The sequence below is a fragment of the Malus domestica genome, chromosome 16, assembly GCF_042453785.1.
Source record: "Malus domestica chromosome 16, GDT2T_hap1".
Lineage (NCBI taxonomy): Eukaryota > Viridiplantae > Streptophyta > Magnoliopsida > Rosales > Rosaceae > Malus > Malus domestica.
In genome coordinates, this window is record NC_091676.1 from 13,490,316 (window position 1) to 13,632,683 (window position 142,368).

A 142,368-nucleotide genomic window follows, 5' to 3' on the forward strand; every position below is an offset into this window, starting at 1 on the left:
GAGACAACACCAAGCACATTGCGTTGAAGTTCTTCTTCTCACATCAACAGCAAGAACATCAAAAGATTGAAGTCACGCAAATTCGTTCACAAGACAATCTGGTCAACCTCTTCACCAAATCATTACCAAAGGCAACGTTTCAAAAGCTTGTTCAAGGAATTGGTATGCATAAACTTTCTGAGTTATAACATTGTTAGTTCTCTTTGGAATTATGTCAAACTCAGGGGGAGTATCCTGAAGTATACTTGCTTGATCTTAATGTACTCATTTTCCCCTACGATTATAAGCATTTTTCCCACTGGGTTTTTGCTACCTAATGAGGTTTTGACGAGGAACCCACCTTGGGTTGATCATATCCCTGATGACTTCCCGTAGACGTTTCATTTGACTTTGCATTATTCACGCATTTTTCCTTAGACTATGGATTTTGTCCCTACTCGGGTTTTTACCATAGCTATAGGGTTTTTTGTGAGACTTAGTTCCTTATGAAAGTTCCTACCTTATTTGAGAATGGCGTGTTCCCAGAATTAGTGCCGACGAGTCGACTTCCTCAACTCTACATGATGCCAAATCTACTTGAGTATTTGCACACTCAAGGGGGAATGTTATAAACTTCTTATTTAAGTGTGATTGTGTAAATTCTAGATTAGATTTGATTCTAGTTATTCTTTCCTATTAGGACTTGTATTCCTTGGAGGAGAAGGGTTTCTTTTCTCCCTTATTACTATAAATAAAGGCACTGCGTATGAGGAATAACACATCATCTACACAACCCTACAAACACATCTCTCTTTCTATATTTTCTATGTGTCGCCGGTCCCTCTCCCCTGTCAGATAAATATAGGCCACAACACTATATAATTTTTTTTACTAAAGTATCACGAAGAGATCTTGAATCTTAAAGTACCAATACAATTTATGATCCCAACTAAGCACTAGAGCAACATTTTTAGGTGGCAAAATATTCATTTGATCCCAAAAGTTACAAGCTTATGTTAAATCGTTGATTCAATCGATAACTTTTGTCACACCCCGATCCCAACATACGCCTAGGATCGACACGTGACGTTACCAAAATTTGTATCTCAAACTTATTTCGCCTCCGGAATATGGCAAATTACAACTCCATAATCAAATTTCGTAGTGATTTTTCGTATATCTTATGGCTGCATCTAACCTCATCGTTAGACTGCCTACGTACCCTCAATAGGAGTCAAGCCATTCGTAGTTCGTCATACATTACACTCGAACAATTATCACATCATTCACTTTATCTTCAACGTGATACATCCATAGCATGTAACATATCAAATAACCAACGAAGCACAATATTAATCTCAAGCTACCTTGATCAACTAAAATAATCATAATATTAACAATCATATTCAACGTCATTCCACAATCCCATCAATTAAACAATTCATGAATTAAAGATGCATGATCTTAGCATTTAACTACGTTAATCAAACAATGCGATAACATATCATTTTATGAATCTAATTAAAGAACTCTATATAATTCCCTAATTGGATTATAAGTAATAAACATAGTAAATCTAATTTATATTCACAAGGTCTAGTGTGGGTAATTCTCGTTCGCTCGAATCTAGGGTTCTAGACTAACCTTATGGAAATGAGCAAGAGTAAAGATTCCGGACCACTCAACGAAATCCAAAATATCAAGCGGTTTCTCGTAATCTACCCAGATCTGTCACATGTAAAATCAATGCCTACATCATGGAAATGGTACATTGGGCCAATCAGACACTTAGATAAATTGCGAGGCTCGGGTGAGTGACAATAATATAAGTATGTGATATTTAGTAAAAACAAACCATCGATCGCAATCTATAAACATCGAATATAGAATTATGCTTTATGAAATCATAATCAAGTCGTTGCAAACTCCAAAGGAGTCACCCAAACATCTAACGGCTTTTCTAATTCAAATCACAAGATTCTCAAAACCATCATTCATATGTACATAAAAAAACTAGGGCTAGAGGGACGCAGTTCGGCCGAAGCCTACATAAGTAACCAAATAGGAAGTGGCCCCCCAAAACGGATTAACCAAGCAGAGCCACCCCTGAGAAAGTAACCAAGTAGACAGTGACCCCCTAACGCGGATTAACCAAGCAGAGTCACTCTTACAGCTGTTAGGAAGTGATCACCCAACGCGGATTAACCAAGTGCGATCCATATATAGTATGGTTCCCCAATGCAGATTAACCAAGCAAAGTCACTCCTACAGCTGTTAGGAAGTGATCACCCAACGCAAATTAACCAAGCATGATCACTCCTAACTAAGCATACATGGCCATAAGGATCGCCAAACGTGAATTAACCAAGCGAGATCCATATATAGTATGGTCCCCCAACGCAGATTGATCAAGCAGTACCATCCATGTACCACTGCTACATGGTGCAGTTAGATCAACACACAAACCACTTACCCTTATCTCATCCGCTATGATTTACATCGTAATCACTTGCACTATCAACTTTTCATGACCATTAACTATCTTATCATACAAGCATAAAAGTTCTACATGATACTTCTCATAAGATTCTGGGTTCACATCGTCATAAAAACAATCATACACATCATACACATCATATTTCATAAACGTTTCCAAGATATGGTCGAATCACAATTAATAAACATAGATCGATGCTAAAAATAAAAATAACAATTCAATAGAAAGCACATTTAATAAACAAGTATAACTTAATATGGTGCCACTAATACATATATCGAGACACACGTCAACTGGGAACGACAGAGATAAACGACACTCTAGAGTAGAGCACGTTGACTAGGACGTCGACCGTCAATAAGGTAGGTCCATTAAGGTCAACAATCTAAGGTTATTCAATCCGGTAGATCCGCACATCAGATTTCCGATCCGTAAGTTCTCAAAGGTCCAACAACTAATAACTAGGGTGCAAGGAAGAAAATATCGGTAATATCGGAAATATCGGTAGTCCGAAAACACGGAAATATCGATGGAAATATCGGTAAAATATCGATATCGATAAAAATTACATGGAAACCACGGAAATTGTAAGAAAAACTTGGAAATTTTTAATGAAACTTTGTAGGATGTTTATTTAGTCAATTATCTATTAGTTTATCACAAAAAATTGGAAGGAAATGCATTGCATGATGGATTTAACTGATTTAAGTTGATTATATAGCGAGCTGGCAAACATTGTGAGTATAGAAAATATGTAGTAATTAATGAAAGAAGTTTAAACACACCATAATCATTTATATATAATTAATTAGTACAATATTTGGAGGTTTTATTTAGGATATTAAAAAAAAAGGGAAGTGAATAAAATGATGAAGAATAATGTGCCGAATTTGATACTTTAAATTTCTTACACATAAGAATAAGACTAAACTTTAATTTGGATGCCGATTATGTTTTTTCAAGTTTATATAAAGTAAAAGAATTGAATTTTGGAAGCCAGGAGTGTGTCAATTGAATTTTGGCCGGCGTGCAAGGTATCAATCTCTTCGTCTCGTCGAGTAGTACAACTTTCCTTTTTGTTTCACTCAATTTCGTTGAGTATTGAAAAAGTTATACTCATTTGAATCTTACCCAGATTCCGGCGACCTCAGTGGCTTTCGAGGCAATTTCCGGCAAACCACAACGAGTCAGACATCGTGTAAGGTACCATTCTCTTCGTCTCTTCGAGGGCTACAACTTTCCTTTTTGTTTCACTCAATGTCGTTGCGTATTGAAAAAGTTATACTCATTTGAATCTTACCCAATTTCCGGCGACCTCAGTGGCTTTCGAGGCAATTTCCGGCCAAACCACGGCGAGTTGGCCGGCGTGCAAGGTATCAATCTCTTCGTCTCGTCGAGTAGTACAACTTTCCTTTTTGTTTCACTCAATTTCGTTGAGTATTGAAAAAGTTATACTCATTTGAATCTTACCCAGATTCCGGCGACCTCAATGGCTTTCGAGGCAATTTCCGGCCAAACCACAACGAGTCAGACATCGTGTAAGGTACCATTCTCTTCGTCTCTTCGAGGGCTACAACTTTCCTTTTTGTTTCACTCAATGTCGTTGCGTATTGAAAAAGTTATACTCATTTGAATCTTACCCAATTTCCGGCGACCTCAGTGGCTTTCGAGGAAATTTCCGGCCAAACCACGGCGAGTTGGCCGGCGGGCAAGGTATCAATCTCTTCGTCTCGTCGAGTAGTACAACTTTCCTTTTTGTTTCACTCAATTTCGTTGAGTATTAAAAAAGTTATACTCATTTGAATCTTACCCAGTTTCCGCCGATCTCAGTGACTTTCGAGGCATTTTCCGGCCAAACCACGACGATTTAGACGTCGTGTGAGGTACCATTCTCTTCGTCTCTTCGAGGGCTACAACTTTAGTTTTTGTCTTGCTTGATTTCGTTGAGTTTTGAAAAAGTTATGGCCGTTTAAAGTGGGTGTAAAATTTCGGCCAAAATTCTGATTTTCTCTCCCATTGGGGGAGTCCCACATCACCCATGTGAGGGCAGTGAGCAATCAATTTTTCCTATAAAATCCACATTCCCCCAGCTGAGAAAATCCTAGCTTGATTGGCCTTTGGGCTATGATCAAGTGAAGTATATGTTGAGTTTTCTCAACATATTTAAGTATTTTTTTAGTGTTATGTTGCGATATTATCGATATTTATCGAAAATATCGAAAATATCGCGATATTATCGATAATATCGCGATATTTTGACGAAAAGCATTTGGATAGTTAAAAAAATTTCGGATCTTCAAAAAAACGATAATATCGGTGATATTTCGCTGATATTATTGATATTTAAATCCTTGCTAGGGTGATCACAAAATTATACGACGATCCAACGATCGGATTGTCGTCAATCACACAAACAAGTGGTGGTCCAATTTGATCACCGCGCCAAACAATTGAATTTCGGGAAACCGAGCTAGACATAGGTTCATAGGATCACTAGAAGGTATTTGGTACTTAGACAACACTCGTGGACGGTCCCACACACCGCCACACGTGGTGGTAGCCAAAGTGGAGGGTTTAGAAAACCTGAATTTTCAACATTAACTAAATGAGCTCAAATTTACGTGGTAGCTATAGCTCAACAAGGGAAACACTTTTTACAACTAGGTCAACGATAAATTATAACCGGAAACCGTCCAAATTCACCGAAGAAACCCGAATTTCTAGGGTTCTAAACACCCAACTCTAAAAGGAATACGAAAGCACGAACCAAGCATACCAACTAGACGATTATGAAGAATAGATGAAGTTTCATACCTCACTTGAAGGAAATGATTGCCGGAATCACCGAAAAAATGATAAAACCGCTGGAAAAGTCGTGGCTTTGTGGCTGCAAACTGCAAAGATGGAAAAGAAAATGGGAAGTCTAACACTACAGAGATGTAGGGCTCATCAAGAGCTTTCCATGGACACCAAGATCACCCAAAACAGAGCTCGGACGGAGGAGATACAAGCAGGTCAAGTTGGTGGGTTAACGGGTCCAATCTCCCGCCAAAACGGGTTAGAATCAGACCCCTCCCCCTCTTTTTTTTTTTTTTTTTTTTTTTGGAAACCTTCCCCCCTTTAATTTGATTGGTCATTCTCCTTCTAGCTGATTGGTCCCTTTAATTTTGCTTAAATCTTATTAGGCTTCTTCCTTATGGAAGTTTAATTGATTTAAAATCTATAGTTTAGTAAAACAACTTCAAATGTACGTAACTATACCGTTAGAATCCGGACTCGCAAACGGCTTTCGCCTACACATTCGTGGTTTCAAGATCTATTCGAAAAAATAAATTGTGACCTTGAAAGGTCTACAGATTTTAAATAATTAATTTCCAAATTTCAAACTTCGTAACTAGTTTAATTAAAATCTAAATTCAAACAATTTAAAAAAAAATCTAGAGAAATAATATAAAATCTCAATAATACAAATACGTAAATTATAACAGTGAAATCCAAGAACGGGATTTTACAACTTTGGACTCTCCAAGATGACAATTTAGGGTTCATATGATTAATCAGGCTCTTTCTGCCCTCTAATGCTTCAAGGAAGCTTATAACTTTATCAAAGATGAAAGATTTTTTAATGTGCTAAGAAGGAAGAACATGTTTCGGTACACTACATACTAAAATAAAATGATTGGATACTTCAAAAAAATTCAAACAATTATTTTATGACATTTGATATATCTAACAATGTTCCCGCTACTTTGAAAAAATTCTCTAGAAATTGATTCATTCGTCTTGTATTTAAACTTGGGTAGGGGAATATCCGTATATGATTCGATACTAAACAATTATGGTCACTTTTACAGATTCACTCTCGTCACGTCAAATAAAAAATGAAATAAATTATTGATAGATAATTTAGTGTTATATGTAAATTGAAATAAAATACAATATTTCAAAAGAAAACATAATTTAGCATTTAGATGTAACTTGTCGGTGATGAACACCTTTTTCCATTTATGGTAACAAAATGAATCCCACTAATGGAAAGCTAGATATTTGTTGACAGCCCAATATTGCCATAGATCAGTAAATGCCCACCACAAATTCACAACAAAGTCCAAACTCCAAAGCCTTTGGACCAACAAAAACTTACAAAAAAAAATTTGGAAAAATTTTATTTAAACTCATATATCCTCTTTCTACACCCAACTTAAATTTTAAATGTTAATTGTCTATTTTACCGTATTACATAATTACTAAAAATCGGGCCTAGGCGCTGGACGGAGAGGTGCCGCTCCGATTAGGTGCCAATCGGTGGAGAAAAGTGGGGATGTGTTAGGCGCCCGTCTGGGTGTTCCTAGGCGCTCCTAGGCGGCCTAGGCGGTGGTGCTAGGCGGTCTTGTCACTGTGTTGCCTTCTTTCGAGCTCGTAGTCGCCGTTTTCTCATTGCCTTCCACCTTCAGTTGCACCCGGACCTCAGATCTCCAACAAAATTCGACAATGAGGGAGTGAAAGAGAGAGAGGGAGGGAGTGAAAGAGAGAGGGAATGAGAGAAAGAAGATTTGCTGCGAAGAGGGATGGGGGAGAAAAACGATTTGCTACGAAGAAGGATGGGGGGAGAAAGATAGCACTGCAGAGAGAAATCGGCTGTTTGTGCAGATGAGATAGAGAGAAAGGTGGGGGTGGGTATGCCTTTGTTCTCTAGGGTTAGTAGGTTTTTTATTAATTAAAAGTTTATGGACTTTGCTTCAAGATTTGTAGCAGGCCCAATTTTAAACATTTAAACAAAATAAGACCCAATAATAATTATGGTCTTAAAAAAACTCTAAAATTTTATACAATACTTATATTTTATAACAAATATTTATTTTGTATGTTTTGTATTTTATTTTTTTCAACAAGTATGATTTTTGTGTGTATAAAAATGGACTTATTTATATATTATATTATAAATTTATTTAAAAAGTACAAATCCACCTAGGCCGCCTAGACTCCCACCTAGACTCCGCCTAGCCGCCTAGCCGCCTAGACGCTAGGCGCTAGGCGTCAGCCCGCCGCTCGACTAGCGCCTAGCGTTTTTTAGAACCTTCTTATTAAGTACCAAATAAAATTAATAATAAAACTCAAATTTATCAATAAACCTACACACTATAATTAAACACTAGCATCATTCTATGTTATTGATAGATAGTGATTTTGAAGTTTTAAATCCTCCAATTAGGGTATGACTCGATTTATGGATATTTTATTTGTTTGATTTAACTTTTTTTCGGAGTTTACAAGATGATATTTGGGTTTCAATTTTTTTTCCATCAATCCCGCATGGTACCCTTTGTTAAACTTGCTGCAACAATAAATTGTTGCAGACTCTCTCCCGGTGTCTGTCTGCACCCCAAAACGAAAACACCCTCCAATACAATTTCTGATGCTGCTGCTAATACATGTATGGTTGCTGTTGTCCTGTGTCCACATGCCGTCCAATACGATTTACATTCACCCGTGCATGCATATAATGTTGCTGCTGGTACATGTATGGCTGCTGTCCTGTGTCCACATGCCCTCCAATACGATTTACATTCACCCATGCATGCATATAATGCATACAACACGAGCCCAAATGTTGCAACCAAATCTGATGGAAATTACCAACTAGCTATTGTTATTTGAAATACCGTATACATGCAATATTTTACTTAAACATGAACAAACTCACTTTTTATTCTTCCCTCTGGTGTTTCTAGTTAGCCTACATGAAATTTAATTAGCAGGTAGCTCAGATCAATGCTTGAAGACACTGATTTAGGAAATGAGTCGTCCACAATCACTTCGGATAAAGAATTAAATAGCTAACAAATCCACCTACTGAACCTTGCATGATACCCTTTCAAAAGCTAAAATCATTGGATGGCTGCACAATGTCATTAATAGAGTTAAGAGTCAAATGGGTGTAAAGATAAATTTGCATATTGAATTAGGTTTGTAAGGGTATTTTAGATAGTAAATTTGGGTTTAAAGATATTTTGATAGTTTAGTTAAAAATCAAATGAGTGCAAAAAGTAAGTTAGGTGTAGAAAAATGTTACATGGGTTTAAATAAAATTTCTCAAAATTTTGTTTATAAAAAAAAAAAAAGAAAAATCATTGGCACACAAAGCTCGCCCACATTTAAGGTTTTTTTTAAGTAAACGATATTATCTATAGTAAGTGAGACAGAGTAATTTAGTTTCACAATAAACTAGTTATAATGTGGTTCAAATTTACCTTTTGCAAAAATCTGACCTAAAATCTCTCACTTACAAGTGAAGAAAAATATCACTAAGTCGTAGTACTAAGTGGCTCACCGACATTTGAGTTGATAAGATACGATTGCTACAGTCACTGGCGTAGGCACCATGAGACTAGGGATGGCCGAGGCCTATCCTGACTTTTGTGCATTTGGAAATTATGCATCTTTCATTTGCTCGAAGCCCTGCTTTTCAAATTCCAAACATAACCCCATCGGTCCATTTCACAATTGAATTTAATATTTTATCTATCTCCCTAATACAAATTAATAGCATTTAAAATCAAAGCAACAATTCACCTTTCTTTGGAGAGTAATAGTTCAGTTTTAGTCATAAAAATTAAGAAACAGTCCTCTTTTACAATGCAGCCAGACTCCAAAACTATTCCCCTTTCTTTTTGAAATCTCATACATTTTATCATCCAAATCCGAAATGTCGTCAACAAATAAGTCTCAAATTTCTTTAATTCTCTATTGTTTCCTCTCTATTCTACACTTACAAGAGAGTTAAGATCGTTCGTAAAATTTTTGTGAATGAAATATTATCGATGCATATATATTTTGGAATTTTAATTACCTTTGATGCATCGTTTTTTAAGAACCTTTGTAAGAGGCCCATCCTCACAAAAAATCTTGGCTCCGCCATTGGCTACAGTTCAAATCAGAGCCATTGCCACCAAATCTTAAAACGTGCCACTCGTGGCCAAATCTTGTCCAAGTCAAACAAACCCACTTTCCCACCTGGTAACCGCCCCGTCCGGTTCCTTCTCCTCCCAATCGCTCCCTCTGGCAACCGGGTGCACCCGGTCACAGATTTCACCTGCTTGTAGTGAAGAACTTTGCATTTATGGACTTCTGACGTACTTTGCATTTAAGCATCACTCAGTCTTTCTAGTTTTCCACTAAACCAGACTCTGACATGACGACAGATCCCAGCTGTACATTTCACGGCAAGGGAGCTAATCCGTTGATTCTATCTGATTAATCGCCTCTCAGACGACCTAAGGTATCATTTGGTATGCAGACGGGATTGGACAGGACGGAACGGAATGGAACAGGACGGGACAGGATAGGACGGGACGGAACGAAGAAGGAGCAAAGATGCCCTCGGATGGAAACAAAGAGGAAGAAGATGGAGATGGAGAGATTATAATTTTGTGTTCCACGGATGTGGAACGAGTCGTTCCAGGGGAGTGAGGCGGAACGAAAATTCACCCAAAATTCGTTCCTTGGAACAACGCGTTTCACCCGTTTTAGGCGCACCAAACGTGGGACGGAACGCCTCGTCCCACTTCGTTCCATCCCGTCCTACGTACTAAACGGTACCTAAGGGATGGTGGAGTTCAAACTGAATAAAGATCGAGCACCACATGCTGTAACAAAGCGTGAATAGCACGCTGAGCAACTTAGACAAACAAAACTGAAAAGAGAGGCTCGGGTTTCCAGGCAATTCATTATGTGTTCGTACATGGCGTACGGATTCGTTGACGTTTCTGCTGACGCACACTCTGTGTGAGAGCGTGGTTTTCGATGCATTTAAGATCTCAGTAAGGTTTTAATGCATTGGTGTGGTTGGTTCATACATAAATATTTTGGTCAACCGCAATTTATTACTTTGAAATTTTTTGGTTTTCAACATTTGGTGCATCATGTTTTTTTCGTTTTAGAGTCATACCTAAAATCATAATTCTACAATATTTTCATACATCCATTAAATTTTTTGTTAAGACCTCTGTTAACTGATGATGTGGCGCCCACATAGACAATGACTAAATGTCACGTGGATATTAAAAATTTAAAAAGTTAAAAAAAAATTAAAACATTAAAAATAAAAAATAAAAACTAATAAAAATTAAAAAATGAAAAAAAAAATCTGGGCCTATTTACCCACCCCCGCACCCAACCAGCCATCCCTCCCTTCCTGTTCTCTCCTCTGCACCGACCCACCTAACCCTTCCTCCTTTCTCTCTCCATGGTCGCTGCCCACCCCACCCGAGCATCACCCACCAACCGTCTTGATTCACAGCCAAACCCGTATCCGGATTCACCACATCCGCCTCCGCCATCGTCATCACTCCCGGCCTTACTTTCAGCCTCGCCTGCTCCATCACCGGTAGTTTGTTCCATTCTGGCTTCCATGCGCACGACAACACGATTTGTCTTGGTCATCTCGTACCCGTGACCCACCACAAACCCTAGGTTTCATCTCTGCAAAGTATATACCTTGTTCTCTACAAAAAAAAATTGGGGAAGAAGCAAATCTTTGTCCATCTGTGTTAGGAATCGAAATTGAAAAAACAAATTGAATTTGTATAAAATTGAAGAAATCATATTTGGATTTTGGTTTAGTGGGAGTAGAATCGGGCGACTGTGCGGTTGCCTTCGATGAGGGCTGGTGGTTTCAAGAGGGAGTTGCAGATCTGGGAGTTGTGAAGGGAGTGAGAGCCAAGAAGGAAGCTCTTATTCGATATGGCTGAGTTTGTGTTGGGCGCATAGGAAAGAAGAGAGAAGGGAGGGAGGGCTGGGTGGGAGCGGGGTTGGGTAGAATAGGCCCCATATTTAAAAATAATAATAATAATAATAATTTTAAATTCTTAATTTTTAAATTTAATTTTTTTTAATTTTTTAATATCCACGTGGCGCTTAGTCATTGTTCATGTGGGCACCACATCATCAGTTAACGGAGATTTTAACATAAAATTTAACGGATGTATGAAAGTGTCCGACTTTAGGTACCATTTTGGGACGAAAAAAAATAATGTACTAAATGTTGAAAATCAATAAATTTCAAAGTGGTAAACTGAAATTAATCCTAAATATTTACTTGGGTTGCAATTTTTTGTACCAAATTTCATTAGCTTACAAAAAAAGAGCGTAAACGACTGTTTTCTAGTGATAAGCATGTACTTTAGCAATTATTATATTTTAAATATGTCATTTCAACTAATTTGACAAGAATTTTTTTTTTGTTAATGAAGATTTTATTAAAAGTGGATAGCAGCAACAATTTAAGGAAGACACTTATGTTTAATCCTTGCTAAATTGACATAATGTATTATGTGAGCATGACGTCAATATAGTAAAATTAAATTATCATTATCTGTACTCTTATAAATTATATTTTTTACTTCTCTGTACTCTTATAAATTATATTTTTCACTTCTTTCAGCGTATAAGTAAATGCAAGTGGATAGTAAAAAATGCCACCAAATATGTTGGTTTCTAAAATTTTGCAAGACGATTCAATTGGTGTTGCTTTATAACTTAATATTCTCACCTTTCAAACTTGATGCCACTAAAAGACGTACCTAAACCTCATGATGCATGCAAGAGTGCAACATTGTGTCCGTATTAAAGTGTTACACTGTATGCGTGCAAGGTGTGTTGAATCAAGGCATAGCGTTTCACGCCCGCAACTTGCCCAATTACTTTTTTGTTATGTTTGTTTTTGTAAGAGTCTCCACTATAACTACCATGCTTAGTCCCTAATAGGGATGGACAACGGTTATGATGGGTGGATAACCACGGTTATTTACCCATAACCATTCATTTTCATACCCGTATAACCGTTTACACGTTAGGTAATTGTCTAAACAGTTATACCCATACCCATAACCGTTTATAAACGGTTTACCATACCCATAACCGTGTACCCATTTAACCGTAACCGTTTAATACTCGTTTACCCATTTATCATTTTTAAACCCGTTTATCCGTCTACGTGTTTTTTTTAACAACTTGAAAATTAAAAAAGAAAAATTTGTCATAGTTTTCTTTTTCTAACAATTAAACACCAATTCATCATACATTTCCGCATTTTAATTTTTTAAGTCCTTATACCATTCCAATAATTGAAATAATAATTTACAGACGATATTTTTAACTATTAGCAATGAAGGTAATATTAAATTTGCTAAGTATTCTTGGGTTACAAAAACTGTTAAAATACAGTATTCTTGGGTTATTTAACTCGGAATGTAAAATATTAACATAATATATATCATGGACCATGAAATTTAAAGTGGTTAAGGAAAACTATATTAGCTATAGAAATCATGCACTATAGTCAATAGCATTGATCTAAGTTTTGTCCGATAGGGAACATGATTTGTGTTAATTTTACATATATAAAATAAATCGGTAAATGGTTACCCGTTTATAACCGCGGTTAATACCCATAACCATCCATTTAAATTTCACGGGTAAATGGTTATACCCATAACCGTTTATTTATCTAAACGAATACCCATAACCATAACCGTGAAATTTAAATGGGCAGGTAACCGCGGTTATCCATAACCGATAGGTATTTTTGCCCATCCCTAGTCCCTAGTCACATTTTTAATCACTTTTACATTTTGTCATTTAAATAATATTTTACAAAAACAAAATTTGTAGTGATTATCTTTTGTTATCCAACATTCATTGGAGGTGAAGAATGGACTCACGATTCGGCTATCATTTCACGTTTACATGGGCTTCTGTTTGAGCTATTTTCATACTTTCTAGCTTTATTTTATTGTATTTTTGTTAGAAAATTGTTACGGTACTCCAAAAATCTTCTTGTGCACTTCAAATTTTATCTATTTAGAAAAAAAATACTCTTACGAAGAGCGTGCAATTATATTTTTGAGTACCAAAATTAATTCCCTTTTGGTATATCAGTTTTAATGTTATCCATGTTATTTTCTTACTAGGTTTTAATATATAAGCTCCTTAAAACTTACTAATAAAAAAAATACTTACCGTTTGAAGGAAAAGAAGCTCATTGAACCAACTGTTATTGCATTAGATTGTTATTACACATTATTTGAAATTTTTTTCTCTCTAATTTGAATTTTAATTCTTTATATATATTATCAAGAGGTCTAAAACACAACAAGTAGGGGTGGACATTATAGTGGATCAATCCACCAACCTAACCTAAATATGTTGAGTTGCGTTGAGTTCTAAACTTGAAGAAATAATCTTCCAGTAAAAAGCCAACCACTCCATTTAATAGAAGAGTTGCGTTGGATTAGAATGGTATTATCGGATTGAAATCGACCAACTCGGTTAACAGTTCTTAAACATACATGTATATCATATTATCTCATAGACATTAACTTGTATGTTTAGACTTGATTCGAATGATGAAATTATGATGAATTTCAATATTAAGTAACATTTAGTGATTCTACAACACCAAATTTACATAATTTAGGCCTAGAATAACACAACCCTTGAATATTTGTCATGCATACTCACATTAACTTGTAGATCCCTGCACAATCTAACCCACCTAAATATGGTTTGGATGGGTTAGTTTGTTACTTAGGTGACAATGCGTTAACTTGCAACAAATGCAAATCCTAACCTTTGAATATAAGTCACTCATTCTCACATTAGACATGAGAAAAAAAAAAAAAAAGGCCCAATCCATAGAGCTTGCACAAATTAACCTGCCTAAAAAAGGTTTTTTTTTTTTTTTTTTAACAAACAATATTATTTACACTAAGGGGGATGGGGGGAGGGGCGAGCTTAGCCTCACAATAGGCTAGCAATAATGTGGTTCAAATTCGCTTTTGACGGGAATCGAACCTAAGACCTCTCACTTACAAGTGAAGAGGAATACCACTAGACCGTAGTACTAAGTGGCTGCCTAAAAAAAGTTTTGGTAGGTTGGTTTGTTCATTTACTTAGGTGAAAAATGTGTTTCCACAATGTCATCTGAACTTTGAATATCAGTAATTCATACTCATATTAGATATAAGATAAAAAAACAATTAGACCCGATCAATCGAACTTGCCCAACCCAACCCACCTAGAAATGATTCGGGTGTATAAATTTGTCCATTTACTTAAGTTACAATGTGTTTTAACAACACCAACCCGAATCTTTTGGGTTGGCCAACAGGTTGGAGTCCAACCCGAGCCAAATCACCTAACGCCCATTGGTAAAATGAAGACAATTTGCACTCTTATTAAACTAATATGATATTTTACATGGATATAATGTCAACACAAAAATGTTCACGAATTGTTAGCATTGCTTAGGCTCTCTTAAAAACTAGTTGAGAGAGATTGATACATACAATGAATATTTTAGCAGACGACAATAACATCTCTTATCAAACTGTTACGACGTATTTCCTATGCATATATTCAAGTGATAAAACTCAACTTGTAAGTTTATATCATTAAACTATTTTACATATTACAAGAATGTCATGTCATTCTATATAAAGTGAGATTATATAAAAATATGCATTTTATTTGATAATTGATCACAACTTTTTATTTCCCTACTTAAAAATATAGCATGTTTGACAAATTTAAGGTTAGATCCTTGATCCCTCTGTCAATGCCCTTGAAGTTTATGACAGAACCTCAACTTTCTTCATAATATCACGTTGGGCAGACAACAAGATCATGTGTCTCAACATAATATTTTACAAACTTCCATTTTTTACTTTAATTTATATGATGGTATTCACACATTCTTTTTTACTTTATACACACCTATATTAATTTTTTTCAATTTATTCGATCTGTAATAAAAAATTGAAAATGATAAGTGAGAAATAAAAAGAGCCTGTGGAGATGACACCACCCCATGTATAATTTCTATTCCTATTACCTTTTGCATGTACTTTGCAGTTCACCTGCAGAGGATTAGTTTAATCACATCATTACATGTCTGTGGTCATACTTTTTATAAAATCTTGCGGCAAAAGGACAACTCTGTGTCTGTCATCTTCCCACAGTCGCATGGACCTCTTTTAGTCACATGTCAAATTCCAGGGACATTACAGTCATTTGACACTCCATTACCCCTAAAACTGTCATGGGCTACCTGTACCTGCTATGGGCAGTGCTAAAAACTCACACCAGTTCCTTCTTTTTGGCTTGTGGTATATTTTTTATTATTTATTTAATATATACTAGCAATTGTACACACAATATACATGTGTTTATTATTTTTTTTAAAACAAAGTTTACAAAGAGAGAAAATATAAAATGATCGCTAAAACCTCTTTTAACGACTGTTTTTAGATAATTATTTTGTCACTAAAAATTTATTATATTAGAGAAAAACGTGATATGCAAAATAGGGCTATTGATAAGTAAAATTATTTTGTCCCTTCGAGGACATTTGATAAAAAAAGTAGAATTATTTTGTTTTTAATTTATTAATTGCATATAATTTTTATTTTGGTTTTTTTTTTAATTTTGTTGTTAGTTTTGCCGATAGAGTTAATTTTCTCAATTTTTTTATTTGATAAAGAGAGCTTTGTCAATAAAAACTTTTTTTTTCCAATAAATTATTTAGATAAACAAAACTAAATGCAGTATACATACTATGTGTGTGATTTAAATTTTTTAAAAAGAATTAAATTAAATTTATGTCAATTTATGTAAAAAAATTAGTGGATTGGGGAAGTTAAAAAAAGTGAAAGGAAAAGTAGACGCGGTGCAAATGAGAGAGAGAGAGTGAGTTTAGTGTATTGATTAAGCGACATGGTTAAATTTGTTTGTTCGAATTACTTTAATGACCACTTTTTATCTTTTCTAATATTTTCTTTAGTTATGTATAAAAGAGTATAATATTATTTTCATTAGTTTTTTGTTAACAAACTTGGTTATATTAATTTGTAGTTTAGATAATTAATTTAAAGAAAAAAGGAAAAAAAATTAATGGAGGGTAATACTGTAATGTTGTTGTATATTTGGCGCGTATGTAAACCACGAAAGGAATCAGACTCAGAGGAGAGAGAGAGAGAGAGTGATTAAATAAATAAATGAAAAAAAAGAAAATGAAACCTCTCAAAATTAAGGAGAGAAAGTAAGAGATCAAAACCGAAAAACGCTTTGAAAACTTAGAGAGAGTACTCAAAACCATAACCAAAACTTTAAACTGGAGGAGGGGAGAGAGAGAGAGAGAGAGAGAGGAGGGAGAAACACACATACAGTGTTTTTGTGTGTGTGAGGAGAGAGAGAGAGGGGGAGAGAGAGAGAAAGAGAGAGAGAGAGAGAGAGAGAGAGAGGAGCCCTGAAAATCCAAACCCTTTTCAGAATTCCATCTCTCTGATAACCCCATTTGATCATAATCTCTCATTCTCCCTGTACAGAGAGAGATTCAGGAGAGAGAAAGAGAGAGAGAGATTGTGGAAAAAGTAGAGATATTTAAGTGAAGAATCGAAGTGATTTCAGTGTGACCGTACAATGGAGCGGTACGGTCGGACCGCAGAAGGGTCACAGTCCGATCCGTCGCGGGAGTGGAACATTCCGGGACCCGAAACAGGGCTGGAAGGTGTGACTCTTCTCTCCCCAATACACTCTGCATTTCAATTTCGTTCGAATTCGGATTCGATTTCGGGTTTCGGGTAATGCGATTTGGTGGGTTTTGGGGCGAATGCGGCTCCGTTTTTTCCGAATTGGGTATTGATCCTTTCGTTTTGTGTGATAATGCAGAGCCCATGTGGCAGTTGGGGCTCGGACCCGGGGAATCGTACCCGGAGCGACCCGACGAGGCCGATTGCAGTTACTACTTGAGGACTGGGATTTGTGGGTACGGCTCTCGGTGTCGGTACAATCATCCCCGTGATCGCAGTGTGGTAATTTTATAGAATTGCCCTTTTTTACTGCTTTGATTGGTTGATTTGGGGCTTAATTGGATGGTGATTGATTGATTGATTACCGGTGTGGTGCTTTCGTTTTTGGGGTCGAATTTGTTTTGATCTTGTGTGTTAGTAGAGATATTGTGGGTTTCGTCTGTAGGTATTAAGCAATTTGATTAGTGGGATTGTTCTGAATTTGTTGAATTTCAAGTCGTTGTGGAGAAAATTTTAACTTTTTATATTAACGGTTAATGCTGATATGATTACCTGTTTACTAGTTAAGTTTGAGCGGTACATATTTCTCAGGTTATCGGAGCGGCAAGAACTGGACGATTAGAGTACCCTGAGCGAGCGGGCCAGCCGGTGTGCCAGGTACTTAACTTTTTTTCGAGTTTAGGCCAAAATGTTGCCTTGGCATAGTATACATTTACAGGATTCCAGCAGATCACATATTCAGCTTCCGGTCTCATGTGTTCTGCATAGAGTAACATCCTCTATTGACAATTGCATTCTTTGCTGTCCTGAAAATTTGTGAATCCCCTTTGTTTGATTGCTCTGTGATTCTTTGATGGCAGTATTATATGAGGACAGGGACTTGCAAATTCGGCGCTTCGTGTAAGTACCATCATCCTAAGCAGGGAGGAAGCTCTGATAGCCCTGTTTCATTAAACTATTATGGATATCCATTGCGGCCGGTCTGTAATTCTCAAATTTGAACTTTTATTTCTTCAACTCGTTGTCATATTATAGATCCCATTTCATAACTGTGAGGTGAAGTATTGTAATCATGGATATTTTGCAAATAAAACAGGGCGAAAGAGAGTGTTCCTACTATGTGAAAACTGGCCAGTGTAAGTTTGGTGCAACTTGTAAATTCCATCATCCACTGCCAGCTGGCATACAGCTTCCAGTGCCGTCACCAGTACCTCAAGTTTCACCTGTACCTGCTACACACACATTGTATCAAAATGTGCAATCTCCATCTGTTTCATCACAACAGTATGTAGTATTTGCAAGGCCTCCTTTAATACCGGGGTCATATGTTCCAAACCCCTATGGTCAAGTGCTGCTTTCCCAGGGCACAATTCCTTTCTCAGGTTGGAATCCATATCAGGTAAATAACATTTCCTGCTCCATTATCTTTTAAGTTACATGAATTTCCCTTAAGCTGTTAGTCATGTGGTGTAGGCACTTGCAAGCCAATTGCCCTCTCCGAGTACTCAACCTGGTGTTGGTGCTAGGACACTTTATACCCAACTATCTCCTTCAGCGCCTGCATTTACCGGAATGTATCAACCGATGCCTTTAGCTTCCTCTCTTGGTCTTCCAACTACTAGCCAGAAGGAGCAATTATTTCCAGAAAGACCTGGTCAACCAGAATGCCAGTATTATATGAGAACAGGGGATTGTAAATTTGGTTCCTCATGTAGATATCATCATCCACCAGAAGTTGTTCAATCAAAAACAACTGTTCTCCTTAGCTCCAGTGGTCTTCCTTCACGCCCGGTGAGCCGCCCTTACAAATCCTTTTCAGCATGATGCTTTTAATAGGCATGATCCATGAGCTTGTTTACACAGCAACACTCAATCTTTGTGGGAAATATGTGCTGAAATGAGTTGGTGCTGATAGATGGTAATTATTTGGTTTGAAATTATGTAAGTTAGGGCTATCTGGATCATGATGATTTTTGGACCCAGGGTCCATTTTAGGAAGCCTCACTTAATTTTGCATCCCTTTCGGTGGCTTTTTTTTTTTTTTTGTTTGGCCCTTGCATTTATACTTTTTTTGTTGTTACTTCTAGGTGATATTGTCTGTAAAGTCTGGTAGTCTGCATTTTTACTAGTTGAGCGTATTATACTACTTATTATGTTGGTTATCACGATTTTTATTTTTATTAGTTAACATGCTGGCCTTCTTTCTTAGGATGAAGTGCTATGTTAAGTTTGCTTGCTTGTACATTTTTGTACTGTGAATGCCTTCTTGGTAAGTTATACACTTTTCTGCTAATGCATACTTATTTTTGTCCTCTGTGAATTTGAAATTCTATGTGGTAATCAGGGTGCTCCACTTTGCACTCACTATCAACAACGTGGAGCATGCAAGTTTGGATCCGCATGCAAATTCGACCACCCAATTGGAACACTCAGTTACAGCCCATCAGCGTCTTCTCTTGCTGATATGCCAGTTGCACCCTACCCAGTGGGATCATCAATTGGTACACTAGCCCCGTCATCCTCATCCTCGGAGTTGCGAGCTGAGCTTAGTTCAAGCTCTGGAAAGGACTTAGTTTCAGCCAGAATGTCTTCGTCACTGAGCACTTCGAGTTTATCAGTAGGTTCAACTGTTTCTAAGAGTGGTGTTACCCCTGTGGGTGTCCAACAGTCTTCTCAGGGTTCCGGTCCTTCAAGTGGCAGTGGCAACAGTACAGAGTCTCATAGTTCAAGCTAAGAAAATGTCAAGCAATTTTTCCTTCTTCCTTTTTGATCAACTTTCTCCCAAAGCATCATTTTTACCTTTTTCAAGTCCTCCAACAGAGGCTTCATATCTCACTTCCTTAGCATACATCAGTCATGTTCATCTCTGTGTTTATATCATCTTTATACGGCCATCCCTTTTTATCTCGAATAAGCCATGGCCGACCTCCAAAAGTTTAGCAAACCCCATATAGCCTTCCCACCTCTCTCTTCAATAACCTTGAAAGAATTTGCAGTTCCTTGAGGCAAATCCGTGTCCAGATCTTCAATTTTGGAGTGTTATCCTCATTTGTGCTCAATCCTTTTTCAGAATGAAAACAATAGTTCCAGGCGTTCTTGCCTTTCCAATGACCGTGCATTCGTGTCTATCCTTTTCTGAATTTTCCTTTTCTAAACCAGGGAACGAGCTTTCAGTTAAAAACTTGGGAGTTTGAATTCATGTTCCCCCACTTTTTGTCCAAGGTCTATTTTCGAAAACAGAAGCAAATTAAAGACCGAAAGAAGGAAGGCATCACAGTGCTTGCTACTTTATTTGGGATCTTCAGATACATAGTTATATTCTGTTGTGTCAATTGAAATGCTTGACCATGGTTTTTATGTGTTATGAAATACAAAATTTATGAAGAAGCACTCTTTGACTCTGTAATAATCTTTCTCTTCCATTATTTCATTGAGCGAGGAGAAAATCATCTTTGTTACTTTCCTTTACACTGCTTACATACATGCATACATATAGGCATGCATTGATACTGTGAAATGACCTAGATTGCATGTGCGTCAGACCAGTTGGTAAGTGAAGTGTGTTTGTCCCTTTGTGTTTAGGTTCAAATACGTCCTCTCTATGTTAGGGCTGGTTTGGTACTGTTGTGCTTTGAAAAAAAACTATTTATGCTGTCAAAATAAGCAGCTGTGAAATAAAGTAGCAAAGTATTTGGTGAACTTTTTTGTAAAAGTGCTTTTGAAAAAAAAAACAGTATTATAGTGTTTGATAAACTTTTATGTAAAACAGATATGAAAAAAGCTGGTTTTTCAAAGTTGGGTTTTGCAGCTTTGTGTTTTTGGTTTTTTTTTCATCCAAAACTGTGAAAAAAAAACTGAAGTTGAATGATTACCAAAACCAAACATAAAAAAGCTCTCAGTTTTTTTTATAGTCATTTTTTTTCAGAATCACCTCAGTACCAAACTAGGACTTAGAGTAGCTTAATATATGTATTGTCTTGTCACTTCCCTTTTCTTGCGGGTACTTGTTGGCAACTCTTTCTGATTGATTATATGGCAGCATGGCCCTTAGATGAACCTTGTTAGAAAGTTGGAAATCCTTTTTCACCCATTTTATTCTTGAAACTAATATAAACTATGAGAAAAATGATTTGAACTCAAGTCTTCGGTGCATAAGAGGGGATGCATTCGCTTTAGCCAACGTGATTCTGTCCACGTCTGCATATGACAACAAAAATCATTGTATGCAAAACTTGGTCCAATTTGGTTCATCAAAGAGTACAAGTTTTGCCTTTAAATTTCTTCCATTCTAAATATGGATTGAAGTTAAAACTGATGGGATGTGCGGTAGTATAGGGAACTTTATGGCTTTGGTCATGTCTTCACACTCCTCCCAAAGATTTTTCACAAGTACCATATGATTGAGCACAAGATATTCCCAAGGAAAAAAGATATCATTGACATGGGGTTTATTTATAGGATAGTATTATTTGCACACTAATTTTTAATTATCTCCTACACACATTTGTTTATTTTTGTCATTAATCTTTTTTTATTCATGTGATATGACGGTCAAAATTTGAGAAGAGTGTAGGAAAAGTAAAAGCACTGCCTTATTTATATATGCAGGAATTTCCCATAATACCCCAGGCTCCCATCCAAGAAAATGCACAATTACATGGCCAAAAAGCTAAATAATGAGACACATTTTCCAGTCTAATTTATTTGACGGAGTGACCGACAAAGAGACAAGAGGAATCCAGGTTTGAAGGCAATGAACTGTGTTGGGCAAAATTAATGGATCTCCTTACATTACCTTCCAAACCAGTAGTGCTTGATGACCATCCTTGTAAAGAAAAACAAAGGGACAAAAAAGCACTAAAATTAAGTGCTTATGTATCCAACTTTAATCTTGGAGCAGACAAGAACTCTTGGAATATATTTAGGAGCCTTGTATGTTACCTTTACTTTCATAAATTTAGGAGAATATATAGATTTATTCCCTATGGTCACCTTATAAAGTAAGTTGTTGATTGTTGAGCGTTAATTATTGTAACCAGTCACTTTTTAACACGAGTGATAATAAAAGAAATAAGATCGACTAGATAAATCTTTGAGTGAATGATATTAACTATTTAATCTACAAGCTTGTTGAAGAGTACCCATATGAACTACAACTTTGCATAGCATACAAACTAGAAAGCATAACAAAAAGCTAGAACCGTTGTTGTGAAAGCACTAATACTTTGCACTTGTGTGGCTGAGAAGCTTAGTGGTCCATGTCTCTTTTTGCATCCAAATTATGTTGCATGCATCTTTTTGTTAGGCTACGTTGTCAGTTAAAGGTCAGGCAGATAGCCGTAAAGATAGACACATAATGCAGTTATTATATTATGCAATAAAGCCATTAAAGTGCTAGCTAATATCATCAAATATTGGTACAAAAATATATATGTGACGAAAGACGTAGAAATTACAATGAAAGAGAAAGGGTTGCAAGAAAAGCTCAAGACACAAGAAAAATAAGTGCATGCGCATGATTAATTGATAATTTCCATTGGTGCACGTACGCACCAGAAGTTAATCAAACGAGTGAGTGGCCAAACTCAATGACTGCATCACCAATAGCAGGAACTGATGGAGAGCAAGAGAATGAAGAAGAAGATCCATAAGCACTTGACTTTTCGACGATCGGATACAACGCTCCCATGCATCCATCTTCAATCATCATAGGATTGAACTCCCATGGCTGCTGGTTATCCCAGAATCCATGACTGAATCCATCAAAGCAAGGAATCTGATGATCTCCATTGTTGTTGTTATTAGAAGCTGCTTGTACATTCGTAACATCTAGAGGAAATGTAGCACTAGTGGAGTTATTAGGGTTTGCGAAGCTACAATTTTGATCAATTTTCAAAGCTTTTGAGTTTGTGTAATTTGTGGGGTGGTGATTATCCGAAGGAGGCCTCAGGCAACTATCAGGAACAATGCAGGCCAAATAGCCCGAGTTAGAATTACTCGAATCGCCAGAGAAAAAGAAACCCTCATGATCCTCATCATGTGCTGATGATGATGACCTAATATTATTAGGGTTTTGAAATTGGATTTGATCAGACTGAAAAATGTTAGAATGATGAGGTGGACTGTTTTGATTGGTGAGTTGTTGTTTAGCAGTCTGAGTAGTGAAAAACTGTGATTGCTGTGGTAAAAGGGTTTGGACATCAAAGGGTGAGAGGAGAGATTGGAAAGTTGTGTTGTCAGAGTAAATGAAGTTGGTTCTTGCTTGTGAGCCTTTCATGGAGAGGGCAGCTCTGTCATAAGCAAAAGCTGCTTCTTGAGCAGTGTCAAATGTGCCAAGCCAGTGCCTTTCTTTAGTGCTAGGGTCTCTGATTTCAGCTGCATATCTCCCCCAAGGCCTTCTCCTCACACCAAGAAACCTCCCTGGCTCGGCCTGCTTTCGCCTTCCTCTTCTCTCGCCGGATTGAGAGGACGGAGGAGGTGTGCTTCTCTGCAGCACAGCAGCAAAACCCACCTGTGCCTGACCTTGCTCAAAAGCTTTGAAGGGTTTTTCTAGGGTTTTGGAGGTAGACATTGACATGGGACAGAAAATAATAAGAAGTTCTAGAGAAAATGCGAGTGAGTGCAGAAGGATATGAGAAGTGAAGGTTTTGGTTTTGGTTTCTGGATTTTGGATGGTGAAGTATGTGGAAGTTGTGAGAAGGGTTTTAAAGACTATGATTTATAATCAGGAGGAGAGATAATTTAGTGTAAGTAAAGACATACGTGACATATATTTATTGAACAAATGATGCGTTTTTTAAACACTTGACAAGTGTTTATTAGACGAGAAACACCATTAAGACTATGTTTTAGTTATAATAGAGAATCTTATGGAGATAAGGAGAAAAGGGGGAGGGGGGGGGGGCAAGGAAAAGGACATTGCAGATGTCATTCTGTGGAAGACCATCCTTCCCTTTCCACCTACTGTTTTTTAAATCTTTCTTTTTCTGATTTCTATTTAATCCTGCATCTCTTCAACTGCAAATAATAATAAGCTAGCACTTGTAGGTGAAAAATAATGTGTAGATTCCCAGTAGTACTTGTCAAAAACTCGAAATGGAGGTCTGTAACTGCTCTAGGGTTTTTTATTTTCTAGCTACAGTCACTTTCTTCCAAGTTCCAATAAAACCCTAGAATATAAATTCTCTATCTATATGTAACTTGCAATTCCATATGAAAATGGTTTGGAAATATACTAACTCATAACACTCTTTAAGTTTCAAAGATGTTACTGTTGTGGCTTACATAAGTTTCAAAGATGTTATTGTTGTGGCTTATTTTAATTGACAGGGAGAGAGGGGGCCGGTGGCACAGAGAGAAAATAGAGATATATGTGTTTGTAGGGTTGTGTAGATGATGTGTTATTTTCCTATGCAGTATCTTTATTTGTAGTAATAAGGGAGGGAATAATCATTCTCCTCCAAGGAATACAAGTTCTAATAGGGTAGAATAACTAGAATAAAATATAATCTAAGATTTACACAATCACACTTAAATACAAAGTTTATAACAGTTATTATTTTATGAGGTAATTATTACATCATGTCTATGTAACTATTGGGATTTGTTTGTTTTATGAATTTAGGGTTTTGAATCTTAATGTGATCTACACACGTGTGGATCTACCGTCTAATCTAGATGAAAATTGACAAGTAAACTTTACGCTTAATCTTGAAAGCTCCATGAACCATTATAATACTAGAACTTATGTTGTAGAACGTCAATGTTTGAGGACTAAGAAGGGACTTGAATTGACATGCTACGGTCTGGTGATATTCCTCTTCACTTGGAAGTGAGAGGTCTTAGGTTCGAATCTCGTAGATGGCGAATTTGATACCAAATTAGGTTGCCCATTGTGTGGTTTAGCTGAACTCCCCCTCCCCATAGTGTAAAAATATTAATGTACTAAAAAAAAGGACTTGAATCAATGATGCTTTTTATTTTATTTTATTTCAAAAATTTATATTATTATTAAGAGAAATGAGAGAGTTTGAAACTATTACAAGAATTGAGGGTAGGGGGAGTTTTGAACTCGGGATGCAAGGGTGAAAACCCAACACCCTATGCACTAGGATATTGGACCGCATGCAGAATCAATAATGATGATTGATGACTGGTAGATTAGAAAAAAATAATGTTCTTATCTCATATAAATGGAATCATAAAATGAAAATTTTCTAGATACATAACAAAATATGAGTTGTCTGAACGAAAAAATGCTACTTTTTACACGTAAGGAGCTAAGTATTTCTAATAAAAAAAAATCTTCAAAATTTAGATCAATCCTACATATATAAAACCAGCTGAAAAAGGAAAACAACTGCGTGGTTTTTTAGTACCTACTCCAAGAAATGAATTCATAATGTACCAACAAAAATGATCTCCAATATTCACATGTAAATCCGCATTTTGTGCAACCAAATTCTTTGTAACAATTCGCATTTTCAAACGGAGCAGTTAAGATTTTTCTCAACTAAATCGAAATTATCAGAGAACAAAACATATTTTATTGAGTTTTTGTGGTCTGCATCTTGGAAATAACCAACCCCACACCAGGACAGAAACAATAGGCTCCCTCGTAAGGAAGGGCCCATCACTCAAAGTTTTATGCTTGTTTTGTTTTGTTGGTCTATATATGCTTCACCATATAGGATGTTATTTTTTAATTTGTTTTCGTTCGTAGCAGTAGAAAACTAGTAAGCATATGAAATATGCAGAGTGAAATCATGCAGTGTCCACTGACCATATATTTCGTTTGATTTTTTTTTATTATTAATTGGGAGCGGCAATTGGAACTTAAAATTTCTTCTAACATTGGAAGAGAATTACTGCTAGATGACCTAGTTGTTTCGTTAATATTCAAGCTTGTTCAGTCATAGAAGATGTTTAAAGTCCTGAGAATCTCCAAATTAAGTTGTCTAACTCTTTTTTTTTTCACCCTCCGGAGTTCTGCACTTGGTCACGTATTTTCTATAAATCTGGAGTAGCTAGATATGTCCCGTCAAGAATCAAGTACAGTAACATAAGTTAATTTGACTAACAACATAAACATTAATATAGTAACATAAATTTGGCCAGAAAACATTATTTTTATGTTTTGTTAACTTCTTACTTACTAGAAGTTTGATTTTATATCCTGAATTGTACCATTAAATAGTTTCAAATGGTTGATTTTCGCCACTATCCATTATCTAACTTTTAATCTAGTGATACTCTTTTTCCAGTGCTGAAGAGATTTTAAGCCTAAATCACCCCAGCTATCAAGCACATTATTAAATTTAAGTCATAAACAAAACCTTAATGGTAAATTTGGGGACAAATTAAGGACTAATTCATGCAGCAAGCAAACGTTCGACATTCCATATTTACTATAAGTTACTCACAAGGTACCCTTTTAAGTAACATCTTTCAAGTAAAATATATCAAGGTTGGATTTAAACATTGGTCATCGTTTCCAAACTCCGAAAGTAATAAAAAAGGGCTAGGTCAAAAGGCAATCAAGAGCTTAAAAAAAAAAACACTTGCAAAGCAAGGTGGAGTAAACTGCCCAAACAAAAGTTACAAGTGGAGTGGGGCAAGTGTATTAACACATTTGATTATTTAGCAACCCCAGTAGGAAAAGTAATCTTTAAACCCCTTGATTAATTAAACCTCACATTGCCAAAACGGCATGGGGAATGGCATAAACTAATCACAATACCAAATGGGTCAACCTACTTTCAGTTCATTTAGCATTTCCAAATGTTGCAATGCTTTGCCACTGGTCACTGTCATGGTCTATTGTGTTTGTGTAATGAACCTAACAAATATAAATAAAAAAAACTAACTAAAAGTCTAAAAAAACTTCATTTTTAATGAAAAGCTCTTTTTAAAGGTATAGTGAATAGTATCAGAGAAATGTATAAATGTGGTTTTTTGTTAAAAGTGAATAGTACCACGAGTGTTTTGTTAAAACTCCCATATAAATAATGATAAAACATGTAAAATGCTGTTTTTCCTTACATGCAAATCGTAGTCTTATACATTAACTTATTAAAATAATAAATAAGAAATTATGCAATTAGTAATTTATGTGTGATTATGAATAATTCTTCACATATAAGCAACCAAATGTTTTCTTATCGAAAAAGAGAAAAAAGGACAAATTATCAATAGTGTATCAAATATGGAGAGAGGGGGTTACAACTTACAAGGGAAAATACTAAATAGTATGATTAATTACAAAAAATTGGTTCTTTTAAGAATGAGATGGACTCAATTGGAATCTATGACCCTTGACTCCTCCACTAAGAATTTGAAGAAACCCAATAAGATAGGATTGCTTCATGAAACCCCATCTTAATAAATTGTGGAAAATGAAGGATTTTTATGAATTTAACATTTGAAGAGCAGAAAGGTTTGGTCTTTGGTCGTTAGTCAAGCCCCATCTCAAAAAAGTGTTGAGCTAGTTGGAAAGGATGGAGTGTATAAACTAACATGACTAAGTACTTATTAGATTTGCTTAAAACGGATTTACTTATTAGACTTGACCAAAAAAGATTTAAAAAAAATTGCTTAAAATGGATAACAATTTTGTATTTAATATTGACAAAAAAAAAAGAAAGAAAAAAGAGATGTGGTAGGGGCCTCTCTGTGAGACTGTCCATTCCCTTGTTCCAAGTTTTTCTTTGACAAGTGTCTGGTTTTTAGTCAAATGAGAATTTTGCACATTCCCCCAAAACAAGCACATCATACTTTTCATTAGGGTTAAAGGTTCCCCCCGGATTTTGGGAAAATTATAAATGTGTCTTTGTTTTTAGGACTTGGACTTTGACATGAGTGAGAGAGAGAGAGAGAGAGAGAGAGAGAGAGTTTTTTGAGGTTTTGTAGCTTTGATATTGGTGGTGGTCTTTATATTAATTCAAGAAAGTTTTTTTTTTTTTGCACTTTGATTGGAAATGTCCCAATCCCATTGTTAGATTTTAGCCTTTCGTGGTTCAGCTACTTTCTACTTTCCGATAAAATGCAACACGGTCGTGTCTTTCCACTACGATGCAGTCAAATTATGTATATGATAATAATAATATATAATAAGCTATTTATTTTTCATTTATGTTTTCGATAATACTTCAATCTATCTAATCAAAGATAACATAAACTTGTTCACTTACTTAAGATTAATACATTTTTATTGTAGAAAACTTCTTAGTCCAAATGGTTCATTTCTTAATCATCGCTTAAATGAGATTGTTCACTCATTCGTATGTATTTAAAACTTGATAGTTTTGAAAACAATTTTGATTATAATAATCTTTAAACAATGATTAACAAAGTGAACAATTTCAATTATGTAATATGTACGATGAAAATACGTTCATCTTACGCTTGATGAGGAGGGTGTAAGTTTGTCCTTATCTTGTTTGTTTTGGTTTTTTGAAATTATTTTTTGTTGAGAATACTACATACTATATTAGTGGCTTTATAGCTTGTGGGTGAAATGCTATTTGCCTGCCTAAATGATCATTGTGTTAATTTGCCATAGAGTGATTGGGCGACGTGTGATTGGTTCCTATAAAAATAAAACCCTAGTGTTAGTGTGGTAGACCACTCCACGCTTTCATGGCCTTGATGGTATCTGTCTCTTTGGTATTGATAATTTGATATACTAAATTAACGAATGAATACTGAGTGATACCATCAAATAACACAACTCCTATGTAATACCAAGTTAAATTACTTTTTAGTTGATTACTACTTGACACAAACTAACATAAACCATGACTAACCAACCCCATACTAAACATGTCAAGTTAGTATTAATCTTTGTTTAATGATACTAAACAAAGATGCTCTGGTTTTGATTTAGCCCAAGTAACTCCTTTGTCTTGAATACATAAAGAAAATGGAATAATATTCTCCAATTATTGTTACACATGCATTATATGAAGGCTTATTTTTAGAATTCGATTTTAATCTCATTTTACTCTTTGTAACTCAAAAGTCATAATTTTACTCATTGAAACTCGAAATACGCTTCACTTTGCCCTCTGGAACTCGATTTTGATCGCAATTTGCCCCTGAAACTTGAAAATCGTCTCTATAAAACTCAAAATTTGCTCCACATTGCCTTAGATCTGTTAATTTCTTATGTGGGTTTGATTTGGATGAGCCAAGCTAATCAATTTCTTTTTTATTTTTTTAGCTCTTCAATTTCTTTTAAACTTAATAATCTCTTATTTTATAATCAAATTTATTGCACATGTGATATAGTCTTATTAGGTGTTGGGTCTCACATATGTTTTAGGAGGTGACCAATAAGTTTCAGAGAGAAGTAAAGTTGTGATTTTTAAGTTACATATGGCAAAGTGAGATTAAAATAGAATTCTAAGGAGGCGTAGCTGAAAATAAGCCTTATATGAATGCTTGAGAGATTAAAAGATTATTTTAATAGTTTTTCCCATGATAGATTTGAGGAATATTTTATAGTGCTCCGACGTAAGAGATATTCTGAGTTTTATAACCGTTAAATTTGTTCAACTATACAAAACTCCATATCTAATGATTAAAAACCATGGTCCGAACACCGTAGAATTTTTGGAGATTTGGTTTGGAAACAGAAACCTAGTTTGGTTCACAAGATACAACACAGTGTAGAGATCTGCTAGTGTGCTAGGGAGTACGGATTACTGTTTGAAGTAGAGGTCTGCTACTCCTGCCACGTGACACTGTAGTGTAGAGTGCACAAGCTGCAATGCCATAGCCAACGAGAGAGGATCCTCGCCGGATCCTCTTTGTGAGGATCCAGATAATTCTTTTATTTTGTCATTTTATAGTACATTATGTGTTCAGAAATCATTTTAAATTGTATTATTCAAAATTGAACATAAGTAGTACCTGACGAAAACTGACCACACAATGTATAATAAATGAACATAAATAAAGAATCTTCGAAATCCTCAGAAAGAGAAGCGAGGATCGTATCTCATAGACAACAGGGACTACGTGATCAATATATTGATCATCCACTGTATTGATAAAGTTGGAAACTTGGCGACCTCTCAATGCGTTTTCTGGTGTCACGATGACGTTGCAGAGAAGAAGATCTTGGCTGTACAAATGTCAGTGCCGACGTGGTACGTAAATCACGGAACATCCAACAGCGGTAAGATGATGAAGATACGAGGTTGGGGAACGGGAATGAACGAAGCAGGCAGCTCAGTACATCTTCCATTCTTCTTCTTCTTGATGCAGAGGGAGGGAGAGAGAGAGAGAGAGAGAGAGAGAGAGAACAGTAAAAGCGAATCTTTAGAGAGAGAGAGAGAGAGAGGGAGTGGTCAAAGATTGTATAAAAGGACGGTTGGATCGTGAGATTGGACGGCTAGAAAGGTTCTGTTGTTGCCTTGGGGAACAAACCACGATATTTGCTCTCCAAGTCCCAAACCCTCAACCCCTACCCATGCAGAAACTAGAAACTCAAACTAAAACTGAACCGAACCAAAAATATACAGTAAAAAGCTGAAGTAAACAGTATGTTATTAGATTCTAATTTCTTAGAATTATGAGAAATGGTGAAATTTAACAAATGGTGAACTACGAATGACTTGAACTCGTTTTGGATTACGTAAGCAGTCTAATACAAAAGTTTGATACAACCATAAAATAAGAAAAAAAGGATACTATACCGTTGTTGAACCGCTGTTTTGTTTTTGGCCATGTCTCGGAGGCGAGACATGATAGCTGAACAGGTACAAAGGTATGTTTTGGTGTCAAGTGTCGATTTTGAATCTATTTCAGAATCAAGGCATAACTACTGAATAATGATACATTAACTACAAGGGGATTCCTTTTTCCTTGTAAATCTGAATTGGCAATTGGCAATAGTTATATTGTTTTTAGTAGCTAGATTGCTTTCCTGTTTAGTTTAGACATCCTATTTGAGCTTCCTTCTACTCTTCGTACACAGAGAAAGAAGCTTCACATCATTGGAAGATCAATCGGTAGTTATGACACAGTGCAAGCAGTTAAACCGACCTTTTAAGCCCTAAGGACATGGTTAAGAACATTGCACTACATTGCGGTGGGCTCGTACAAAGGTATCCCTCGAATAAGCTTATCTGAGGGATCCCTCAATGAACCTCCCTTTGTGTGCGTTCATCGTGTGGGATGCAAGTTTATGTGTGAATGAGCGGGCCTTTGCACTTGAGTATGCTTATAGGTGTGCGAATGTGTGAATATTACCAGAAATGAAAGGATAACTAAAATTTTCTATAAATACATCAAAGCCTGTTTCATTCTTTCAACAGATGTTACTGAATTTCATGAGTTGTGTCAAGATCGTATATGGAGAAGAGAAACAAATGGCAAGAGCTGATACCTTTCTATTTCTATCGGTTAGCAGTGAAATAGCACACAAGACCACGAGCTCACTTCCATTGAGGCCACTTGGTTGTTTCTGTAGATCCTTTCCTAAAACTTGAAAAACTGGAATTATCTGCAGCATCGTGCCATACCATTTCCATCTGAAGGAAGCAAATGAGAATATGTTGTCATTGGAAATTATATTACAAGAAACAACGCTACAAGTTTTAAGTTGGACACTTCAATAAAGTAACAAAGTAATAACAGAGCAAAGAAACATACATCTCCAACAATCACCGTGTCGCCTTCTTTCACACCAAGTTTTGTAAGAGATTTGTTCACGCCACAAGCATCCAGAACATGCTGGAACCTTCTCCCAGAATCCACATATCTGTTCAAAAACATTCATTACAAATTTTCCGTGAGGATTGGAACAGCAAAAACAAGATGCGAATTACATCAAATAGCAACACTGAGGCATCGTAATCAATTTTGGAGAACATTGAATTGTGAATGATCTGACTACAGATTATAAACGTAAGTTGATGAGCACTATATGTTCCGTGTGACGGTGTGAGACAAAAGAAAACCAATTTATACTAAAACAAGGGTGCTATTTAGAGCCATGTAAAAACATGATTTTATTAAACCCATTGAACAATGGACTAGCTGTCCCTTAGAAACAATACAGCAATAAGAACAAACAGCTAACTATCATACAGAAAACATTGCATGAAATAATTCACACCAGAACTTAAAAGACAGCTCTCCAATATGAAAAAATAGAGGAAAAGGGAGTTTCCTGAAACTCAAAAAGAGACTCGAGGCCCCTCACTTCACCTCCCCAATCCCCTCCCCTCTCCCCTCCCCTCTTTTCCCCTTACCCCCTTCTTTATATCTAAAGACATTTTGTGCACGTGAGCTATTCAAATTCAGGAAATCCTTATCTTTGAGTAGTACATTAGTACTGCATTAGCACAAAGCAATTGAAGAAGAACGAGGTGGCTGTTGATCTGATCTTCATTAATTCATCAATCCATATTCATTATGTATTTCCTAACAAACTACATCATAAAAAGAGGTGCTTGTTGCTTCACTCTTTTTACTTGTGCAATTGTCAGACTTACACCACTGATCACTCCCCCCTTATCATGGTCTATTCTTTTAAGAAGAAAGAGAAAATGAAACGAAAAGACTTCTATTAGTCAAAATTTCATGATATTGAATCCACAATGCAGGTCACCCATTACAATGCAACTTTTGGAGTTTGAACTTTCCACTATAACCAACAGATAACGAAACAAATTTGATATCATAACAGATCAGACTTGTGATATAAAGAAAGCATAATATGAAAAACTATAACAATGACATTATTACAACAGTTTCTAACCTACCTCCAATTCGTCATTTGAACAAAGCGTTGCAACCCAGATCCCACAACATGCCAAGTATTGCTACTGCTGTCATGAGTGATCTCAAACTCATTAATAGATGCAGTTTGCTGCTTACGCACCATCTCGGCTACATGATTCAAATTGACCGGGTCTTCCATATCAAAACAAAAGAGACTTGTCAACACAGTGAATGAGTAACATATGGAGTTAAAGCTTATTTATCCTATAAATACAAGCAGGTATGGATGTTAAACCTTAGTCAGCTGAAAAAATACTTATAAGCTGCACTGCTTTTCTCTTTCTTTCCCCTTTTCGTCTGTTATTACACATACAGAATTTTGTTTCTTAAAATAATGCGAGACCATTTACATTAATCTAGTCATGCCATTTCTCTTCCGTTTTCAATAAATTCCAGTGTCGCTTAAATCTCTATAGTAAAGCTTACTTCCAAATTAAACAGTGACATATCTATTTGATAGCCCGTCATCAAATAATCTTCATAACATGTATAATTTAAACAACCCTATAGTCCATGTGATAATGTGAGAATAAAACAAAATCCACAAGATAATATGAGTATGCATTTAGTTAAGAAACCTTTTTAATATAGAAAAAATTAAAGTAAACTGACCTGGGAACTCCTCCTCGGCCACTTTATTTTCTCGTAGAAGCTCATACGCAGCACAGCTCACTTCATGAGTACCCTCTCTTTTCACTGCACTCATGCAAAAAACACGAATCCCACGAGATTCTAAATTTTCTTTGAATGATGACCAGTTTTCATATGCATCTGGAAGGTCCATTTTGTTAAACGCAACTACATAAGGCTTTTCAGCAATTTCAGGGCTAAACAGTTCCAACTCCAGACGTACTGCATCAAACTCAAATTCTGGCTGTTGTGATGAGCCATCTACGACATGTATCTGACATTTCCAGAATGATGAATATCTTATCAATAACGATGGTTTTGATAAAGAATAAAACAAAACATTTTAAAATTAAATAAGGGAACTATTATTAGCACTCCAAAATTCTCATTGTGCACTCCAAACATTCTATATGTAGAAAGAAAAATACACTTGTGAGGAGAGCGCAATGAGATTTTTGGAGTGCCAATAACAATTCCTTTAGAAAAGGTCGTACCCAGTGCACAAGGCTCCCGCTTTACGCAGGGTCTGGGAAGAAAATTTGAAACAGTGATTACTAAACAGAGAACAAAAGGGAGCTTTCATTTTCCTCAGCCACAGAACGAAGTAGACTTAACATTCATCGGAGATGTAAATTTAGCCTCATAATTTTGCATATATTCTATCATGTAAACGAAGGACACAATGGATGATACCAGAAATTGATTAAAATGACCACCAGAAAAGACCGTATAATTTGGTTGAAAGAGAATTCATGCTGTGTTTCCACAGGGTAATATGCGAAGATGAGCTAATGACAATTAAGATGATAAAAAATATATCAAGCTATTTTAATCTTCGAGCATCCAAAATAATTTGTAACAAAGTTCCAAATAACTTGAGAGATGATGGTCAAAGCCTATACCAGGGCAGAACACCTCTCAGTGTGCCGTAGGAACTCATGGCCCAAACCGAAACCGCGGTGTGCTCCTTCAAGTAAACCTGGCAGATCTGCTACTACCATTGTAGAATCATAGTCAAACGAAACCACACCCAGATTAGGAAGTAAAGTTGTGAAGGGGTAATTTGCTATTGTTGGCTGAGCAGCACTTATCACACTCAAAAGTGTGCTTTTCCCTGCATTTGGGGCGCCCACTATTCCAATATCTGCAACCAGCTTTAGTTCCAGCTCCAACCACCTGATCAATAATACCAGCATTTATTCATACTGTTCAAAAATGGTCACACAAAGACTGCAAGTATCCCTAATTTTGAGATCGCTGGGACCAAGTAAAGGCCTTTGATTGTAAGATATCAGACAACATAGACCAATTTTAAGAATTATTTTAACTAAGCTAATCTCAACTGTTTGATATACTGCCTAGCTTTCAAGATCGAATCTGCAAATCGAGCTAAGAGAAACACTACAAGTCTACAATAGGGTCTCCTTTTACAGTGACATACGATCTCCTGGAAAGCACCTAGCTTCTAATTGCACCAATATTTGGGTCACACTATCAATTTCAAGCTGCTTCGGCGCATATCATCTTCTACTGCCAGAACGAAGTCTCAAATCAATCATTCAAAAGTTTTTACCATTGTTTTAATTTTGAATGACTACAGACTAACAAAACAATTCCATCTACCACAAATCATCCAAACAATAATAAAGAATCAATGATAACAACAACAGCACGCAAGTTAAAGCAATTCAGATTGATTGACAAGAGACTCGAAGAGGGGTAAACTCACATCTCGGGACCCTCTGCACCATTCTCAGCAATCCTGGGGACCTTATTTGTCCCGGATTTAAACGAAGCGTTTCCTCTCCCGCCTCTCCCTCCAGGCAACAACAATGCACGCTGGCCCGGATGCAACAACTCCAGAAGCACCTCATCCTTCCCCGCCTCTCGGACAACAGTCCCGGGCGCCACCTTAATCACTACGTCCTCTCCCTTAGCCCCATTCTGAGACTGCCCTCTTCCATGATCACCTCTCCCTGCCCGAAAATGCACGCTGTTCCGAAACGGCAGAAGTGAATTCATCGACCCATCCACCTCCATATACACATTCCCACCTCGCCCTCCGTCTCCGCCTGAAGGTCCCCCCAAAGGCACGAACTTTTCCCGCCGCATTGCAACCACGCCGTTCCCTCCGTCCCCTGCCTTGGCAAAGATTTTGGCGCGGTCGAAACACCGCATTACCGCTGGCACTCCCTTCTCCTTCACTTCCACTTCCTCCAATTCACTCTCATTACCGGAGAAATTCACAGCTTTGCCCTCCTTAAACCCTGGGAACTCACCGTCGTCGTTTTGATAAACATTTTCCAGTTCGTCGTCAATTTCACCATCACTGTCATCCTCCTCCTCCTCCTCCTCATCCAGTTCAGAATCGTAATTCCCATCAAAGACCTCAAATTTCCCAGAATTCATCCCTAACTTATTATCCGTGCCACTTTCTTCCTCCTCCTCTTCGTCGCTGCTTAAATAATCAATCTCCTTCTCAACCACCAATGCGACATTTGACTCAGAGAGCTTCACCTCAGACGAGAACTCCAACGACGCCGCATCGAGAGACGGGAGAGAGAAATCCTCTCTGGGAGGCAGGCGAGTGTAGGTGGTGGCCTCGACGCCGACTGAGGACAACTGCTTCGCGCCGGTTCGACCCTTCAGCCTAACGTTAGGGTTAGGGTTAGGCCTCGGAGTTACCTGCTTCTTATTCGGAGGCTTGCGAGTCTGTGGGACCCTCGGGCGAGCCATGGCGCTCGGGCAGAAGCTTATGGATATGGTCGCCATTTTCAGGCGCGGCAAACTGAAACGAAACTCTGAGTCCTGATTTTGTTCAGCTCAACTGGAAACAGCCTGGTGTGTTGGCATGCCACGTATCCCGTTCTGGATTACGTCTTCGAAACGCAGCGTTTTGTTCATACGCTTTTATTCTTTTCCCTTTCCTTTGCACCCTTGTGGACCCATGTTCATACGCCATCTCTAGCAGTGCTGCTGTGGACCCATGTTCTTGAATTATTTGGATTATAAGTATGGGACGCTGTAGTAGCAGTATATTTGTGTTATGCAAGTTATTTTTTTAGAAAAAAAGTTATACTCTAGCTAGCAAGGGATTATATACTAGCTAGTTGGCACGGTTGGTTACAAGTAGGTCTCAAGCATAAGACAACGAGCACAAAGGGTGAACACTCCAAAACACTTTAGTTAAAGCATCCCAGTGAGGGGCTCTATATGGGGCTGAAAAAATGGTAGATGTAATCCGTTTTTGAGCTCTGAAAAATGTTTGGGGTTTTATAAAAGAATATCTCCCAATGAGTAAATTGTAGCTATGATCCCTTAACTTTGACTCAATTGGAGCAATGGTCCCTCAACTAAAAATCCATTACCATTGGTCATTCAACTCATCAAAATGTGCAGCTATGGTCTCTCAACTAAAAATTCATTATCATTGGTCCCTCAACTTTAATTTAACTAGAGAAATGGTCCCTTAACTTTAACCCAATTGTAGCAATGTTCCTTCCAACATAACTCATTTTGACAAAAATTTTGATGTAGTTGACGAAAATGACCATAATTACACACTTTGATGAGTTGAGAGACCCTAATAATATAAATGGTTATTCCAACATAACTTATTTTGACAAAATTTTGACGAAATTGATGAAAATGACTATAGCTACACATTTTGATAAGTTGAGGGACCAATAGTAATGAATTTTTAGTTAAGGGACCATTGCTCCAATTTGATTAAAATTGAGGGACCATTGCTACAATTTACTCATTTATTTATGTAGTCATGTGATTATGCAGTGATTTTTTTTTTTTAAACTTTTCTTAAGTTGATTGACACACCCCAACCAGAGTCAAGACATACTGGTCGACACCCGAAGGTGACGTAACCAAAAAGGAAGGTGATGCATAAGAAAAATGTGGATAAATTTAAACCCAAGCAAACATTTATTTAATTTAAGGTAAAGAGTGCGCAGTAGTGGGAAGAACCCATAAAACACAAATGTTCAGAGCATAGATGACAATACGACAAAAGTAGTGCAATCGAAACTAGTTAAGGTACTTAATACACAACCGAGAAAAAGCCCTTACATTTATCTATGGAAATTTCAGAATACACTGGAGATTCCTCGTATGCCACAACGAGTTCAACTATCTAAGTCCTAGTGGGGTGAAAAACAGAAGGGTGAGTGGGCAAAAACAAAGGTTTATAAAACACATTTATTTCTGAACATACTAACCCCTCGCCGTAAAACATGTATAGTTTCCAGAAAATCATACTACATATAAGTATGAAATTAACTATAAACCAACAATAAATCCATAAATACATCAACCATAATATCTCAACAGCAACATAAGTAAAACCAGGTGCTCATCAATCTATGCTAACACACGAGTTCATGTAGAGGGAATCTGACATGAATAGGACTGAGTGTAATCATAATATACGCTCTAGTACTACAATCACGTGAAGACTAGTGCTAGGTGCATCACATACGAGTCGGAGTTGCCTATTGCAACATGTACGACATGATTGCCACCTATGATGGATCCAAGGTGAGCGTGCGGTGTGATGTGAACATACACATGAAGCCTGGCCCTGGCCCGGGCGAGTACAACACCTGTGTAGGCATGCATGATGAGCAAGTATAATATTATGAACATGCCAATGACAATATGTAAATCTCAACAATATAATGACATTTTTAAAATTAAATAAAACATGGCATGATAGGCGTAAAATTAATCAAAACACTTGTGGAAACTATAAAACTTTATATATTATATTTATAAACAAATGCCCACTCACTAATACGTCAATGGATTGTAGCCTCCTAGCCTTGTTTGTCCTCGTACCTCCTCGGAGTAAGTCTCACATATATGTGAAATAACTTTACTAATTAATTAATTAGTACATACACTAAAAGGCTAGAAAAATCCCCCTTAGTTTTGCTCAAACAAAAGGTTTAAATATACGAAAACAGTCTACTCGACGTCACAGACTCGTACACGTCAAGCACGCACCGCTCAGAGGCCGAACACACCCTCACGCGCCGCCACGCACTGCCAGGTTGCGGCCACTCCGCCGCTGTTTAGTTCGCCAGTTTCTGGAAAAATTCGCTAGATTCTGGAAAAAAAAATTTAAAACTTCATATCTTCTTCATTTCTCAACCATTTTTTATGTACTCTATATGGAAATGAAGCTTATGAAGAGTAGAACAAATTTATACCTTTCAAAAGTCCAAAAAGTGGACGGAAATGGACTGAAAAAGCCTCGAAACTCTCAATCCTATTTTCGTCGTCTCAAACCCGTGTGTTCTCACATTGGCTCCACTTCAAACCTAGGCTAGTGGCCACAGGGAGTTGCCTAGATGTCTCCAAACCTTCCAAAACCGTGCAACTCGAATGGAAAGTCGTCGAAAAAATCTACACCCGAGTCGGAGCTTCGAGTTGCTCCGAGTTAGACAGTCAAAACTCAACTACTTTAAGATCGGCTCGTACGGATGGACTTGTGAGGATGAGGGGAGCACGATGATGGTGATTTGAGGGTCGATCTGTGAGGTTTGATGATGAATCTTTGTTGTTGCAGAGACAAGGGAGACTTGGGTAAGGGAGAGAAGAAGAAGAAGAAGAAGAAGAGAGAGAGAGAGAGAGAGAGAGAGAGAGAGAGAGAGAGAGAGAGAGAGAGAGAGAGAGAGAGAGGGGGAAGTGTTTTGATTGGACAGAAATAAGAGATTATCTAATTGGGTGAGGGGAAAAGAGGAGAAAAGTTGATTGGTTGGTGAAGGAGAATAGGGCACGAGACATAATTTAAAAAGAAGAGGTGATAAGATTTGTACAATTTGAAATCACACGAAATCTAACGTGCCTTATAAAAAATAGTATTCTAACACTAAATTATTAGTACACACATGTACAAATCTACCAGTTGTTAACGCACTTTAACTAAACGTAACTTCTTCGTTACAAATCTGATTCGGGTCTAACTCGCCCTCATGCATTCGTAACAACGAGTACTAATTAATTACGATATCGAGAAAAATAATTTAAAAGCCGAATAACTACGTCCAAGTCAATTCCACTTTTGCCAAAAAGGGCATAAACGTCATTTTACATCCTCGGGGAGAAAATTACATGGAAAATTAGGGATGGGTCGTCACATTGATTTTTGGACTTGTTATCTTAATTTTTTTTAATAAATTCTCTTATCTCAATCTCAGGCGTTGAAAGATACAAACTCCCACTTCGCCCTCTGAAATAATTTGATTTTCACGTACAACACAACAATTTACCTGGCATCAATTGGTAAATTAGTATCATACAATTTACAATTTTGATTTTTTTTTTAAATTTCATCCACCAATATGACCATGAACGTTAAATCAATTTGAAATTTCTAATTCTTATGAAATTTAAAACAATCATTAATTAGCCAAATTGCAAGAAAAATATGTAAGAAATAAAGAAATAAAAAAATAAAATAAAAGGAGAGTATAAGTTTATTCGCAAGTCGAGGGAGAGTGATGAAATTTTGCTCACATGGGTTGTTACTTTTTTTGTGGGACTCACTGCTTTTTGGGGCTAGATGTAGCCCAATTTTATGCTACTCAAGAAAGGAAGTCGCTTGCCCAAGTAGTTGATCTAATCCCATTTTCCAGCTCATTGGGGATGCAATTTCTGACTAATTAAGGCTTGAAATGTAGTAGCCTTATGGAGGATAAAGCCCCTATTGGAGATGCTCTTACAAACTCCTTGCAATTGTTATTTTAACAAATGCAATTGTATCTTAATACATTAAAAATGTTTAATCGTATCTTCAATAATTAGTTTTAACATAGGAAAAATGCTAGAGAGACCATATTTTTGCATCACATTCATGTATCATCTAATGTACTATGATAAAGAAAAGAGTATTGCTACTCTTACCATATTTTTCATACCACATTTGTGGTTGTACCACCTCCCTAATAGAGGTAGGGCTCACCAACACATGTGGATCTCATATCTGTTAGAGAAATGGTACAAATGTGGTATGGAAAATGGGATTGAGATCCACTCCGAATCTCTGTGTTCGAAGCCTGCAGATGAGAGATCCAAACCACTCAATTTCAATCCTACGACCATCGTTCGCCTATCCCACTGACCCACTTCACAAAAACTCAAGAACTTGAACAACCTAAATCTCTTTCTTTCTCTTGATCGGTTTAGATCTCTTGGTTTGCAGGCTCGGAACACAGAGATTTGGAGTGAATCTCTTTCCTAAAAAATGTGATAAGAATTGCATTTTTGCAAAGAAAATACTCTCTAACAACTAGAATTTATTCTTGTAATATCAACTCTTCCCTTAATTTTAGAGTGCATTGTACCTTCCCACCTTTAAGTAACGGTGAGCAATATTATCATAATAACGGTGAGCATTATTATTATCTTATGTTCGAATCTTGTGGATGTCGGACTTGATATCAGATTAGGTTGTCTATTGTGTGGCTTAACTGAACTCTCCCTTCCTTTAGTATAAAAATATCAATGTACTAAAAAAAAAAAAATTTAAATTCACTCACCAAGTGACAATTAAACGATGATACTCCTCACCACATCTTACTTTTTGCTCATTCACTTTCTCACTCCTACACCCTAATTCTCTTTCCTTCTTACTATAACTCCATAGTCCATAGTAATATCACACCCATGTGAGTAAAGTCGTGGTTGAAATGATAAAAAGGAAGGGAATTTTTGGTAGGGCAAACCCAAAATCTTGATGGACCCTTTTTGTCCTAATTATGGAGGGAGGTAGGGGACTTTGTGGGTCGTGGGAGCTAAGGAATCTGTGGTGCTGTGTTTGGCTTCATATGAGTTTGTCATACATTCACTCAGTGACCAGTCCCAAATAGAGAAAATATGCACAAATTTGTGACTTATTGGACGATGAAGTCGTCGGTAAACGCATATAGGCACATTAATTGTAGTTATGATGAGTGGTAGGGAGCTCATGAAAAACAATAGTACTTGTAAGTGAATGCCTACCTAGTTGTTTACTCTTCTTTTATGTGCTCCACCGTTTTAGTGGGTTCATCTGAGTGAGATGTAGGGTTATGTTTATATGTTTTGTTTGCGTCATGTCATTTCGTGTTTGTGTAAATGTAAAAGAAATAGTTAATTTTAAATTGATTCAGTAATGGGTGTTTAGATTCAAGCTCAAATAGTTACTGACGTTGATGGTAAACGAGTTTTGTATTGAGAACGAAAAATATAAACCTTAATAAACCCTAACACGTGGATACAAGATATGTAGTCAAGTCATTGCCTTTTTTTACTAGTTTACAATTCGTATTTAGAAGTATTTCGTTTTCGTGTTAGGTTAACAATCATTTCATATTTTCTAAACTTATGTCAATTTTGGAGCCTTATTGTCTAGTCGTGTCAAAACCCTAGTGAAATGTGAATGATTCCAAAGGTTGTTGGACAATGTTTTGAAACGGGTACCTAATGGGGATCGCCAATGCTACACATTATGTAAGGTTTAGTAAAATTGTACAATTGGTGTCCTTAGAATAGTACGTGTTTTGTGATCTTCTTGAATTCAAGTTTGCTCAACAGAATCCCACCAGGACCAACTTGATGTTTGTAAGTTATGAGACAAGTACGGCTCTGAGTACCAAGTATAGCCAGTATGTATCAACTTTATGTCGCTCGTATATTATTGGTGTCTGTAGTTTTAGGTCTAACTAACCTACCTTCAAATGAATTTAAATTGCGGAGAAGAGAAGTCAAACTTAAGTGTATAAAAGGAATTACATCCGTTCTAACCAATGTGACTACAAACACATCTATTTGTCTAGCTTAACTTTAAGCTAAAGAAATATACAAGTCCTACTGTTGAAACTCAAGTTTTTTTATGTGTTACGAACAAAGTGGAGAGTCATTGTATCATACAACAATGTATAATATATGTGGGACCATGATTTTTCAAGGGTCGGAGTAAGGTGGATTGGAATACGCCTACCTCAGAAGTCCAACCATGAACTCAATAGTCTCCATTCCGGAGTTGACTAAATGGATCAATGATGCCACCATCATTCTATTCCGAAATCAGTGGGTGAAGTTCGTCGACTTCGCTGAGATAGACCATGCTTGTTGTGCAAGATTCGGGAACATAATCGAGCAACGAATCAACATGTTTCTTATAATCTTGGAGTCCTTACAATCTAAAGATTGCGTGCGCCACATGTAATCACACTCATAAGAGGTACAACATCTACTTACTAGATATTCTCTATGATTCTCCCAATTTAATAAGGATTCTACCGATTTAATAAGTTCTACTATCCTAAATGGTCATCTCCTCGACCGATATAAATACACCCTTATAGGGTTTACCTCTGGTTATGCAATCTCTGCATACTTATACTCTTGTCCACTGCTTGAGTCTCAATATTGCTTACTAACTTAACCATTGGTCGAAGAGCCTTTGACCGGCACACCCTCGGTCTTTGGCTTGCTCACGGTTGTATGTTCTTTTACAGGTTAATGAGTTTGGGCATCTCCACCACTCATGGTGGCGCATAAATTTGGTTCAACAATAGTGTCTTTCTGGATCATGTTTACCGATTAAATTTACTAAATTTCTTAAACGTATATTCGACCGTGAAATTCAATAATGTTAGTAAAGGATTAAAAAATGCATGTTTTGTGACACAAACAACACTGGTACACTAGTACATGAGTTACCCTTACGAATATAACATTGAGATTACTAATTAAACTTGTTTTTGTTGATGTGTGATTAAGCTTAAGCTTTGCCCAAGCTAACATACACGAACAATTTGTGCAAATATCTTCACATATATATTCAAGTGAATAGTACACTCCCAAGAGTGATTGTATCAGTTCCCTCACCCATGACTGTTGTCATTGCCATTTCTTTCTCTTGAATTCTTTCTAGCTCCGCCACAACCATCTCCATCTTCGGCCGCCTTTTTGCCGGAAAACTCATGCATTGCAGTGTCAGCCTGATCAAGTCCCTCATTCCCTCCGCGGTGAAGCTTCCAGCTAGCCTGCGGTCCACTAGGTTATTCGAACTCAGCCGCGATTCCACCTTCACAAAGTTCAAAATGTGATTCAGAAGACAAACAGTAGCCTTTAACTAGCATATGTATAGAGACATTGCAAAATTATGTGACCGCGTCTCTTAGAGAGCGGAGATTCACTCACACAGGTGAGTCTACGTTTAAAAGGGATGTGATCAACAATGTAGTCGATAAATAGGGTGCAAATAGTTTTATTTTATCGATGATTAGAGTGGTTGCTTGTTCATACCCATTGAAATAAGCTTTCATTTGATCCCAATGAGCCAATGTGCACGGCCTCCTGTCCAGTTAGAAGCTCCAAAGCGAAAACCCCGAAGCTGTACACATCACTCATTTCAGAGGTAACCCCGGATGCTCCAGCCCTATCACATGCATTGTTAGCTTCTGAATATGAATGAAAGCGCCAAAAGGAAAACCGAGTTCATTCAGAAGACATCGAATTACTCTGGATCTTCGAAAAAATTGACACTAGACGTGCTAGAAGGACCTGCTTCTTCTATCTTCTCTAGCAGTTTTGAGATTCCTGCATCTGCAACCTTAGCAATGAAGTTCTCATCAACCAACACATTGGCTGTTTTGAAGTTTTTATGTACTATGGGAGGCTTTAGGCCATGCAAGTGGGATAAACCTGCAAATTAGATACTTAAAAACTTCAACCATGGTTCTTAACTTCTTCGTTTCTTATGGAGTTCCCATTTGATCTTACCTCTCGCGGCGCCTAGAGCTATTGACAGCCTTTGCTTAAACTCAAGTTTAGTTGATGGCTCTGGTCTAGTATCTGCCACAAATTGAATAGCATCTGAAAAATGCTTATAAAACCAGTACTATGCACGCTCACGCGCACACATATGATCAGTGAAATTAGGTAAAAATAATTACCATATAGGTGACTAGAGATGCTGCCATTTGGTAAATACTCATAAACCAGTACTTGATATCCACTTTCCTGGCAGTAACCTAGAATTGTAACTAAATGTCGATGACGAATCTCCGACAAATATGTCACCTGTTGCAACATAATAACCTGTCACTTCCTCATGAAATTCTATAAGATTAAGCTCATAAATAGTTTTTCGCTTATGAACCCCCGACACCACCTTCATTTTCCGCTTAGCAAACGATTCATTAAGCAACTATATGTATACGAGATGCATTATGTAATGCTCATAAACATAGAGCAATAGACTTCTTATTTTTTCATGATCGGTTACCTCTGAGACAAAATCGTGTCTAGGAGCACCAGGCCGCCTTTTGATAGCCACAACAGTCCCATCACGCAGCAATCCTTTATAAACCAGGCCAAAGCTTCCATATCCCAGCAGATTGCTTTCATCAAAATGCTTGGTTGCCTGGTCTAACTCCTCCAATGTGAAGACCCTCGGCCCCTGTCGTGCCCCCGAGCTGGGCCCACCCCTGTTCCATTCCACTGACAATGTTGGGGCGCAAGGTATCAGAGTTGTTAACAACACTACAGCCATCAATTGACCAATGTAGCATAATTTTCTTTCGAAAAATGCAATATTCAGAACTACTCTAATCAACGGGAGGGGGGATTCAAATTCTGGTGCAAAGAGGCCAACACGCTGCCTGGCTAACTAACATACATTCACAGTTCATGTAAAAATAGAAGACAAGAGGAGTTTCACCTAATGCAGATGGATCTGAGGAGCCTGTTTCAGAGGTCCTGTTCGAGAAACTCTTGCAATGAGCCCTGCAGAACCACACAAATGCGATGACGATTGCGAGCAAGGCAAGTGCCCCAGCAGCACCTCCAACAACAGCAGCAGATGGCTTTGGCATTTCAGCAAGTGGGAATCAAGCAACCAGCCATAGATGTGGCAATACAATAACTTATAGGACTTGCATATTATACTTTTACAGCCTTTGGCACCAGAAAAATGGAAATTTGAATATATATTGCTGTTGGTGGGGTTTTACTGCAGACGAAGAGCTGAGAAATGCTAACTGGCTGATCTCAAGAATCTACTTAGAAAACAAGAACTTTGGGAAGAATCAATGCTGCTAAAATCTAAACAAACAGATCAGAAAGACAACTCATTTGCTTCTTTTTTCTTTTTTTTAAAGTTGTGCCCCACTTTGTTTCAGCATCTCATCACAATGACGTTAGAGAAAACCCCATCACTGAAGAACATCTTGGTCCTTTCAAAACCCCCCTCCCATCCCCCACCCCAACTTTTCTCTATTTAAGTTGGGGTAGTGTTTTTTACGCTCTCATTTTCATCTTCTACATTTCTCCTTTTGTTTTATACGACGGTGAGAGAATGAAAGTGCGGAAATCACTTTGCTTAAATGTGATGAGGTAAAGGGGTGATTTATGAGACCAAGTAGGAAAAAAAAAACATAAAGCAGAAATTATTATTACCCTTCTCTTACTGATGTTACACTTGATGTTGGCTTATATTTGGCATTGCTGATTACAACAGAACAAAAATTATTGGGTGCTCCAAATTACCTGGTACTATGGATTTATTATCTAGTAAATTCTAATTTTTTTTTAAAACAAAGGTCTAACGGTTAAAATACGCAGAATATTCAGTCACTGTAAATTTCAAAAAGTAATGAAAAGTTAGAAAAATGATGCATGGCAAAGACTTTTGTCAAGTAAAAGAGGCGACAACCTATGAACACTTTATGCAGATATCAGTGAATGTAAAGGGAAATGACTGAGCTTCAACAAAAAAACAGGAAGTAAAAAAAAAAATTGAAAAATCTTTATGGGGATAGTTGCTGGTTGTTACCAACTGTAAAATACTTTCGATTTTTACTAAGAAAATGTGGACGTGTGTGAGAGTGGCTTTAAATTGTTGGACAGTGGAAGACAACAATTAATTGAAGGGGATCAAATTCAAGAATTTTGTAACATGCTCCTGAGTATCCTATACATTTAAATATTAGCCGTCAAATAGTAGGTATCACATTCTTAACCAAGAATCTAACGACCAAAAATCTCAACCTATAAGTATCCGGAGCATACTAGAATTTTTTCAAATTCAATAGAAAGAAAACAAAGTAGTTATATCGATCAATCACTCACTTCCTTGAATTCACTCCCATGATCTTCCTTTTTGCCTCTTTTTCTGTCATCTGATCTGGAAAGAGAGGGAGGGCAGTTCCTGCATTTGTATAAAGAGGAAGACCTCTCTCTTCCTCCAGATGGGGTCATTTGACAGCTGACCCAACAGCACATTATATATCTCACTGCAAGTTCTGCAGCAGGAAAAACAAAATATGATATCAAGTTTCCACAGTATATATGTCCTTAGTTTTTTATTGCTACACAAAAACACACACACACATATATATATATAATGAATATATATACATATATATCCTATAATTTCTGCTTTGGAAAAAGGGAATGGGGTAGTCTTAAAATTTCTTACCCTTGCCTGCTTTTGTGAATATTTATATTTCGAGCAATTTGGTTGAACTGTACGAATTGTTGGTGGGGAAGGCCACTGAGCTGTAAGTCTCTTTCCATTTTATTAATTCAGTTTGTTTGTTTTTCTGAAACTTTTGTTTGTGTTGTTGGTTTGGCTGGAAAGGGAGGGGAGGGATTGGAAAGAGGGTTGTCATGTTGTGCAGCTCTACAAGAGGTCCATATCACAGTCTAATAATAAGGGTTTTGTAGGGAAGGCTGGATTTTCTCAAATTTGGCTTCTTGTTTGGATCTGGTGTCTGAGACTCTAATCACTGAAAAATCTTCAAGTACATTTCGGGGTATTCTATACTTGAAGTTTTCAATTGTTGGATCTTAAGTTAAAGATATAATAATTAAGATTTAACCGTTAAAAGCTCTGAAATATAGAATACTCCAAAGCATCATAGAAATTTTCACATTGTTTTCTTTAGTAACTTCATGTGCTTTAACTCCTATATTTCTAGGTAATTCGTCGTGAGTTTAGAAATTTTTACTTCCGTGGCAAGATGTCGCAAACTATTTTGGCTTGTCTTTTTAAACATTTTGTCAAATATCTTGCTCTCATAACTTACATGCTTAAGAAAAACATCAAATGAACATTGGATAATAATTTCGTGTGTAGCAACAGTAGGGTGGGAGGATTGCATGCGCATACCCCGAACCCTAAGTGGATCCATCATAGTAATAAGTATCTACGAACTTAAAAAAGAAGGTAATCACATTGTTACACACGGGTTTACGAACCTATTGTGTATTTTTCTCTCGTCACGTGACTTGTACACCAAAGTTTTACTCCTTGGCCTGTTGCTTAAACTGCTGCTAGGTATTGGGTCAAGGGTAGTCAAAGTGGTACCATAAAAGCCAGATCATATATGCCATGTATGCTTGGGAGGACTGAAATCAAGAAAATGTGTGTGTGGGCAGGGTGGGGCGGGGGGACCATCCATTTTGGTAGGGAGGAATAACCTTGCAGTCCTGCACTTGATTCATGACCAGTGAAAACTGACTGCTGATGGAGGACTGTGAGCAAAGAATCTATTGCACATTTTGAGCCTTCTTTCTTCTTCTTTCCTTTTCTCATAAATCAATATATATGCATCATATCTTGAAAAGCATCTGACATGTTATGTTACTATATGGAAAATTAAAAGTGATCTCCGCATGAACTTATTATCCTGTTACATTATGCAAAGATTTCAGTACTGACTTGAGAAATTACAATAAAATATTTAATAATAAAATATTTAAGATACTACTTTGTATCAAAAAGAGAAGAACTTGCATGGAATAATGGAAATAAAAAGATTATGATTGAATCGGAATATGTACTTCTAGTAGTTGATTTTACATGCACAAGTAATACTAAATTGTCGTGCCCTTAGTTCTCAAAAAATTTTATAAAATAAAAAATAAAAAAATCTCGTGCCCTTATGCATTAAAGTTGGTTTTGTGAAATTTGTCATGTTTATCGTGAAATTTTTTTTGTTGCTGATGATTTGACTCGTTTTGATTTGTCATGTAGTTTGAGTCCAGTCTTTCTTAAGCAAGCTACTCATTCATGTCGACGGCTGTTAATTGCGAGTATAGTTGAGTCTCGTGATATTCTTATATAATACTTCTTTTTCTTTCAAACTTATGCCCTGTTACAAAGAAGAACTTGTTTAGGGGCATTCAGAGTCCAACGTGTCATGCCTAGCAAAGCTCTCCTAACAATATGGGATCTATGTTCTCATATATTTTGGTTTGATCTGATTCACGTTAGTTTCGCTCGGTGTGAAAATTGTTCTGCACATCTTTAAAGTTGACACGATGCAACTTTGACAAACCCCACTTGGTACGTTTAAGATCCAATTGTTACATTACTCGATTAGACTTTGCTTTTTCCCATGTGAAACTACAAACAGCAAACAACAACAACAATTCTTCGGCCCCGCAAGGGTTTGTGAGTCCGCAATCACAATGTCAATGTGAACCAGCCACGGTCTCGATGTGGAGTTTTTGGAGAAAGAAATGTCGTTTCAATTTTATCTCTAATTGGACAAGAAATACATAATTTTATCCGATTATTTTCAGCATGTTTCACAAGTTATGTATAAGAGTTTGAATCTGGCCCAAAAATAGGATAGGGGTCAAGACGCAGTCGGGTGCCCGCAGCTAACTCAAGTGTCGTTCAAACCGTGTAAAATGGTTGCCTAGAGATTATGGGTATACCCTGATGCAGGTGGTGCGAGTAATCAAGTTTCTCCTAACCACACATGAATAATCATGAGTAATCATTTCATGATGAATTCAAAACTCACCACACGAGTAATCATTTCATGATTAATTCATAAATTATTGGGATGAGTTAGATTTTACTGCACTCATTATGTCGTTTTATCAACATTGGATGAAGCCCACATACTATATTTGTGTAAATATAAAAATATAAAAATAAGAAAAATATGAAAGAGAAAGAAATTGGAGAGAAATGTGAGGGAGAGGGGAAAGTAGAAGGGGACAATTTTACTTCCAGGGAAATTTTATTTAAATCTATTTAATCTCTTTTTACACTTAATTTAAATTTTAAATATTAATTGTCTATTTTACTCTATTACATAATTACTATTAAATACAAAATGAAATTAATAATAAAAATCAAATTTATCAATAGATCCACATACTATAACTAAACTCTAGCTTCACTTTTTGTTTATCCTACGTTTATTCCGACTAAAACCCTAATAGCTCTGATAGAGAAAAACAAGTTTTTTTTATTGATGGGTGGTGATTTTGAAGTTTTTAATCCTCCAACTAAGGTATGACTTGATTTATGGATATTTTGTTTGTTTGCTTTTTTTTTTGGATTAAATTTCATACTTTTTATATTATATTGTATTTGTTTCTCTATGTTGTCTGTATACGCCCCAGAACACCAGTGCAATGACTTTTGATTAGTACTGCAAAGACATAAAACTTGATTCTTGGTGCGAATAAAGATTGCTCAACCTTAACCACGAACTAGCAAGTGGCATGTCTTGCACCTTTTTTATTCGAAATAGCTCCAATTTGTTTATTAACATAGTAGCAAAACACACAACCCTATGTCATTTCAAAGTTTCTTAAAAAGTACATGAAAATGCTCGATTTAAAAGTGACTGAACGGGAGCTTGCATAACATTCTCTTGGCAAATTCAAGTCTATGGAAAGGTCTCTTGGATCCCAAGTCCATGGATGGGTTGTGGTAGCAGAAAGAAAAAAAACAGTCATGGAAATGCTAGTCATATACGGTATATACAATTATAGGGGGGCAAATGACGCCTTTTTGAAAAAAAAAACATTCAATTAGATATGTTATTTTATAAAGAAAATGTGTGTAAAGATAATTTTATATTTTGAATTGGATTTGAGAGGGTAATTTAGGTAATAAATTTGGGTTTAAAAAGATATTAATTCTTTAATAAAAAATAATATGGGTGAAAAAAGTAAGTTGAGTGTAAAAAGAGGTTAGACGGGTTTAAATAAAATTTCCTTTACTTTTATTTTTATTTTGAAATTAGAGATTTTTATGATGGGTGGGGTGGGAGAAAATAAAAAATAATTTTTGTACGAAATTATTTTAATATTTATAATTTTTTATTAGATTTTTTTTTAATTATGCATGCAATGGTACAATAGTATTTTCATTAATTTTTTTATTAAAAAAAGTGTTCTATTAATTTTTTTGACAAACGCATTTGTCGTTAAGAACTCGTTTAGAAGTACTTTTAAAATAACTGAAATTTTTTTAGAGAACTTTTTGAGTTCCAAAAACACTTCAAGTGTTTTTTTGCAAGAAGTACTTGAAGTGTTTTTTTGGAAGAAGCACCAATTATATGCTTCATCCAGAAAATACTTTAAGTGTTTTTTTTTTCTTCAGAATTTGCTTGTATTTTTACTAAGAATTGGTTCTAAAAATATTTTAATCAAATATGTTTTTAGTTATTTTAAAAGTCCATCCAAACGAACTCTAAATTGTTAATCAGTCGATAACGGGCTTGAATTAATCCGTCTCCGCATTTATAATCATACATAATTTCAATATGAATTTATTCTAATTTATAAATAATAAATATTGATAATACATGATTTTGACAAAATTTTTGCCAAAAAGTGACCCCTCTAATCAAATTAATTCATAAAAAAAAAAAAGTAAATTGTAGCAATGGTCCCTAAACTTTAATCAAATTGGAGCAATGGTCCCTCAACTAAAAATCTATTACCATTGGTCCCTCAACTTATCAAAATGTGTAGCTATAGTACTTTTCATCAATTTCTTCAAAATTTTGTCAAAATATGTTATGTTGGAATAACCATTTATATAATTAGGGTCCCTCAACTCATCAAAGTGTGTAATTATGGTCTTTTTCGTCAACTACGTAAAAATTTTTGTCAAAACGAGTTATGTTGGAATGACCATTGCTACAATTGGGTTAAAGTTAAGGGACCATTTCTCCAGTTGAATTAAAGTTGAGGGAACAAAGGTAATGGATTTTTAGTTGAGGGACCATTGCACGTTTTGATGAGCTGAAGAACCAATGGTAATGGATTTTTAGTTGAAGGACCATTGCTCCAATTGAGTTAAAGTTAAGGGACCATAACTACAATTTACTCAAAAAAAAAAAAAGTTAAAAAAAAAAGAGAAACCCAAAGGCTCCTGCTCTATATCGCCACTTCCCCGGGTAGATCGGAGCTCAAAGCTCAAAGCTAAGATTTTTATATATGCCCGTGGCAGCTAGGGCTTTGTTCAGCGACTCTAACCGTGCGCGGGCTCCGGCTTGGTCCTAGTTCAGCCATGTACAGTGGGTCCAGCGACGGCGAAGGCCATGAGGCCGCGCAGAGGAAGATCCCTCCCGCCTCCTCCATGCTCTGGGTCCGCAATCTCCGCCGCTTCATCGGATCCGGCGCCGGACTCGGATCCGAAGCCCTCATGGGTATTTCCATGCTAATCCTTCCAAGTGTCGAATTTTAAATTTTGGAATTAGGGTTTAGATTAGAACCATGTGTTACACATTTGGGATTTTGGGTGCAGTCAGTAATTCTATGTTTTCCCTCTTTGTTTTAGGAATCATCAACTGTTATTAAGCTGTTTTCGTAGTGATTAGAACTTCCTTAAGAACTAATGAATCAAGCGATAGCGAGATAAGCTCATCGAAACAGAACAAATATGAAGGAAAAGCTCTCTTAAAGCTTCAATTTTTTTGAAGTTTGAGGGCTTGTGTCAATCTATCGCAATTGTACGAATGGTTGTATTTAGGTATGCATTATACATTCAACTGAGCCCATGAGTCATGGGTGCCAGCAAATTTCGAAGAGTTCGGCTTGGTTTTCTCTCATTGGTCTGTAATATGAAAGTGTGAGGCACCTGTTCATTGAGTACTTTAGCCCCTTCCCCAAGTTTTTAGTAGATAATGGGTCGCTGTAATTTGCTTTTATGAGCACATCTATGAGTGTGCACGCTCGAGATAGAAACCAAGTTTTTAGTTTCTACCTTGCCAGTTGCTATTTAAATTGCTGAGACATGCACTGATGAAACTGAGGTGGATTTAGTTCATACATATCTGTCTCCATGCCGATATTCTCTGCCTGAGATTTAATCAAGTGTTTTGTATTATTTTATTCTGTGTAGAGCTTGAAACAAAAAGAATCTTGCTTGATATTTTCAAAGAGAAGCAACAAAAAAGTGCTGAAGCTGGCACAATCCCAAGTTTCTACAAGAAGGCATGTAGTAGGGTTTTTGTTGTATTTCAATGATTCTGTTCGTGGTTGGGAATCTGAGGAGGAAGGCACTAATTTATGATGGAAAATTCGTAATCTTTAATACATTTTTGTTTTGACCCTTCTGGTGTGCTCTTTCCTTGGTCCTTTTTGACTTTGCGCTGTCTTTCCATTTTTACAGAAACCTGAAGAAGGATCTATTAGTCAGAGGGTCCAGAGGCTGGCAAAATATCGTTTTTTAAAGGTAATCATCTGGATTTTCATTCCTGATGATTATTGTTTTATTATGTTACCTAAGCATCTGACTTTATTGGTGGCATTTACCTTTGTTTTTGCAGAAGCAATCAGATCTTTTGCTAAATGCGGATGATCTAGATGCTATGTGGGTTTGCTTAAGGGAAAATTGTGTGATTGATGATGCAACTGGTGCAGAAAAGGTCTGTGGTAACTGAGACATTTTAATCTGCTTTAAACCTTTGCCATTTGTTATAAATATCTCTTATGGGTTTCACACTAACATTTTGACGTTGTATCAAAATCTTTGAAGAATAGTATTACGGCATCTCATCTACTTCCATTACATTATTATCTGCACTTCAATTTATAGCTTTGAATAATTATAAATTTTTTATTGCGTAGTTAGGTATCTAACTAATGCTAATAAGTTCCCTGATTTATCATCGTGTAGATGAACTATGAAGACTTTTGCCACATTGCCTCTGTATGTACGGAGCAGATAGGGCCTAAATGTCGTCGCTTTTTCAGCCCTTCAAATTTCATGAAATTTGAGAAAGATGAACAAGGAAGAATTGCCATTCTGCCCTTTTACCTTTATGTGATGAGAACGGTGGGTATAATTGATAATTAATTCCACCAGGCTTTTTCTTGCATCCTTTTGAAGAATTGAAATTATGCATTATATGACTACTGAATTGCAAAAGTCTGGAATGCTACTTACGAATTGTTGCCTCCAGGTTTCACTTACTCAAGCTAGAATTGACATGAGCGAACTTGACGAGGATTCTGATGGTTTTCTTCAGCCTCATGTATGAACTTGTTGCAAATTTTCAGCATCTAAGTGTTATATAACTTATATTTGAATTTTGAGACGTGTACTTCAGCTACCTCATTTTTCTGTATGATATTTGATAAATCAATGATGCATTATCTTTTGCCATCTTTTCTTATAATTGTAATGATTTTGTTCTTTCTTCAGGAAATGGAGGCCTATATACGAGGCCTTATACCTAATCTAGCGCAATTACGGGACATGCCTTCAGGCTTTGTTAATATGTATTGCCGCATAGCTGCACAGAAGTTCTTCTTCTTTTGTGACCCTCATAGACGAGGTATGCCAAAGTTGCAAAATATAAAATGCAAGCCTCTCCACTCATTGCCAATTGGTTTTGGGTTGGATGCTTTAACTTTAGAAAAAACCAGATTTAAAATTCTTTATTTAATTGTTGAAAAAAATTAAATTAAATTTGTTCACACAGGAAAAGCCTGCATAAAGAAGGTGTTATTGAGTAATTGTCTCCAGGAACTAATGGAACTGCACCAGGTAGGCTGTGAAAGAATTTGTGAAAAACTTGCTATGTTATAAATTGCTCATCTTTATTAGGTATATATTCTGCAAAGTAATTAATTATGTCAATAAAACATCCAGTAAATTCTGATCTTCTGCTAACCATATGTCCTGAACTTTATTATTAGGAAACTGAGGAAGAAGTCACTGACAATGAGCAAGCTGAAAACTGGTTCTCCTTGACATCTGCCCAGCGCATATGCGGTGGGTACTTTTCACATCTATACTTTCATTCCATGTCTCCGGGTTCCATTGTCATTCCTTTTTTGCTATGGGCTGTCTTCTACATGTGGCATGTTTGTGCTGCTGTTAAACTGTATTATGAGTTAAATTGTATTATGAGGATTCCATTCTAGAGTGAGGTGATTATCTGCAGTCTTGGCTTTGGCTTGATTGCCATTACCTTGTCTTGATTTCGCTTCACATTCTTGAGTCTCGAAGTCAATTAAGTCCTAGGATTAGTATGTAATCTGTACTCTCAATCTCAAGATAAATGCAATTATTATATATGAAAACTTTAACTCTACTGTAATTCTGTTGCTGATTGCAACCACGTGCTTTCTGTAGACATGTTCATTGCTCTTGATAAAGATTCGAGTGGATCATTGAGCAAGCAGGAACTTCGAGAATATGCAGATGGGACATTGACTGAAATTATCATTGAAAGAGGTATGCCTAGAAAATTTGAATCCATTGTTTGTACTGTGTACATTCATTTACTTAAAAATGCTAAGAAATCAGTATGGAATTCTATTTCTGAGGATGCCCCCATCTGATATGTTATCATACATTTTGTATTTACCTTTTTAGACTCGTTTATTCAAGCTTTGCATTTGATATGCCCTCAACAGTGTTTGACGAGCATGTACGGCGTGGAAAAAGTGGCGGAAGTTCTAGGGAAATGGACTTCGATAGTTTTCTGGACTTTGTCCTGGCCTTAGAAAACAAAGACACTCCAGAGGGGTTAACATATTTATTTCGATGTCTTGATCTTCAGGGAAGGGGTTACCTTACAACAGCTGATATACACTCTCTTTTCAGGTAAATATCCTTCTGTTTATGACTTGTTTGTGGGAGACTTATCAGAAACCCAAAAGAAAAGGAAAACTTTATTTGGACTGTTGTCAAATTTTGTTCTGTTCTTTGGACATTCACCTCTCCCAGACCCTGCGTAAAGCGGGAGCCTTGTGCACTGGGTACGACCTTTGCTTGGCTGCTCGTGCAAAACGTGAGTATTGCTTTTTCGCAATGTTCTGTAACACCAAACAGAGCCAAATATGGAAGTAAAGAAGAGGAGCATCCGAAAGCTGGGATGTTACCTGATACAAACTTCCTACAGAAAAACCTCTCTAGTATTTTCCTGCTTGCAGTACTTGAGCAATATATCTGCAAGTCTCAGATTATCAGAGACATGAACATCACTAATGAACTCAACGAACTATAAGATTTCAGTGTCCTTTGCTTCAGCACTGATTCCTTACTATGTTTTGTTTTTGAGAAGAGATTTCTTACTATGTTTTGTCAGTCAAAATATCTTATTTTGTGGTTTTATGAAACAGGGATGTACATCAGAAATGGATTGAGGGCGGAAACTACGAACTGTGTATTGAGGATGTAAGGGACGAAATCTGGGACATGGTTAAACCAGCCGATCCACTGCGGATTACCTTGGCTGATTTACTAGCTTGCAAACAAGGCGGCACTGTTGCGAGCATGCTCATTGATGTGCGCGGTTTCTGGGCGCATGACAATAGAGAAAATCTGCTCCAAGAAGAAGAGGAACCAGAAGAAGAATCGTAAATACACTCCGCGGACTCAAAAGTTTGCCCCCGGCTTTACTAACAAATTTAGAGGTTTTTTCGTTCTTTTGTTTTTTTTTCTTGTTTTCGAGCTTTGTGTGTAACGAAATGAATTGCTTTGAATTGTGTAAGTCAATGTGAGATGTAAAATAACAAGTATAGCAAATTGTTGATTGGAATGCTCAGACTAAATGTGAGATCATAGATGCAAGTTCAATATAAAATTTTCTGACTTTAAAGCCTGAGGGTACATTCGGCGTTTCGTTGCTTGCCATGGTGCAAGTTATAAAAATGTCATGTTGCCTAGTGTCGAGAGATGACCAAATTGCCAAAAATAGAGCGAGATTTTTATGTTCCTTTTTTTTTTATTATTATTTTTCTTTAAAGAGGAGAACAATTGGTAACAAGTCATAGTTATTTATTATTTTCGAGTCCGGAGAGGTTGTGAGGAATTTCCATATTTTTTTGTTTATCAGAGAGCCGTAGTTTTCACTCTTACCACTGAGCTATTTGTTGTGGTTCAAGAATTTTAATGTTGGGTTCTCAATCAAGATAATCATTAAATAATCACTAAATAGACGAGAGCAACACTCATGGAACACTCGTTTTGACATGCATGTAACATTTTGGTTTAATAACGCAATATAACATATAAAAACTTACTAAAAACAACATTGTATTATTATTAGATCGAAATGGAACAGTGGGTTCCATCAAGCAAGTCGTTCTCACAATTTGGCACGGTGCTTGTTGAGAGCGGGTTTAGCTTCCGTTCAGAGACACTGACGCCTATTGGTCCATAAATCAGCATCGGAAGCAAAATCTTTCAAATTTCACTCACTTTCGCTCCCAGAAATGGAGGTCCCCAAGGATCAAATCGCCACTCTCATGGAGCACGGCCTCTACAACTCAGCTCAGATGCTCGTAATCTCTCTCCTCCCTCCTCCACCTCATCCTACAATTTCAAATTTTGTCTGCAGTTTCTTAACTTTCCGCCGACTGAAATGTTGTTTATGTGTGGGATTAGGGTTGTTTTCTTGTTTCGTCACCGGCCGCCAGTGCCGAAATCAATCCGCACCTTAAAGCTGAAAGCTTGGTCAGAATCTTCAACTCCATGAGTTCACTTACTCTCTCTCTCTCTCTCTCTCTCTCTCTCTCTCTCTCTTTTAATTTCTTGTTAATTAAATTGTTAATTTTTGCTTGCAGGTGCTTCTTGGCGATTCGTTGTATCGCGAAAGAGAGTTTCGCAGGGCAATTGTAAGAAAAATCACACATTTTCCAGTAATTTCGTATTGTAATGTACAAAGTAGTGATCTTGCACAAATGTAGTGGACTTAACACTCTTAGTGATTGCAACAAAATTGGAAGGAATGTGTAATTTTTTACTGAGTGAGCTTAACCTTAGGTGAAAATGCCCATTCGATACTTTCTTGTGTTAAAAATCGTATCTACCTACTTCGGATTTCTTTACTGTATGATTATTATGCTGTCATGTTATTGATTTTCGCATGCTTCTTTATATTTGTTTTCTTTTTCGTTGACAGCATACGTACAAGCAAGCATTGCAGCTTTGCAAGATGATTTCCAAGACAAATGCACCAGCTACTAGAAGCTCATTGTCATCAACTAGGTCGTCTTCTCCAAATTTGTTTAACATTTCAGGAATTAATGAGAATGAGGTAGGCCGCTTACATTTTTGAAATGCTTATTTCTGTTTCAGCTTATACCAAAGCATAATAGTGGTTCTTTTTTGTTTGGTGCTATTCTACACGACAGGTGAAGTTCAAAATCGCATCCAGTTACTTTGCGCTCGGTGAGAATGGAACAGCCCTTTCTGAGGTACAGACATCCATGCCCTAATGTTTATGGGCTGGGAAAAATTTCATATTATCTGCGTTAATATTAGGGTAATGCTAGGGAGACCAAAATTTTAAACCAAATTTGCAAACCAAATGATGTGTCACCAATTACAAATAAGCACGTTAATCAACGCTTAAGTAATAGTCCAATCATTAACAACCACATCATTTGGTTTAAAAAATTTGGTCTCCCTAGCATTATGCTTAATATTAAGGTCTGTGTATAAAGATCCTGATAAGTCTGTTAATTTTGTTGGTTTTACTTGCTTCCTTATCTTTCTTTTTATCTTTTTTTCTATCTATTTCACCTGTAGCCCTATATATATTGTTAAGTTGTGAGCATAGTTTCACTACAGCTGGGTACGTTGGGAATATGTACTATATAAGCACAGGGCACCCTTTCTTTGCAAGTTGGTTTTGCAAGAAGAAAATCTACCCATGGGTTTCTCATCAATATCAATATGCACTTATATTTCTTATGTCACTTTTGGAATATTCTTACTGGGGTCTAATGCACCTTTAAACTTTACAGATGGACAACATTCCAAGCAAATCCAGAAACTTGCCAATGAATCTGTTGATGGGAAAGCTTTATCGGTTTTCTAAACAGAATCGTTCTGCCGTTTCTTGTTTCAAAGAATGTCTAAGGTTTGTCAATCAAATTGTGATTCTCATGTTTCAGTTTGTAATTTTATGCATGCAGATATTTTGAGTCTTATACTTCTTTGGTTAATAAAATTTTGTGATCATTATGCTGCACTAATATTTTGAATCTCAAGAATTAGGAGTTCTTTGTTTCTCTGGAGTCAGCAATATCATGTTCTGGTGGACATTCATTTTTAAGACTTGGATACTGTAGTTGAAGTAATTAAAGGGTGGGAAGGTTGGGGTCAAAGGTCAAAGGCTGTGATCAATTGCAAGATTATAGATGTTTTGTTTTGCAGACCCTTTAGATCCCTTGTTCTATGCTTTCCTTTCCTGGTAGCTCCTGTATTATTAAAGAAGGTTGCACCATAAATTACTTTAGAAAAAGTCGATGACCAAGACATTCATATGGATATAAAAGTCTTTGGATTTCCTTCTTCTGCTCCCCTTAAGTTTAATTGGGCCATATTGCATCCATCTCCACTTGTCTTTATTCTCATGGAGATTATTCTCTATGAATTCCTTTCCTGTTGCAGTGTGTTCAAACTTCAAATGTGTTAATGCTTTCTGGTCTGCTAGCAATCTTTACTTCGTCTAGTTATATTCATGCTGCTTCATTATTGGCGCTTTTGACAGGCATTGCCCTTATGTCATGGAGGCTATTGTTGCTTTAGCAGAATTAGGAGTCGCTGCCAAAGACATTATTTCCTTGATTCCTCAGGTTTGTCCTGTACAGTTTTTTCATAGTGAAGCTGTCTTTGTCTTATGCTGTTTGTAGAAAAACAAAGTTAGAGGGGCCATATGAGACATGGCTCATGTGGCTATCGTTATCTGGTTACCTATGGAGTGAAGCTTTATAATTAGATGTCCATCCCAATGTTTCTTCAATTTAGTTTCTTGACTCTCAATTTCAGACTCCAAACAGAAGCGGGAGGGCTCCATTTGATCATTTTGACTCAAGTCGTTGGCTGCATGTAAGTAACAATGGGGAAAGCAGAGGTCGTTTATCATTAGCTATCATTTGATCTATATTTATTTATTTATACTATATGTGTATATGGCTTCATATCCACATTCAACCGTGACACTCATCGTGACAAATATTGTAAGGTTGTTTGGACAGACTTATATGTCAAGAAGAGAGTAGTTACTATAGCACCTAGTGATGAAGATTTTTGTTAGTCAGCCTATGTAGTTGGTTTGTCATGCAATAGAAAGAATACACGTGCATTTTGCAATTTAGCTTGCACAATTTTGTTCTTTCACAACTGAGCAGTTCTAGGGATAGGATCTACATAATGGAAAGAGGATTGAAAGGAGGTAAGCCCAATTATTCCAACAAAGTTGTTACATTTGTTTTTCTCTGTGCAGCGCTACGTTGAGGCTCAGTGTTGCGTTGCTTTAAATGATTACAGAGGTAATGGAAATATTTTCTTCGATACTCTTTGGCCTCATTTGATAGAGAGGATTGGCTTGGATAGGACTATTCACTATATTAAAGGGATTTTATAAGAAGAAATGAATGACAAATTCCTTATTTTGTCCAAGTTGAAGGTTACTCATGAAGAATAGTTGTTCCTTTTAATCCTACCATTTTTGTGGGGATTAGTAGGAATATTTTTTCTTCATGAGTAGCCTTCAACTTGGACAAAATAAGGAATTTGTCATCCATTTCTTCCTTTAAAATGTCTTCAATATAGTGAATAGTCCTACCCAATCCAATCCTCTCTATCAACGAGGCCTTTGGGTTTTTATCTTTATGTGTGTTCGTGGAAACTTAAAAAGTATTCTGTCATGATAAGGCTTGCGTCATCGTCAACACTGCATGCATTAGAGGTCTTTTCTATATATTGATTTAGTACGTGGCCTATATGCAGTCACACTTCGTTTTGTAAAATTTGTACAACTAATAGATGGTCATCATATTGTTCTGTCAACAACTCAGTGATTGTATAAAATTTCTGTGCAAAAGCCCAGTTTCTTTCAGGCAAAGAAGTAAAGAGGAACTTTGCATAGATAAAGATGGGGATTATTATGGTTAAAGTCTTGGTGGTATATAGATTAGCTGTATTACTTCTAGAATCTATTGGATGATGCCCTATAAGGAAGTAGAGGGTTGTTAGAAATAGATATTTGTGGCAGTTCTCATTGATTTTATTTCATAACTATTCTCAATCCTAGATGTAGTTTCATTATGCTATTAGTTTGAAATTCTGCTTGCATTGACAGTCTATGTATTTAACTTTGGCATTGCAGGTGGTCTGGAACTCTTTACGGATCTATTACAACGTTTTCCTAATAATTTACACCTGTTACTTGAAGTTGCAAAGGTTAGAAATAATTGTCTGTCAGGTTATTGCGCTTTTTTTGCTATGATAATAATGGTATAATGTTGTCTACCGATTTTGCTTGATAATAAGCAAATATATGCATGCACTGATTGCTGAATGAAACTATGCTTACGATGGGAGGAGTAGGTTTCTGACCACTAAATCTCATCTATATGTACCACGAGTTTGTAGGTTGCTTGTTTGCTTGTAAGTTTCTCATTCCTACTAGATCTTTGCAGTTGCTCTCTATTAGGTATGATTTGACAAAGAATGAATGGCCCTAATACCAACCACCAAAATGCCCACCTCACTACTCAAAGATAAAAGATGATTACAGTTTCATCCTTCTATAAAATTATCTATGAAAATCTTGCTGCTAATTTTTGTCGTGTTATGGGCATAAGTTACTTACAAAATTGCAATTAACCAAGTATGTGTTTTTATTTTTCCCAAATACAGTCTTTTGGCCTTATTAAGAATGAAATACCACAAATTTATGCTGAATGAATGCAAAGAGTGCTTTCATTCCGATTACTTGGGTTAAATTTCTAATAACAGACTTAAATGTTGACCTATGATGTTTCTAAAAAGTTTTTGATTTCTGCTTTTGTATATGTAAAAACTTGCTTGGGAAGGTTGAAGCTATTATTGGGAAAAACGATGAGGCTATATTGAATTTTGAAAAGGTAATTTCTGGTCATTATGGTGATGCATGTGTTCATCTCTCTCTCTCTCTCACACACACGCGCGCGCACACACAGAGACCTGCACATGCCGATGAGCATTCTTGTGCACATGCCTTGAAATGAATGCTCGTCATGCAAATACAAATTCACATGTTGATGCTTCTACTCTCTCTCTCTCACACACACACACACACAACACACAGACGCACATGCCCATGAGCATGCTTGCGCATATGCCCTTAAATGATTGCATGTCATGCAATACGAACTCACATCTTGATGCTTCTATTCTTTGCAGGCTCGATCAATTGATCCATATGTTGTAACATATATGGATGAGTACGCAATGCTTCTAAAGACAAAGTCTGATTTTTCTAAGCTCAATAAATTAGTGCATGATTTGCTGATTGCTGATTCTACAAGGCCAGAAGTATTTGTGGCCTTATCTGTTCTTTGGGAAAGGAAAGATGAGAGAGGATCTTTATCCTATGTTGAGAAGGTCTGTTCGTCAAAATTGAGTAAGTTTGCTGTTTTTTAATTAATTAATTATTTTATATCTCATAAGTTCCTTATTTTTTGCATCAGAGTATACGAATCGATGAGAGGCACATACCAGGTTATATAATGAAGGTACCGATGTGATCTTTGTATTTAATAAGCTGCAGCATCTATGCTAAAAAATATCACCTTATCTTTCTTCTTACCCTGTTCTCAATGAGGAAAATATGAAGTGTTCCAAGCTTTCAGGGTAACCTGTTGTTATCAATGAAGCGAGCAGAAGCAGCTGTAGTTGCCTTCAGGGCAGCTCAAGAGTTGAGACCTGATATTCGTTCATATCAAGGTGGGACATGTAAAGGAAAATACTCATGTGCATGACATGCATCTTATGTCCTCATTGACTTATTCATGTTTGATTCAACAATTTTGCAAAAGAGAGAAATATGAAGTAATTGCAGAAGCTTAATGATTGGGAGCTCGATTATGATTTCAGGTTTGGTTCATTCATATTTAGCTCTCTCTAAAATCAAAGAGGCTTTATATGCTTCCAGGGAGGCTATGAAGGCTATGCCTCAATCTGCGAAGGCTCTAAAATTAGTAGGGGATGTACATGCGAGTAACCCCGGTGGTAGGGAGAAGGTAAACCCACAACATATTATTTCAGCATGATTTCAGAAGTCAAGTTGATGTACTTATGAATTCAACCTAATCTTGAAACAGGCGAAAAAGTTCTATGAGTCAGCCCTTAGGCTGGAACCTGGTTACCTTGGAGCTGCATTAGCTCTAGCTGAGCTCCATGTTAATGAAGGCCGCAATGGGGATGCTGTGTCACTGCTAGAGCGATATCTGAAGGACTGGGCAGATGACTCACTGCATGTAAAACTTGCTCAAGTATTTGCTGCAACAAATATGCTCCAAGAGTCATTGTCGCATTATCAAGCTGCATTGAGGTTAAGTGTTATTTTTGGATATCAATAATCACTTTCTCACTGTTAGGACTTAAAAGCGCGCATTCTCATTGATTATTTGCTTGGGTGTGTTTGTGTATGGTGTGGAAATTTTAGGGATCCCATTAATAGCAATTTAAGGTAGTCGTCCTGAAATAATTAAGGTCATTTAAGAAATTAAATTCCAACTATTGATGGCATGGGATTATAACACACTTTTGATCTGTTGTGCAATGCTCTATGATCATATGACTATAAAGTGCTTAATTTTTTCTTCTGACATGGATTGCAGGATAAACCAACAGAATGAAGCTGCGAAAAAAGGTTTGGAGCGCTTAGAGAAACAGATGAAGGTCCGTCGTCTTGTTTATACAGCTTAAATGAGTGATTGGGCGTTTGGTTTACATTGTTTAGTATAATGATTTGCTTAACCACGATGAGGCAATTCAGGAAGATGTAGTCTAAAAGTTGTCCTTTCTGTAGGGGGTGGATCCAGATGCACCTGAAGAAGATGATGAAGAAAATGAGGTCGATGATGCTGATGGAGACCAAGAAGAGACCGAGCTTCTTTAAATTATGCTAACCATGAGTATTTGTAAAGCTTCCGTGACGAGACTCTAGTTGCAAAGAATGCCATCATTGGAAGTAGAGTGGGGGGGGGGGGGGGGGGGGGGGTTTCCATGTCACAACAGGCCACCAACGGAGTTTTTGTATTGATATGGAGGGCGTAAGGTCTCGCAGAATAGATTGGGAGCAGGAGAGGATATTTACCAGTTGCTGCGTGGTTACGATCGTTGCGACCAGGCCAATCCTCCTAATGGTGGTAACCCTGTAATCTCCAATTTTTTGTTGTGTCATATAGTGTATTTCATTGTGATCTCTCTCATGTTTCAATACAACTTGTATAAAGTGTTCATATTCTCGCCCCGTTGCAATAACTGGATTTCGATGTTCTTTCGAACCTTTGTGCATACAGCCGCCCTAGTTCAGGGTCGTCTGTATGGCCAAATTTACCTGTATCGGCTTTCTTATCGTTGTACCGGTGTAATTTTTCGTCTTTGCATAATTGTGGCATCTATCAAGTTGATTTTGTCAAAGAACAGAAACTAGCTTCAGTAGTCATGAGACATCAGAATCAACGTTTTCTTCACGTGAACATGGAAAAGGCCACATATGTTACATATCGAGTTATACACATACATTTTAAGGTTCAGACCAAAAACGAAAACTACATGTTACGGTGACAGATGGGTTCACTTCTGTACGTCGTAGAACAAGTAGGACTCTCAACGGCGAGCTCCTCAAGGTGTGCAACTGGTCTCATAACCAAGCAAAAGCGTTGCGGAATATGGTTTAGGGTTCGGTGCCATTGGAGGGCAGTTGGGATTTGTTTAACAGCTCCCCGCTCTCCGTTGGCAAGATTTTTTAAGTCCATTCTTTGTTTTCTTCAAACTAGAAAGGTTTCCGAGGTGTCGGTGCTCGGTTCTCCATAGATTGCAATCTCTGTTTCAGGTGGAAAACTTCAACCTGCATAGCGACATGAAGAGTATGTCGATGGTGGCCAACAAAATAAAGAACTAAACCTTTGATGCAGAGATTTTTGTGAAGTTTAGAGGCAAGTTAATTCAAAGAACAGCTACGATAAAAGATGTTATAAGAGTTTCTGTAACGCACTAGTCTGCGAAAAATGCATACCTGTAGTTGGAATGCCCTTGCTCGTTCTCCTGCAAGGACTCCTCTAGTTGAATGGAGCTCCTGTTGATCACCCGATATGGCTTTCAGGCATAAATCACTTAACGTAACAACAGATAACTTGGTTTTCAAACAAGAACATTAAGGTACGAAGTTTCACAGTACCTTCTGGGTATCATCCAAAACCGCCTTGAGGAAAGCCACATCGTGCTCAAGCCTGACGTTGTCAGAATGAACAATATTTGAGAGGTTGTTAGCCTCTTCTTGCGCTATCTCTACACCCGCAACCTTTTCCTTCAGAAATTCCATCTCCTTCGCAGTGTCTGACAATTTTCTCTCCATCTCCTGTCTGCTCTTGAGGGCCGAGGATAAATTTTTCTCAGCAGCTTCCTGGCTGGCCATCACAGTAGCTAACTTTCCTTCTAAAATTCCATTCTTTCTTATTAGTGTGGCCATCTTCGATTCATAGTAGTGGTACATACTTGAAGCAGTTGATAGGGCTCCTAGTTTACTATCATTTTCTGGGAACACGGCATCGTTGTTATCCGTTGAAAGGTTTCCAGTTCCATGATGGTGAGGATTTGAATTTTCAAAATCATATCCAGATAGTATCTCCTCCGAAAAGAGTCTGCCTCCATATATGTTAGTCTGGACTCCTGAATCAGATTGACTGGTTTTCTTTTCTATTGGCTGAAATTAATGCAACAGTAAGTCATTAGATCATCAAAAATGGTGTACGTTTATCGAAGAATGACTGCATAGGGAAACAGATTTTTCTTGCTATTGTATGTACAACTGAACTCAAAAGTTTTTTTTTATTTTTCTAAATCATGCAAGTTCCATCTGAGAATTCAAATCTGGTAAAGATGATGACATAAGTCAGGTAGTGATCATTAATTAAGAAAAACTTCTGCAGCTTACCTGCGAGAAAGAACTTTCATCTTCTGAACTTTTTGCCACCTTAACAGTCGTGTTGAATTCTTCTTCATTGTGGAATTGTTTCCTAAGTGAAACGTTGCCAGAAACAGGATTCGGATCAACAAGCAAGGACTCTGACAAAGATTTTCTTCCAGAACCATGTTGTTCAATTGCAGATGCAAGATTTTGTCTGGTAACCGAATTAACCGAGCGTTGGGAAGAAGCATTACTTAGTTGAGAAGCCAAGCCTGTGGATGATGCGCGTTTCTCAGGCAGCAAAGTTCCAGGGCCTTTGCTGGGAAAAGATCGACGACTTATGGATGATTCATTCTTTTCCATGGTCAGTACTTCAACCTGTAACAAAAAAAAGTTTAGGTAATGAGCTAAAGTTTTATGAGAAATCAACTAAAGTCTAAAAACAGAAAGATGAGTTTCCAATAACCTGATTCGTTGGTTCCTTTCTGCATCCCCCAAAAGAAACAAGAAAATCCTTTTCTTTGTGTTGCACGAGCTCTAGGCTGAAACCCTGAGAATATAACATAAGAACAGTGTTTAAAGCACCAGCCAAAAAATTATTTCTGCGCTACATTATTTTAGAGGAAAAGAAGAAATCAACACCAATGAAAATTATGCTACAGGTAAAAATCACCGCTGCACACCTTATTGGCGGTGATTGAAGAAGGAGGCGATGCAATGGCCACTGACCACTCAAGTTTCAAGATATCAAAGATCAGAGTCTCAGCATGTCCTGGAACGATTAGGATAAGTCAATATAAGATTTGCATCCCTTTTCAATGTTTCAAGCGCTGAGTTAAGGAAAAATGAAAATCATGCATATAATATGTCAGTACATAAACAGAGAGAAGACTTCAAGCATGTCATTCAATTATGAGGCATACGTTTTTTCCTGCTTCCACCCCCAACGATATACCATTTGGTTCCACATAGGACCCCACAGCAACCAGCCCTAGGAGATGGATGGAAACCTCGTTTCTTTATTCTTGACCACTCCATCTGAGAGAAAATCCGATCAGCGTGTCAAAGGTAAACTTTACATTCTCATCCATGAAGAGATGAAATATTGGCTACTTAATCAGGAAGTTTATAAGATGCAAGAATGGGAGAGAATTCACTCACAGTTTCAAAGTCCATTGAATACAAATCATTCAAAGTCTTGGATTTTGATGTGCCTCCAAATATAAAAAGAGTTTTATCATCATAAAGAGCTGCTACGGGGTTGGACCTTGCAGATGGTCCTGTACCGCTGCACATATATCAATTATATATCAAAGTTGAGACAAAATCTGTGTCTACCAAAATAAGAAAGGAGAAGGGTTCATTAGCAACCATGTGCAATGTAATATTTGTTACAGATAGTTCGATCAAAGAACAATATCATTGAATTTCACACAACTTAAGAAAAACCCACTCACGTGCAATGAAGGGGTAACCATGTCAACGACTTCAGATCAAACATATGCAAATCGTTCAATTTCCTCCTTTTAGCATCTTCACCTCCAAATAGGATTAATGTAGAGCTTGCCCTGACTACAGTGTGACCAGTGCGAGCAACCTTCCATGCATGAGATATGTGGGTGGGTTAAATTATCACTCCATTTAACTATCATTAGTTGAGTAATTCACAATTCCTCAGTAAGACAATAACTTAGAGATACGGTACTAAAGGGTATATAATTTTAACAATGTAGTAATTAGTTACACCTACTGGTTCAATATAATTTTAAATATGTAGTATTTAAAATTATGCTGAAGATAAAAAACAATGAAAAAGGCTCAAGCAGTCGTGTTATAACTTTTCAAGTGTAAGGCCTACGAAAAAATTATACTAAAGCTGAAGAAATGTTTGTGCATTGAAGAAAGAGATAATGTACCGGTATATCGCCCTTTGCTTCCATATGAGACCAGCATTCTGTCTCTGTATCAAATGCCCAAACTGCACAAATGAATGAAACATTGGACAATTTCATACAAGCACAAGCAAAAAAGTGATGTTTTCATGAAGCTTCAAAGACAAACTTTAACCTGAAATTTTGTCGCTCCCCGGTTCAGTTTTTCCTCCAATGAGGAGTGCCTTTTTCCCCCAAGACACCTAGACAGGAGAAATGATGGAGAAAAATTCAAAATATCAAGCAAGACATTATTGTTGATTCCAATTTATGATATGCTAACCTTCTTATAGTCCACATATACAGAAACAATCAACCTTTCCATGGTATTTTTTCTCAATGTTGCTCGGAAACTAGGTCCTAGGAAATGGTTTTTTTATATCTAATGTGTTTCGCGAGTTTATTCAAATTTTTGTATTGCATAGGGAAGGAACTATACACTTTTTCATGATAACAAAGGAAATGCAAACAAACAAGACAACAAGGTTTGGTACATATATATGATTGTACCAGTTTGTGGCCCTTGCATGCAGGGATCTTTAATGGCAGACTGCTCGGTGACAAGTAAAGCTTTGACGAAGCAGTGGTCCACGTAAAACTATCAAAATTAAGCACCTGACATTTGCAAACACCACTATCAAATTAATTATCAAACAAATCCCAAAGATTCCTACTCCAAACTTCAACCAAATTTCCTGCTCATACCCCTTGAAATGTAAATTTACGCGATAAACACACATTATCCTACCTGTACATCATCTAGCAATTCATTCCCAGATTCACCACCAACAACTATCATCTTGTTCCCAATTACAGCAGCAGCATGCTGTTCAGGAAAATTAAAAAAAATATAAATCTTTTGCTTTCGGCAACACCATCAACACGCATGAACCAAATCAATGTACCATATGAAACAATCACAAGAAAAAGCATTAATAACATTGTACATTGAAGCGGGGCGTAGGCTGGTCCCCAGAAATTAACAACACCATCCAATTCTCAGAGCTCCCAGTGGCGGAATTACTAATCTCGGGCACAGCAGATAGACACTGGCTATCGAGCTCATCGGAATTACTAGTTGCCGGCACATCACATTCATTCTGAAAAATGTAAACAACCTTTATCGTACTGGGGATTCATTACACCGAAAACAACATACACGCAATACAAAGCTTAAAAAAAAAGCCTTACATTGGAGCTGTTATTTCGTTTCGGGTGTCTTATGGGGCTTCTAGTTCCCTGAGCAGAATCTGAAAGCTGGACTTTCAACCTGAACACAGTAAATACCAAATTTATATCAAAATCTGAATCTTTAAACATAATTAACACCACAATTTCAAATGTAAAAAACTACACGTTATTTACTGACTGCCCCAATGATTAAAAGGTTAAAACTAAAAATTAAAAATTAAAAATTTCAAATTTTTACAAAAAGGGGAAAACAAAAAGAAGAAAAAAGTTAGTTCAAAGAAAGTAGAAATAAAGCAAAAGGAGAATAAGAACAAAAGCTCTCACCGTCCAAGCTTCATGCGCCTGCGAGAAAAACCGAACATCTTCGTGAAACAACCACCTCAGCAGCAGGAACAAACCTCTTCCTTCCCTAAACAAGCCAAAAAAAAACCATCATCGGACTCGCCAAAAAATCGAACAAAATCCTAAATTTCAAAAGGGAAGCTACATTAATCTTCGAGTAAACAAATGAAGTTCTCAATAAAACAAAATAATTAGAATTTTACTTTAGTGTCGCTGTGAGCAAGTGGTTGCTTGCCTTCTGTTTGGTTGCCGAGAAAGTTAAGGAAAATGGGGGAGAGAAAATCCCGAATCACGAGCGGGTGAGTTTAACTGAGTGAGTGAGCTGGAGGCAGGGCCTGGTAGGCTGGTACTGTAACTATACAGACCAGAGGTTAAGGTGCGTACGTTAGCATCTTGGCGCAGGTTGTCCTGTAGTGCATCACTGCAATTTCCTTTTGTTTTTTTTACTGAAAGATAAAAATCCTTGCAAGTATTTTCAAGATTGTCACTGTAGAAAATATAAATTAAAATATAATTTTATTCTTCGTACATCCGTTTTTACCTTCCGACATCTTATTTTTCAAACACCTTTAATTAAATTTGCATATTTCTCTAAATGCTTATAATAAATTTATAATAATATTTTAAAATTATTCGTACTTAAAAATAATTAAAATTTTGACACAACTTCTTTATTTGAGCATCATTGGGAAAATGGAAAAAAACACTTTTCCATTTATTTTTTATCTTATTTTTTAAATGTTAGGAATTATTTTTTAAAATTTAATTAGGTATTTTGCTAACTTTAACAATAAACAGGATGGTTATTTAATACAAATTAGGAAATTAATTACATATTTTTTTTCTGTTTGTGTGAAGTGTGGTGTGGATGACCGTTGGGTGGGGGAGTGAGAGTTGAGAGAGCGCGGTTAAATATTCGAGAGAGATATTTATTGTATGCGACAGTGGGTCCCTGGGGTTGTCTTGGAACTTGCAAATTTCAGCTCAAAAGATCAAATCTCTGTTTACGTCCACGTTTCGATTCGTAGTGTTGTATGGTTTTGATATTCTCGAGTATTTTTTTTATTTTTCGAAGATATTCTCGAGTATAAAAAGGTTAGTTCATGTTAATGATGCGATTTAGTAATTAATCTTTTTTTATTATTATTTTGTTAATTAGTTTTGGTGATGATAAATAAGAGAATGAATAATTTTGACTACTCAAACACAGGTAGGAATTTCTACTTAGAACTCTTGGTATTCGAATCACAAAACTTTTTACTTATGATCAGAACTGTTTATGTTATGAATCATTTTATAAAGATTATCTCGGCAATAAATGAATTAAAACTAAGGTCGTCTAGTCAATCTATTGTAGCAAATACATAGACGATCCGTAATACTTTTACCAATTCCGTTTATATGTTTTTATATGACTAAACGACTTTAGTTTCAATTGATTTTTTGCAAATGCGATCTTAATAGAGTGACTTATAATATAAACGACTTTGATCATAAACAAGAAGTTCTATAAATCAACAACAAATGGTTTTGAGTAGAAACTCCTACTCATCCCTTGAGTAGAAACTCCTACTCACCAAGTGTTGTTCTGAGTGAATACACTACTGTGATCAAATTAGTTTAGTTTGAGTATGCACGAGTAAAAGTGGCAAATCAACTCATTGAATTGTTAACGGGTACCATTAATTAAGAACCATTTAGTTTGATTTTACCTTACACTATCATAACCAGTACTAATCTCATCTCTATATCTTAGTGATATTAAATTATACGGGTCTTAATGGTACCCACTAACAAGCTAATGAGTTGCTTTGCCTACTTTATGACTATGTTAGTTTTGTGTCTATATATTAAATACTAGCATATGTCCCACACTTTGTGTGCTAAAATATTTTTTGTTTTTGTTTTAAAATGGGAAGGAGAGAGGGAGAAAAAGAGCAACGTCGATTTGGAGAGAGAAATTTTATTCTTATTTTTTTGAATTAGAGAATGTTAAAATCACTTTTTGGTGAGACTTAAAAAAAACTATAAAACTTAGTTTGTGTGAAATTTTTTTTTTTGGTTGAAAAGCGTCAGTAGGCCTTCTTTGCACATGTCCAAACCACCGTAACCGATTTTCTCTCATCTTTCCTTCAATTTCAGCTACTCCTACTTTACCCCGGATATCCTCATTCCTAATCTTATCCTTTCTCGTGTGCCCACACATCCAACGAAGCATCCTCATCTCCGCTACACCCATTTTGTGTACGTGTTGATGTTTCACCGCCCAACATTCAGTGCCATACAGCATCGCCGGCCTTATTGCCGTCCTATAAAATTTTGCCGTATGCCACTGAAGCTCAAGGGAAAATTTTATAGGACGGCAATAAGGCCGGCGATGCTGTATGGCACTGAATGTTGGCGGTGAAACATCAACACGTACACAAAATGGGTGTAGCGGAGATGAGGATGCTTCGTTGGATGTGTGGGCACACGAGAAAGGATAAGATTAGGAATGAAGATATCCGGGGTAAAGTAGGAGTAGCTGAAATTGAAGGAAAGATGAGAGAAAATCGGTTACGGTGGTTTGGACATGTGCAAAGAAGGCCTACTGACGCTCCGATTAGAAGATGCGACTATGGGACAGAGGTTCAGGGCCGAAGGGGTAGAGGAAGACCTAGGAAAACTTTGGAAGAGACTCTAAGAAAAGACTTAGAGTACTTGGATCTAACGAAGGACATGACACAGGATCGAGCACAATGGCGTTCTAAGATTCATATAGCCGATCCCACTCAGTGACTTGGATTTTCCAAGTCTCCAACCGAGAAGTTTTCTTCACTCGGGAAATTAAGGGAACACTACCCCAACCTACATGCTCCACTCAGAAAGCTTCAACATACAAGCTTCAACAAAAGAAAATTCAAAGAACTTAGCGAAGAAGGCTTTGGTGTATTTAACACAATACGTTGAAATGAATGAAAGCTTATTTATTGATATCCCCGATAAGCTACAAATATATACATATACATGAGTCAAAATAAACACACAAGAGGGAGCCTTCACAAAGGTTGCTTAGGAGAAGTCTCAACAGTCGGTAGAGCCCCAGAAAGAGAAGGCACCGGAGGGGGATCATTTGGAGCCTTAGTACTGGACAGAACCCTAGAAGGAGGAGGCATCAGAGGTTGATCATTTGGAGCTTCATTACGCGGTACAGCCCCAGAAGACGAAGGCAATAAATGCCTTTGGAACAAACCCACAAATCTCTGATGATCAAGTAAAACCTGACCATCAGTTTCCTTCATCTGGTCAAGCTTCCTCTTCATGTTTGTAGCATAGTCATGTGCGAGCCGGTGCAATTGTTTATTCTCATGCTTGAGCCCTCTAATCTCCTGTTTGAGACTCATCACTTCAGCCGCCAATGATTCAACTTGGCGGGTTCGAGCAAATAGGCGTTGGGCCATATTAGACACAGAACCTGCACACCGAACACTGAGAGCCAGCGAATCCTTAACAGCTAACTCATCAGACCGTTTGGAAAGTAGTCTGTTATCTTTGGGAGTGAGAAGGTTCCTGGCCACCACCGCAGCGGTCATATCATTCTTCATCACGGAATCCCCAACGGTAAGAAGACCAGTAGGGGAGACGAAGGATGGGCGCCATATGTTGTCTGGAGAAGGCGGGGCTGCCTCTTCAACAAGGTTCAAGTCAAAACGACGGTCGGAGGGGCCAGACATTTTCAAAGGTGTTGAAGAGAGAAGAGGTCGGACAAATCAAGATCTTAGAAGTGCAAGAATGAAGCTTCTACTGGTGGAGATTCAAGTGTGCTTTGGAACTTAATGCCAGCCCCTATAAAAATCTGCACTCGACGGAGCTTCAGAAATCGAAGAGGCGCCTGCTCAGAAATCGAAGAGGCGTTTGCTTTCTCAAAAGCTGGGCTGCTTAGAGATCACGAGGGTTGATCTCAGAAATCGAAGAGGCGTTTGCTTTCTCAAAAGTTGGGCTGCTCAAAGACCACGAAGGCCGATCTCAGAAATCGAAGAGGCGCTCGCTTTCTCAAAAACTGGGCTCCCCAGAGACCACGAGGGCCGATCTCAGAAATCGAAGAGGCACCTACTTTTCCAGCCTTGTCAGCACCTGTCACACGCACACTCAGCTTTGCGGAAATTATGGGCATTCTGTCGAAGACTTCTGGGGAAGTAGAAAACACATGAATCTTACTGTTCAATCACCCACTTCCCACACGCAACAATAGCTCATGGGTACCATAGATAACTTTGCCAAAGTTCTCTGCCAAAGTCGAGCACGTGAAGCTTGCAGCTCCCACTACATCGCTCTAACCAAGAAGGGTAAAAGAATAGCAAAGAAACAGCACTAACAAAGTTTAGACCCATAAATTTTGAAGGTCTAGCTACCATATTATTACCCACAAGGGTAAAGGAACAGTACCACTGCTGGATAATTGGAAAGTCCCTGTGTGTCAACCTCTGTGCTTCGTGGCAAGGTAGACTAGCAAACATGCCCAACCTTTACTCACATTCGAGAAAACACTCCCAATAAGATTGCTTGCTCCAAAATCGAAGAGGCACCGTCCTCCGAATCTCGAGAGCCAGACTCCCAACATGACTACTTTCTTAAAAATCGAAGAGAGGGTAAAGGAACAGTACCATTGCTGGATAATTGGAAAGTCCCTGTGTGGCAACCTCTGTGCTTCGTGGCAAGGTAGACTAGCAAACATGCCCAACCTTTACTCACATTCGAGAAAACACTCCTAACAAGATTGCTTGCTCCAAAATTGAAGAGGCACCGCCCTCCGAATCTCGAGAGCCAGACTCCCAACATGATTACTTTCTCAAAAATCGAAGACACTGCTCCTCGAATCTCGAGAGCCAGACCCCCAGCATGATTGCCTTCTCAAAAATCGATGAGGCATCGTTCTCCGAATCAATCGAAGAGGCTCTCGCTTTCTCAAAAGCTGGGCTGCTCAGAGACCACGAGGGCCGATCTCAGAAATCGAAGAGGCACCTACTTTTCTAGCCTTGTCAGCACCTGTCACACGCACACTCAGCTTTGCAGAAATTATGGGCATTCTGTCGCAGACTTCTGGTGAAGTAGAAAGCACATGAATCTTACTGTTCAATCATCCACTTCCCACACGCAACAATAGCTCATGGGTACCACAGATGACTTTGCCAAAGTTCTCTGCCAAAGTTGAGCACGTGAAGCTTGCAGCTCCCACTACATCGCTCTGACCAAGAAAGGTAAAAGAATAGCAAAGAAACAGCACTAACAAAGTTTAGACACATAAATTTTGAAGGTCTAGCTACCATATTATTACCCACAAGGGTAAAGGAACAGTACCACTGCTGGATATCGAAGAGGCACCGTCCTCCAAATCTCGAGAGCCAGACTCCCAACATGACTACTTTCTCAAAATCGAAGAGAGGGTAAAGGAACAGTACCATTGCTGGATAATTGGAAAGTCCCTGTGTGTCAACCTTTGTGCTTCGTGGCAAGGTAGACTAGCAAACATGCCCAACCTTTACTCACATTCGAGACAACACTCCCAACAAGATTGCTTGCTCCAAAATCGAATAGGCACCGCCCTCCGAATCTCGAGAGCCAGACTCCCAACATGATTACTTCCTCAAAAATCGAAGAGACACTGCTCTCCGAATCTCGAGAGCCAGACCCCCAGCATGATTGCTTTCTCAAAAATCGAAGAGGCATACAAGGAAGCATGTGGAGACAAGCGTAACAGCACACGTGCCGATACATCCATTACTCTGTCAAAAGCAAAAGTATCCCATATCAGCAGGGTTGAACGTACTCTAGATTTGATGGACTTGTTTTGACCCTCAAATTCTTCAGTCGGCCTTATATTCTGGAGGAAACCAGAAAACCCTCCAGCTCAGTTCAAGAATAAGCCTGTGGAAAGTTACTTCTTCAAAAGCAAAAGTATCTCATATCATCTCTTCTCATTTTTCTTCTCTTTATCCTTCATGCTGCTGCAAGATGGGGAGAAGGTGAACAATCAGTCGGAGCTCTGATTGCTTACCTTGTCTGTCACCTCTTTCAGCAGACCCCCTAGCTCGGCGACTTGGGGGACTCCTACTACATGGTTTGTATCGCGCTTGACCAAGCCTGAAACTACAAGTAAGCTTCAAGTGAAATTGATACATTACCTTGTGCATCTCCACCAGTTAAAGATACCACCCCCTGGATGGAGGAAGAGTACTTCCAGAGAAGATGCCACATCTACCTATGAGACAGATAAGGCAAGTCAAGACGACACCACACTCCGATACTTAGAAGTTTCGTGATTACGAGATCATTCTCCCACAATATTTCCTAATGTCATTTGTACTAAATCATTCACTTGTACTCACTAAAGGAGAGCTTGAACCTATGTACTTGTGTAAACCCTTCACAATTAATGAGAACTCTTCTATTCCGTGGACGTAGCCAATCTGGGTGAACCACGTACATCTTGTGTTTGCTTTCCTATCTCTATCCATTTATATACTTATCCACACTAATGACCGGAGCAATCTAGCGAAGATCACAAAAAGCGACCGTTTTCGCTACCTAGGATCTATCTTGCAAGAGAACGGAGAATTAGATGGAGATCTCAACCATAGAATACGAGCTGGATGGATGAAGTGTAAGAGTGCATCCGGCGTGTTGTGTGACCGTCGTAGGCCACTGAAGCTCAAGGGAAAATTTTATAGGACGGCAATAAGGCCAGCGATGTTGTATGGCACAGAATGTTGGGCGGTGAAGCATCAACACGTACACAAAATGGGTGTAGCGGAGATGAGGATGCTTCGTGGGATGTGTGGGCACACGAGAAAGGATAAGATTGGGAATGAGGATATCCGAGGTAAAGTAGGAGTAGCCGAAATTGTAGGAAAGATGAGAGAAAATCGGCTCCGGTGATTTGGACATGTGCAAAGAAGGCCGACTGACGCTCCGGTTCAAAGATGTGACTACGGGACAGAGGTTCAGGGCCGAAGAGGTAGAGGAAGACCTAGGAAAACTTTGGAAGAGACTCTAAGAAAAGACTTAAGTACTTGGATCTAACGGAGGACATGACACAAAACCGAGCGCAATTGCGTTCTAGGATTCATATAGCCGACCCCACTTAGTGGGAAAAGGCTTTGTTGTTGTTGTTGTTGGTTGAAAAGAAACATTCATTAAGTAGAAAAAGTTACAGGCCATATCCAAACAGAAAGCAAAAATAACCCAAAGCAAACTGGGGGGAATCAAATACATAAAGCCCAGCTTAATAAGCAAACTAACGAAAATTAAAACCCTAATCCCTAATTTCCAAACATAGGCTACCGCTGCCGCTAGTATCACGAACGTCTTACTAGTAGCCACCAAAGCAGCAATATTAGAAAAAGCAATTGAGTGGTCAATTCGATCAAGACATCATAACAGAAAACCAACAACTAAAAGTACACTACAACCAGAATTTGTCACTAAAGACACCAAACCGAGAAATAGTCACTAGATCAGAAACACCATGACAAATCCCTTCAAATATATACAAACATAGTAGCATGGATAGAAGGTGAGGCTAAGGAGTATGTAAAATACCCTTACTTTGGCCAAAACCACAGAACACTTGGCCTCGAGGGGATCCCGGCATGCTAGTTAGGGGAGAGAAGTGAGCAAGGGAGAGGGATATGGCATCCATTTTCGATTCGGCGCAGCACCCAGGATGGGGTGTGGGTAGATTATGAAGAGTTAGAAAGGAAAGGTGGGGGGAGATGAAGTTCTGGGTTTGCAAAGGGACGCCCGGAAAAGAGAGAGGGTGGAGAAAGAGCGATGATCGCCAAAGAAAGGGCATGAAGCCCGAAACTGAGACAAGCTCAAGGAAAGGAGGAGACCAAGCTCAAAAACTGAGACAAGATCTTTTATTCATTTATTTTTCTTTGACATTAATAAACGAAAATTAAAAAAGAAGCAGTAGACATCAGCACAATGGATATCAATAATCTGTCACTTTATGGGCAGAGTAATATTTCTTGAAAGCCCTAGGCAGATAGACAGGCAACAAGAACCCAGATAAATTGAAGCACCAAAACCCCATATTAGCAATAGCAAAGCCCTCTCCCAGTTGGCAGAGAGGAGGACGACAACGGTGACGGCGTTGAGCTACCAGAAGTTGCAGAAACAGGGAGATGTTGGTTACAGATCAATGGAATTCTACTCCTTTCTTGTTTGGATGCTTATAGGGTTCTTCCGGCTTGTTAATTTTATTTTTAACTTCTTTCTAGATTTTAAGCTATTTCAGTTACTTTTATCTTCAGTATTAGTTAAAATCCACGTAAACATCTATGTCATTTAATGAATCAATAAGGACTCTTGGATGTTATGTAATCTACGAGTATAAAAAATTGCAAAAATATTTGTTAAAATGTTTGGTATCCCTATATATATAAAAAAGACGAGCTATCCGCCACCAATTCTGCTTAAAACCAGACCGACAAAACGTGGGGACCTAAACTTCCAATACACACTCCACTACTCTACCCCAAACAAAAGAGTGAAATGCCTTGATTTGCATGTTGAGATCAAGTGTATCAAACTTTGGAATTGCTCCAAAACCAAACACATATATTCTTTGCCGTATCTATTAACTACCTAAGACAGTGACAATTATTCATTAGCTTTCGTTAGGCCCATTTCACAGGTTTTTTTTTTTTTCCTTTAGATAGCAAAACCGTCACTTAGCGCTATCATCTAGTAATATTATACTCTACTTATAACAGTAAGTTTTAAATGCCACTAGTGATATTATGAGTAACGAATTGTGTGTGTTATAGTACAAACTTCATCTCTAGTGTATAAAATATGTCGTCGTATTAAAATAATAATAAGAAATATAGCATGAGGGCTGAGGGCTAGAGGAACCCAAACTATCCAATGATCTTCCCAGTTCAAAAAAGTAAAATAAAATAAAATAAAAAACTATATCCCCCAGAAGAGTGGGAAGAGAACTCAATTCCCAATTCAATTGAGCCGAGAAATCTGCTGTAATTGCCTCCCTACAAAGTTATCTTGACATATGATACATTTCATGCTTCACGTATATATATCCAATTTATAGTGGCGATTATAATCATTTCGTTTTCAGTTTTTAGAAAAATGAGAACTAAAAACTATTTTCTTGAGTTTTCAAAATTGATCTTGAGCTTTTAGTTTTTGGTTTTCAGTTCGTATTTATTTTTAGCTAAAAACTAAAACTAGCTACTAAACAAGATTTCGGTTTTCCTAAAAGTGAAAACCAAAAACCAAAAACCAAAAACTAATTATTATCAAACGACCCATTACTAATCACCTCTCACACATGTAAAACTACCTTGCAGAGATAGATATTTCACGTGAATGTGAGTTCATAGCAAGTTTGATGAATGATATTAATTAGTCTAAATATTCTTTTTATCCATTTATAATTATTGTTGTTGTTGTTACAATGAAAGGGAATTATTGTTGTTGTGATCTGGTTCTAGGATATTGGCATTTGCAGAGGGGATTATAACGAGGCTAAATATCCATATGCTTGCATTATTATAACAAATTCTGCTAGTGTTAACCGTTGATTTTGATTGTCCTGAATCCTAATTAACTTAAATCACAACTTAAGCTCGATCTTACATGAACATTGAAATTACGTTGTATAAGTAGGCACCAAGATTAGAAAAGGTAAGATTTTATTACTATAATAATTAACCAGAACCAGAAACATGGCATCTTACAAAAAAGCTAGAGTACATAATAAGTTAATAACCTTATTATATGATATTATATATATATATATATATATATATATTTATTCCGACTCCGATACTTGTTTAGTTAATATCTCAAGCATGCATAACTAGGAATCTTAATAGCTTCTGTTATGCAAGTTAATTAGCCATAGTTTGAATTAATCAAACCCATAATGCTCCGACACGCTTAAGCATGGGGATTAAGGAGCGCTTAAGATGAAGACTCATGACCTCATTGGCTCCACCAACAAGTTCACCACCAATGAACACAGCAGGCACAGTAGGGTTGCATCCAAGCCTAGAGAGAGCTTGCTCTATCTCTCTCCCTCTTTGCATCTGATCAAGCTCATACACTGCTGGGTTCACCCCAAAGTCACAAAGCAGGGTTTTGATCGAGTGCGACATGCAGCACGAGCTCTTGCTGAAGATCACCACTGGTCTCTCTGAAGCCATATTTGTCACCGCATCCATCGCTGATTGAAATGTAGCTAGCAGTACTCTTCAAAAATGTAAGAAGATTAGGGTTTAGGAGAGCAAATGAGAATTGAAGTGAAAGGTGTGTCAAAAAGATTGGGAAGTTGGGAAAAGGGTAAGGAGAGCAATGCGAATAGTTGAGAGGATTGAGGTTTGATGTTGTGAGTATTTGGGGAAGGATGGAAGGTTTTATATAGGGACATGGGAGACTAGTGGATTAGCATTGTTTGCTTTAATAATTCGATGGTGAAGGAAAAACGAGAATTCCAATAGATATTTAAGCCATCCCATCCAAATGCTGCACACTGTAGCTTTATTAGAGCATGAAAGTTGCATGCACAAAAATTAACCGAATCTTTTTGCATACGGAAATTATAGAGACGTGTCCTTTGTACGGCTTCACCTTCATATCTTGTTCTATGATATGCTATTGTCTAAACAGGTACCTTGCTGTATTCTCCTTTTTTTTTTTAATAATTTATTACTCTTGTGCTAGCTAGATTGCTTATTTACATGTTTGTTTAGTGTTTCTTTTATATGACGGTAACACCAAGTCACATATTAATATGAGAACACACTCATTTCCGTTTGTTCTACATTTTCTGCACATAGGAAGGGCTATGGTACTCGGCGAGTTGATGATAAACGGCTAACTACAAGAAAGGGTTTATTGTATTTGATCTGCCGTATCTATCCTTAAGCATCTGCTGAGTTGGAGAAACTAGTTGGTTTTATCCATTTGGGACCTCCTTTTTCGTATTTGGATTCGCATCCAATTCATGAAAAGGATACAGAAAGCCAAGTGAAATGAGAAAATACATGTCCCCAAGAATTATACATATGCAATGTTCAAACCTGTCAAAAACTACTTACAACTCAAAAATTGATCAAGTACTGATGCATAATTAGGTTCCCCACAAGAAGCCTAGCTAATACAAATTGGTTTCATTCCATTCCAAAAATGTTAAAACAAATTTGCGACCTAACGAAAATTTTAATTAACTAATCAGTCTCCTCTCACTTTCGACCGACGATGATACACAGCGGGGTACGTCCTAAATCCAAAAACTGCCGTACATGGAGTGAGATGACAAATCGATATGCAATGAGGTCCTGCCGTGGTCCCAAATGTTATCCCCTATGTATCTTTCCATGTCAAAGTGATGTAGTTTGTTGCTTTTTGTTATTCTATAACTGGAAAAATACATGTATTTAATTTTCTTGTCTATGTTCCTGGAACTTACTAATATCTAGTCTGGACCGCCCATGCATAAACCATGTTTTTGAAAGGTCGATCGAGATGTTGATATATTGTCCATCAGTCATCTCTAGAAGAATGAATCCCATCAAATGGAAAGCTCCTTCACTTTCTTTTGATCGATTTTCCATCACCACTTCGAATCCTGGTCATGCGAATTGATGCTAACGTGTCTCAGGGATACGTATTTATACTCCTCAATTTATATGTATATATATATATATCGGTACTATGATTCTTTATATCATATATATGGAGGAAATGATCATACCTGTGATTTCAGGTCTCATCTCATATTCTCATGCATGTGTGTGTCACGACCTATAGAAAGCCTGTGACAAAGTACTTTATTAAGGAACAATGGCCTTACCTAAATGGCCCAGCATTATGGCAATTGGGAGCCAAGGGTCATCTTGGAGGTTCCATGACCGTACATTACGCGGCTCTCTCGTACTTATTGCAGCATGCATATATATGCATTAATGCATGCATGGCTATTTATCATCGTATTTTATGCATGACTTCCATATAACATATATATATATATATATATATATATATATATATATATATATATATATATAGCAGTGATTCTAATGTTAACTGCACTGCGGATAAAATATTGACAACTGTAAATTTGTAGTATTCAACGGCATATCAAAGACATATATATTAACCCCATATTAACCCATATTAACGACATGTGCAGTTTAAAACATTGAAAAGCTTATACATTAGTATATATAAATATATTTTAGGCTGCACATTTTATTAGACCTGTTATTAAATGCAACTTAGAATAAGTTTATATGTGCAGGACTCTCATACACTAACTTAATACAACATTAATCACTCATGTAGCCTTGTTTCACAAAATAATCTTATGATTCGAAGCATTCATTTCGACTATCAATATTATTCATGCATCATGAACCTTCACACTTTACATTAATGACTCGTTTGGATGTACTTTTAAAATGACTGAAAGCGGTTTTAAATAAAATATTTTTGGGTTTCAAAAACACTTTAAGTGTTTTCTACAAAAAGCACCGGATATGCATTTTTTCTAGGAAGCACTTTAAGTGTTTTTCCATGATTTATTAGCATTTTTACTAAGGATTGTTTCCAAAAACATTTTCACCAAAAACGTTTTCAGTCATTTTAAAAATATTTCCAAATGAGCTCTACCACATGATATATGTACCTTCCATGACTATTCTCTTTCGTTCACACTAGCTAATATGCGAGAGTGTGTGGGGGGATAAGGTCCTTATAATTACACGTGTGTAGGTAGCGTAAGTTGGAAAATGAATGCCAACTTTTTAAGTCAAAAGTTATTAAAGATAAAAAAAAGTAACGCGACGACGGATCGTGGCATCACGCAAATTAGGGTTTTGGGTTGGTGAGGTCAGGTACGTGAGAGGCTCTTGTGTGAGGTCAGGTACAGGCCCTGTACAGATTCTCTCGATTGTTTTATTCCTTCTCAGAAAGGAAAGAAAGGATTCTTTGTATGCTTCGTGAGGACCCCTATTTGCTTTTATCTCACACACAGATATATACAGATATATTAATTTTTGAAAAATAAATAAACATTATACATACATACATACATATATATATATATATATATATTAATGCATGCTTTCGTGGATTCGAAACAGACAGAATAACACTTCTCCGTCCAAAATCTTAAAGCAGAAAGACAAAAAGAATCAAAATCTCTCCCCAACTTATATTGTGCATAAATATGTCATTTCTATTATCGAACAATATATTTTTTATATGATCACTACTTCAGTAGCTTGCTTGCCTGCGATTCGTGCTCTGTTGTTGGTGCTGCTGGCATCTTCTTAGTTCTGACTAAGGAAGATGCTAATTTTGACATCGATATTTTCTTTTGTTCTGTAAGTATCCGCGCGTTAAACACGTTGACAAATTAAGCATGTGTTTGATTTATCTCTATGATCTTGACAAAGGAATTTAAGCTGTATATTGATGATCAAGGGATACCAACATTTTTCAAATAATTAATGGGGGGGGATAGATACGGCATCTCAAGTAGATATATCGTGCTTGCTTTAAAATATCAATTCTTAAGTGATGGATTTGTGACAAGCCAAAAAATATCAGTCTTAAGTGATGGATTTGTGACAATTTGGCTTGTCTTTTATATTTCTGTAAAAATTCTACCAAAATCTTGTCACTTCCAAATTTTCAATCATGATTTGTAAAAATTCTTTGCGAATTTTGTAATAGTCAAAGTAACAATTGTATACACAAAGCTTGAAACCAAATGATATGTAGAATACGTACCTCTTACAAAACTTAAAAGGTAGAGGGAATACGTAAATAGGAATCTTAAGATTTCTTTCAATTAATAATCTTATTTGGTTTGACAACATTCAGGTTACCTACTTTGTTGAAGAAAATCCTAAATTTAAATCACATAAACAACAATTTGTTGAATAATATAACAAAAAATATTTCTCCGAATCATTGTTCTTTTACTAGAGATTTGTAGTTTCGGAGAACATTAGAGATTTTTGGTGATTCATGGCAACGGATGTTAGAGTGTAGAATTTGATGTATGAGATGGTGTCACTTGTAATTAGATTAGAAGATTTGTTAGTTAAGGCAGTTAGTCTTGTGGTTGTAGGAGTATAAATATCTCAACCTTGTATTACTTGGATATTAAGAAATATAACAAGAATATTCTTGTTCTCTCTCTAAGTTCTTTCTTTCTCTCTCTAAGTTTTATGCATTCTTCTTCTTTGTTGCATAAGATTGATCTTGGTTAACATGGTATCAGAGAAAAAATGGGATTATAAAGAAGAAATCTTTGTTAGCTACTATTCAGGAGTCTGAGTGTACTGATTTGTCTCTCATTGAACCAACTACATACAAAACTGCAATGAAGGATCCCACTTCGTTTAAAGCTATGCAAGAAGAGGTCAATGCTTTAAATAAACAAGGTACCTAGAGTCTGTTGGTTTTACCTTCTACAAAGAATTTGGTGGGATGCAAGTGGATATTCAAGATAAAGAGACATTCTGACGGCATTATTGCTCAACATAAAGCTCGCCTAGTAGCTAAAGGGTTCAGTCAAGAACCTAGGATTGACTATGAGGAAACCTTCAATCTTGTGGTTAAACCCACAACTATTAGGCTAGTATTAGCTCTTGCAGCTCAATTCAGTTAGCCTTTTAGGCAACTAGATGTAAGAAATGCCTTTTTACATGGCATTTTGGAAGAAGAAGTGTAAATGGCTCCAGGGTTTGCAGATGTGAATCATCCTCATCTAGTTTGCAAGCTACACTAGTCTCTATATGGACTCAAGCAAACTCCTCGAGCTTGGAATGACAGATTCACAAAGTTCTTGCCTCATTTGGGTTTCCAAAACACCTATTCTGATTCTTCTTTGTTTGTCAAGAAGGGTGATTCTGGTATTGTCATTCTCTTGCTTTATGTGGATGATATTATTATCACAAGAAGTGCAGCTATGCAACAAGTTATTCATGCCTTAACAACTGAGTTTGACATCAAGGATTTAGGAAACTTGCATTTGTTTTTGGGTATTCGCGAACTATAACTGGATTATGTTTGTCTCAGTCCAAATATATTTTAGATCTTCTTACTAAAACTAAGATGGTTGATTGTAAACCCTGTGATACTCCTTGTTTGCCTTACAACAAGCTTCTCAAAGATGATGGTGATCCCTTATATCAATCCTACCTTATACAGAAGTGTGGTAGGTGCATTGCAGTATCTCACATTTACAAGGCCCGATATAGCTTTCTCTGTCCATCAAGTGTGTCAGTTCATGCAAAATCCTATTGTAATACCCTGAAAATTTAAATATATGAATATGTGGAGAAAATAAAAAAATAATCGATTTATGGGTATAAAAATTTAATTGAGAAATTTTAAAAATTTATGTTCTCAAAAATTATTATAATTCACATCGTAAAAATTTATCGATAGGTGAGAAAAAGACAAAAATGCTCTTGGTTGACCAAACGAAATTATACGGAGATGAATTCTAATCCTTGTATGTTTTGTTGTATTTCTTGACATAATTGGATAGAAGAAGATCCTACGAGCGCATAAGCGCAAACCGTTCGTGAAACGGAGTTATAATGAATGAGTTATTAGCGTTTAAAGTTAGGGACATTTTTGTAAATTTAATCCCTTTTAGAAGTCTCTAGATTTTCTGGAGCACTGAGATTATGCCACGTGTGTGGCTGGGATGAAAGGAAAGGAAGAGAAATGAGAGAGATGGACGGCTGAGATGAAAAGGAGAGAAGAGAAATGAGGGGGGATATGCCCAATCGGGGGAGGAAGAAAGGAGGGAAATGAGGAGGAAGAGAAGAAGGGGAACCGGACCCTCCATTGACCTGTGCCCCAACCCGGTTTCTGGGTGATTTTCCGACAAGAAATCGTCGGTTTTTCCGGCAAATTGAAAATTGCCAACACCTGAACTTGTCTCAGCGACCCTCCCTCTTCCATTTCCACCAAAAATTTATTGGGTTTGAGTTTGAATTCGGGTAGAACGGAACCCGTGGGTTCTGAGGGTGCCACGGCGGAATTCCGACAATCATGAAGGTAATGTCGACCACCACAACCATCAAATCACTTCTCCTGAGGCCATGAACAAAGCCCAAACAATTTTAGGGGTGGTGGTGTTGCGAATTGGTCAAATTGAAGAACACCCAAATTCCAAGGTTCCGATGGTTTCGAGGGAAATTGGAGCTTTTCCTGGCCAAATTGGGCTTAGTCACAGGTATAAAAATTGCTCCTGTAAAATTTGGTAATTTTTGGAATTAGTTGAATTTTTCCAGCGAGTCGGGGCGGTCAACTGCCCCGTGCGGCTGCGCGTGGCCAGTGGACCGATGCTGTCATTTTATGCAAATTTAGATATTTTAAATCCGTAATTGGTAATCATTTGATGTGTTTCGATTGCGAAAGCTAATGTTGAATATTTCTGATTCTAAAATATTTTCAAAAATGGCTATAAGAATGGATTTAAACGGAATTATGAATTACAAAAGGCTTGATCCCGCTAAAGGGTACGTAGGCAGTCTAACAAGAGTTAGATCCAGCCTTAATAACCGAGATTTAATCTTTAGTTAGGAATTGGATTTAAGAGAAGAAATTGGTAATAAATTATTAAAATTTAATCGTATGTTTTGGTAAGTTAATTATAGTTATAATTTTTGTGAGGAATTAAGAAAATTAAATAAAAAATAGTGATTATTGGTAGTAATGTAACAAGAGTTTAATTTTGGGTCTATCATCGAAATCATTTTCCGAAAATAAATATTTTAGGGGCAGGGCATTACACCTATGGTTTCTCATTTTATTGCAGTCAAACGTATCCTGAGGTATTTAAAGGGTACTCTTCATCATGGCATCCATTATTCAAAGGGATCCATGCAATTAAAGGCCTTTAGTGATGTTGATTGGGCAGGAAACCCTAATGATAGGAGGTCTACTACTGGCTTGGCTGTGTTTTTAGGGAACAATCCTATTTCTTAGTCTTCCAAGAAGCAATTGATAGTCTCTCAATCCTCCATAGAGGCTGAGTATCAAGCCTTGTCATCCACTTCTGCTGAAAATAGATTGGATCAAGCAACTGTTAGAATTTCTGCAGGTTCCTTTCTCCTCAACACCTGTTTTATTCTATGATAATTTGTCAGTCATTGCTTTGGCTTTTAATCCAGTTCAACATCAACGCACTAAGCACTTAGAGGTTGATGTTCACTTTGTGCGTGAAAGAGTTGATAAGAAACAGCTATCTGTCCAGTTTATGTCATCCAAGGAGCAGTTTGTTGATATTTTGACCAAATGATTGAGTTCTCCTTTGTTTCATGCTCATTGTAACAATCTCATGCTCTGTACATCAAAGCATGAGTTTGCGGGGGGATGTTAGAGTGTAGAATTTGATGTATGAGACATATCTCAACCCTGTATTACATGGATATTAAGAAATATAACAAGAATATTCTTCTTCTTCTTCTCTCTCTCTCTCTCTCTCTCTCTCTCTCTCTCTCTAAGTTTTCTGCATTCTTCTTCTTTGTTTCATAAGATTGATCTTGGTTAACAACGGACTCATCACTCTTCAATGGGTAATGCTAAGGAGACCAAATTTGCAAACCAAATTTACAAACCAAATGTTGTGGTTGTTGATGATTGGATTATTACTTAAGCGTTGATTAACGTGCTTATTTCCTATTGGTGACACATCATTTAGTTTGCAAATTTGGTTTAAAACTTTGGTCCCCCTAGCATTACCCCTCTTCAATTAAAGAGGGCCTTTATTTACCTGAAGGGCCTTGTTCAACCTAGGGTCAACCTTCAAGGTGTTAACAAATCAAAAGGCGAAAAGAAGAGATCGATATTGATTGCAAAACTCTGAATCTTATTTTATAGACAAACGAAAAAATAATCAGAACAATTGTCAAGAACGACTACACGACACTAATGCAACATCTTGCCAAAACATAATTTGGAACAAACAGGAAAGCACTCTAACCTTAATTAGTAGAAAATATGAAATAAATTAAACAATCTTTGTTGAACAATCTTTTTTCAACACCACTCACCATCAAGCTAATAGTGGTATTCAACGTTATAAGTTTGCTAAGAAAAGCCGATGAGTATGCCCTTCTTGATACCCATGCCAATGCTGATGTAAATTTTTATTGCCAGTGTCAATGTCAATGAAAGCTTCTAACCCCAATGCGAACTTCCCATGTCAATGCAAACTTTCATTGGCAACACTAATGTCAATACCAAATAACATAAAATAACAAACTGGTGCCGAGTGAAGATAAAGCGGGTCAACATCCATCCTAGACAAGCACAAGCAACCAATGTATGTCCAAAGACTCCAAAGTAAGCACCACCTTCATTTTCGTGACGAACATCATCCTAGACCAAAGGCGGAACTACAATCAGAGACTAAGGTGGCCTGTAGCTCAAGGGGGAAAAGTTTGAAAAATTATGACTAATTTCTAGACCTCCTAACCATTTTGCATGAATTATCCCAACCTACTAACAAGAAATTAGCCACCCAACAACTCAAAATTCTCCGAAAATGGAAACCAGACTAATGCATTGAAACTTCTTGTTAAAAAGAAAATAAGGAAACAAACTTATACGTTTGCAGGAAAGAAAAATTATTAGCCCACCCTTGATAAAGTTCCTAATTCCGCCAACATGATCATGATTCACTTTTACATTTTCCAACAGGACAAACAGAAAAACAATCTTTGTAGAACAAGTATACCAAATCCACAATGACAAGCTAACTTAGAACTTATACTACGTCTAAAGACTAACTTAGAAAACAAAACAATCTCCCAAAAGTTCCTAACTTTATATTTTCCAACACTTGAAAATTATTAACCCTCGGGTTTGGACGACAACAAGTCAACACTAAACGTTTCCATGATAGTTCTTTTGATGATTATCTTGAGTACAACTGTACAAGCACGATCATTGACGCTATAAATCCACATATGTTATAATATAACTAAACAACAAAATGTGTTTAATATTCTTGAAAAAATCGTTGTGACTTAAGACACACAACACATAGAAGTGGCAAGGCCAGTTCCATCTCTCTCACTCTCTTTTTAAAATTCTCTTTTGAGTTCGGATTGATATTCTAACTAGGCAATCACACATCATCTGCAAATTTGCCAACTTAAAATTCTTAAATCCCGATGCATGCATCACAGCATCATCGTCTGTGTGATGCAACTTCTATTCGTGAGCGTCTTCATCAAACACCTAATTATATCAAGTTTGACATCATGCTTAAGTTCCTCTCAAATTTGTAACAAAGGGTGTTTTCGTCCACAAATAAAAACCCAGTCTCTTAACTTAATTTTTTAAAGGGTTTTTTTATTAACATTCCACATAATGTTGAATAACCTCGCATTAAAATTTATTATTAAATTACATATATACCCTAATATGCAATGACTATTTAGGCATCATAAGGTTTTTTTTTTTTTAATAAAACTTTTAAATGCATCCCAATCACTTTTATCATGTATATCTCATTATTATTTTTCTCTTCAAGCTCTGAAAAAGTCACTTCCACCCTCCACTATAGAAAAAGAAAAAAAAAAGAAAACTCAAACTAACCAATAAAAGTACAAATACTTTGACTGAAAAAAAAAATATTTTTGACAAATTAAACATGAAACCAACGTTTTAAAAACTTAACATGAGATAAGACTTTATAATTTTTCTTTGTTTTAGTGATATCAACCACGTCATCAATCAAATTAAGGCATTCTATGTAACCAATGATTGGTGATCCGTGCAGAGATATCAACGAAAATAGCTTTTGACTGGTCATGGAGCCTACGATTTAGTTCAGTTATGAAAAGCTAATCCTGCTTACTTTTATCATTGATAAGACAGTGAGACCTACCCATTCAAATAAAACCCCCAATTACAAATTGAATGTTTCATGCAATTACACAGTACAAACTCGATTGCAGCAAGTTATTCGGAGGTAATAAAATTCATGTTATTTGAAGATAATAAAATTCTTTGTTTGGTTTAACATCTAAATTTGTGAGGGTTCCGATTGACGGGTACCAATTTTTGGTTAGCTATCCAAATTTACCATTTTTTGCGTACTTAAACAGGATCGATCACAAAGCGATGTCTCTACATGGGACATTGAGTTTGCATCTAGGATGTGGTTAGTATGATGTATATGTAGAAAATAAAGGGTGTATGAAGAGAGTGCATGGTTTGAGGGTATTATGAAAAAGTACGTGAGGTGTATTAAGTAAGACAAACTTCAACTAAAAAAAAAAGTCTGGGGTGTATAAAGTACGTGAGTTGTATTAAATAATATGTAAGTATAATTAAAACAACCCTTTTTAAAATATTTTTTTTCAATCTTTCATATTCCACTTTACGCCACGTTTGGCTTATCTCTATAGTGTCTTAGATTCTTAGCACATAAGTTAGTGTATTAACTATTGAGCCAAACAAGTGCCTTTCATATCAAGGGCAGTTTGGGCATCAATCCAAATATCTAAAGGAACCTTTCGCATTCCCTTTTCCCTATCGGATTTAAAGCATGCATATAATATGTAATTCCACCTTGCTAGCTTCCCATTTGGCGCCTATATATACATGCCCATAAGATATCAAATTCCATCACCAAACCAATCTACTACTAGTAAGTTGCATGCAAACCCACAAGCTTCTTTACCTACATTTGCTCCATTTCCACAATTTTCGCTCACATTCCCATCTAGTTTCTTGGCTTCCACACAAAAGTTCCTTCAAGTCTTTAAACCCTAATCCGATATCGTAAGCATCCTTACCAACTAATTTTCATTTAGCCACATATTCATTCCACTTCTTGGGTACATTTTAATTTCTTTCTAGCCATTTGAGAACAACAGTATATCCATTAATGGATCGTGTAACAAAATTGGCATCACAAAATGCCGTAGTGATATTCAGCAAGAGCTCGTGCTGCATGTCCCATGCAGTCAAGAGACTGTTTTACGAACAAGGGGTCAGTCCTGAAATCTATGAGCTCGATGAGGAGTCAAGAGGGAAGGAGATGGAGTGTGCTTTGACAAGGCTAGGTTGCCAACCTTCAGTGCCTGCTGTCTTCATTGGTGGCAAATTTGTAGGCTCAGCCAATACAGTCATGACACTTCATCTCAATGGGTCGCTAAAGAAATTGCTAAAAGATGCAGGAGCATTGTGGCTCTAATTAGCAACATTAATTAGCAGATGCTCCACTTAATATGTGTCTCAAATAGTTAAAAGGGATAACTTAGTTGTATTTTTCCTTTTGCTTTCCTCTTGTTACATCCAGCGGCTTAAAGTACAATGGAACTACATATCACTTTTTTTTTTTTTTTTGAGAAACAACTACATATCACTTTTGAGTATTTGTCTAAATATACTTTTTGAAGTTTAGCACTATATACAGGTAATCTTTTTCTCTCACATCATCCACGTACATAATACTTTACTAAATATCTGTCCCTATAGATCAAACTTTTAGTAGCTGTAACCCAAAAGAAAATGCATCATACAATATTGTTTCAGATTGATATATACTAATATAGTGGGTTGAATTAGCTAATTAAGAAAATGAATAAATGGAAGACAAAAGAAGATGTTTAGCATATGCCACCACAAACAAAATAAATAAGGCTAGGATGCTCTCTGAGTAAATTAATTAATTAGCCTATATAGCTAGGTTAGTGCCATGCAAAAGCATTATTCGGACGCGAAATGGCTGAAGATCGGTGCATAAATTTGCGTCACGTACCCTCTTGAGTAAAACTCTGAAATTCTACCGGCGGAGATGTTCCATTTCAATTGCAGATGTCTTGTCAATAATGAAAGTTATGGATATATTATAAAGAACTTTAACGAAAAGATTATGTTACTGTTTATTTTAACGAAAAATCATATTTTTACACTAAACAGTCAATTCTGGTACTATTCATTTTACTCTTTATTTTGTCCTTATCATTAAAACTTAAAATTTTCAAACCATTTTCATTAATTTTCTTTATATTATATTCTTTGATGGCTAAATCTAAATTAAAATTGGATTATCGGCTTTATTGCAGCTATATGAACATATATATCCTTGGTAGTGTTGTTCCATCACGCATATATGGCCCTTCCAGTAATCCGATGTTCATCTGGACAGCTTTGAGCCTTACATAAACACATGTGGCCTTTCCAATTTATAAATGCTTATTCCTGTTACCCTTGTTTACAATAAAAAATATTATTAGGCCTTGGTTTGGCCTAATAAGACAATTTGCAAAGGAAATTTAACTTGGACTTTTAGTTTACTCTAAATGAACAGTGTATTAGGACAGATGATACGTCATCTATTTCTATTGAGGAAAAATAGTTTGGAAAAACTAAATGTGGTTAGTTTTGTTATTAGTTGTGGTTAGTTAGAATTGTAAAAGTTTAGTTAAGGAAGTTAAGGGTATAAATGTAAAGAGCCCAAGGCTATATATATACACATCCATGTAATTGTTTATTGACTGAAATGAAATACAATCTTGTAGAAGAAGCTTTGCTTTTCTTTATGGTATCTCGCCTTATCGCTTCACAACATCGTTTCCACCTTCCGCATCGATCGATCTTCTCTTGATCGTTTCTTGTTGTTTCAACTCTGATTCTTCGGTTTTTCTTCTCCGATCTCTCTTCTGTTCGTTGATTGCTTCTTGTTTTGGGATCATGGCTTCTCCATCTGAATCGTCCCTAATTGGATCGTCTTCTCCGAGTCAAAACCCTAATTTGGCTTCTAATCCTCCTTCTCTGAATTCGTATACTTCTCTTACGATTCACAACATTGGAAGTATGGTGCCGATCAAATTGAAAAGCTCCAACTATCTTCCATGGCGAGCGTTGTTTGCTCCTATTTTCCGGCGATATAAGCTTCTTGGTGTGATTGATGGAACTGAGATTTGTCCACCGCCTCTCTTGTTTGATCGCTCGCTGAATCCTGCTTTTGAGGAATGGTATGAAAAAGATCAAAATCTCCTGATCTGGTTGAATTCCACACTTTTTGAAGAGATAATTCCATTCACGGTTGGGGTTTCGTCTTCTCGCGAGCTTTGGGTGAAGCTTGAACAACGTTTTGGTGGTGTTTCGGAGGCTTACATTCATCAATTGCGATCCCGTCTTCAATCGGTTCAGAAAGGCTCCAATTCTATCTCTGTTTATCTCCAGCAAATCAAGGAAATTGCGGATTCATTACATGCTGCGAGTTCTTCTGTCTCCGATCGTGATCTCATTGGTGCCACTTTACATGGTTTACCTGATGAGTTTGAGTCATTCATCGACTTTATCATGCTTCGCTTGTCTTCTACGTCTCTTGATGAACTTCACGGTCTCTTACTTACTAAGGAACTTTCTATGGCTCGACGGAAAACAGTCGCCTCTACGGTTGAACCTTTTCAGGCCTTCTCAGTGCAATCTCGGCCTCATCTACTTCCTACTCCCTCTGCCTTTGCTGCTCAGTCTTCACCTCTTCAATTCAAATCTCATTAGCTAGAGTACTAAGAAACAAAGCACGGTTGCTCGTTCCTCCACAGAAGCCGAATATAGGTCTCTGGCTCACACCGTTGCAGAACTTACTTGGGTCTGCAAAATTCTGCGTGATCTTCATTGTTCTCTTCCTAAACTGCCTACACTTTGGTGTGATAACCTCTCCGCCATCTCCTTAGCTTCCAATCATGTCTTTCATGCTCGTACTAAGCATATCGAACTTGACTACCACTACATTCGCGAACTGGTTTTAGCTCATCTACTTAAAGTGCAGTTTGTTTGCAGTGCCGATCAATTGGCTGATCTACACACTAAGTCTTTGTCCAAAACCAGGTTCCGCTACTTGTGTTCCAAGCTTCCTCTTGGCATCAATTATGATTCCACCTCTCGCTTGAGGGGGTGTATTAGGACAGATGATACGTCATCTATTTATGTTGAGGAAAAATAGTTTGGAAAAACTAAATGTGGTTAGTTTTGTTATTAGTTCTGGTTAGTTAGAATTGTAAAAGTTTAGTTAAGGAAGTTAAAGGTATAAATGTAAAGAGCCCAATGCTATATATATACACATCCATGTAATTGTTTATTGACTGAAATGAAATACAATCTTGTAGAAGAAGCTTTGCTTTTCTTTACAGTGCACGCCTAAATTGTTTTTAACTTGTCAAAAATACCATAATCTCAGTCTTTCCTCTTGACTGAAGAGAGTATTAAATGTGAAGTACTTTGGTGTTTTAGAGGGAAGGTGATCGTGAATTTAGGCAAAACCACCGTATTGGTTATGCTGATCTTCATTCATCCCTAAAATATTTTGGATTATTTTCCTATTAATGCATCAATTTTTGGAAAGTAATCCTAGGTTGGCTTCAAATGAGAACACAAGAAGCATTGATGGAAGAGATGGATGGTATATTAAATACAAGCGAAGGACATAGAGGAAAGAACACTCAAATCATATAACAAAACATACTACAAGCTTTCAAACTAAAAGCTCATGAGACAACTTGAAACCAAGACCTTAGAACTTTAGGAAACCTTCCTTTAGACTCTTAGACCAATTAGAATTTGCTCCATTTCCATCTCTTTTGCATAGTATCAATTAACTAGCCTTAAGACAGTTAGTCTGTTTGGTTGTAACCCTTTACAAGGAAGCATTTTTACCCAATCAGAGCTCAATCGATTGTTCTTAATTCATATAGGTATGTACTTTGCTTGATTGTGATATTAAGCAATATTAATATCAATTTCAGTTACTTATTGCTTTTATTGCTTATTGTCTTTACTTTCTGTTGTGAATGACTGACGTGGTATGTTTAAATATAACTAGTTTGTATTTAACCCCATCTCAGTAGTTTATGATCCAACATCAAGAAACAATTAAAGTTCTTAACATGCAAGACATTAAAAAGTACCAAACTTGAGCCAAACGTTGGCACAATTCTTTATAAAAAAAAAGTTCTCCTACTTGTGGTGCAAGTACTCAATATACATATAATGTATTCTAATATATTACAATTTTATGTTGGCAGAAGCCAACAGTGGCACATCTGATAATTAACAAACCAAATGATTAAGCCTCTTTGAAGGCCAAAGTGTGAAGCCTATACCAACTGAGAAACAAAACTACTCTGCGAGCCAACAATGTTTGTTTTCACACGAACAACATTGATCATCATGATCATCATTTGGTATTGTTATGGAGTGTGCTAGTAGAATATATGAAGTTATGTTTCCCTTTCGATGTACTAGCTCATCTCATTACGCACTCAGTAACAAATTCAGAAGTTTTCTTTCCCAAATAAGATTGTTTACACATAATTTAGGTTGTTTTTACTTCCTACTCTTCAGTTGCTTTGAGATATTTTGTCGAACATTCTGCTCAAATAAAAGCCATGCAATCAAGGAAAACATCAAATGTACATTAGATACTTTCATATATCACAATAATAAAAAGTGGAACAATTAATATACACGGACCCTAATGTGAAAATCGACGAGTGCATATACTTAGTTATCACTATATATAATCTTTTGCATTATCATCATCTCATTCTAAAGTGGAGGAACTACTAAGGAATAAGGTAGCTGGGAATTAATGTACATAGCAAAGCTAAATTTTCTGTTGATTATTGACTCAAACAAAGTAGTCTAAAACCAACAATTGATTTCGGCTACTTTTGTGGTCAAAATTGTTGGTTGGCATGCTACATGTGGGAAACAAAAATTACATGCAATTGTGCCTAACTCTTTTGACTTGATGGTAGGCCTTTGGCCATTGATGTCTTTGAGAAGCTTTTCTTTGGCTATAAAAGGGGAGCAAGGTGCAGCCCATAAGCATTGAAGAGGAGAACAAGGAAGAGAGAAAAATAGCAAGAAGCCATTCGGCATAGAGAAGAATTTTCTCAAATTGTCTTGCTTTGTATTTTTTGTTTTCTCTTCCTATTGTAAGTGTGAGAGCTTGGGTTATTCGGGTCTTTGGGAAATTGAGTGATAAACACTATTGTATGTTCTCATTGATTATAGTGGAATACTCCGTCGTCTCCAAACTGGATGTAGGCATTGCCGAACCAGTATAAATCTTGGTGTTCTTGTTGATAGTGGTTTTTTTTCTGTTCTGTTTAACTATTCACTTACAGTTGAATGCCGCTTCCGCACAACAAGTGGTATCAGAGCCCAGTTCCGTAAATAGTGTTGGCACTACAGTTCCGTGAACAGTGAACTGCTACAGTATATGTGAACAGTATTGTACCTGTGAACAGTGCATTATTTGTGAACAGTGCCGAGTAGATGGCTGGAGATAAAGATGAATCTGTAAAGAGGGGGTCAGCATCGTCTTCGTCTACATCCAATAGACATCCAACTACTACTACAAGGTTAGAGGTTGATAAATTCAATGGCTCTAATAATTTTGGTATGTGGCAATGTGAAGTTATGGATGTGTTGTATCAACAAGAGTTGGATATGGTTCTGGAAGATAAACCAGAAGATATTGATGACAAGCAGTGGACGCGAATTAATCTTCATGCTTGTGCTGCTATTCGATCGTTCCTTGATAAGGAGTTGAAATACCCGTATATGAAGGAAACTTCTGCTAAGGAGTTATGAACGAAATTGGAGGAGAAGTATATGACCAAGAGCGCAGAAAATCGCCTCTTCTTGAAGAAGCGACTCTTCCGATTTCAGTATCGTCCAGGTATCTCTATGCACGAACACCTCAATGATTATAATAAAATACTTTCTGATTTAGCAAACCTTGATGTGAAAATTCCTGACGAGGACAAGGCATTATGTTTGTTAAATTCATTGCCTGATGATTATGATCATTTGACAACTACTCTGTTGTATGGAAAATCCGAGGTGAAACTTGATGAGGTGTCTGCGGCATTGGTGAATCATGAGTGTCGTAAGAAGGAACTGAAGACTCATAATTCACAAACCGAGGCATTTGTTGCAAGGGGTCGAACAGAGGAAAGAAAATCTGGGAAGCGGGGAAAATCTCGTTCAAAGTCACGAGGGAAGTTTCCTGCTAAAGATGAATGTGCTTTTTGTCGCCAAAAGGGTCATTGGAAGAAAGACTGCCCCAAATTGAAGAACAAAGAGAATGAGAAAGCAGGTTCTGAAGCAAATATTGCAAAATCTGGAGATGATGATGATTTCGAGTTTGCTTTGGCTAGTTCATATGCTGATGGTCACTCAAATGAGTGGATTTTGGATTCAGGTTGCACCTATCATATGTGTCCCATTCGGGAATGGTTTTCTAATTTCGAGGAGCTGGATGGTGAAGTTGTTTTGATGGGTAATAATAATGCCTGCAAAACACAAGGGATAGGCAAAATTTGTTTGAAGATGCATGATGGAACAATCAGATAATTAAGTGATGTTCGGTATGTACTGGATATGAAGAAAAATCTCATCTCACTAGGTGCATTGGAATCCAAGGGTCTCAAGATCACCATGGAGGGTGGAGTTCTTAAAGCTGTGTACGGGGCACTGGTGGTGATGAAAGGTATAAGACGAAATAACTTGTATTTCTTGCAGGGGAGTACAATTATTGGTGGAGCAGCTGTCACCGAAGCTGCTGACGCAGATAGCACAGACACCACGAGGTTATGGCATATGCGTCTTGGGCATGCTGGTGAAAAAGCGTTGCAAGGATTGGTGAAGCAAGGTTTATTGAAAGGTGCAAAGGCATGCAAATTGGAATTCTGTGAGCATTGTGTGTTGGGTAAGCAAACTAGAGTAAAATTTGGCACTGCTATTCACCACACTAAAGGCATTCTTGATTATGTTCACACTGATGTTTGGGGACCTTCCAAGAATGCATCTTGGGGAGGTAGCCATTATTTTGTCTCCTTTGTTGATGACTTCTCTAGAAGAATATGGGTGTACACCATGAAGCGTAAAGATGAAGTCTTGAAGATATTCCTGAAGTGGAAAAAGATGATTGAAACGCAAAGCGGTCGAAAGATCAAGACTCTCAGATCAGACAATTAGGGTGAATATAAGTCTGATCCTTTCTTGAAAGTTTGTCAAGATGAGGGTATTGTGAGGCACTTCACGGTTAGGGAGACACCGCAACAGAATGGGGTGGCGGAGCGCATGAACCGTACTTTACTTGAGAAAGTTCGGTGTATGTTGTCTAATGCTGGATTAGGCAAGGCATTTTGGGCTGAGGCAATTACTTATGCAAGCCATCCCATTAATCGATTGCCAGCTGTTGCGAACGAGGGCAAAACGCCCATGGAGGTATGGTATGGTAAACCTTGTACTGATTACAAGTTTTTACACATATTTGGTTGTCCTGCTTACTATCATGTCAGAGAAGGCAAGTTGGATCCAAGAGCAAAGAAAGCTCTATTTATGGGCTTTAGCACTGGTGTGAAGGGATACCGACTTTGGTGTCCAGATGAGAATAAATTTGTTGTAAGCAGAGATGTGACTTTTGATGAGGCTGCTATGGTTAATAAGAACAAGCATGAAGGCGAAATTAAAGCGACCAAAATCATGAGGAGCTCAAAGCAGGTGGAGTTACTGAAGACTCCAGTTATTCCAGTACGGTCTGATGTTTCAAACACTAGTCCTACAGTTAATTCTGATGATGAGGACGAGGATGATGAAGAGGAGGCACCTACCCAAGAGCCTCCACAGCAACAAGACTATATTGCAACCAGAAGATCGAGAAGGGAAATCCGAAAGCCTGCTCGATTTACTGATATTGTGGCATATGCACTTCCCGTTATTGAAGATGATATTCCATCCACCTACAAAGAAGCTGTCATGAGTTCAGAGTGCGAGTTGTGGAAGAAATCTATGGATGAGGAGATGAAATCTCTTCATAAAAATAAGACTTGGAAGCTGGTTCAGTTACCAAAGGGGAAGAAAGCAATTGGTTGTAAATGGGTGTATGCCAAAAAGATGGAATCTTTGGGAAAAGACAATGTAAGATTCAAAGCCAGATTGGTAGCTAAAGGCTACGCTCAGAAGGAAGGCATTGACTACAATGAGGTATTTTCTCCTGTAGTAAAACATTCTTCTATTCGTATTTTGTTGGCTTTGGTTGTGCAGTTTGACCTTGAGTTGGCCCAACTTGATGTCAAGACTGCGTTCTTACATGGTGATTTGGAGGAAGAGATTTATATGTCTCAGCCAGAAGGTTTTAAGGTTGCTGGAAAGGAAAATTGGGTTTGCAAATTGGAAAAATCATTGTATGGCTTGAAGCAGTCTCCAAGACAATGGTACAAGCGATTTGATCGATTTATGATCGGGAAGAAGTACACAAGAAGTCACTATGACCATTGTGTATATTTTCGCAAACTACAAGATGGAACCTTCATTTATCTGCTTTTATATGTTGATGATATGCTTATAGCATGTAAGAGCAAAATGGAGATTGAAAGGTTGAAGACTCAACTAAGTAATGAATTTGAGATGAAGGACTTGGGAGAAGCTCGGAAGATACTAGGTATGGAAATTGAAAGAGATAGAGCGAAGGGCAAGATTAGTCTGTGTCAGAAGCAGTATTTGAAGAAGGTACTACAACGTTTCAGGATGAATGAAAATTCAAAACCGGTTAGTACACCTCTTGCCTCTCATTTCAAACTTAGCGCTTCTATGTCTCCTAAAACTGTTGAAGAGAGTCAGTACATGGCTCAAATTCCTTATGCAAATGTTGTTGGTAGTTTGATGTATGCTATGGTGTGTACTAGGCTTGATATTTCACAAGCTATTAGTATTGTCAGTAGATATATGCATAATCCAGGAAAAGGGCATTGGCAAGCTGTGAAATGGATTCTACGGTATATTCTGGGTACTGTGGATGTTGGTTTATTGTTCCAGCAGGATAAAGTTACTGGTAAATGTGTTGTTGGATATGTGGATTCTGATTACGCAGGTGATTTGGACAACCGTAGGTCCACTACTGGTTTTGTATTCACTATTGTTGGAGGTCCAGTAAGTTGGAGGTCGATTCTGCAATCTACAGTTGCTTTGTCGACTACTGAGGCAGAATACATGGCTGTAACAGAAGCTATAAAGGAAGCCATCTGGCTTCAAGGGTTGCTTGATGACTTAGGGGTTCAACAAGACCATGTGGATGTTCATTGCGACAGTCAGAGTGCTATTCATTTAGCAAAGAATCAAGTTCATCATGCACGTACGAAACACATTGACGTGAGGTTCCATTTTGTTCGTGAGATTATTGACGAGGGAGATATTCTTCTTCAGAAGATTGGGACCGCTGACAATCCTGCAGATATGTTAACAAAGCCAGTTTCATTGCACAAGTTTAAGCACTGCTTAGACTTGATTGGCATTTGTAAAATTTGTTGATTGCCCCATGGGGGATTGAGAGACGACTATTAGGAGTTCTACTTAGAGGGTTTGAGCCAAGGTGGAGATTATTGATTATTGACTCAAACAAAGTAGTCTAAAACCAACAATTGATTTCGGCTACTTTTGTGGTCAAAATTGTTGGTTGGCATGCTACATGTGGGAAACAAAAATTACATGCAATTGTGCCTAACTCTTTTGACTTGATGGTAGGCCTTTGGCCATTGATGTCTTTGAGAAGCTTTTCTTTGGCTATAAAAGGGGAGCAAGGTGCAGCCCATAAGCATTGAAGAGGAGAACAAGGAAGAGAGAAAAATAGCAAGAAGCCATTCGGCATAGAGAAGAATTTTCTCAAATTGTCTTGCTTTGTATTTTTTGTTTTCTCTTCCTATTGTAAGTGTGAGAGCTTGGGTTATTCGGGTCTTTGGGAAATTGAGTGATAAACACTATTGTATGTTCTCATTGATTATAGTGGAATACTCCGTCGTCTCTAAATTGGATGTAGGCATTGCCGAACCAGTATAAATCTTGGTGTTCTTGTTGATAGTGGTTTTTTTCTGTTCTGTTTAACTATTCACTTACAGTTGAATGCCGCTTCCGCACAACATTTTCATTATATTTGTTGTCATAGACGCATAGTGAAGCCTCCTATCAAATTACTTGTCAAATCTTTGCAAAAGAGGGATACTTTTGAAGTTAACCATTGCTTTTAGCTGAATTATTCCAAAATATTGTAGGAATATTTGCTAGTAGCTATTTCCCAATCCCAATCTCTTTACTAATTACATCTTCCATCATACAAAGTTATTAGCTTAGTTAGGCTACGGAATTTAACTATGTAATTATATAATGTCGCACTTTGTAGGTTCTAATGATACTTCATTTTTTTGGAGATGTAGGAAATATCAACGAGTACGAGCTGCTATTGGAGATGTAGGACAATTTTTTACGTTTATACTTTTATATGTACTTTACGTACGGACGTGTTCTTTGCTGTAATTTTTGTAAGAAATATGGGCTTGTAGTGAAAGTACGGGAATGGATCATTTTTAGCAGGATCCATGACATAGACACAGCCACAGGTACTTCCATTGTAAAGCAATCGTAGCGACACATAAGCCCATTCATCAACTCTTGAAGTTTCAAAGCATAAACCATACTTACTTCGCCCAAAAAAGTATAAAACATACGATTCGGCCTTTTTGCCTCAAAGACTGGACACATGAACTTCATAATTTTAATACTTGATTAACCAGAAAATGAAATCAAGTACTTGATGCAGTGTAGTTTTGAAGTAAAGTATGTACGTTACTATGCGTAGATATAGGGTCTCTGTGTTGACAAATTGTTTATCTTGATTATATGTATCATATTTTACCGTTTTAATTAACATTATTTTGTACGTCCAGTAATATTTTAAAGAAAACGACACTTTAATGTATAATATATGCTTTAATCTTAACGTGTATGTACTAATGAGTTTCGCGTGCTTAGCATGGTATATAATTGTCCTATACTCCTGTCTATTAAGTAGCAAATCACATAAAGAAGAAAACATCTCCAACATGCATACGTGAATTACTACACATGCAACTAAAGATGTATAATATTCTGTTTGTGTTTCATTGGCGTGGCTTTGGTTGCTTCATCCTTACTTCAACTTAATTAGCTTTTATCAGGATAAAAAGGTACAGGGCAGAACCAGCAAGCATGCATCTACATTTCATCAGACAAGTACTTATCCTGCTTTTCATCCATGTCATATATATATATATATATATACAGGCCTTTTATACAAAGAGATCCTCATTTAAAAAAAAAAAAAAAAAGAGATTAGGTGTGGGGCTCACTTCACATTGAATTTCAACGATTTGAATCGTCCATTTTGTTAGTCTTGATTCATAAATCATCATTGCAAAAATTCAATTCAATCCAAAACCATTTGCCTATTTAATTATCAAGATCAAATTTCATTGTTTCTTATATAACAAAGTATTCGTTCATTTCTTTGAATCCAATTAGATGTCTTAAATATTTTCGATTTGGTTAATATTTTGCAAGAATGATCTATGAGGTATAACTTGAAAAATAGACGGCTCCGATCGTTAAAGTTTGATGTGGTGTGAACCCTACAACTAATTCCCATTAAAAAAAAAAGAATCCCTTCTCTTAAAGGCTTCATATATATATATATATATATATATATATATATATATATATATCTGCAGAGTTCGATGCAAATTCAAGAACTTGAAAAAGGTTGATATTAAAAAGACGATTAGAAGGGTCACTAATCCATTTCTTCATGTAAGCGGGCAATTACTATTTGTGATAATGTGATAAACTCCCACTTTAGGGTGATTCGAAAGCTCTAAAACTATACCATAAACCCTAAACCCTACTATTAATAGAAAGATTAGCCGACATTATCACAAATAGTATTGAAAATATTCCAATCCAATCTACTTTCACGTTGTAGTATTAGATTTTCCCAAGGCTAGCAAATGAGGACGTGATGACGTTAAAACCTATATAAATGTGGCTTTTGTTGTCCTTGAGAATTAGCAATGGACTATTTTAATTTTTTTTAAGAAAAGTGGCGTAAGATAAGATGCATGCCCTAGAGATCGAAGAATAGAGGTGTACAACAAAGTTGAGAGTTGAATTCCACAATAGAGAGAAGAAAAAAAATTAGTTTTGTATATACTTATAAGGAGTTGAGTTACTCATCGTATTGTCAATTAACTTCAACTTTCTTCACAACGTGTTGATGATCCTGAGATCTTCAACCAACTCGTGAAAATCACGTTGATTGACATTAATCAAGTTGGACTCGGTGTCAAATTCAGGCCAACCTTGTCAATTATACACCTCCAATGGAGAATGAAAGTTGACTTCCAATCTTGGACGAGGTAGAGACACTATCAGAGTTTGTCTACAACACACTACAATGCCAATCCAATCGTCCAACATTGCAACTTATACATCAGTGCACAGTAGAATTTCGTATTATTAGTAGGAATCTGGAAAGGTCTTGTGTGGGTGCTCTTTGGGTTGAGGCAATCGTGTAGTGTTTGACATTAGCGTTGTGACTGTATGTCGGGTTGTCAACTGAGCTTCTAGATCTTGGTTATTACTGAACATTAGCACATGCAATTTGGTGCGTCCTTGTTAAGTCTGCAGAGGTTCACAGCCTCACAGCCGTAGGTAGAGTGCCACTAAATTCAGCTTTTCAGCTAATGGCTATGAGGACCGAGAACTATGGGTGCATATTGGGTTGGGTGGGATAATCATTCGAGTTGAATTGTACTTCAAGTATAGAAAAAAAATTAACATACTGTCAAGCAGCGTATAATATCATATCATATTATATCATGAAGATGTAATTTAATTAAATGGTAAATAATTTTGAAGAAGGTTGAGATTTCACGATAAAGTTAATTAGTAATATGGGAATGAACTCAATTATTAATAAGCACACGCAAGGTTCTTTCTTTTTCTGATGCGGAATTGATACTCTTAACACGCTCCCTCACGTGTGAAGAATTTTCAAGTTTAGCACGTAAACAATACAAATCGAATGATGTGGAACACACTTAGTCGTTGGATTTCACACGTTAAACAACATGCTCTGATATCATGAAGAAAGTTAATGTTTTACCATAAAATCAATTGACAATATAGTAAATAATCTCATTACTTATAAACACATGTAAAATTTCTTTATTTCTCAATGTAAAATTTATACTCTCAACAAATTCAAATTCCAGATCCCAAACGCGACAGACAAAAAGTCTCGTAAAACAAAATGTCTCCGGTTTTAAGTTTATATTCGCATTTGAATTCATCAACCCTATATTTATGAACTATAATTCTTCCTCTTGTCAAATATTTTTATTAATTTTTAGTCAGAGTAATTGGCTTGTGGTACGGATGTTAGGCAATAGTTGTTGGTTTGTTTGACCAGAAAAAACCATTAAAAACATAATAAAAAAATTATAATTTTACAGGGCCATTTCAAGTGACTTTAACTTATTAAGAGCTAGTTTGGTATTACTATGCTTTTTAAAAAAAACTGCTTATGTTATGTTGTGAAGATAAACATCTACAAAATAAAGTTCTTAAATGTTTGGTAAACCTTTTTTTTTTTGTAAAAGTGCTTTTAATAATATATATAAAAAACAATGTTTGAGTGTTTGGTAAACTTTTATATAAATTGCTTTGAATATGTTACATGACTAAAAAAGATATAATATTTAATATAATATAATAGGGGCAAAAACTATAATTTTGTAAAACATGTGGGGGTATACTTGCTGACACACCCCGACCTAAATCAAGGCGTGATCACTCAAGGGAGTGGATCTTGTAAGCCTTATATGTATATTCCCATCTCTACCTAGCACGAGGTCTTTTGGGAACTCACTGGTTTCGGGTTCCATCGGAACTCCGAAGTTAAGCAAGTTCGAGCGAGAGCATTTCCAGGATGGGTGATCCACTGGGAAGCTCTCGTATGAGTTCCCAGAAACAAAACCGTGAGGGCGTGGTTGGGGCCCAAAGCAAACAATATCGTGCTACGACGGAGTTGAGCCTGGGATGTGGTGGGGGCCCGAGCGGGGATGTGACATTTGCCATTTGGAAAAAAAAAAACTTTTTTAGAAGCATGGTAGACCTTACTTATGTTTTTTCATGCTTTTCTACTTTTATTAACAACAGTTTAAAAAAAAAAAAAACCTTTTTTTTGTTTTACCAAACAGATTTAATGTTCCAGATTTTTTAATAAGCTGCTTTTTTTTAAAGCACCACAATCTCAAACCAACCCTAAATAAAAGTTGAAATATTTCTTACCATGTAAATTTATTACATGTTCTAATTAAAAAAAAAGTAAATCCATAAAATAGGGAGTTTTATATATAGGACAAATACATTTCATAGAACTTCACTAGTTTGAATCATTTTAAGGAGAGACAAAAGTTCAAACTTCAATAAACCTAGCCCAAAAACAAGCAAATAAAAATTTTAAAATTGTAGTCGTGCTCCCAATAGATTTGTTACTTAAAGAAAGCAAAACCGACACATTCTGCAAAATCAATTTCACAATTCATACACTTCTTCAAGATCAATTTCAAAGTTTTCAACACTTTTGCAAGATCAGTTTCAAAGTTTTCATCATTTTTGCAAAGTATTTCTACAAGATAAGTCTTGGAATTTTTAGCACTTCTACAATATCAGTTTCAAAATTCCAGCGTTTCTACAAGATCAGTTTCAAAATTCTTACTTCTGTGGATCAGTTGCAAAATTCCAACACTTTTGCAATATCAATTTTTGAAATTTTAGCACTTCTGCAAGATCAATATCAAAATTCCAGCACTTCTACTAGTTTCAAAATCTCAATACTTATGCAAGATCAGTTTCAAAATTTCAGCATTTCTGCGAGATCAGTTTTAAAATTTTCAATACTTTTGCAAGATCAATTTCAAAATTCCAGTACTTCTACAAGATCAATTTTAAAACTTCTAGCACTTCTGTAAGATTAGTTTCAAAATTTCAATATTTTTGCAAGATTAGTTTCAATATTTCAGCACTTCTACAAGATCATTTTTAAATAAATGCACTTCTACAAGATCAACTTCAAAATTCATGCCTCTAAGTCATCAAAACCTCAAAATCAAATACTTTCAAGCAATACTAAAAAAAATCTAATCATTCTCATAAAAAAAAACACTCATAAATCTATGGAACAATAAGAAAAAGATGGGGAGGAGAGAGAAATACGAATAAGAAGCAGATGAGAGAAGCACGAAGAAGGAGAAGGAGAGCGAGGTAGGAAGAAGGAGGAGAGAGAGAAGTAGAAGAAAAAAGACGAGAGAGTGAAAGAGAGAAACAATAAAGAGATAGAGCCCTATCTTTCAAACATAAGGGGATGAAATTGTAAATGTAATAAATAACAAGGTTTACAAGCTTGAAATTATTTTTGTCGAAAAGATAAAAATTTATTAAAGCTGAATGACAAGGTTTACATCAACTGCAAGAATATTAAATAAAAGAGGTATTTGTTGATTCGTTCCCTGAACTTGTATGCAGCTGCCAATTTCCCCCTTAAACTTTAATTTTAGCCAATTACCTCCTTAAACTTTTATAATTAGTCAATTTCCCCCTTAAACTTTAATTTTAGCCGATTACCCTCACGGACTTTTATAAATAGCCAATCCCCCCCGGTGCGTTAGATTTTTAAAACTTTTATTCAATTTTTCATCCTTTTTACTCTTATACAGTTGTCATGTGTTGTTTTCGTGATCAAGATGGATTAAAATTCTTAAAATCTAACGTTATGGGAGAAATTGGCTATTTATAAAAGTTTAGGGGGTAATCGGTTAAAGTTAAAGTTCAAAGGAAAAATTAGCTAATTATAAAAGTTTATGGGGGTAATTGGCTAAAATTAAAGTTCAGGGGAGAGATTGGCAACTCCATACAAGTTCAAGGAACAAATCGACAAATATACCTAAATAAAAAATGTGGTCAATCTCATTCTAAAGGAACTCGCCGTCATGCTTGGTAGCAAACGAAACCACCTCATGGGCAACAAAGTTTACTATCCCGCATAACAAACACAAACTTTGCAAAATCAAAATGCATAGCTAAATAATCAATATCAAACACCACCCCTTCTAATATTGCATCCCGTTCCATTTGGCTATGTGTGTTTTCGCTTTTAAAATATAAAAGATTTTTTGAAAAAAAAAAATTAAACATATTATTGGTATTTGGATTTTAAATTTTAAAAATTGTCAGAAATGTACTGCTCTGATCTCTCCCCAATAAGGTTGGATCAGACAGCATTGTCACACCTATTATCCACCAGTAACCCATTCACCCATCTCTACATCCAACGGCTTACACCCCTATACCACGAACAATAAAATAGTTTCTAACGCAATGGATCGCAACCCCCCTCTTCCCTACCCAGAGTGTCTGCGTAATTTTAAGACATGTGTTAAGGATGTCCATCACAAAGTGCGTATGGAAGCACATCCCTTCGAAAGATAGGTCCCACTCACAAAAAAATCTGGAGATGATCCTTATTCATAATTATTAATAACAATTGTAAATTTTAGACGTCCATCCATAGACAATTTTAGGTGTTCATAACATGGGATAATACACTAAATTCCGTCGGTGTAAATTTATCTTACATTGCCGGTCCTAAGTCTGGATAAAGGAGGAGGGGGAGGGCGTCAGGTAGTTGACAGCCGGCACTCCTAGTTTACGTCGAATCCTTATGAAAATGAATCCAGAACGAAATCTCTAACGGAGGACATGACCCAAAACCGAGCGCAATGACGTTCTAGGATTCACATAGCCGATCCCACTTAGTGGGAAAAGATTTTGTTGTTGTTGTTGTTGTATAACACGGGATAATACACAAAATGTCGATATGTAAGTGGAGAAATACGTGAAAATAATATTTTCCTTCACTTAAATAACAATATATAGTGTACCATTCAGAATCCGTGCATGCTAAAAACTTCTCATTCGTCCAAATAGTTTTTTGATACAGTCAAATATCGTTATTATTCCGTTTAAATTATAAAGTTGAATATATTAGTTGATATTTTATCAGAGATATTTTCAAAGTCAGGCATAGAAAATTTTTCGTCAAACTTTATCATAACACGTAAAATAAAATAACATATAACTTGCCTATAGAATATTAATAAAAATTTCTCTACCCCAAAGGATAAAAAGTTAAAAAAGAAAAAGCATAACCAAAAAGTAAATTTCTTTTTTCTTGTTGGTGGCATAAGGGCATCTTCTAATTATTCCAAGAGATTAACATTACGTATGAGTAATTAGCTCCTAATGACTACATAATCCTACAATTAATTAAAATTTAATCCCACTCTTATTATTTCATTATTGTTGGTCTTCATATTTTACATAATTTTTCTCCTTTTTTTTTTTTAAACTTGTAATATTTTTTTTCGTGGGGGTGGGGGGTCTTCTTTTTCTTTACCTTCTCTTCTTACACCACGCCAGTTTTTTTCTTCGATTTGTTGATCTGCTTCTTCAGACATGTTGGTCTCGATCTTCTTCTTAAATGGCCACTTGGGATCCTAGTGAGAGAGAGAGAGAGAGAGAGAGAGAGAAAGTGGGTGAATTTAGAAATTTTGATTGGAATTGGGAGATTGGGTTGTGTGTGTGGACTGTGGGGAAGGAGGTAGGTGATGACTGATGAGTGATTGTTGAAAAAGTTTTGAACTTTTTGTTGGGGGAGATTTTGATTTTTTGCTTGGAGTTTGATATGGGTGGGTGCTTTCCTTGTTTTGGATCATCCAAAAACAAAGAGGGCAGCGGTGGCGGTGGTGGTGTCAAGGAAGTGACCAAGAAGGACTCATCAGTTAAAGAAGGCTCAGCTGCTCAGTCTCACCATGTTACAAGAGTTAGCTCTGGTGAATTTTTCTCTCCAACTTTTTATTTCTTCGAGTTGTTTTTCTGGGTTTCTTTGGTTTTTGATTGGTGGGTTGTGGTTCTGCTGAATTTTGTGTTTTTGGGTGGTTTTTGTGGTGTACCGTGATCATGGGTTGTTGGTAAAATATGTAGTAGGGTTGATCTGATGCATCTGTGGTTGTTGTTGGATGGTTTTGGTTGGTTTGGTAATTGGGGTTTTTATGGTTTCTCTGTTGGAGTAATTCCTTAATTGTTGATTTTCTTATATGTGTTGTTTGAATTTGAACTTGATGGAGTTGCAAGTCAATCAATCCCGGAGATCTACAATTAGTTCCTGAAGTTTCGAGCATTTTTCTTTCGGTTTATGGCGTTTTGTGTTCATTCTTTAACTTCCAGATGTACCAAACATTTAGAAATTATGTTAGTTTTAAGCTTTAAATTGACATGGTCACAGAATAACTGTTATGACAATTTATATGTGCCCGGTATGCAGTAATTGTCGTTGTTAGGGATCTTGAATCTGAGGTCTTTGCTTGTGCATTCACATTGAAGTATCATTTGGGCCACTTCAGTCCTTAGCTTTCCTCGTCTTTTTTTGTTTCTTTCCAATTTTATGAATGTCCGTTAGGCTACTGAATAGTTTCTATAGCTTCAGAAGTTGTTCGCTTGGCTCTATGTATTTTAGTTTCATTGTTAACCAAACCCCTTTTCAACTTCTTTGATCCTTTTTCAGATAAAAAATCACGGAATGGTTCTGATCCTAAGAAGGAACCACCTATTCCAAAAGATGGACCTACGGCACACATTGCTGCACAAACATTTACCTTCCGGGAGCTCGCAGCTGCAACAAAGAATTTTAGGCCAGAATGTTTGTTGGGTGAAGGTGGTTTTGGACGCGTTTACAAAGGTCGCTTGGAGAGCACAGGACAGGTACGTACATTGGTTCGAAATGAAATGGAGAAACATCACCATAGCATGTTTAAGTATTTTTCTGAGTCTTGATACTATCTGTTACATTTAGGATCTTATTCAGCATTTTCTGCATTGTGGTAAACTTGTATGCAGAATTCATTTGAAGCATCAATTGCTGATTTTCCATCTAGTAGTCCATGATCGATCTCTCCTATGAATTTATTTGTTTCCAGGTAGTTGCAGTGAAACAACTTGACCGGAATGGTCTTCAAGGAAATCGAGAATTTTTGGTTGAGGTTCTTATGCTTAGCCTTCTGCATCACACAAACCTTGTTAACTTGATTGGCTATTGTGCTGATGGGGATCAACGCCTCCTTGTTTACGAGTTTATGCCCTTGGGATCCTTGGAGGATCATTTACATGGTCAGATCGAATTTCTCTTATTACCCTAGAAAAATATACTGACATGACTCTTCCCTGATTTAGTGGCGAATGGCAATGCATCTTATCTTAAATGCATATTCTCGATAACTTGTTGTGCCTGTGTTAGTCCTCGAATGTTAGTTTCCTTAAGGTGATCTTATAATCTTGCAATAGTATTTTAGGGTTTGTTTTTATGGCAACATTTCTCACATGAAACAAGAGTTAATCAGGGATTCAGCTAATAAATTACCGTCACTGAAGTAGATCAAATGCTGATGAGTGATGATTAACAAGTCATTCCTGCTATTTATTTGACCATTCTATGTATTTAATCTAACTTGTGCTTTTAGTCTGTACTCAACTGCTGGCATAATCCCTTGGTTACGCTGCATGAGTTCCTTTCTTGGTCAAAGTCATAGCGTTGTGCAGTTTTTCCGTATTTGATTATGCTTTCCATAGTGAGATTGCGGGATTCAAATCAGAAAAACCAGTGATTAAAAATTTTGTTGGAGACAAACATGGGATTGCTTTAAAATGATTAAGTTTTGTAACCCATCCATCTTTCTCCTCATCGGTTCATGACGTCTGGAATAGCTCTTACTTTGAGTTTATTGCGTTGACATGACATTGTGTCTGTTATAGTTCTGGGCTTGTTTTGAGTAGTGAAAGTTCGAAATTTCATCTTTTTCATATTTGACAGTCCTTGGACTGTACATTTAGGATACTAGTAGGCCAAGAAAGGCGCACTGTGATGCACATGGGATATGCGCCGAGTCCTGTACGTAAGGCTGACATGGTAGTAAATGCGGATTCAAAATAGAGGAAACAGTTAATCTAATTGCCACATTGTCGTAGAATACAGAAGGGATATTTTTACTGTGTATTTACTGTCTGATGCCAGATACGTCTTATGTTGCTGAATGAATGATAGGAAAACTGAATGAATGAAACCAAAATTAGGTCAGTAAGATAAATGCATGGAAATAAAGGAATAGACATTAGATTGTTTGCTTTTCTGATCAGTTGAGGGTGATACCTGTCAAAGTTACAGTTGACGGTAATTTTTCAAAATTGATTTTCCCATCGGAACAGTGATTGGATTCAAGCTCAAGGTATCAAAAGGACCTTCAAAAAATTGTTGGAACAGAAAAAAAATGTGTGAAAAAGGCCCCGAAGTGAAGCTAAGTGGCAAAAAGGTTTTTAGTCGAGTAATATAGCTCCAAAGATATGAACTACTCTTTCGACAGTCAACTACCCAGACCTGGGTTCAAGTGTACCAAGGATCTCTAGGAAACCTTTCACAGTACTTACAAATGAACAACTAAATATTGCTATGTAAAAGAAAGAGCATGTTAACTTGAAGGTTAGTGGCCTTTGCTGCAAACTGATTACTTTTGTAGCATCTAACTTTCGAATTCAGTGCACTGGGAAGGGCCAGTCAACACTCTGCTCAGTCATATTGCCAAAACCCCAAAACCTAATTTTGCAGTATCATTATCTATTTTTTTGGTGAACAATTTCTTCTCCCTTCAAATCTCTTTATTACTTACAAATCTGAAGTTTGTTTTCGATGTGTACAATTTCTTTAAATCATCCACATTGCTTCTCTTTTACTTTTTCAGATCTTCCATCAGACAAGGAACCCCTGGACTGGAATACAAGAATGAAGATTGCGGCGGGTGCAGCTAAGGGTTTGGAATATTTGCATGATAAAGCAAACCCTCCCGTCATATACAGAGACTTGAAATCGTCAAACATCCTTCTTGACGAGGGTTTTCACCCAAAGTTATCTGATTTTGGGCTTGCAAAACTAGGTCCCGTTGGTGACAAGACACACGTCTCCACACGTGTGATGGGAACATATGGCTACTGTGCTCCAGAGTATGCTATGACTGGCCAACTGACTCTGAAGTCCGATGTCTACAGTTTTGGAGTCGTCTTCCTTGAACTTATTACAGGGCGAAAAGCCATTGATAATACCCGAGGTCCTGGAGAGCATAATCTTGTTGCATGGGTAAGTATGCATTTGTCATTTTTATAATTTTGGTTAATATTTTTTCAGATAAGTTTTCATCACTCCGCGAATTCACTTGAAACAAAGCTGTCTTTTTGTTTTCGTCTTCTCGTTTTGTGGATATTCGGTTTACAGGCACGGCCACTCTTCAAGGATCGTAGGAAGTTCCCGAAAATGGCTGATCCGCTATTGCAAGGCCGTTACCCAATGCGAGGGCTCTACCAAGCTCTTGCTGTTGCAGCCATGTGTTTGCAGGAGCAAGCGGCTACAAGGCCTCTAATAGGGGATGTTGTGACTGCTCTGACGTACTTAGCCTCCCAAACATATGATCCAAATGCAGCCAGTACTCAAAGTAACAGAGTTGGTCCATCTACTCCTAGGCACAGGGATGAACGAAGGAACGTGGGAGATGGGCTAGATAGCCCAGATGACTCTCTACGTGGTGGGCGACAGGGTTCACCTGCTAGGCATAAAAACTCACCTGATTTCAGAAGACGAGACCCCAATAAGGACTTGAATACCGCCGCAGAATTAGGGAGGGTTGAAACTGGCACTGGGTCTGGGAGAAGAGGAGGTTTAGATGGGTTGGACCGACAAGAGTCTCAGAGAGACAGCCCACTAAGTGCTGGGAGAGCACGGGAAACTCCAAGAAACCGTGATCTAGATAGAGAGCGTGCAGTGGCTGAGGCAAAGGTTTGGGGTGAAAATTGGAGAGAAAAGAAGCGAGCAAATGCGATGGGTAGCTTTGACGGTACAAATGAGTAAATGCAGCAACAGGCCTAGTAAAATCTTCTTCTGAGGAAAAATGTATTGTAAGTTTCTGGGGGACGTTGCGATGAAAGAGAAGATTACGAGAGCTGCTTTCATCCTTTACGGTATTGGTGTCCATGCTCACCGAGGGAATAAGTATTCTGTCATCCTCCGGCTTTGGCTATTGTTTGCTTGTGATATGTCATTCTTGTAGTTGAGTATGGAAACTGAATGCTCGGGTATTGCAGTAAAAGGAAGAAACAAGGTAAGAGAAAGGGATTGGAGGAATGGGGCTAGTTTAATGATTTTCGGGTAGCGCCCGACAACGATGTATAATTTTTGCCCCGTATGATGTGTAGCCTGTACGTTTTGGGGAAGTTGTGGGTTTGGTTTGGATGATGTTGTTGCATCTTTTGTACTCTCATACAATCTCGTGTATGGATGGATTTCTGAGTCATGTTTTCGGCCTATACAGAAACGTCGATCCAATTGTTTTTCCCATGTAAATTTCTCTCCTTGTGAAGTTATTTTCCCATATGTTTTTATTTTTATTGCCTTCATTGTTCAATGTACAAAATTTGATATTGCAAAACATTGTTTTTCATGCTTGGTACTTCGTTGCAACCCCCTTGCTTTGTACTTCATAAACTTATAGCTTGACCACCAAATCGCATCGTATGCGCCTTAGCCCTTGCTAGAAAACCATAAACGAGAGAAGCCCTTGAGTTCAGCATAAACTATGCATGACACTGCTCTAGTCAACTTAACTAACCACACGTCTATTAATATCATCAAACTTTTAGAAGAAATATACACTGCAACCGCGACGGAGAGGAACTACAGAGATCATATCCTCTCTACACATCAAACAAGCAGTATACCAAAGACATACATCTCATTGAATGACATGCATGGTGTTCAAAACATTGTGGGCAAATCAGAACTAGTCTCTACTTCTTTATACATATCTTTATAATTCGGCTAACCCTAACGCTACTAAGGTCACGGTCACTACTCCGATCACAGGTAATGTTGAACCTGACCGTGATCCGAAAACCATCGGGCAAAAAATATAAAGACAAAAAGCCTAAACTCTAATACTCCGTGCTTTTCGATGTCCAAACATCCGATGTCTCGAGCACCCAAAAGCATTCAGGATGTTTATGTTTGATCATTTCCTCTTTTTTCCCTGCAAAATAAGACCATAAATTGTTTCAGTTATTCAAGCCATCAGCCACCCCTTACAGGAGATTAAAAATCAACACACCGTACAACTCAATAAAAGAAACACATACCGAGTTGACATAATCATCCATGGTTAGTTGCTTCCTCTTCTTTCCGGAATTTGGGCTCTCAGTCGGCTGCCTGCCCATGGCCCGCTTCGATGGCGCCATGCTCTGAAACAAAACATGATACATGATAACGCATCCGCTAATTTGGGACATTTCTTTAAAACAAGCATGGTACTAGACCAGGAACAAACACAACACAACAAGACACAACAAAGCCTTTTCCCACTAGGTGGGGTCGGCTGTGGGGGGTGCAACACGAGGACTTCCCAAGCGGTCACCCATCTTAGTACTACTCTCGCCCAAACTCGCTTAACTTCGGCGTTCGTATGGAATCCGGTGCATGTGAGTTGGTATGATCGCAACCCAAGGATTCGACGTAAGATAGGAATGCCAGGTGTCGACTACCTGATGCCCTTTCCCTCCTCCTTTATCCGGGCTTGGGACCGGCAACTAAGATAAACTTACACAGAATGAAAGAATAAAAAAATAAATAAAGTACAGAATAAATGTGTGCATTTGAAGCCTTCAAACCTTAGCAAGCTTCTTCTCTTTGCGGGCCTGCCTCTCCCTCTCGTCGTATTCTTGGTTCTCTTTCTCCACCAGCCTAATTATTGTATCACACCTCCTAGCGAGTTCCTGAGTTGTGCGAGACTTCACAAACCAATCAAAACGAAACAAGGGTGATGTGCGGAATTCTGCCTTCAACTCGTCCCAATTCCCATACCCAAGTTTGTGAACCATGCATAACTGTAGTGAAATAGACATGAAAAACCACCAGAGATTAAACATAAAAAATCAGAAGTTTGTATAGAACATAAGCTAGAGAGTCCCAAACTGTACCATGAAACGATCGCATTCTTCATTGTACAACTTCCCCTTGTTCTGACCATACTGGATCTTCAATTCCAGCCATGGATTCTTGTAACGATCCAACTTCTTCCCAATGGCTTTCATGATCTCATCTTTGCGGGAAATTCTAGCCTCACCTCTTTCAATGTTCTTAATGATCCTATCATAATCTGAAAGCACCAATAGAGTCAACAATTTGGAATCTAAGGTTCCAATCACAACAGCTCCCTAAACAAAACTAAAAGACATTGTATGTATAATGTGCATATATATATGTGTGTGTGTGTGTGTGATATTTCTACATACACACACACACACACACACACACACACACATGTAAGCGCCCCTAGTCTCGTTAGCTCAATCACAAACTATAGCTTTTTCTGATTTCCCAACCAATGAAAAGAAACTCAAGCATCTACCATGTGCTTGAGTTCATAACTCATAAGAGATCTAGCTTGCTCAGAATCTGAGATGATTTGTTGGAAAGCGTACTCAGAAAGGGTGCTTAAGCAATAAAAATCAGTGATATCAAATTGCCTATCTACCACAAATCATGGTGAGACATTAATATGCTCAAGCACTGAGCAATACAAGCCATAAAAAATCCAGTCATATGATTTGAAATTCAATACCTGGACAAATGGAAACGAAATAAATTTTTTTGGTCGGATTATTTAGATTTAAAACCAATTCATGTTGCATGTGGATAGTATATTTAAAAATTAAGGATATATTTAGATTTAAAGCCAATTCCAAATCCTGCCTTCCAACGTTTCCAAATAGAGCCCTAGACTTTAACCAACAACATTGTCTACCTAAAGCTACCAACACATAACTGCTGGATATCGCTTACCATTTAACTCCTTGTATCTTTCTTTAAAAATCTTTGCGTATCTTTCAACTTCCTCCTCTGTTTTCCCTTCCATCTCGGCAGCAATGCTTTTTATGTCATTACGGCCATACTTCTCACAGGCCCTAATGAAGGTATTAAAATCTCTTCTACTCCAAGTAGAGAAACCCTGAAATCCACCAATGAAAAAGCTCAATAAAGAAAACCTCGATGAGAACATCTGCAGCATATATTATACTTGCCTCTTCTAACAGGCTTTCCTTTTCTTCCACCTCCTCAGCAGTCAAAGGATCTCCAAGTTCTATACATTCGAATACGCAGTTAGCAGATGGAATAGCAGAAAACACAAAAGCACATTAATTGAATTCATATGAAAACCATAAATACCTTCTGGTTCCTCCACCTCTATTGTATCTTTCAACTGATTCTTCTGATGAGTTTGCTGAGAATTTTTTGAAAAAATAAAGATAGATAAATAGGCTGCAAAGGCATATATCTCAAGCCATAAATAGAAATGAATATAAATTATAATAGTTCACTTATACATACCATGAGGAAACGTACTTCCTTTTCATACAGCTCATTCAACCTTTGTGTGTGGAAAAATTGGAAATCATGTCTGGAGACAAAAAGGCAAGAATAGATAATAAGTATTATTGAACATTTATAAAAGGTCAAAGAACATAACACAGATGAGAATCAGTCAACAACCAGCTTAAGGAGGCGCTTACAATTGAGGCATGCGTGGAATTCGAGGCTCTCTTGGTTTTGCTGGAGCACCTTGGCGCATTGTTTGCTTAAAGTATTCAGACTCTGAGTAACTAATAATGAAAGCACAAAATTCATACTTAAAAACTAGAGAAAATAAATGCAAAGTAAAGAGGCAGACAGGTAAATCCATACTTGCGCTTCCGCTCTCTTTTTGGTGGTTCAATCCAGTTATCACTAACAATTTTCTTGAAATCAAGCTTGTCATCCTTCATCAGGTAAAAAGATACACATAAAATGAGTTATAAATCACAAAGACGAACAAAACTACGGTAAGCCAAATGAAATAATACCATAACCATAAAAATTTGATCGAAGAAGAAAATTAAAAGAATATGGTACCCACCTTTTCATCATCAAAGTCATACAATTCAGCAGCTGTAGAAACAGCACCAACATTAGAAAATTGCAATTTCCATTTTAACATCAATTGCAATAACAAAAATATAATCTAATGCATAAAGGAAAGTAACAATAAATTGACAAACATACTATCATCCATCTTAAATTTGATAGCATCTTCAGTAAATTTCTTCATCTTTGCATCAAGCTCAGCAGTTGTCTCTTCTCCTTTAGCAATAATCCTATCAATGTCCTCATCTGTAATTGTGCTATCCTTGGAACTGAAGACCATTTCAGCACCAAACCTCACCATTTGAAGTAATTCATCTTTATTAACAGCTGCATACAACAAGAACAAAATTAAAGGAAATAAATTTGTGCATATGCTCGCTTAAAAGATCTTAGAAAAAAATTGTGTTCCTTACTTTTTTGCTCCGCTAATCGCCCTTGTTGAATCACCAAAGCATCAAGAGCAAGCTTTTTATAAGCCCTCTCAATAACTTTTTCCTCAATAGTATACTGTTTCAAAGTGTAAATGATGCACAATGAGAAACTACCCATATACAAATATTACATAGTTTGAAATGTATCATGTCAGAACACATTCATACCTCAGTGCAGAACCGGAACACTTGAACTTCTTTCTTCTGACCAATCCTGTGAGCACGATCTTGTGCTTGCAAATCAACTTGAGGGTTCCTAGAACACATGTCACATATTAAAGCAATATCAAACACCAGAGGTATAGACATGCAGACAGAACAATGACCATCGGTATAAAGAAAATGATAAAGATGCTCACCAATCACTGTCATAAAGGATGACAACATCTGCAGTGGCAAGATTAATACCAAGTCCTCCAGCTCTGGTCGATAGCAAAAACACAAATTTCTCACTTCCAGGCTTGTTGAAGGCATCAATGGAAGCATCACGATCTTCTCCGCCAGTATTGCCATCAATGCGACAATACAGGTACCCCCGCAACATTAAATAATCTTCAAGGATATCTAGCAGCCTAGTCATCTGACATTTAAACCAAGGAACCATACAACAGAATTGAGATACATCTCTGGGCATGCATTGCAATTCGCAACATATTTGCTTACATTCACATGAATTCATACCAATAAAAGTATAATGATTTCACAGAATGGAACTAACCTGTGAAAATATTAGGACCCTAGAATCACGCTCTTTTAACTTTGGAAGCAACTTATCCAAAAGAACCATTTTACCTACAATTGAAAATTTAATAAGGATGTGTTAGATGATCAAACAAACAATATGCATCAATGAAGTCAATGCTTTACAAAATCTCAAGCTTACCAGCATTTGTGATAAGATGGTCTCCGGTCGTATATGGAGGCCCAGGCTCAGCACCTTGAAAAAGATAAGGATGATTACAGCATTTACGAAGCTGCATTGCTATGTTCAGAAGGCGTTTACGTTCTCCACCAGCGTTAACAACTTCAAGATCTTTTTGTAGTAAAGCCCTGTAGTACTGTTTCTGCATTTGTGACATGCCTACTTTGAGAATTGTTTCTTTTTTTGGAGGCAAACCTTTCTCAACATCTGACTTCAACCTTCGAAGAAGAAATGGCCGGAGGACCTTAAAGAAGAATAAATCAAAGTGAGATATTGCAATGATAAAGCAGGGGCACCAAATACTCAAGATGACTTTAGTCCTACCTTGTGAAGCTGTTGTACAACCTCCTGCTGGTCGTTCTCACCAGATATTTGAAACCATTCATCAAAAGTTTCAGCAGAACTAAATATCTCTGGCAGAAGAAAGTTAAGCAGAGACCATAGTTCGTGAAGATTATTCTGCAAGCAAACCATGGAAAAATAAAAAGCATGCTTAAAAAGAAATATTCTTGCTACTTAGAAATTAAATTTAACCCAGGTTACCCTCGAAAAATGACATCGAAGAAAAAAAAAATTAGAAACTTTCAAGTGCCATGCTAGGTATGCATAAATAAAGCATCACCAAACAAAATTAATCCAGCATGTAGCATGTCCCATAAATCAAAGAAATATCGCAATTCATACCTGAAGTGGTGTACCCGTAATTAGGAGGCGGAAGTTGGTATTATACAGCCTCATGGTTTTTGAAAGCAGTGAATTCTCATTCTTAATACGATGGGCTTCATCAATTATAATATAACGCCAACTAAAACGGCGTAAGCAAGTCTTCTCTTTGATGGCCATTTCAAAACTTGTGACACATACATCAAAATTCCCGGCAACCAGAAGGTCCTCACGTATATGCTTCTGCAAGATAGCGAAAGAAATGAAATATTGAGCAGAGTATCCAAAACTTTTATAACTCATGCATACAAATCACACCAGAATGACTTACTCTTTCATCAGGATTACCAAGAAATTTCACAGCACGCAAGATGGGGCAGAAACGCCGAATCTCATTCATCCAGTTTCCAAGAGTTGACTTTGGAGCAACTACCATATGAGGGCCAGTTATTCCTCTAAACTCATGCAGGTATCCCAATAAGGAGATGGTTTGCAATGTTTTACCAAGCCCCTGATGGAAGAGAACAAACGTACTCATCATTAGGACAACAACAACAACAAAGCCTTTTCCCACTAAGTGGGGTCGGCTAATTCATCATTAGGACAGCTCACACAAAATAAAACACAATTCATACATGGAAGAAAGGAAAGATTTAACCCTATTAGCCGCAAATCAGTGCTTACCATTTCATCTGCAAGGATTCCATTTATACCATTTTCATAGAGTCGTATGAGCCAGTTCAATCCAGCCAGTTGGTAATCCCTCATCTTCCCCTGAATACCTGAACAAAAGGAAAAAGGAAAAGCAAGTCTAAAACTTTAAACTGTACCTAAACAGTGAAGTAAATTTTAAAGCAGCCTTCAGAAAATCAACTAGATTTAAAAAAAAATTCTCACAAGAAGGTTGTGTCAACAGCCGGGTGGTTCCAGCCCCAGCCAACCCATCTTCTTCCTCCTTAAGGCATTCTTCATCCTCTTCCTCTTCAGTTAATTTTGAAGCATGACGACCTCTAAATTTGTGATTAAACAAGTAAGCACCAGTAAGAACTTTTAAAATCTTAATTCCCTCATGCAATAATCATAACCAATTAAAGGCAATCATTCTACTTTTTTTGACACAAAAGAAATTCTAGCTCAAAATTTTGACTCCTATTTATCTCTTGAAGGCAAATATACTACCGAAGACAATAATCAATGACCAAATAGTATAGATTATGAATACGCAAAGACTGCAAGAATTAGTGAACTTACTTTCCCTTCACTTTCTTCTGGGATGCAGACTGGTCACCTTTAGCAAAATGGGCAAATAACTCTGTCTGCCGCAGAAGATACTTCAACCGCCCCTTCCCCTTGTTATTCTGCAATTAAACCAATACAAAAAAATCAACTACCTTATAAAAGAGACTACATATCCAATAACAAGTACAAATGCAGCGCAATATTAACCCTTCCAACGCACTCACCATGTCAGCCTCAATGGCTGCATTTTGTGCATCCAATATTTCTTGAACCTTTTGTCTCTTCAAATTTTGCATGTCTCTAAGCCTAGCCTTTTCCCGTTTCCCAATTTCAGCATTACTCAAAATAGCTTCATCGTCCTGCATGAAAGACAGAGCCTTTGGTCAGAAAAGGTAAGCCGAAATGCTTTGGCACTTACACCAGCAAACCTTAAAGAGTCAAACCCAAGTACAATGATGCCAATGCCAACTATTTTTTTGTTTTTTGGAAACTAGTGTATCCGAGTCACTAATAAATAGGCCCCCCGCCTGACCCCACAACATTTGCGGAGCGAGAAACTATAGCATTTTTGCTAGGTGGGTACCGTAGAGTCGAACCCCAGCCCACTTGGGAGCAAACCAAGGACCTGACCGCTAGGCCAACAACTCTTAGGTGATGCCATTGACAACTATTATCCACCAAAAGCCAAGAAATTTGGAGAAGCTTCAGTACTTCCGGTAAATGCACAAACTATGACAAAAAATAACCACTTGCAAAGTTCCAGTACAAAGAAACTTGTTTTTCTTCAAAGACCACTACGCAAAACAAAACAAAAAATGCTGTGAAATCAATTTAATAACCCCAGGCCAAGGCATTCGTTTCTCTCCTTACCCATTCTTCTATCCCAAAAATGGGAAAAAGCAACCAATCCCTGTACCACCAAAACCCCAGCGCAACAAATTCCCAAACTTCAATTTGAAACAACCATAACACACACAAGCAGTAACACCTCACAGCTCAGATCCAATGAAACGAACGAACAAAGCACGACCGTAGACAGTACCGCAATGGCAAAATCGTAAATGTCATACCTCTTCCTCCTCCAAGCCATCATCGCCATTCTCATCGGCCACCATGTCATCGTCGGAGCCGGGGTAGTTCTCGTCGTCGTCGGAGTCAGCGGTGCGAGCCACGGCTTCGAGCTCCTCCTCGTCGACCTCCTCCTCCTCCTGGTCGTTAATCGGCTCTTCCTCCGACGAATTAAAGCCGTTGGATGGGGCTTCGTCAGACGACACCTGCGGCTTCGAAGCTCTCGCCATGGCGGTTGTTAATTTTCTCAGATCGAGGGTTTCGTGAATGAAAGAAGAGAAGAGTGAGAGACAGAGCGGAGAGAGAGAGAGAGGGACCGAATTTAAATTATAGATTTTTTAAGCCTCTGGGCGAAAAATAATGACCAAGTTTAAAACTTCGAAAAATGAGCGAGAGTGGGGCCCGCAGGTGCTTCGGCTTGGATGATGTTATTAAATAGATGCGTTTACAGCCGTTCGATTTGGAAATTGAGATGTGCGGTTCGGAAAATCGTTGGGTGGGAAAACTAAGAATTTCACGCCAATTACAGGAAAATCTGATTTCCCGCTCTTGTTGTTGGTCATTCTACGGGAATGAGGATCCTCTCCGGATCCTTATTTTGAGATTATCGAATCACATTCGTTCATCGTACATCATACGGTCAATTTTTATTAGGTATTGTTTATATTTAATTTTAAATAAAAAAATTTACAATAATTTCTGATCACACGATATATAATAAACATATGTAATTGATGGATTCCCGAGATCTGAAGAGGATCCTCATTCATTCTATGGTTCTACCTTATGGGTCGGGTTGCCGAGTGGGTCCATCGGCTAATTTTTTATTTCTTTCCTGGTTTGGGTGCCCAATCGGTGGGTCAACCAGCTCAATTTTCTTTTAATACGATGTTATTCTATATTTGGAGGCAACAATTTGTCAACTCATTTTATTTTTCTTAACACATGAACCTTATACGAGGAGGCAATGATTGTGCAGATAATGTACGATATAAGCTTTGAACTAAGAAGAAAAATCTAATTTTAGAAGAAGAGAAACACAAAGAAGACTACCATGACTCAATTGTTCTTGGACTTTGGTTTTAGCGAAGAAAAAAGATTTATCTCTCTATTTCCCATGTGACCAACTACCTATTTTTCTTTGTTTTAATTGTTGTTCAATTAGGTTGTGCAACCTTAGCCTTTTACTTTTTATACCACATGTTTGACATCGTTATTTCTTTTAGAATTCATTATAAATTCATACAACTTTTGAAAAATATTTCGTAAAGTATTTAACTCGTAATCACTTGAACTTTTATCTTATACCATCAAAATCACTAAAATACTACAACAAAAATTATGATATTTTTGTATGTTATATGTTAAATAATAAACTTAATTAATGTTGGAAATTTTGAGTAGAATTTCATTGTTCCACATTGGTCACTACCAAAAGGTTCCTCACTTTATGTGATGTGAGCAAGGTCTAAAATATCGATGATATTGGAAATATCGGTAGTCCAAAAACACGGAAATTTCGATGGAAATATCGGGATATTATCGATATCGATAAAAATTGAATAAAAACCATGGAAATTGTAAGACAAACTTGGAAATTTTTATTGAAACTTTGCAGGATGTTTATTTAGTCAATTATCTATTAGTTTATCACAAAACATTGGAAGGAAATGCATTGCATGATGGATTTAACTGATTTAAGTTGATTATATAGTGAGCTGGCAAACACTGTGAGTGTAGAAAATATATAATAATTAATGAAAGAAGTTTAAACACACCATAATCTTTTATATATAATGAATTAGTACAATATTTTACACTTTATACATTGCATGGTAAGATACATGAGTGACTTAGTACCACATAGAATTCCTATGAGTTTAAAAAATTTCACTATCTTCATCATCTCTATGTGTAGAGTAAGTGTATTGTGAAGAGTAGTCATCAAATGATAAATCCCCAAAATAGTTTTACATGTAATTGTTAACATGCCACCTATATGGATCCGAGATTGATTGACATTGTCCATAAGCAAAATCATTTGAAGATTGAGTCTCAGATTCTTTCCATGAGTCGCTCAATTCCATCCCAACATGAATGGGATATGAAGGATAGGGAAATGGTTGGTTATGAGGATAACCATGGTTGCTACTTCCCACTCCAACAGAGTCCAAAGTTATAGATAACGAGTCATCTTCTTGACTTGACAAAGTCCCTTTGCCTCTTTCTCTACGAGTATAGTCTTTCCCTCTGGCACCAATTCCTGGTCCTGCCCGCCTACTGCCATGGTCGTCATCTTGTGTTGCATGCGTGAAGTTCGCCTCACCAGTGAAAAGGCTCATAAATCCAACATAGTTTCTATATCCACCACTACCTCCAGTTCCACACTATCCTTCATCATTCCCACCTCTGGTGGTAAGCGAGTCTCTTGATCTTGTACTAGAGTTATCATTAGTATCAGCAGGATCTTGTGGTTATGTAGGATTGGAAGAAGGTGGAATTCCAGTGTTTTTTGGTCTTGGGAACAGAAGTTCTTCCAAAGAGTCAGCGTTGCTAGATCCCACCTCATCCTCTAATACTTTTTCTACATTTATCCCTTCATTACGTGCTTCTTCAGCAACTCTTAAAACTGGGTTGTCTTCATCATCATCATCTAAATGAAGAGGTCTAATCCATTGATAAAGTTGGTTACCCTCTGTATCATCATCTTCAGCAACAATATCAAACAAATCTAGTGGGTCACCACGGTTGACATGATATATTTTTGCTTCCTTATCTCGAATTTGAAGCTTCATGTTGTAGTAGCAATAAACTAATTTTTCCAACCTACTATGAGCCAACCTATTTCTTTGCTTTGTGTGTATGAGTGCAAATGTACTCCAATTTGTTTCACAAGCAGATGAGGAAGCTGTTTGTGATAATACTTTGATTGCTAACTTTCCAACAGTTGGTGCATCAGTCCCATACATGATCCACCAGTCAGCTATAATGAAAAACAATGTTGATAAGCCTAATAACTCCAACAAATTCTATTATAAACTGATAGTGAAATATGTTTACACTCACTAGGAGACATTTTTGTTCGAGCAGCAATTGATGTTGGTTATCCAAAAGTTCTTCTTGCATCTTTAAACCATGTTAGCTGAATTCAATAAATCGTGTTAGTTTAATCTAACAATGTAATTATTATAATTTAAGTAATTGTGTACCTCATTTCCAAATTGGCCAATTGCTGGTGATGTAGGGTCTAATTTAGAGTATACATTATGTACAGCAAGTATAAGCGTACCATCATCTCTAACACCGGGCCTGTATTGGTATCGAGGATTCAAATAATATGCTATTCAAAGAAACACATACTCTAATAAGAGAAATAATACTTATGCAACTAAAGAAATGAATTACAAATTATGACATAATTTATACATGCTGCATGCAAATCGTGGTATAATGTTTTATACCATCGGTTATCAATTATCTTTATGACCCACCTTGCACCATGTCTTATTTCCAAGTCCTCATTCACTACAAGTATCAACTCATATATTGCCCCCATAGTAGGATACACTTCTGTGTCAACAATCCGTAAAACTTTGTAAAGAGGTTCAACCACTTGGCACACATGTTCTGATTGAGTCCAAAAAGCATGATTAAGCACTATACTTTCCACCATACGACCTGCATTTGAGCGGTTGAAATTGTGGTTAGCCCAATCGTCACTAGTGAATAGTTGTTTCAACCCTACTTTCTTCTTAAGTAAGCTGTCTAATGCAATATAGTTGGTGGCGAATTGAGTGGTAGCTGGATGAATAATTTCTCCTTTGCAAAATTCACGCATCTTTGCCAACAACCAACCGTGATTGTAAATATAATTTGTGATCGTTCTAGCTCTTTTTACGACATTAGCAATATTCTCTCTTTCCCATGGCCTCAAACATGAGATCAATATAATGTGCTGCACATGATGTCCAAAACACATTATGATGCTTCATTAACTTTTTTCCAGCTTTGACAAATGCAGAACCGTTGTCGGTCATGACTTAGACAACATTATGCTCTCCCATCTCCATGATTACATCCCTCAATAATTTGTAAATATACTTGTAGTTCTTTATATGGTTTGAAGCATCAACGGACTTCAAAAAAATTGTCTTTCCCTTGGAGTATACCATGAAGTTTATGCTAGACAATCTAGTCGGGCCAGTCCATCCGTCACACATAATTGTGCAACCATTAGTTTCCCACTTTGACCTCAACTTATTAACATACTCGCCAATGTCTTTATACTCTATTTCCAAATATTTGTTTCTTACCTCATAGGGAGTGGGAGGTTGTATTCCAACACCGGCCTATTGACATCCCAATACCATATTTTTGAAATGATGTGATGATGCATTCTCAGCAGAGACATTTTCATATATAAAGAACTTGCTAATTAGACACCCCATTCCCTCATTCACATTACCTCCAGTGAAATAACTCCAAACACTTTTTTGACGTGCTTTGGATGACTTATATAAACTTGGGGCTATTGGTGGGTTGGTTGTGATTCTCTAACACTTGCTCCCCGTCTCATTTGTGCACCACCACTTGTCCCGGAACCTTGTGCTCTATTAGGAATTTTATGAAGGTGTTCTCTTTTCCATGCTGACTGTTTGGAGGCACGTAATACTTGTTTGAAATTGCGTCGTTTTTCATGTCCCATGTCATCATCACATTCGTCTTCATCGTCATCATCATCACTGTTAACCGCTTGGCCAATGACTTCTCCTCGTAGCCCAGCTCGAATATTTTCCATTCCATGTGTTTTCTTTTTCTTTTGGTGTTTTTTATTTTTTAATAATGTGATGATGAATGCCTTCACTTTTGGGGGGACATTATCGCATCGTTAGACATCATTTCCTGGATCTAATCCACTAAGATGGTACTTAAGTCGTGTCACTCCGTCACTCTTTATTACCCGACCACAATATTTGCAAATTGTGCCATGTTTATTTCCATCTATTGGGTCTCCATGTTCTCAAGCTGGATCACATTTAGTAACTCCACTAGACATCTTAAATGTACCTATATTTATTTTTCATGGAAATTAGGCAATTATTATTTGGCCAAAAAATATAGTAATGACTAGGGGTGGGTTCAAAAAACCGAAAACCGAAAAAAACCGAAAACCAAACCGAACCGAAACTGAAAAAATCGAACCGAACGAAAAAACTGAACCGAATTGAAAAAACCGAACCGAACCGAATTCTTTTGGTTCGGTTCGGTTTTATTGATCTAGAAACCGAACCAAACCGAACTGAACCGAATTAATTAAATTAATTTTTTTACTTAATTATTTGTTTTGGGTATTATTTTCTAAACCGAATTTGTAAGTTAAAATGTGCTAAACCCAATGTGTTGCCAAACTTTAAGCTCAAAATATTAAAAAAAGGCCTATAAAAACTCTAAACCCTAACCTATTATTTCTCCCCCATATAAGGTTCCAGAACCAAACCTCTTCTTGAAGTACCTACATCCATCTCCATAGCACTGTCTACTTCTGCCCCAGCTTTCTTTTCCAAATCTACTCTCATATAACATGTAACAGAATCCATAAACATTTATTTCGAGTAGATTACTTGGGTAATTTGTGATGAAAAAGAATCCAACACACACTAAATAAATCCACCAATGCATTACTTTTACTAATCAAGTTGTCAACATGCAGTTACAAGCAAACAACCTTGATCTTTGAACAACATCATACAATTTAACTTTTCTAAGTCATTTGTACGATTTTTGTGTTGTGAGGTTGTTAGTTTGGACTTTGGAAGACTTGATTGATGATTTTAGTTGAACTTTAAATGTTTATTTTCATTGTCTTTGATTCTAGTTAGAATGCTTATGTTATGATTGTGTTGGATATGTTAAAATTTAAAATTTCAATGTTTTTCATTTTTTGAAAAAAAACAAAAAACAAAAAACAAAAAACCGAAACCAAACCGGAAAAAACCGAACCGAAAAAAACAGAATCGAAAAAAAAAATGAACCGAACCAAAATTTCGGTTTGGTTTCGGTTTTGGCAAAAAACTGAACCGATTTAAACCGAACCCACCCCTAGTAGTGACAGTTATATAAGAGAACCTAAATAATAAAGTTATTCTACAAAAGAATTAAATAGAAAGTAAAGAAAATGATTGTAAGAATTTAAGTAATTATAAAAATAATATGGAATAATAAAACCTAATATTAATGAATAACAATCTAATTTGATAATAAAATAATAAATAAAATTAAACATATTAAAATTATCCTAGGGAATAATTATACAACATTACTTAATTACTTCAAAAAATTGACACGCAAGTATTATTTGGTTCTTAGATCACTTGCACGGGTCCACACAAATTTTGTTGTTGTTGTATAAATTACAATAATATAAATATAAGTTTGTAAACTTACCTTAAATATGGAACCCTTTGTGTAAAGGCCAAATAGAATCTGTGTGGACCAACAATAAAATAATAATTACATAAATGTAACAAATCTGGAACTTTCGATGTCGTACGTAGCAGCAAAACCTCAACGATCCTTTGCAGCTTGCCGTCTGTGAATAAATGAGAGAGAAAGAAGGTATTTAACATTTAATTTGAAGTGGCGCGAGCTGCAGATCTATTTATTCAGTTTGAAGCTCTGAAAGGGCTCTGGAAAGGCTCTGAAAGGGCTAAGGGAAGAAGAAGAAATGAAAAGGTGTAATAAAGGTTTTTCAATTTTCGAAGGGTCAAAAAAGGTGTGATGATTTGATACTTCACCTCTGGGAATGTGAAAGAGTTGGAAGTAGGACACGGTTTTGAGTATGAAACCACCACTACTTTTTGTCTTTTCAAAATTTGTAAAAAGTTTGAGATTTATACATATAATATATATATATATATATATAGCGTTTAGATTTGTATATAGGGTTTGGGGGATTTATATTATATATATATATGTTATATGAATTATTTGGATGTTTTTTTTTCTCTCGGATAACACACACACACACACACACCCTCAATCTCTCGATCATTTTCCCTCATTCCTCTCCTTATTACTTCTCTGATTCTCCCCCTATCTCTTCTCTGCAACTCTCATTCCCAGAGCAGACAGACAGACACACACCCCACTTCCCCGTGTTTCCCCCTTCCCCAATCTCTCGAACCTTCTCCCTCATTCCTCTCATTGTTTCTTCTCCCCCTATCTCTGCAACTCTCATTCCTGGAGCACAGACACACCACACCCACACCTCACCGTGACCTCCACCACAATGGCGCACACTCTGGCGAGCACCATCACCACATGTGGACAGTTCTTCCTCTCTTTCTCACCTCCAGGCGAGCACCATTAGGCAAGGGGAGGCCTTGTTTAGGCCATACGAGGCGGATGATCCATCAAACCCGGGCGGGTTTTGGGATCTAGAGAAAAGAGATTGTTCACTTTGATGGGTTTGAGCATGGATTGCAGAGAAATGCGCAGATCTTGGCAGCTGCGATGATGGAGCCTTGGCTACAGTTGCGACGACGGAGGCTCGGCGATATTATCGATATTATATAAACGATAATTAAGTGGATAAGTGTGAAAATATCGCCCTCTAAAAAAAAGATATTATCGGCGATATTTCGTCGATAATATCGATATTTTAGACCTTAGATTTAAGTGATGAACCATAGAGAATAAAATTGGGCTCAACCTTGAGTTTGAGCTTTGAGGTGTACTAATTAATTGATAATTAATATATAATTATAATTAATTATAAAAAAATGGGTCATGGGGCTCAGGCTCTAATAATTAAATTCTTTAATTAATTAATTATTTTTTTACCAATAGACTCATTTTTTTCAGATGAAGTTTGAAGTGTGGTAAAAGAATGCAGAGAGCAAACACCCCTCTGAGAAGATGTCTCCCAACAAATGCATCCCTTTTTCATAGTTGTTGCAAACATGTATAATCCTATTATATATACATCCATTTGCATGACATTTAGAACACAGAAAAACATAATTATTCTTCTACAATCCAAAGCATTCTTACAAAGAGAACCATAAAGAAATTCACCAGAAGTCAAGTTTTTGGGTGCTGGAATTCTGACTTGATCGTTGAATCCTGGTGAAGCAGATGTCTGTAGAATTACAACCATTGAGTAGGGGGTGAAATATCTGTTTCAAGGACATTGTAGTATGCAAGCCTCAATCTTCAGTTTATTAGTTTAATATTATTTTGTTGTTCATACTCTGTTAATATAGTAGTTCACATTTATTATTTATTAACATATATAAATTTATCAATTATTGTTGATATTTATCCAACATTACAAGCATAGTTTTTTTAAGTGTAAATAGACACTTATTTATATGAATATAATAAATTTACTTAAATATGCTTAGTCCATTTAGGCCCCGTCTAGGCGTATAGGCATTAGGCCTGACCTGCTGCCTGACTTGCGCATAACAACTACCGCACGATGTTAAAATCCTGGATCTGTCACTAATTCTGAAGATGCACCTCCATTGCTTCTCTATATATGCAGTGATAAGATTTCGATGCATATGGTCAAATTACGTACGTGGCATATTGAATGCAGCAGTGGTGTCCGGAAATGAACGTATAAAACAATATTGTCTTCGTTTGCATGTTAGTATATTGAAAATTTATATTAATTAATACGCATTTAGATGGCATATGATAACAATATCTGTCTCTAATTAACTTGCTCTACTATTGATGTGAGATAGAAAGAAAGAGAGAGAGAGAGTTGCACGGGCAAGGGGGAGAGTGGGGGAGCTTCAGAGCTGCAGACTGCGGTTGTGTGTGAGTGTTTTCCTTTCAAGTTTTTAAATTTTCATTGGTGGAAAAGAACATGTAATCTGTAAAATATTTCTTGAGTCAACTTAAATATTTGCGTGTGAATGAAACCCTCTCAAGTATATCCTTTAAGCATATACTTTATCCCAAACCTTAAAGTATATACTTTAAAGCACAACGTTAAGGGTCCTCACCAGTAAGTATCGCCTTTCGATTTTGTCCAATGATATTTAAACACTTATTTTATTGCTTTAAAATAAGGACATCTTATTTATTTTTTCTTGGACTTTAAAACAAAAAAACATGTGACATTTTTTTTATTAAGCCATATCAAAACAATTAGTAGATAGAGTAATCACTAGTGAATACCTAAGTATTATCCAAACAAGAATTATTAAGACAAAACAAGACATGCAAGAGACTAAGCATAATAAAAAATAACAAAATAAATATTCAATTGGTACAAGGGGGTTTCGTTTTCCAAATCTTGACTTAACTTCTTTCTTATTTAATGAGGATTCAAATTAGAGATTATTTTCAATATTGAGAAGCGAAAAATCATTAGATCAATAGGTAGTTTGTACAATTGAAACTTGTTTGGACATCGTTTGCTTCTGACCGATTCACAAGTGAAGGATCAAACCTAAACGCATTAGTTAGAGCATGTGTACTTCTCCTAATTCAAAACTACATGTTTACATTTAAAATAAAATATCAGTTGTATCAAAAAACAAATAAGTTTGTTCGGGCAAAGATTTCTCTGGAGAAGTTGAGATTTACAACCCTGTAAAAGTTGGTAATTTTAAAAATAGTTAAATTTTCCAGCAAGTTGGGGCGGCCAACTGCCACCAGGGGCGGCGCGTGGCCGGTGGGCCGACGCTGCCATTTTATGCTAATTCTGATATCATAAATATGAATTTGATATCCAATTGTTGTGTTTTGATTATTTGACCCAATGTTGGTTATTTTGGTTATTTGGTTGTGATATGTGAAATTGAATGAAATTGAAATGTGAACTACGAATGACTTTATCCCTGTTTAGGGTACGTATGCAGTCTAACGAGACGTTAGATGCAACTATAAAATAAACAGGGTTAAATATTTCGAGAATTACATAAGAGAATTTAGTTGTGGGTAATTTGTGGAATTAAGGAACTTAATTAAAGAATTGTGAATATTGGTAGATAAATAAAGAAGAGTTTTATTTTGGGCCTATCACCAATACTAATATTTTTCCTAAAGAAAATGAATATTTCGGGGGCGGGGTGTTACATGCTACAAGAAGAAAACAAAGTTAGTTCTGAAAGGTGCCTTTGTGGGGCCTTATGTGTAGGCCTTGAGGCTCACAATCAAAATTAACTAAGTGCTAGGCGTGCCACTGCTATCTCAGAATAGCAGATGTAGAACAAGTGTGTTTTAAGTCGATTACTTGCGCCCCAAGTTACTCAAGCTTCTTGTTATCAAAGGATTGTCGTGGATGAGTTAAGTACACATTAAGTTTTTTTTTCTTGCCTTGTAAACAAGGACTTTAAATTTCATAATCTTGTATGTTCGAATGAAGGGAGTCTAGAGCCCCTTAAGTCATTTGTTTAGTTCCAAATTGCTCTTAATGAAAACATATTCGTCAAGTTAACCAGATCCAGATGCAAATAAGACTCTTAAAATAGAAAAACAGGTGGAAATAACTTGAATACATGCTGGAGAATGCATTAAGCAATAAATCTACTAATTTAGAAAACAAACAAAGAGCTTCTGGCAAGATTTCACCTTGTTTAGCAAGGTTGAACTTCTTGCAATCACTTCTCTTTGAATTTACAAAGGTTATATGCTAAAAATGGATGAATGGTAAATAAGTTTACTCAGGGGAATCAATACTACAACATTAGGGGAGGTAGCAGAGCTTTTATACTAGACAAGAGATAGCTTTTTCAAAGGACTATCACTAGAAGGGATTGAATCTGTGTTGATTTCAGCTTTTGGATGCAAATCTGGCTTGATAGAAGAGTTTGTATGTTTGTTTGTTTGATTGGTTGAGTGTTTTTGTCTCTGTTGTCTCTTCGTCCTTTTATAGGCAGTTTGACCCGATTGCTGTAACTTTTGCTCTTGCCCGAAAGCACTTAGGGGGTAATGAGTCACCAACTTTTTCTAGCAATGCCACTGGAAAATATTCTGAGTCACCAACTTTTTCTAGCAATGCCACTGGAAAATATTCTTTGGCAGGTAGTAGGTTAGTCTCCATCACTTGTCACTTCAACTATAAACACGTAGCTTGTATCTTGGCTGAGAATGCTTCAATTTGCCTCTCGGCTTGATGATGAGTTTTGGGCAAGTCTCATTTAATTTAGCACCCTTGAACTTTCCTTTATTTTAAGCCCAATGCTCAAATGTTAACCCAAATAATGCCGCATTTAATCAATTTTGAGTCTACAAATTGAGGCGTTAATAATGATTAAATAGCCGTCACATGCCTTCCTTCTGGACTTGCGCCATTTAAGACAACCGTTTAAACAAAACCTTTGCACTTAACCCACGATTTCTAACGTTAACTAACCATTTACTATATAATCCTCACTTAAACCCTTCGACCAAGTACCTTAGCAATCTTAAACATTCGAATTTCCAGAACTTCCCAGATTTTCCAACTTTCCCAGTACTCTCTTGTCCTTAGCTCATTTTTGCTTTCTGCCTTCAAATTTCTTCTATCTTTTCTAAGATCATCCAATGGCACCTAAAGTTGCTCGAACTCAATCTTCCTGCGAGACTGGTGAGGGGATTACCACCATGCGCAGCTTGCTCAACAGCCTTCATTGCCCTCAGGTTGGCCTACATATTGAACTTTTCTTCGAAGAGGGAGAGGTGCACTCTTTGGGACTTGTATGGACCTTTAAGGTCCCCATAGCTGTGGAAAACAACATGCCCAAGGCAATGTGGTTTACTCCTAACTCGTTTTTTGCCTAGTCGAGCATTTCAACCTCTAAGTGGTCGAACCACCGTTGTAGGTTCCCTCTGATGAAAAATGAAGGCTAGACTCAATGGATAAACGAGCTTGAGCCTACTTTCAAGAAGAAGTGGATGAATAATGGCATAAATAAGCTAATTATGCTCTCTGAGACTATCGTGATCGCCAAGCCCGAGCTGCTTACCACGGTTCTCATTTTCTGGAATTCGGGCACCAACACTTTTGACTTCATGATGGGCCCCATGTCCTCGACCATTCTTGACATGGCGCAGGTCTTGAGGCTAAGGCCCTTGGGCAGAGTTGTGGACATCACCTATGACTGGTCTCCTCCCTTTCGCCCAATTGTTGAAAGCTTGGGCACCTCTGGTCCCATGACTCAGTAGGAGTACAATTCTGCTACTTTCAAGAGTTATGGGACTTCCTTCACAAGTTTTATCTTGTTTGCCAAGAAGGAATTTGGCCCCTCATCCTCCAACACCAATAGAGACCAAGATCACATGTACTTTTTGTTGTACTGGCTCAACAAACACATATTCCCTAATAAATCCAAAAGAATGAAGGTTGAGTGGTTTCCCTTGGTGGAAGCTCTTCATACCTTTGATGACTTGGCCAAAGGTCCCTTCGTCCTTGCTCATCTGTATCATATCCTTGCTCATCTTTACCATCTTCTTACTCTTTATATTTAATTTTAAATAAAAAATTTTACAATGATTTCTGATCACACGATATATGATGAACAAATGTGATTGAAGGATTTCCAGAATCCTTACAAAGAGGATCCGAAGAGGATCCTCATTCATTCTACGATTCTACCGTATGGGTCGGGTTGCCGAGTAGGTCTATCGACTAATTTTTTATTTTTTTTCTTGGTTTGGGTGCCCAATCGGTGGGTCAACCGGCTCAATTTTCTTTTAATATGATGTTATTCTATATTTGGAGGCTACAAGAAGAGAACAAAGTTAGTTCTGAAAGGTGCCTTTGAGGGGTCTTAGGTGTAGGCCTTGAGGTTCGCAATCAAAACTAACTAAGTGCTAGGCGTGCCACTGCTATCTCAGTATAGCAGATGTAGAATATGTGTGTTTTAAGTCGACTAATTGCGCTCCAAGTTACTTAAGCTTCTTGTTATCAAAGGATTGTCATGGATGGGTTAAGTCCACATTAATTTCTTTTTCTTGCCTTGTAAAGAAGGACTTTTAATTTCATAATCTTGTATGTTCGAATAAAGGGAGTCCAGAACCCCTTAAGTCATTTGTTTAGTTTCAAATTGCTCTTAATGAAAACATATTCATCAAGTTAACCAAATCTAGATGCAAATAGGACTCTTAAAATAGAAAAACAGGTGGAAATAACTTAAATACATGCTAGAGAATGCATTAAGCAATAAATCTACTAATTTAGAAAACAAACAAAGAGCTACGGGCAAGATTTCACCTTGTCTGGCAAGGTTGAACTTCTTGCAGTCACTTTTCTTTGAATTTACAAAGGTTATATGCTAAAAAGGGATGGATGGTAAATACGTTTACTCAAGGGAATTGATACTACAATACTAGGGGAGGTAGCAGAGCTTTTATACTATACAAGAGATAGCTTTTTTAGATGACTATCACTAGAAGGGACTGAATCTGCGTTGATTTCAGCTTTTGGATGCAAATCTGGTTTAAAAGAAGAGTTTGTATGTTTGTTTGTTTGAATGGTTGAGTGTTTTTGTCTCTGTTGTCTCTTCTTCCTTTTATAGGCAGTTTGACCCGATTGCTGTAGCTTTTGCTCTTGCCCGAAAACACTTAAGAGGTAATGAGTCACCAACTTTTACTAGCAATGCCACTGGAAAATGTTCTTTGGCTGGTTGTAGGTTAGTCTCCCTCACTTGTCACTTCAATTGTGAACACGTAGCTTGTATCTTGGTTGAGAAGGCTTCAATTTACCTCTGGCTCGATGCTGGGTTTTGGGCAAGTCTTCTTTAATTTAGCACCATTGGGCTTTCCTCTATTTTAAGCCCAATGTTCAAATGTTAACCCAAACAATGCCCCCTTTAATCATTGTTAAGTCTGCAAATCGAGGCATTAATAATGATTAAATAGTCGTTGCATGCCTTCACTTGGGACTTGCGCCACTTAAGACAGCCGTTTAAACAAAACCTTTGCATTTAACCCACGATTTCTAATGTTAACTAACCGTTTACTATATAATCCTCACTTAAACCCTTCGACCAAGTACCTTAGCAATCTTAAACATTCAAATTTCCAGAACTTCCCAGATTTTCCAACTTTCCCAGTACTCTCTTGTTTTCAACTCATTGCTTTCTACCTTCAAATTTCTTCTATCTTTTCTAAGATCATCCAATGGCACCTAAAGTTGCTCGAATTCAATCTTCCTGCGAGACTGGTGACGGGATTACCACCATGCGCCGCTTGCTGAATGGCCTTCATCACCATTGGGCTGGGCATTTCAGCCTCCAAGTGGTTGAACCACCGCTGTGGGTTCCTTTTGATGAAAGATGAAGGCTGGACTCAATAGATAAATGAGCTTGAGCCTACTTTCAAGTAGAAGTGGATGAATAATGGCATATATGGGCTAATCATGCTCTCTAAGATTATCGTGATCACCAAGGCCGAGCTGTTTACCATAGCTCTCATTTTCTGGAATTCAGGCACCAACACTTTTGACTTCAGGATAGGCCCCATGTCCCCGACCATTCTTGACATGGTGCAGGTCTTCGGGCTAAGGCATTTGGGCAGAGTTATGGACGTCACCCATGACTGGTCTCATCCTTCTCGCCCAATTGCTGAGAGCTTGGGCACCTCTAGTCCCATGACTTAGTTGGAGTACAATTCTGCTACTTTCAAGAGTTATGGGACTTCACAAGTTTTATCCCATTTGCCAAGAAGGAATTTGGCCTATCATCCTCCAACGCTAACAGAGACCAAGAGTACATGTACTTTCTGTTGTACTAGCTCAACAAGCATGTCTTCCCTAATAAATCCAAAGGAGTGAACGTTTAGTGGATTCCCTTGGTGGAAGCTCTTTATAACTTTGAGGACGTGGCCACGAGTCCGTTCGTCCTTGCTCATCTTTATCATCTCCTTGATGAAATAACCAAAGGCATTCCTTTCAAGACTAACTTTAATAGGAACACTTGGATGATTCAACTATGGCTACAATGGTATTTCCTCGAGTTTCGGGCACCCAACCTGGAATTTCCTGAGGGTATTGCTCCTGCCCGAATCTTGGTCAATGCTTCTCCTACCAATCATTCTACCTTTTCTTGTATGTATTTCTTCAGATCATGTTGTACTTGAGCAAATTTAAAGTGGAAAGCTTCAGTGCTTAGGAAATATCCTTGGTTCTCCGGCTAAGCTTTTCAAGATGCCTTTGGGGAAGACGTTAGTGCCTTCTGCAGAGAGAAATTCATTAGTTGCATTCAAACTAGGGACCTAGCCTGGGAAGTAAGGAGCGACTGATAAGAGCGCAGACTAGAAGTTTATCATCTAAACTTCTGTAGCAAACAGCTGGGCTTTAGGCAAGCCATTCATATTCCATTTTTTGACTCCGTACATTGTAGTACCTTCTACCGCCTTCGCTCTTCACCAAAATCCACATTTCGGGCTACCCGACGTAGTCTGGAAGTCGTGAGTAAAATTGATCGAAAGCCTGTGGTTCTGAACTTCAAATGCACCCTGACCTTTTCTACTTGATAGGAAGCCAAATAGACCAAGAAGACTTGCGGGAAGCTTATGATCGCCTATTCAAGCAACTTTCAATCAAGTCTTCCCAACTCGGGCGAGCTCAAGAATTAGAAGGAAATGATTTACTAGAAGAACCAACTTCTTCTAATAGGTATTTTTATCTTCTTGACTTGAATTTTATGATATTTCATGAATCTGCCTTTTTCTAATCCTTTCTTTAGTTTCTTTACATTTGCAACCCAAGGCAACACAGTAGAGGTGGATGTCGAGCTAGATGAAGAAGCTGGGGATGCTTTTGTCCTCCAAAAAGCTGAGGCTGAAGTGGCGAGGCAAGGCGCTGGAGAGGGCGGCGACGTCTTTGAATTACTCGGAGATTCGGAGGTCAAGGTTAAGCCTGTGGTGGGGACTCGGGCAACTCGGCGGACAAGGGCAATAGTTGTAGAATCTTCAGAATTTAAGCCCGAAAAGCGACTTCGAGCTCAACTCTCCATACCTGGTCAGCAAGCAACCCCCACCAAGAAGAAGACTAGAGCTCAGATTTCCAAAGCATCCAAATTTTCCACTGCTACGCCAGTTGAAGCAGGAAAAAAAAAGCAGAAGTCATCTAGTAAGTTAGCTTTATTTTAATTTTTCTTAACTGCAATCTGCACTCCATGAGCTAACCACTTCTTCTTTCTCATAACTAGGGCTTCAAGCAACTAAGAAACCTACTTTTGTCTCAAGGGAAGAGCTACTGGGAGCGGAGATACACCAGAAAGCCAAGGATCTTCTTGATTCCACCCTTTAAGAGTTGGAGGTATGGCTTGATTTACCCCTTTGAAGTTTTCCTTTCTCTTAAATTTTATTTATTTATTAACTATTTGCCCGATTTTCTAAAACAGGCTATAAGGGAAGAAATGATCTTTCCGCCCGAGGCTTCTTCACCCTCAGCCCGAACGGCACATGCTTCTCCTCCTCGGGCTAAATCTTCCAAGGTATACTTTCCTTACCCTTAGCTTCAAATTTGTAACTTTATCACTTTGGAAGCTAATGATTGACTTCCATTCCTTTGTACGCCAAGGTTGGGGAACCTACATCTTTGATCAAGCAAAGCTCAACTCCCAAGTCTTCCGTTCCTTCTTCTGCACTGATGGTTGATCACTCATATATTTCATGCATTTATATCATTCATTTCTAAAGTCTTTGGATGTTTTTGTGTTAAAATTGTGACATTTTACCTTACTTTGTGTTAATGTACAGTTAATTTTGTTGTAGGATTAATTTCAAACGCAGAAAAGAATAGAGAAAAGACAGAGTGCAACACGGCATTAAACAAAGGAAGGGAGTGGACTATCAAGAAATTGAATAATAAAAGAGGAAGGGGAGAGACTTGCGGACTGTGCGGAGAAAGAAGAATAAGAAAATAAATAAGTGGGAGACATGGAATGATAAAAAAAAAAAGAAACATAAAGAAAGGAATGGTGGAGGAAAGAAAGAAGAAGCTAATGGACGGAAAAGAAGCAGCAAAGCTGCCAGCGAAAAAGAATAAAAAAAGGAAAGAAGAAGAAGAGAAAAGGACGAGGAGAAGAAGAGCTGCCTGGCGCAGCGTGAAGCCTCAGCACAGAGAAAAACAAAAGGCACCAAGCTGCCTTAGGCAACGAGAAAGAAAGGAGAGGAATTCAAAAGCTGCCTTGCAGCGTGTATCCAATCAGAGGAGGCGTGAGCCTCGGGGGAGATTAGCAGTGCGCACATAAAACAGAGGGCGCTGGGCAGACAGAGCACTGAAACACTCTCCTCTTTCGGTTAAATCTTTCCAAACTTATATTTTATTTCTGTTTTAATAATGTGTAACTAAATTTATTTTGGCTAGAGGTTAATTCAAAGCCATGAATATATTTGTAATATGAATTGATTACCTTCAGTTGTGATTTCTGAGTTGTGATTTAATTTGCTTAACTGCTTGATTGATAACTTATTTTTGTATGTCGATTAAGAATGCATACTTAATTTACATGCATGAATTTGATGCTAGAATATAAGTGAATTTCACCTAATCGTTATGAACTTATGAGTAGTGAAGGTTGTTATCCACAATCGTGTTAAGTGAATTCTTGGCAAGAGTATCATGCTTTTCATAGTTACGAATGCCTCGTCAATGCTTATAGTTTTCACAAAGTTTAATGATCTTTGATTGTATCTCTATTGTGCTTTTCACGTAGGGGACTTTTGAATAATGTTTTGAATTGTTGTATGCGTTTTTCCGTCCAATTCAATAACTTAAGGAAAACTTGAAGATTAAAAAAGTGTTGTTCACAGTTAATCTGAAGTATTGAGATTTACAATTTATTGAAAGAACAACTGAAAATCAATTTAGGTTGCATATGTGTCATGTGTGGAGAAGAACCCTCTAGCTAGTCCATCACCTATCCTTTCACCTTAATTTCATGCTTTTGTCAATTCTGTAATTTATTTAAGTTTAATTTACTTCTCGTCAAAACCAAACCCCTCCCATTATTAAATTATATTATTTAGTTAGTTTTCATTGTTGTTAGTCTTTTAATTCAATTTCCGTCCATTTCAGTTCCTAGTGTCTAATTTGATTGTTTTCATTATTTTGAGTCATTCTAAGTGTGTTTCGAGTTATTAGAGTTTTTAGCCTAGTTTTGTGTCCTTGAGTCTTGTTTAATATTTTTAAATTAATTTAGAATAGATTAGCAATCCCTCCTAATCCCCGGCCTAGAACGATACCCTACTTACATCTATACTACAATTGTCAAAAAGAGGGTTAAATTTGTGTTAACTTATTTTACGCATCAAATTTTTGGCGCCGTTGCCGGGGATTAGCAACTTTGCTAATCCCTTTATTTTTGTTTTTGTTTATGTTTATATTGGTGTTTGTGTATTTTACTTTTGATATTTGATTTATTTTTCTTTCTTTGATTTTAGGTACAAATGGAGCAAGACATGGCACTTGCGACCATTCAAGCTCAATTGGCACAGCTCACTGCTCAATTGACTCATAATGCCGAATGGACCACAATGCCAAGTGTCCCTACACTTGATGTGCCCTATGGGCAAGGATATCAAAGTCCTCAATTTTCTGCAAATGAAGATGTTTGGGGATATCAAGGCCATAACCAATCAAGGGCAACATGTTTTCCAAAGCTTGCAATTCAGATTGGAGAGGTAATTCAGATTATATGTGGGATGAACCTCAACAATTTCAACAAGGTGGATATTGGCAGCAAGACGAGTTCTATTCAAGACCTATGCAGCCACCACAGCATCCCCCACAACAATTCCAATCAAATCAAAGTATGCCTGTGAATTATAATGAAATTCTTGAAGGACTAATTTCTTTGACGCAGGGTTCACAAAAAGAAGAACAATTGCCGCCATCGGAAGAGTTCTATCAGTGGCCATATGAACCGTCACAGCCACCACAACAATCAACCCAATTCAATTCAGGTACATCCTTGGATAATGATACACTTAATAAGTTACTCACCTCTTTGAATCAGGGAGTAGAAAATCAAAACCAGGAGATGCAAGACCGAGTCAAAAGAGTGGACGAATTGGATATGCAAGTTGGGCAGATTGTGGAATTCTTGGCACAGATTCAAGATCAAAGTGAACTTTCCAACTCAAACATTGCAAATTCAAAAGCAGAAGTTGAAATCGATGAAGCCATCACTTTGGAATGTGACATGAAGGATGAAGCTGTCCCAGAACCATCCAAACACAGCCCAAACATGGATGAATTGCTGCTGCAAGCAGAAGAGGAGGAGGACGACCTGGGCAGTTTAGAAGAATTCTTGCTGCAAACTCCTCAAATCCCTATGTCATCCAACTCAGGTGAGGAAGTTCTAAATTCACTTCATTCTAACATTATTCCACCGAATGTCCTTTGTCCTTGCAGGTTTTTGATTCCAAATATCAAAGAGAGTGAAAAAGACATTGTGGAAGCTCTTCCAAAGGTGCAAAGTGATATCCCAATTCTTGGTGCACCAAAACAAGTTCCCGATGGTATTGAAACGTTCAAAGAACCTTGCACACCAAGAAAAGGGATTCAAGAAAATGAAGTGGTTGAAGCATATCAAGAATACATCCAAGAGGCTGTGCATGAGACAATCAAGCCCAAAGCAGTTGAGTTTGATGACACGGGACAAGCCACAACCATCATAGTAAACCTGGCCAAGTTCAAAGTCCCGGAAATGTTCAAAGATGTGGTGTTTGTCATTGAGTTTGTGTCGGAAAAAGAAAGTAAGCCATCTTCTCAAATTTTAATTTTAATTTATACTAACATGTTTCTGATTTTGATGATTCAGGCACCCACTCTTGAATTTAAACCATTGCCGAATCATTTCAAGTATCACCTCCCATTAAAAGATAAATTCCATGCTTTGGAGCCGAGGGGAGTTTAAAGGAAAGATTCGTCCGACTGCGGACGTTAAAGCAAGCGCTTCTTGGGAGGCAACCCAAGCATTCAACTTACACCCTTATCTTTACTGCTTTCATTTTGTTTTATTTAGTTAGTTGTGTTATTTGGTTGATTTCTGTGAGTTTGTGTTATTTAGTTTAAGTGTGGGGGAAGGTTAAACAAAGTCTTTTTACATTAATTTACATATTAAAAAAAAAAAAAAGAAAAAAAAAACATAAAAGTAAAAATATTTTACAATGATGTGTAAACTAATAGCATTCATTGGTCAGGTGGTGCTTCAGTAGTCGGCGGAGCTTCAGCAGTCGGCGGGGCCACGGAATGAGGAGGTATCGGAGGTTGATCAGTTGGAGCTTCACTACGCGGTGCCGCCCCAGAAGACGAAGGCAGATGCGGTTGGAACAAACCCACAAACCTCCGGTGATCAAGTAAAATCTGACCATCAGTTTCCTGCAGCTGGTCAATTTTCTTCTTCATGTTTGTGGCATAATTGTGTGCAAGCTTGTGCAATTGTTTATTTTCATGCTTGAGTCCTCTAATCTCCTCTTTGAGACTCTGTATTTCAGCCACCAACGATTCAACGTGACGGGTTCGAGCAAATAGGCGTTGGGCCATGTTGGACACAGAACCCGCACACTGCACGCTAAGAGCCAGAGACTCCTTAACCGCCAATTCATGAGACCGTCTAGCGAGCAGTCTGTTATCTCTGGGGGTGACAAGGTTCCGGGCCACCACCGCAGCGGTCATGTCATTTTTCATCACCGAATCCCCAACGGTAAGAGGACCAGTAGGGGATATGAAAGATGGGCGCCATATGTTGTCTGGTGAAGGCGGAGCTGCCTCTTCACCAATGTTCAAGTCAAAACGACGATCGGAAGGGCCAGATATTTTTCAGAATGGTAAAGAAAAAAGAGATCGGACAGATTAAGATTTTGGAAGTGTAAGAAGGGAGTGTTTACAGGAGGGAGCTCAAGTGTGTTGTGGAACAAAATTAACGCCTCTATAAAAAGAAGAAATCAAAGAGGCGCTCCTCAGAAATTGTTGAAGCGTCATCTCGCAAATCGAAGAGTCGGGGCTCCTTTCTCAAAAGTCGGATTCTTTTCTCAAAAGAGGCATTTCATTTCTTAAAAGTTGGGCTTACTCAGAAACCACGAGTCGAACCTCGGATTTCAAAAGATCAATTTGTCCAGACGTGTCGTCACTCGTCACATGCAACTGGCAGCTTTACGGAAATTACGGGTAGCTTTGTCAGAAAGCGCGTAATTTGTACTATTCATCCATCCACCGGCTGCCGACAATGAGTGAGGGAATAGTTCCGGTTGTGAAGAAAAGTCCTATAAGTATCTACCTTCGCCTTCCACAGCAAAGGCACACCCCCTCAGCACTTCTTCATCTCCGAGAATGTATTTCCAACACACCCTCTCGAGTCACTCAGTGTTCCTTATTCCTTGAGGTACCTCTGCAAACAACCCATCCAAAGCAAAAGTATTTCATATCATGAAGGTTGAAAGCAAGAGTATCTCATATCATGCTTTCTCCCTGTCCTTTCTCCAGCCAGCTCTTGCTCTCGAGTACTCATCATCTTATGCTTTCGCTTTGTTTCTCACTTATAAGGGAAGTGAAGATGATACCTCGAAGCATGTGGAGACAACGTGCTGATTCATCCTCAACTAAGGACAAGGAGAAAGAGAGCAAGAGGTGGGCACTTGGAAAGATTGAAGAAAGAAACAGACCAACACCTTTACCTCGTGCCTGCCCGTCGTGCAGAAGAAACAAGCAGAGAAGAATGCAGCTTGCACAATCATCCCAGCGGAAGGAGTCTGAGATGAAGAACTAGAGAAGCTGCCACATCTGCTTGGAGAACAAATAAGGAATTGCAACATTGCTAAAGAGCAAAGCCTCGCCGTACAATATCATCAAATCATCACTTGCAAGTAAAAAGCTAAGTGTCACCCCGTTCAAGAG

At 37.2% G+C, this 142,368-nt stretch overlaps 12 protein-coding genes, 1 long non-coding RNA gene, 2 other non-coding genes and 1 pseudogene across 17 annotated transcripts; 7 read left to right on the forward strand and 9 right to left on the reverse strand.

Moving 5' to 3' along the window:
• Positions 1-4,577: 4,577 nt before the first annotated feature.
• Positions 4,578-4,735, forward strand: LOC139193250 (U2 spliceosomal RNA; annotated as a pseudogene).
• An 11,773-nt stretch (positions 4,736-16,508) lies between these two features.
• Positions 16,509-20,510, forward strand: LOC114822001 (zinc finger CCCH domain-containing protein 58-like). The gene is made up of 7 exons (XM_029095795.2): positions 16,509-17,042; positions 17,204-17,346; positions 17,656-17,721; positions 17,925-18,044; positions 18,161-18,463; positions 18,538-18,855; positions 19,409-20,510. Exons 1-7 carry the CDS (start codon positions 16,955-16,957, stop codon positions 19,796-19,798), a joined length of 1,428 nt encoding a protein of 475 aa, XP_028951628.2. The 5' UTR covers positions 16,509-16,954; the 3' UTR covers positions 19,799-20,510.
• A 1,902-nt stretch (positions 20,511-22,412) lies between these two features.
• LOC103403869 (ethylene-responsive transcription factor ERF086) lies at positions 22,413-23,779 on the reverse strand. The gene has a single exon (XM_008342720.4). The coding sequence runs from the start codon at positions 23,639-23,641 to the stop codon at positions 22,628-22,630; it is 1,014 nt and encodes a 337-aa protein (XP_008340942.3). The 5' UTR covers positions 23,642-23,779; the 3' UTR covers positions 22,413-22,627.
• A 7,547-nt stretch (positions 23,780-31,326) lies between these two features.
• Positions 31,327-37,098, reverse strand: LOC103403774 (GTP-binding protein OBGC, chloroplastic). Its single transcript, XM_008342606.4, has 6 exons — positions 35,216-37,098; positions 34,389-34,662; positions 33,469-33,760; positions 32,838-32,988; positions 31,723-31,831; positions 31,327-31,601 (listed from the first exon to the last, which is right to left on the reverse strand). The coding sequence occupies exons 1-6, from the start codon at positions 36,256-36,258 to the stop codon at positions 31,506-31,508; spliced, it is 1,965 nt and encodes a 654-aa protein (XP_008340828.1). The 5' UTR covers positions 36,259-37,098; the 3' UTR covers positions 31,327-31,505.
• Positions 37,099-38,236: 1,138 nt separating this feature from the next.
• Positions 38,237-39,288, reverse strand: LOC114822181 (uncharacterized). Its single transcript, XR_003770336.2, has 2 exons — positions 38,712-39,288; positions 38,237-38,608 (listed from the first exon to the last, which is right to left on the reverse strand). It is a non-coding gene; the product is annotated as an uncharacterized lncRNA (long non-coding RNA).
• Positions 39,289-43,205: 3,917 nt separating this feature from the next.
• LOC103403775 (probable receptor-like protein kinase At2g39360) lies at positions 43,206-45,748 on the reverse strand. 2 transcript variants are annotated; one of them, XM_008342607.4, is made up of 7 exons: positions 45,215-45,748; positions 44,780-44,994; positions 44,448-44,574; positions 44,275-44,346; positions 44,013-44,196; positions 43,798-43,930; positions 43,206-43,576 (listed from the first exon to the last, which is right to left on the reverse strand). In XM_008342607.4, the coding sequence occupies exons 1-7, from the start codon at positions 45,366-45,368 to the stop codon at positions 43,331-43,333; spliced, it is 1,131 nt and encodes a 376-aa protein (XP_008340829.1). In that variant the 5' UTR covers positions 45,369-45,748; the 3' UTR covers positions 43,206-43,330. The 2 variants fall into 2 exon arrangements, with proteins under 2 accessions (XP_008340829.1, XP_070671785.1); XM_070815684.1 differs by having other exon boundaries at positions 43,798-43,952; positions 44,056-44,196; positions 45,215-45,620.
• A 5,893-nt stretch (positions 45,749-51,641) lies between these two features.
• On the forward strand, positions 51,642-56,369 carry LOC103403777 (probable serine/threonine-protein phosphatase 2A regulatory subunit B'' subunit TON2). The gene is made up of 12 exons (XM_008342609.4): positions 51,642-51,962; positions 52,658-52,749; positions 52,928-52,990; positions 53,085-53,183; positions 53,435-53,593; positions 53,721-53,792; positions 53,963-54,095; positions 54,243-54,307; positions 54,460-54,535; positions 54,899-55,000; positions 55,183-55,372; positions 55,891-56,369. Exons 1-12 carry the CDS (start codon positions 51,824-51,826, stop codon positions 56,129-56,131), a joined length of 1,431 nt encoding a protein of 476 aa, XP_008340831.1. The 5' UTR covers positions 51,642-51,823; the 3' UTR covers positions 56,132-56,369.
• Positions 55,623-55,746, forward strand: LOC114822396 (small nucleolar RNA snoR104). Its single transcript, XR_003770474.2, has one exon. It is a non-coding gene; the product is annotated as a small nucleolar RNA snoR104 (small nucleolar RNA).
• Positions 56,370-56,536: 167 nt separating the features above from the next.
• On the forward strand, positions 56,537-64,161 carry LOC103403778 (anaphase-promoting complex subunit 7-like). The gene is made up of 18 exons (XM_029095485.2): positions 56,537-57,054; positions 57,158-57,226; positions 57,337-57,387; positions 57,675-57,809; positions 57,907-57,969; positions 58,522-58,637; positions 59,271-59,355; positions 59,549-59,608; positions 60,006-60,051; positions 60,891-60,964; positions 61,600-61,650; positions 61,949-62,149; positions 62,236-62,280; positions 62,398-62,491; positions 62,642-62,787; positions 62,869-63,098; positions 63,388-63,448; positions 63,579-64,161. The coding sequence occupies exons 1-18, from the start codon at positions 56,986-56,988 to the stop codon at positions 63,666-63,668; spliced, it is 1,686 nt and encodes a 561-aa protein (XP_028951318.1). The 5' UTR covers positions 56,537-56,985; the 3' UTR covers positions 63,669-64,161.
• A 63-nt stretch (positions 64,162-64,224) lies between these two features.
• Positions 64,225-69,573, reverse strand: LOC103403779 (acyl-CoA-binding domain-containing protein 6). 2 transcript variants are annotated; one of them, XM_008342612.4, is made up of 17 exons: positions 69,349-69,573; positions 69,128-69,212; positions 68,804-68,882; positions 68,560-68,712; positions 68,361-68,438; positions 68,123-68,227; positions 67,749-67,815; positions 67,598-67,659; positions 67,139-67,278; positions 66,843-66,969; positions 66,605-66,719; positions 66,365-66,453; positions 66,148-66,231; positions 65,709-66,059; positions 64,953-65,477; positions 64,791-64,850; positions 64,225-64,622 (listed from the first exon to the last, which is right to left on the reverse strand). In XM_008342612.4, exons 2-17 carry the CDS (start codon positions 69,163-69,165, stop codon positions 64,548-64,550), a joined length of 2,148 nt encoding a protein of 715 aa, XP_008340834.3. In that variant the 5' UTR covers positions 69,166-69,212; positions 69,349-69,573; the 3' UTR covers positions 64,225-64,547. The 2 variants fall into 2 exon arrangements, with proteins under 2 accessions (XP_008340834.3, XP_017179201.3); XM_017323712.3 differs by having other exon boundaries at positions 69,381-69,570.
• A 9,253-nt stretch (positions 69,574-78,826) lies between these two features.
• Positions 78,827-79,557, reverse strand: LOC103416787 (monothiol glutaredoxin-S2-like). Its single transcript, XM_008355010.4, has one exon. The coding sequence runs from the start codon at positions 79,372-79,374 to the stop codon at positions 79,066-79,068; it is 309 nt and encodes a 102-aa protein (XP_008353232.1). The 5' UTR covers positions 79,375-79,557; the 3' UTR covers positions 78,827-79,065.
• A 10,270-nt stretch (positions 79,558-89,827) lies between these two features.
• Positions 89,828-90,541, forward strand: LOC103416788 (monothiol glutaredoxin-S10-like). The gene has a single exon (XM_008355011.4). The coding sequence runs from the start codon at positions 90,087-90,089 to the stop codon at positions 90,393-90,395; it is 309 nt and encodes a 102-aa protein (XP_008353233.1). The 5' UTR covers positions 89,828-90,086; the 3' UTR covers positions 90,396-90,541.
• A 16,930-nt stretch (positions 90,542-107,471) lies between these two features.
• On the forward strand, positions 107,472-112,686 carry LOC103403780 (serine/threonine-protein kinase PBL27-like). Its single transcript, XM_008342613.4, has 5 exons — positions 107,472-107,985; positions 108,717-108,913; positions 109,129-109,318; positions 110,941-111,332; positions 111,468-112,686. Exons 1-5 carry the CDS (start codon positions 107,838-107,840, stop codon positions 112,095-112,097), a joined length of 1,557 nt encoding a protein of 518 aa, XP_008340835.3. The 5' UTR covers positions 107,472-107,837; the 3' UTR covers positions 112,098-112,686.
• Positions 112,687-112,960: 274 nt separating this feature from the next.
• Positions 112,961-120,868, reverse strand: LOC103403781 (ISWI chromatin-remodeling complex ATPase CHR11). The gene is made up of 25 exons (XM_070815685.1): positions 120,524-120,868; positions 119,678-119,812; positions 119,466-119,572; positions 119,112-119,224; positions 118,899-118,996; positions 118,546-118,725; positions 118,236-118,457; positions 117,876-118,010; positions 117,513-117,795; positions 117,348-117,421; positions 116,989-117,209; positions 116,798-116,885; positions 116,612-116,705; positions 116,337-116,525; positions 116,191-116,222; positions 115,980-116,053; positions 115,808-115,897; positions 115,626-115,695; positions 115,464-115,518; positions 115,319-115,377; positions 115,080-115,245; positions 114,215-114,393; positions 113,906-114,121; positions 113,378-113,479; positions 112,961-113,271 (listed from the first exon to the last, which is right to left on the reverse strand). The coding sequence occupies exons 1-25, from the start codon at positions 120,749-120,751 to the stop codon at positions 113,254-113,256; spliced, it is 3,228 nt and encodes a 1,075-aa protein (XP_070671786.1). The 5' UTR covers positions 120,752-120,868; the 3' UTR covers positions 112,961-113,253.
• Positions 113,620-113,738, reverse strand: LOC139193231 (5S ribosomal RNA). The gene has a single exon (XR_011577646.1). It is a non-coding gene; the product is annotated as a 5S ribosomal RNA (ribosomal RNA).
• A 2,127-nt stretch (positions 120,869-122,995) lies between the features above and the next one.
• LOC139193001 (uncharacterized) lies at positions 122,996-124,359 on the reverse strand. The gene is made up of 5 exons (XM_070815956.1): positions 124,013-124,359; positions 123,731-123,830; positions 123,596-123,647; positions 123,400-123,504; positions 122,996-123,216 (listed from the first exon to the last, which is right to left on the reverse strand). Exons 1-5 carry the CDS (start codon positions 124,357-124,359, stop codon positions 122,996-122,998), a joined length of 825 nt encoding a protein of 274 aa, XP_070672057.1.
• Positions 124,360-142,368: the final 18,009 nt, after the last annotated feature.

Bases quoted from the DNA above. Each gene is read 5' to 3' on its own strand.
- LOC114822001 (XM_029095795.2), top strand. From the start codon at position 16,955: ATGGAGCGGTACGGTCGGACCGCAGAAGGGTCACAGTCCGATCCGTCG. The intron at 17,722-17,924 runs GTACTTAACTTT...CTTTGATGGCAG, and splicing joins CGGGCCAGCCGGTGTGCCAG to TATTATATGAGGACAGGGAC. The intron at 18,464-18,537 runs GTAAATAACATT...CATGTGGTGTAG, and splicing joins CAGGTTGGAATCCATATCAG to GCACTTGCAAGCCAATTGCC.
- LOC103403869 (XM_008342720.4), bottom strand. From the start codon at position 23,641: ATGTCAATGTCTACCTCCAAAACCCTAGAAAAACCCTTCAAAGCTTTT.
- LOC103403774 (XM_008342606.4), bottom strand. From the start codon at position 36,258: ATGGCGACCATATCCATAAGCTTCTGCCCGAGCGCCATGGCTCGCCCG. The intron at 34,663-35,215 runs GTGAGTTTACCC...ATTATTGATCAG, and splicing joins GGTGCAGAGGGTCCCGAGAT to GTGGTTGGAGCTGGAACTAA. The intron at 31,602-31,722 runs GTATGTTTCTTT...TGCTTCCTTCAG, and splicing joins ACACGGTGATTGTTGGAGAT to ATGGAAATGGTATGGCACGA.
- LOC103403775 (XM_008342607.4), bottom strand. From the start codon at position 45,368: ATGCCAAAGCCATCTGCTGCTGTTGTTGGAGGTGCTGCTGGGGCACTT. The intron at 44,995-45,214 runs GTGAAACTCCTC...CAACATTGTCAG, and splicing joins CTCAGATCCATCTGCATTAG to TGGAATGGAACAGGGGTGGG. The intron at 43,931-44,012 runs GTAATTCGATGT...TGCATGTGATAG, and splicing joins AATTTTTTCGAAGATCCAGA to GGCTGGAGCATCCGGGGTTA.
- LOC103403777 (XM_008342609.4), top strand. From the start codon at position 51,824: ATGTACAGTGGGTCCAGCGACGGCGAAGGCCATGAGGCCGCGCAGAGG. The intron at 52,991-53,084 runs GTAATCATCTGG...TTGTTTTTGCAG, and splicing joins CAAAATATCGTTTTTTAAAG to AAGCAATCAGATCTTTTGCT. The intron at 53,184-53,434 runs GTCTGTGGTAAC...ATCATCGTGTAG, and splicing joins ATGCAACTGGTGCAGAAAAG to ATGAACTATGAAGACTTTTG.
- LOC103403778 (XM_029095485.2), top strand. From the start codon at position 56,986: ATGGAGGTCCCCAAGGATCAAATCGCCACTCTCATGGAGCACGGCCTC. The intron at 58,638-59,270 runs GTTTGTCAATCA...CGCTTTTGACAG, and splicing joins TGTTTCAAAGAATGTCTAAG to GCATTGCCCTTATGTCATGG. The intron at 61,651-61,948 runs GTAATTTCTGGT...TATTCTTTGCAG, and splicing joins CTATATTGAATTTTGAAAAG to GCTCGATCAATTGATCCATA.
- LOC103403779 (XM_008342612.4), bottom strand. From the start codon at position 69,165: ATGTTCGGTTTTTCTCGCAGGCGCATGAAGCTTGGACG. The intron at 68,713-68,803 runs GTAAGGCTTTTT...TACATTTTTCAG, and splicing joins AACGAAATAACAGCTCCAAT to AATGAATGTGATGTGCCGGC. The intron at 67,660-67,748 runs GTTAAAGTTTGT...TCATTTGTGCAG, and splicing joins GGGGAGCGACAAAATTTCAG to TTTGGGCATTTGATACAGAG.
- LOC103416787 (XM_008355010.4), bottom strand. From the start codon at position 79,374: ATGGATGCGGTGACAAATATGGCTTCAGAGAGACCAGTGGTGATCTTC.
- LOC103416788 (XM_008355011.4), top strand. From the start codon at position 90,087: ATGGATCGTGTAACAAAATTGGCATCACAAAATGCCGTAGTGATATTC.
- LOC103403780 (XM_008342613.4), top strand. From the start codon at position 107,838: ATGGGTGGGTGCTTTCCTTGTTTTGGATCATCCAAAAACAAAGAGGGC. The intron at 107,986-108,716 runs GTGAATTTTTCT...ATCCTTTTTCAG, and splicing joins TGTTACAAGAGTTAGCTCTG to ATAAAAAATCACGGAATGGT. The intron at 108,914-109,128 runs GTACGTACATTG...ATTTGTTTCCAG, and splicing joins GCTTGGAGAGCACAGGACAG to GTAGTTGCAGTGAAACAACT.
- LOC103403781 (XM_070815685.1), bottom strand. From the start codon at position 120,751: ATGGCGAGAGCTTCGAAGCCGCAGGTGTCGTCTGACGAAGCCCCATCC. The intron at 118,011-118,235 runs GTATGAATTGCG...GTTTGCTTGCAG, and splicing joins TTACGGGTACACCACTTCAG to AATAATCTTCACGAACTATG. The intron at 115,898-115,979 runs GTATGGATTTAC...TTTCATTATTAG, and splicing joins AAAAGAGAGCGGAAGCGCAA to TTACTCAGAGTCTGAATACT.
- LOC139193001 (XM_070815956.1), bottom strand. From the start codon at position 124,359: ATGCGTGAATTTTGCAAAGGAGAAATTATTCATCCAGCTACCACTCAA. The intron at 123,831-124,012 runs GTGGGTCATAAA...ATACCAATACAG, and splicing joins GAAATAAGACATGGTGCAAG to GCCCGGTGTTAGAGATGATG. The intron at 123,648-123,730 runs GTACACAATTAC...CATGGTTTAAAG, and splicing joins TTGGCCAATTTGGAAATGAG to ATGCAAGAAGAACTTTTGGA.